Here is a 144,179-nt window from a genome sequence, read left to right on the forward strand (position 1 = left end):
CATGTATTAATTATTTATACATAATTATCATGATTACCTTTATAATCACCAATGTAATCATCATAATGATATGAGAAAACAGGATGGCTAAAATAGGTGATGGGGATTAAGGAGTGCATCTGCTGAGATGAGCATAGGATGTTGTATGGAAGTGTTAAATCACTATTTTGAAAACCTGAAACTAATATTATACTGTATGTTAATGGGCATTTAAATAAAAATTTAAAAAGAAAACTGGATTTAACAGAATAAGTAAAAAAATATGAACTTACTAAATCCCCCTCCAATTTCCCCCAACTCACTTCTCTCCATCTCCCAATGTCCTCTGTGTTATTCCTTATGCTCCACAAGTAAGTGAAACCATATGATAACTGATTCTCTCTGCTTGACTTATTTCGCTCAGCATAATCTCTTCCAGTCCTATCCATGTTGATACAAAAGTTGGGTATTCATCCTTTCTTTTTTTTTCTTTTTTTTAAAGGAGGCATAATGGGACCATATCTTTATCCATTCGTCCATTGAAGGTTTGGTGACTGTGGCCATTGCTGCTATGAACATTGGGGTACAGATGGCCCTTCTTTTCACTACATCTGTATCTTTGGGGTAAATACTCAGTAGTGAAATTGCAGGGTCATAAGGCAGCTCTATTTTTAGTTTCTTAAGGAATCTCTACACTGTTTTCCAAAGTGGCTGCACTAACTTGTGTTCCCACCAACAGTGTAAGAGGATTCCACTTTGTCCACATCCTCTCCAACACTTATTGTTTACTGTCTTGTTAATTTTAACTAGTGTAAGCTGGTATCTCAGTGTGGTTTTGATTTGAATCTCCCTCATGGCTAATGATGATGAATATTTTTTTATGTCTCTGTTAGCCATCAGTATTTAATAAATAAAGGCAATGGGTAATTTTAATACTACGGTGCTGGGATCAAATTATATACATTTTAATAGTGATTGAATAAGGTTATGATCATTATTGTTTCAAAGCTGTAGGAATTAATTTAAGTTTTTGCAAATACAAACCTAGCACTGCCTTTCTTTGGAAACCATGATGCATCATTTGTAAGAGCCAAAGATCTATTTTCATCTCTTTTCAAAGAATGAGGCCTACTTATGTTCCAAGGTGTGTACTGTTATTCGTACAATGATTCTCAGACCCATGCTCTAACACCAGGAACATTTAAAATTCTCTTTATTTATGTGGGGAAAAATACACAGATTTGTAATCCTTCCTTGTAACATACACAAGAGTACTTCTAGGTAAAATGAAAAGCTGAGTGAGAGAAGCAAAATTTAAAGTTCTTTTATTTCTATGTCTGAAGAAAGTAGGTGGCTTTGTTGAATATAGAGATGGAAGCCTTTTCTACTGTGCTGTCTGAGCATTGATGAAAGGCAGTATCATTCAATCAGGTTTCATGTTTACAACAATGTTGTGACTGATCTGGCAGATGGTTGTTTTTTGTATATATGTGTTTCAGTAAATTTTATAAATTCTTAAAATTCCACCCCACTCCTTCTCAGTTCATCTGAATCATTCTTATCTCTCAAAGAGAAAATACTGTTTTCCATTCTGCATGAGAACTTTCTGGTTTATTCACATTCAGAGTTACGTCTTCTCTATATTCCAACGCAGCTTACAACACTCATTTACCACTCATCACTTCCTTCTTAGAGCACTTTTAATCTGTTCAACGGCAAAAAATTCTAAATCTCGGGCAAGACATATTTAAATTTGGAAACAAATTCTAGCAGTTATTAACCAAGAAGCTGGATAAATAACACCTCTCTATATTTCAGTTTCTTCATTTTTAATATAGAAATAATAATATCTGTCTTATGAGATTCGATTGGCATTAACTTTAAGGTAAGCACTGTGCCTATCATAGCAAGTCTGATTACTTTGTCATTTCCACCTTTACTACAAACATATCGTCAGAAAATATTGTGCAATCCTGTTTTTTATATTCAACTGAGCACCATTCATAATATCTGGTACAAAAATATGTTTAGTAAGTATTTATTGCTTGTTATGGGAGCTGGCTGTGTACATTAAGGTTCTGTCTGCCCATTTTACATGCACTGTCTCTCAAGAGCCCTGGGAACTAAAGATAATTTATTCTCCCCGTATTTTCATTCATTTAATGCTACACAAAGATTTCTAGATTTTGAGTTCTGGAAAATGAATTTTTTTCCTTCTATTGTTCCCACATAGTTATAAAATAAAAATTGAAAGAGAAAGAAACAATGAAGTAAAAGAATTGTGCTATTGTGTGTGAAACATATCACAGCTAATGGTCCTGGGTCCTCTAGAGTGTTTTCAGTAGGTGTCATTACTTTTCAAAAAAACACCTCTACCTTTCTTTTTTGTATTGTTATTACTGCATATTATTTGATTTTCTAAACTCCTAATGTGCTTAAAAGACTTTTGTCTACCAAATTGAACACTCCAGAGGAACTTCTTTTTTAAAATTGGTTTTCAGCTGATCATTGAGGTTCCTGAGCATATTTAATTATACAAGACTCTGAAAACAAATAACCACCAATCACCGCTTTGTTACTGCAAATGCTTCTTTTTTCCCTCTCTCAGTCACTATCTGTCTCTCTCTCTAGGAGGAAAGCCTGCTTTTGTTTGCTTTATATCATAAGCGGGGTGGGGGGGCGTGAGAAGATCCCTGCCATTATTTGACAAACAATGCATTCAAGTTATCCAGGCAAGCTGTTATTCACGGATCTTTCTCACACTTTATAACATTTTTGTATTCTTCATTGTTGCTGGAAACTTACCCAGTGTCCTTTAAGAGGCTAAATAGCTTTGCTTTGCGTGAATATTCATTTTCATGGACTCCATTTAAAATGTTTAGATAGAGCCGGTTAATTCCACATTGACTCACTGAACAGCACAGTTAGAAGAGACATTCACTTGTAGTCCAGGAAGCTCTCAACTTCACTACTGGTGGTGGGTATCCGGCTTCTGCTTCAAAGCTTCTTAACAGGGTAATAGCTACTTCTCAATGAGGCTCACTCAACTTTTACCCATACCTAACTTCAGAATATGTTCTTTTATACTAAGCCTCCAATTCCTTTCTTAAAATTTTGACCCAAATGAATTTATCCTTAATGTTGGAGTAGCTTAAAAGAAGTATTTTTTTTTTATTAGAATGATTAAGATTTTGTTTAATACTCTATTGGAGACTATAGACTCTGAAAAACAATCTGAGGGTTTTGAAGGGGCAGGGGTGGGAGGTTGGGGGAGCCAGGTGGTGGGTATTATGGAGGACACATAAGGCATGGAGCACTGGGTGTGGTGCATAAACAATGAATTCTGTTATGCTGAAAAGAAATTAATAAAAAAAATACTCTATTGGGGAATCTTGCATGATACCACTACACCAGCGGCGCAAAAAAATACTCTATTGGAAAGTGCTAATATTTCCATCATCACCGGAAGTTCTCTTGAAAGCACTGCTCTGGATCAAGAGTGGACATTTTTTCCTCTTAATAGTCAAGAAATAAATATTTTAGGCTTTACAGTCTATGCACAGTCTCTGTTGCATATTCTTCTTTTAAATAGCCTTTTTTAGAATAATACAAACAATTCTTCATATGCGGGTAGGATAGTATGAAAATAGGTTGTGGTTTGGATTTGGCCCACAGGCCCTGGTTTATAGATCCTCACTCAAGGTGATAATTTAGTAGATAAAACAAATGTTGGCTAAGCTTATAAGAGATATGCAAAGTACTGTGAATTAACTCAAAAGATCTACCAAACAGAGGTGCACCAGGAAAGGAATAAAAGACGATAACATCAAACTGAAAGATGATATTAACTAAAACAACAGTCCCCTTGATTTGTGGTCCCTCTTTTTTATCTCAGACTACTAGAAAGTGTTGAACAATTGTTTCTGTGAGAATCTTAAAATATTTCAGTTACAACTTGAACAAAAAGCATGCCAACCCAGACCCCTTATTTACCACTTTTGTGTGGGGAAATTGTTTCCACTGTAACTTTAGTCTTAAAGCCAATGTACAAGGAAACCCTTCTTGAGGTGTCATTAAATTAAATTATGTTCATTCAATTACAAGGGTTCCCAGACAATGGAATAAGGTTCCTAACATACTTTATGTTTTGCTTAAGGTTCACATGATATAGTAATTTCAGCCTCAATTTGACCTCAAATTGTGTCAGAAAATTAAAGAAAACAAAAAGCCAGTGTCAGACAGTTGCTTGTCATCTGAATTCTATTTCTAAATTAGAAGTCTCCTCACTGAATCAAGCTTTTAGGGACTAGTCTAATCTCTATGAGTTTCCTTCTGGTAGGGGTCTCTCTTCCTCTATAAAGAGATTTCTATTAAACCTACTGATTTTGTTTCTTATGTTCCCAGATAAGTCTCAACTTTAGTATGATAACAGTCAAAATTCAGTGATATACCTACACACATAAAGTAAGGAGGAACCAAATAATTTTTAAAATTCTGAAACTTTGACAACTCAAAAAAATGCAAAATAACCTTTATAAGATATTTCTAATTAGTATGTTAATTACTATATTATGTTATGATAAATATAAAATATATTATAGTTCAAATGATGAAACTATAAAAAACATTTTGTTTTGTCATTTTACTGACAATATTTTACAATAATAATAAAAGAAGCAAACGTGCTTAAATGCATCTTTCTACTGTATTTCTATTAAATATCTCAACTATTTTCAATATTTAAAATTGGCCATTACTTCTATTTGTAAGTAGTCTTTCATTTTATGTAGGAAAATTTCTCCTGTATCAACCTCATTAAATTATTAGTGTGATTATGTAAATTGTAAATGTTTAATAATGGAGCTACTTGAAATACATAATGCTACCAACAGCTAATTATATTGTAAATTGCACTATGGCATGTTTGCTATTTCAACTTTACTCCTCAGCCAGGAGGTATGAATTTTGTAGCTAAATATTCAGAGTATAATTACTTTAATAAATGTGCCATACCTTGCGTATAGTTTCAATCTCTTATTCATTACAAGAATTGTAACTATGCTACACAACAAAAAAAAAACTTGATTCTTCCATATCAGAAGATAATTGAATTTTAAAAACTATGACACTTAAATGGAAAGGTATTAACAGCTTTGAAAGCCTATTGATATACTTACTGAATACACAGATCTAAGTTAATAAAATGGTCTTCATGTTGTATGTGGTTTACTCTAAAATTTCATTAATTAATTTCTCATCAAAAGTATAAACTAAGTTCATCATCACTAGCCATCAGGAAGATTCAAATTAAAACCACATTGAGATATCACCTTACACCAGTTAGAATGGCCAAAATTAGCAAGAGAGGAAACAACATGTGTTGGAGAGGATGTAGAGAAAGGGGAATCCTCTTCTACTGTTGGTGGGAATGCAAGTTGGTGCAGCCTCTTTGGAGAACAGTGTGGAGATTCCTTAAGAAATTAAAAATAGAACTTCCCTATGACCCTGAGTGGGTATTTACCCCAAAGATGCAGATGTAGTGAAAAGAAGGACCATCTGTACCCCAATGTTTATAGCAGCAATGGACATGGTTGCCAAACTGTGGAAAGAACCAAGATGCCCTTCAACGGGCGAATGGATAAAGAAGATGTGGTCCATATACACTATGGAGTATTATGCCTCCATCAGAAAGGATGAATACCCAACATTTGTAGCAACATGGACGGGACTGGAAGAGATTATGCTGAGTGAAATAAGTCAAGCAGAGAGAGTCAATTATCATATGGTTTCACTTATTTGTGGAGCATAACAAATAGCATGGAGGACATAGGGAGATAGAGAGGAGAAGGGAATTGGGGGAAATTGGAAGGTGGAGATGAACCATGAGAGACTATGGACTCTGAAAAACAATCTGAGGGTTTTGAAGGGGTGGGGGGTGGGAGGTCGGAGTACCAGGTGGTGGGTATTATAGAGGGCACGGATTGCATGAAGCACTGGGTGTGGTGCAAAAATAATGAATACGGTTATGCTGAAAATAAATAAAAAATAAATTTTAAAAAAGTATAAACTAAAGAATATGTGGAATAAATTATATATATATATGCAATAGTTATTAGAATAATAGCTATTATATGATACTATATCTTATAAATATATGTAGTAGTTCTTGGGGCAGAGAAGATGAAAAGAAATTAAATTATTTCTACAGATGACTACAGACACCAACCATTCAGGTTGGAGAGGAAACCAAGGTGAGAATCTATTTTACACACTCTCTACTTGGTTGTTATTAAAGACATCATACCTTGGCAATGGAGGAGGTCTGCTGCCTAATGCAGACTTTTATCATTTGATGGAGCAGTCATACTCTACAACTCAGAAGGTTAGCAGAAAATGTTCAACAAATTGATGCACAGCTGAAAAGCTCAGAATGCAAGTAGACAAAATAGTCTGCATCACATCCTATTTGAGAATTATTTTTTGTTGGTTTTCTCTGTACTGCAACATTTCTATTAGAGTATGTCCTATTAACTGTATGTTACAGAAGAACAAAGCAGAGAAAAAAATCCTGCTAAAGGGTACTATGAAATCATGTGACATTGAAGTGGTCAGGTAGTTTACATGAACTTCAGGGCACACTTGTGAAGAAAAGAGTTTATGTCGCAGGCCAGAGATGCCCATCCTAAGAAACGTCCTTGGTCCTTGGCTGGTGCCTAGGAGCTTGATGGATGAATAGCTCCATACTCTAGGAGAAAACTTTCCTCAATGACATGACTGGTTTACTCTGCTAGAACTATGGTTGATGGTCAACATTAGCTTTCACCTAGGAGTCTGGCATTTTGGCTGTTTTCAATAAGGTGCAGTAAGGTATCTAGCTCAAAATTCTGAGGTTTGCAGACATCTTTTAAACTTACTCTTTTAAGAGTAAGTCTGTCACTCTTACTCTGTTGTCTCACATTTGGGTAAGCTAATAAGAAAGCATGGTGCTCCCTTTATTAGTGCTGGCAGGAGAGGCAAACTATGCAACCCTCTTCTAAACACCTAGAAGTGCATCTTCTAAACACCATAAAAACCCCAAGCCAGTCTCCTGTACAGGAATTTTGGGTACGACCCCACTTTACTTGTACTTCTTACCCCCAAAATTCTCAGTTTGTGAGTATAAACTTTTCTTGTTGTGTATGCATGTGCGTGCGTGTGTGTGTGTGTGTGTGTGCATGTTTTGTTGGGGGGGGGGTATGTGCTGCCATCAGTCTTGACATAAAACCCAAATTTTGTGTAAGGGTCATCCTGCTCTGTAGGTTCTTATCAAACCAGAGTTGACTACACCAGTCCTTGTAAAAACTGTGGGTACTGATGAACTGAGTACACATAACAAGGATCCTGATGCACGACTCAATCCCAGGACCCCAGGACCATGACCTGAGCCAAAGGCAGGCACTTACCTGACTGAGTCACCCAGGTGTCCTTGCTTATTATGATTTTGAGAGGTGTCCTTTGCTGATTATAATTTTGTTATTATAAACTATGACCATCCATATAACCATGTTTTAGGATTGTGAGATCTTCTATAGGATCACTGAAACTGATGTGGTCCTAGAGAATCTGGACATAACACATTCAAATAATTTCAGCCAATTGAATTAGATTCAGAAGTACACATAGGTCTCCTCTTTATGTCATAGCCATCTTCTGGTATTACTTGGATATATTTCATTTATGTAACAGATACTGATACTATGTCTGTTCATTTACAGTAATTTCAGTAAAGTATGCAGAAACAAAGAGTGGTTTGTCTGTGCTTTTTTCTAACTCTCACCAATTGATTTATGTTAATAAATCATCATCATGAGAAATGACAATGTGCACTTGTCATTATCACTATAAATAGAGTTGAATATATTTTCTAGTAAGAGTAAATACTAGAGTAAAAGTAAATACAGATTTGGAGAAATAGTACCTTCCCAAAAAAAGTTTTTGAGTAAAAGTATGTGTATAAATTTAATAGGACTTTGGAATACATACAATAATTACATTTATGTGATTATAGATATGGTTTAGAAAATTAAATTAGTTTTGATTGAGATCTAACAAAATTACAAGCTTCTGTTTGAGTTTGAAACATTGTTCTCACTGTGAAAGCAATTCATGTTCATATTAACCATGTAAATTTCAGGGAAAAGTCTTTAAGGACAAAATGATAGGCACTTGTATCTCATTTCCCTGTGATAACTTTGTTATGATTTAAGTGTGTGTACTTTGCATGTATATGCCTCAATCTATTTTACTCTTTCTATATACAAATTATCTAATTAGTAAAGATTTCGGAACACTTTAAAATTTTTTTCACTTAAGAATATGTTCTATGCATTTTATTGCTTTGCTTGTTTTTGTTTCCAAAACATGATTTTTATGATCTCACATCATAGTTTTACTAATACTATTTCTTCTTAGCCTGGAAGAAGTCTGCACAGATATTCAGAAGACAAATAGAACATATTAAAAACAACTTTATGCCAATTAAATTTGACAATTTGTGTGAAAGTAGTAATTAAAAAAAAAAATACAATGTACCAAAACAAATAAAGGAAGCAATAGATAATCTAAAAGTCTGAAGTCTACTAAAGAAATAAAGTTTATTATTTTAAAAAACCTACAAAATATAATATACAAACTTATGCCCATATGGCTTTCTCAGAATTCTTCCAAATATTAAAAAAAAAAAAAGAATTACAGCAATCTTATGCAAAATTCTCTAGTTAATGGGAAACAAAAAGGAAAACATAGCATTATTTTTATAAAGCCTCAGTAACTTTGTTTTTTGGGGTTTTTGTTTGTATGTCTTAGTTTATTTTTTTAAAAGATTTTATTTATCTGAGAGAAAGAGAGCATGACTGGGGGGTGGGGCAGTGGGAGAGGGAGAAGCAGATTCCCCACTGAATGTGGAGCTAAGGGCTCCTACTGTGGCTCCATGTTTGGGGCTCTCAAGACCCTAAGATCATGATCTGAGCCAAAGGCAGGTGCTTAACTGACTGAGTCACCAAGGTGACCCAGTATAAGATCTCAGTAACCTTGATATCAACAGCATACAAATATATTTCAAGAAAGAAAATACAGAACCATCATCTTTATGAGCAAATATTTAATAATTATAAACAAAATTTTAACAAAAGAAATCAAGCAGTAAACAAAGGGATAAATACATTGAACAAAGTATGATAATTCCTAGAATATGAGTGATTTTAGCATCCACAGAGCATTCAATATAATTTTTAATATTAACAGAAATAAAATATTGTGCTATTTCTACAGATATGGAAAATTCAATAGATAAAATAATCAATTCATTTATGATATAAACTCTAGTAAACTAAAAATAGAGTAACCTTTATTTATTTCAACAAAGAGCTCTACCCCCAAAATTTACAACATGCTAAATAATAATAAATGTGAAAAATTTAACAGTGAGATCTAGGTGAGGCAAGGGTGCTTACATTACCAATACTATAAAACATTTTACAGGAATAGGCCACACCAGAACAACATGGCCAAAGCCAAATCAAACCAAAACAATACAATGGAATGTCAGATATTATGACATAATATCACAAGCATATTTAAGAAATAAAAGGCATGTGCTTTGGAAAGGAAGAGATGGTTGCCATCATTTGCAGATGACACTAAGCACCCATCAAAATGGCTAATATACCAAAAAAAATAAAATAAGATATTGTGGGTGGTGGATGGCTTTGGATGGAAGCCTGCATTGGAGTCTTTGCTCAGGGGGGAGTCTGCTTCTCCCTCTCCCTCTGCCTGCCTCTTGCCCTGCATGTCTGTCTGTCTGTCTGTCTCTCTCTCTCTGTCAAATAAATAAATAAAATCTTAAAAAACACCAAGATGTTAGGGATATCTTGAACTGCTTGAAATATCATAATATTCTGTTGGAAGAGGACATTAATAGAAAAACTGGAAAAGTGAACACATGCATACATTATAACTAAGCAATTTCACTCCCAGGTAAATAATCTAATAGCAATGAGTTAATACTGTTACAAGAATACACATACAAGAATGTTCCTGAAGGCACTATTTGTTAGAACCCAGAATAGAAACTACTCAAATACCCATCAATACTAGAATGGAGTTTTGTTACATAATAACACGTTATTTACTAATTAGAATGAACAAACTTTAATAGTAACATGAAGAAAATAATAACACAAATGAACTAATAAATAACATGTTATTTACTAATTAGAATGGACAAACTTTAACTATGTACAAAAATAGGAAAGAGTATCACAGTACATGTTGGTAAGAGGAGCAGATTCAGAAGCATCTTCAGTACAAACCAAATTTAGGGCAGGAAAAACCCCTCTTTTGTGCTGGGAATCAAGATAGGGCTTAACTTGGGGTAAGTGGGTTGGTGATGGGAAAGAAGCACAAAGAGGTCCTCAGTAATGCTGATGTTTTTCTAGTTCTTGAGTGATTTGTTCATTTTTTCCTTACAATATTCAATGGAAAGTTTAAATATTTTTCATTGTACTCTACTTCACTCCAATTTTCCCTAAAAAATACATCTTAATTTAATATATTTTATTCTTGAAAATATTTTGTATTTCACTTCTTAATCAGAGTTTCATACAACAGTATATACATAACTTGAAGTCTATTCACAAAATATCCCGTTGTCCTAAGTCTCTAAAGTTTTGGGTGGCTCAGTTGGTTAAGCAGCTGCCTTCGGCTCAGGTCATGATCCCAGCGTCCTGGGATCGAGTCCCACATTGGGCTCCTTGCTCGGCAGGGAGCCTGCTTCTCTCTCTGCCTCTGCCTGCCTCTCTGTCTGTGCTCGCTCCCTCCCCCTCTCTCTCTGACAAATAAATAAATAAAATCTTTAAGAAAAAAAAAAAAGAAAAAAGAAATTGTTTTTTTCTCAATTGGTTTTACAAAATTATTATCAGTACATGGTTACCAAAACAATGTGTACATGTATATATTTAACTTTTGATATTTATTAAAATATTATTTTGTGGTTTATATATTACTTAACTTGATAGAAGATGCTTATCAAATTATTATGTACACACAGAGATACTAATATTTGCTGGAATGAAACATTGTCCAAGAGTCTTCATTTTTATAGCTCTGGACTCAGAAAATTTGTTGATATAAAAAAGTAAATGGAAGTGGCAATTTTTTTATAGTGATGTCACTCAACTCCTTGTACACTTCCTGACTTAATATGACAAAATTGACTTATAATAAAATTTATTTTTAATAACCTACTAGATGAGAACTGAATTTTGTTTTCCATCTATTATGCTCAGGACATCAACAACAAAAATGGACTGGTTTTAAAAGGAATGGTGCAGGACTTGGCATTTCCCATTTATTTCAATACCTTTATCAGTTAAATACTCTATTTTAAATGTCCCTCTGTTTGGTATGCTGGCCTTTTTTACCCTCAGGTGATGTCCCATGGTAAGTTTCCAAATATACCAGAAATATGTTAGAACGGACAATTGTAAAATTGTAGGTAGAAAGATCAGCAGATGAGTTCTCATAAAGGGAAGTTTTAAGGAAGACTGTTGAGTTTAAGAACCTGAACGTTGATTTTCTTAAGATTTTTGGTAGTCTCATGAAGGTCAGGAAGTTTCATGTTAATTGAGTTGATGATACCTCCCTGCAAAGATGACTGCACTGCTCTTCTGTTCCACTTGGACATGGTCCATATATCCCACACTCTTCAGTAAACCTGATACACCAGTGAAGAGCCTGATACCATCTGCAGGAAGCTGAAGGACTGGTGAGTTAGAACGGAGAAACAGTGTGAATCCAAGGAATGGGAATTCAAGTGCAATAAGAAGTGACTTTTCTGGGACCACCCACAAACTGCTTAACTTTTCTGTGATTATAAATAAGAAAAGAAGGGCGTGAGGCAAACATAAACTTAAGTGATTACTTAGAAAATATATTAAATGACTGTTCATTGATTTGTTTGAATAAAATTCTGATTTCATTTGAACATAGGAGGCCACTTGATAGAGAAATAATTAAAATGGCAAACAAGCTCATTTCAAGATTGTTTCTCCCTACCTCAAACTGTTTGCATTTTTAATGTAGAGATCAATTTTTGATTTGAGATAATTACTTTAATTGTTTTTTATAATTCATTTTTTAAATGTTACTGATTCTGAGGGAAGAATCATGAAATATACATACATAACAAAGTGGTTGTTATTCTATATGTGGTTCAAGGAGATCTAATCAGTTAACTTTATTATTCTGTAGTGAAATAAAATTCCATTAATAGAAAGTGACATATTATTAAGATTTTGCAGAAATATTTATTCAAATGTAAGAAAATGCTTTTTCTGCCATGATTAATCTTTTTTCTTATTTCTATTGAACTTGACACTTGGTTCCTTTGAATAATATTTTAATTGGAGCCCATGAACCTTAAAAGCTGAGATTTATTTACTGACACCAGGGAAATTCTCTGAACTTTTTCATATGTCATCATTATTTCATAATATCTCTTTGACAATTTTGAATATTATTATGGATATTTAATGCATGCAAATCTATCTTGTCTTCAAACCATTTTATATGAATTTAACATACGCTGCTAAGGAATTAATGAGAATTCATAACATAATGTAGTCCCTTAGCTCAGTCTTTCATAGCAAGGAAGCTGTGTATATAAAGATTGCTAAAAATTTCCCAACATTATGGTTCCCAACTTAAATTCTTAAGATTCTCTAAATAGGACGTGTGGAAGGAGTGTTTCTCACTCATGTTGGTTCTACTGTTGTCTTTGGTGTGTTTTCTGTCCTAGCTAGTCTTTAAACTGATCTGTCTTCAGCCTGTGAACTAATGTCACTTGGAGACATTATCACGTCTTTCTTGCCCTGACATGGGTGTGGCTATGATATCCATCTCCTATAATCTAGCAGCGATAAAATTTAAGACACATAAAGACATTTGAGAGCAAATGTTTCCTTTTGCTTTTAGCCTTGGGTATCAATTCACAGAGTCACAATCTAAAGTGTTCCACTATGAAGAAGAATGGAAAACGGACCAAAGTCTATGGTTTCAGAATGAGTAGTTTTTCCTGACTTGGAAACATTTGTCTTCTATCCAAATAGGAAAATTTACTTCACTTGTATGTTCCACTCCCTTGAAAAGCCTTCTGTTTATTTTCTTTTTCATTCTTGTTTTCAGTCATGCCCCAGCCTTGAGCAAGAAAAGAGTGATGGATAAAGTTATCCAGTGATTTACTAGACCATCCACTCCATTCATTGTAGAAAATTGCATCCTTTATTAATGTTATTACTTGCTAAGCAGCAGATGTCAAATGCTGTAGCTGAAACTGCTTAGCTTCCCAAATTAATCCTTTAAAAATCAACTTTATATTTACTGTTAAATAACTTACAAAACTGGCTTCAAGTGAAGCTATGCTAATGTCTACAATTGGGTTGTAAAATTATTAACCATTATATCCAAATGTTCAAGCCTAGATTAATATTCTTTTGGCATCTTCCATACCAATTATTTCTGACTTAAAAGTTTATCTTCCATAGGAACATACCTTAGTTTCTGTCTCTATCCCTTTTTAACACACTTCTTTTTCTTAACAATTCTTTTGTCACTATTCTTTTTCTTGACAATATGATCTGTAGGTTAATTCAAACAAACAAACAAACAAACAAAACAAACACCAAAAAATTAAACTGACAAAAACACAACTGAATTATAAATGAATATATAACTGGAGAATCAAGATAACAATAAAAAGCAACGGTTAACGTTGCAACCATTTACAAAGTTGATATTAACTTACTTTTTAAAACCACCACCTAGGTTTCTGTAAGTAAAGAATATGATATAGGAATGGAATGGTCATCATTATAAAACAATATCAACTAATGCATAACTTTTTTATTATATAAAGACAGAAATTTAAGTTATTTAATAATTTATAATTTAGTTTTGTGTATATATTATCATTAGTTGTAAGTAACTTCAGTTTTAATTATATATAAACTCAAATAGTTTCATTATATTTATTATAATAATTAAAATGTCCTTCCAGTACCTTTTATTGTTAATGAACTGCAAAGAAAAATATCCAAAATTTGAAAATAAGGCAAAATAATGTGCAGTATGATTTCAATGTCATACCAGGTATTGTTTAACAAGAACCCCTTATGATTATTTAATTATCTATGAAAAGGAACCTGTGGTGCCTTTGCTATTTGTTATTGAGTTAAAGCCAGACAACACAAAGTGCATGCTAACATGCAGATTTTTGCTTGATACAGAAGACAACCCCAGAATTTATGGTTTTATTGCCCTCAAGGATGTTTGCTAGTTTTATATCTATCTTAGCTATATTATTTTAACATCTTTTAATATTTTTTTCAAACTGACTATTAATGCCCAGTTTCTCAAAATGTTCTTTGAATCAGCTTTATCATTTTCTTGATTTCCTCATTGGAGAGTGAATAAATATTTGACACATGTTCATAGCATACTTGTATAAGAATCATACTTTTAACTTTTTAAAAATTAGACTTAAACACTGCATTCCCTTTTTCCTATGTTTCATTATTAAGTTATATTTTATATATCTAACAACCATAACTGAAGCTGTTAAATCAAAAAGCCCATTGCAACTTAAATTTTCTGTGATTGATTAAAAAAAAGAACTATTTTAGATAAGCTTTGATTGCCATATGATTTTAACAGCTGACAAAAATGGTGCAAATTGATGTTGAATTTTCTGAAACTCTTCACTTTGATCTCAATGCCGTTTAGCTCTAGACTTACCGCAGCTCAATAACCATTTTAAGAAGCAGATTTTTTCACTCATTCATGTGTCATTTTTCTTTTTGTTAGTGTATAAACCCTGGACTCATTTTATCCCATCTCTAAGGTTGCCTCTTTATACTAATTGGAATTTATTTCTTCTACTTCCCTCTGTCTTATGCTAGTTTGCCCATAGACATCTACAGTCAAGTGTATTTTCCTAGTATTTTTACAATTCAACTTAGTTTATAAGAAGGATTTAGGTATGAGCTTCTCTTATCTGTGAGGAGCCAAAATATTACTCATCACATTTCTTATTGAAACTATCCATACACATTTAACTCAAAGGCAACAACAAATGAAAATTTAAAATTTAAATATTTCATCTCATTTATAAAGTACAGTAAGCAGAATATATTTCTTAAAGCCTTCTCTATTGAAAGATAAATAAAAGTATCAAGGAATAGTTATGCATTTTTTTATTTGGATTGAGAAATTAGTGTCAGGAAATAATGTCATTTGCATGGAGTATTCACAGCTTTTAAAGTCAAAGCTGGTAAAATACCAAAATTCCTCCTTCTTCTTCTATTGAGCATATTGCATTTTTACTGGGGGAAGTTAGTTCATTAAATTTCAGAAAAAAATTATGTTGAAATTTTCAAAGTACCCTACTTGATGTGTTGTTGTGTTTCTTGAGATATATATATATATATTGGCAGCTCTGTATTTTTCATCAACCCAGAATGGATTACTTGCTACCAGTGAAAACATTGCCATACCACAAATCTGTCTTGCTGAAGCACCATTAATGTAAACCAGGAGATCTTATTACCTCCCTACTATTAAAAAGATAGCATTCTTAACCAACCCAAGCCATCTTTTTTTTTTTTCCTTATGCAAATCATCTTACTTAAATGTTCTCTATTCTCTCTTAAGCTCTAGTCAAAACACCAGAAAGGTTTCTCCAAGCTCTCTTGGTATGGAAGATTGTACTTCCTCAGAAACCTTACATGACTGATGGTTTAGATAATCATTTTTAATATTCTTATTTACATGTTATTCTTTCTCCATAAAAATTGAGGAAAATATTTTAGATCTTACCACTACATTCTCTCCTGCTGTATGCTTTCTGTTAGCTTATTCTGGGAATTTGGATAGTTTATTATTATTATTATTATTGTTAGACAAACCATTATTATATTCTTTCTATTCAAGAACAATGATATTGCCATTTGACTTTAGGAAAATATATCTTTCAGGGTTTCGTCAAAGAAGCAAAGCCAGTGTGGGTGATAAAAGGGATATATTATGCTGATATGATCTTACGTACTGTGAGACTGAGTTAGGTCCACCATATAAATCTGTTAACATAGCATCTACTACAGGTCCTGAAGTGAGCAGATCTGGCTGTCAGGAAGGAAAGATGAACATACAGGTGGGTAGCCAGGCAAACTGGACCCCTCCAGAATAAGCTGAAATCCACCAAATTAATTGGAATCCATGTTTTCCTTTGATCACTTCTATCCTTCAACCTCATTGATGCCTGCAAGTTGCAGAAGATCTGGTATGTTCTACCACAGAACCACGAATGAACCTTGCCTAGGAGTTGAGGAAGCTATACAAGGGGATCTGGTGGAACTAAAGTCCAGCCGCAGCACTAAGGAGATGCAGAATTTGAAGCATATGCAGAATTTGGAGGAGGTGAGATTCCTGAAGACACCAATCCCAAGCACAGTTAACCAGTTGAGGTATGACAGTGCACATGAGCCTTTGGAGTACCTCAACTTCTACGATATTTCTGTGCTGCACTCCCTCTACTAAACCCTATGCATATTTGTCTTGTAGCCTAAGAGGGCTGCTATCATGGCTTGGTCTTTTTAAATCTAAAGTTTCCCATTTGTGATTATTTTTATTTATCTCTAATTTAACCAGATATGGCTTGATAATATTTTTCTTTTTTTTTTTTGATAATATTTTTCAAGAAATCACTAAGAATGGTGGATTTCTACTTGTTGAGCATCTCAGAAATTTTTCTTTCTCCCCAAAGTTCTGAACTATTCAACAAGTTTTTATTGGTGGTGGTGGTATTGTTTCTATTACTGCATTTTATGGCTGTGGTTTGTTGAGTTGAGACCTCTAAGGACACAGCTTCATTTACACTTCCTCTTATAAATATCTACTTTTATTTTTTTTTTGAAGATGATTGTAAGAGATTATAATGATTTTTGAAATTCAGCATTTTCAGTGGTATAGTTAGATACTCTCTCTTCCCATTAATTTTTACCATAATTATAAATGAGCTACTTTCATTTTCATATCCATGTCTATTTCACCTCAGGATATTTGCTTCCATTAGTAAAGCATTGAAATGTCCTGTTAGTGGCTAGGGATTGTTTTTTTGTTTTGTTTTGTTTTTGTTTGGTTTGGTTTTGGTTTTTGGTTTTTGGATTTTATTAGGAATGAACTCTATGTATATTGAGATGCTATGCATTTTTGACATTCAGGTGTTAATTTAAAAATTGCAAATTATAGGGATGCCTGGGTGGCTCAGTTGGTTAAGCAGCTGCCTTCGGCTCAGGTCTGATCCCAGCCTTCTGGGATCGAGTCCTGCATCCAGCTTCTTGCTCAGCAGGGAGCCTGCTTCTCCCTCTGCCTCTGTCTGCCATTCTGCCTGCCTGTGCTCGCTCTCTCTCCCTCTCTCTCCCTGATAAATAAATAAATCTTTTTAAAAAATTGCAAATTATATCATTGTAATTGTCTATTAAGGAGACTATCTTAGATTTCAAAGGTTCTTTCACAACATTAACAGTTTTTCTTGTTTGAGTTTGTACTTTTCTCTGTTGATGATAGTTTAAATTTATTTCTGATATGATTTGCATCATTCCATGTTTTTACAAATCTGATGATACTTTTATACCAAATTCATATATATCAACCCTTTTTATACCTTTCCTGATCTTGTAATCCCTTACCACACTGGGCTCTAAATTTAATGCATTTTTATTTTTATGATTTCAAAGGTGTTCAGTTTTGCTTTACAAACAAGTCTTCTGTTTTTATTCATCAAAGGAAACTAAAATTTTAAACCCACAACAGTACAGTGCCTTGACTTAATACACATTTTTTCTATGCTGAAAATTATAATATGCTAGGATTACATTTCCTCTTGTATGTGTCTGGAATGTGGGGCACTAGTTAAGTAGAAGTTGAATGAACCATTTATAGACATTAATGTCACATATCTATTAACTGTTTAAAGACATACCCACTTTTGAAATTTATTCTTAGACCACTTTATTATGCACTTATTTATTTTGTTTTCTTTCAAGTTTCAAAATGTCTTTCTTATATTTACTATATTTGTGTTAGAGATAAATACTCAACATGATTCAAATTTTGACTATATCTGCTTTCTAATTTCCAGAAATGATTGTCCCAGATTTCTTCAAGTTTCCCTTTGTGGAATGGGAAAAAGAACTCCTAACATCAGAGATTATACAGAAATCACTCATTCTATTTGTTGGTTGGTTATTTGGTTTTTCATTTGCTCCATTGTCTGGGAATCAGTTTTCTAATAAACTTATAGCTATGTCAGTGGCTGTGGTGGGATCCTGCAGAAATTAAAATTTAGAGGGACTAGAAACATCTCCAATATTTGGGGTGGTAGTCCAGGAGGATAAGCCAACCTCTGTCGCTTTTCTTTTCTCACTGACCTTCTATCACTTACTGGATAGAGTCTTAGTTGCTGAGGTGAATGGCAGAGCAAAAGAACTCAAGCTCTACTTTTATGGTCAGAAGAGTAAAATATGGAAGCATGGGAACTAAAAACTACTAGAGAGCTCTTAAGAAGGGAAAGTCTCAGAAAACTGATCTCACCAAAATTTTTTTTATGAACTCCTTAGCTCACCACTGATTTGAAGAAGAGTCAAAAATAAAATCTGCTCCTTCTAAAGAAGCATAAAAGTTTGAGCAAAATAAACCAAAGGCAAAATAAAGGATATAATAAACATATGCTAATTCAGTAAAATTAGAAAACAAAACTGCATTAAAGAAAAACAAAATACCCAGTATTTTTCTATTGATAGAGGTCAACACAATTGATAAGTGCTTACCAAGACTGACAATATAAAGAAAATGACCAACATCATATGACCAACATCAGGAATGAAAGGGAGGGTATTACTAAAGATATCATAGACATCAAGAGAATGAGGGAACATTATGAAGAAACCTACATACATAATTTTGGTCTCATAGATGAAACAGGCAAGTATCTTCAAATCTACAAAATACTAAAACTTATTTAAGAAATAGCTCATTTCTATAGTCTCCTATTAAGAATTTGAAATTATAATTAAAAAAAAATGTAGAAGTTCAGGTTCAGATGGTTTTACTGGCAAATTCTACCAAACGTTCAAATAAAAAATAACACCAATTCTTTAAAACTCTTTTCAGAATATAGAAGATCAAAACATTTTACAGGCCATCTAATGAGGCAGATATTACCCTAATTTGAAAATCAGAGAAAGATAGCAGAAAAAAGAAAATAGCAGATTAATGTCTTTCATGAACATGCATGCAAAATTTCTCAAAACATATTAGCAAACTTAATTTAACAGTATATAAAATGAATACACCATAACCTAGAGTGGTTTATTCCAGGAATTTATATCAATTGACACAGAAAAGCATTTTGCAAAAATGCAACATCCATGCACAATAAAAACATTCATTAAATAAGGATTAGGAGGGGATATACTTGACTCTAACTATAAAATAAATCTACTTTTAACATCATGTCTAATGAAGAATGACTAAAGGTTTTTATTGTACGATTGGAAAAAAAAAGGAAAGGATGGCTAAACCTATTCAACTTTGTACCAGAAGGAAGGAGGGAAGGAAAGAAAGAAGGAAGGAAGGAAGGGAAATACATATAATAAAAAATTTTTGAATAAAACTGTCTAGAAATAAACTTTTAAAAATATCAACCCAATTTGATTTTTATGAGAAGTCCAATTTGATTTTTATGCAAGTTTTGCTTGAAATTCAAAAGTGAATCATTAAAATTTATCATTTTATTGAATTAAGAAACATATCATACAATTATTATAATAAATGCAGAGAAAAAGTCTTTTTATAAGGCCCAATATACTTTTTAGGGGAAAAAGAATAAGAAATTAGGATTAAAAGTTAACTTTTGTAAACTAATAAAGATATGTACAATAAAACTATGTTAGGGGTGCCTGGGTGGCACAGTCATTAAACATCTGATTCTTGATTTTGGCTCAGATCATAATCTCACAGCCCTAGGTTCGAGACCCACTTTATTTTCTGAGCTCAGTGGGGAGTATGCTTGAAGATTTCTCTCCCTCTCTCTGTGCCCCTCCCCCTGTTCTCTCATTCTCTCAAATATATACATAAATCTTTTTTTTTTTTTAAACTATAGTAATACATTGAAAGCATTCCCCTAGGGGCACGTGGATGGCTCAGTGTGTTAAGCCTGTCTTTGGCTCAGATCATGATCTCAGGGTCCTGGGATCAGGCCCAGCATCGAGCTCTCTGCTCAGTGCGGAGCCTGCTTCCCCCTCGCTCTGCCTGCCTCTCTGCTTACTTGTGATCTATCTGTCAAATAAATAAATAAAATCTTAAAAAAAAAAAGAAAGAAAGAAAGAAAGCATTCCCTTAGATGTTGAGGGGAAAAAAGTAAAGGATCTTCTATTTCCCATCAATTTTATTAAACATTGTACTGGATGTCAGCACATTAATATGTAAAAAAAAAAAAAAAAGCGTATTAATTGGAAAATAAGAAAAAAAGTTTATTTTATTCTCAGATGATATGATTGTGTAACAAAATCCAAAAGAATCTCTTGCATAAAATTATTGTAATTGGTGAGTTCAGCACATTGTTATATACAATTTCAGTATTACAAAATAGAATGAAAATTACTATATGATCTCAAAAATATTGAAAGCAGTATCTCTTAATATATTTGTATATCCATATTCATAGCAACATTATTCACAATGCCCAGTGGAATATTATTCAACCTTAAAAGAAAAGGATGTTCTGACACATGCAATAATTAATATAAATAACCCTTGAGGACATTATGCTAAGTGAAAAAAGACAGTCATAGAAAGATAAATACTCCATGATTCCACTTACATGTCAAATTCACAGACAGAGCAATAGTGGTTGCCAGACGCTAAGGTGATGGGGGGATCAAAAATTGATATTTATGAGTATTGAGGTTCAGTTTTGCAAGATGAAAAGAGTTCTAAACAACCATATATATATATATATAATATATATATATATATATTTAATACTATTGAACTTAAAAATCGTGAAGATAGCAAATTTTGTTATGTTTATTTAACTACCATTTTAAAAATCGAGTACATTTATACATACCCCTTATAGGATCCATTTCTCCTTCCCTTTGCCTTAAAAGTCCAGTATTTTCTCAATGTTAACATTTTCCAACTCATTTTCTCCAAGTAGTACATCTTTTTTCTAATCATTCATCTTCTAAATAGCCTTAGCAATTTATTAATTATTCGTTCAAGTCAGAACTGTAAGGTGCCGACAGAGTCTATTCTATATTCACATATAAATATATATATTTATTTATATTGGAGATTATCTACTTAGGTCACTTTAATTTGTGATAAGCATTATTTAAAATAAATGTGTAAAAGATAATGAAGGTGGAGTGCTCAGAGAAAGCTTTGCCTGGTGGACATGTAGGCATAAATATAAACTACAGGTGGAAGACTGCTTTGAAAATAACTGGGGAAAGCTTTCATGGGATGTGGAAGAAAAAAAAAGTACGGAAACCCCAGAACTGGAACATGTGTAGGGTTTTCAAGAACTAAAATAAGACTAATGCGAGTGGAGTAGTTAATAAGGGATATGTTAATTAGATTTGGTTGTAGGGAGAGGACAAACAAATTATCATGCACAAGCTTTTATAAACCTTTATAGAGACTTTTTTCCTTTTTCTTTTTCTTTTTTTTTTTTTTTTTAGCAACAGAAGACATTGGAAAATATATTTGAGGAAATGATACAATATATGACATAGTACATACATTGTTTCAATGAACAAAAGAATGAATGGTTATATAGTAAGATTGGAAACAATTGAAGAAGCCAGAATCCAAGAGTAGATGAAAGAAGATAGACTCCATCCTCCATGGGATGGGTTGGGATGAGACAGAGATCTGTTTCTTCCAATGTGTCAGGAAGAAATAGAAGCAGAAAACAAGAACAAAAACAAACAAAACAAAACAAAACAAAGGTTTACCAGGAAGCTAACGCAAATTGTTTTAAGACCTCTCTCTTGTCTGGATCCATGAGTAGCTTAATAATGTCTTCACATGGGCCTGTGGTTTTTGTAGAAATTTTTAAATGACTTATTTTAATCTACAATTGACTAACATTGTTAATTCTCTCTGTCAATGTTTTCCCCCACAGTCACTATTTCCTGGTGTCAGATGGTGTTGAAATGGTCTCAAGCATTTTTGATAGCTCTATAAAGTGCAGGGCTAAAAGACACATCAAGTTTGGATTTAGTGTGTTATATATTTATGTAGTTCACATTCATTTCTGACTTCCAGGAATATTTCCACCCATTGTACTGATCTTGTTGCAAAAGTGATTTTACTCAACAAATATATTGTAGAGCAGTGAAAATCATTTGTAACTTTGGCATTTATCCTAAACATGAGGTGTGGTAGGAAGCACTGGGTATTGTCCATAAACAAATAATCTTGGAACACTGAAAAAAAAAGGGGGAAAAAAAAAAAGAAAGGTACTTAATAACTTGGAAAACAAAGTAGAGGGAATGTTTAATGCTGTGCTACTGGGAGGACAAAAGTCCAAGCATGTGTATGAGGAAGACTAACAAGATATAGTATGCAAGAGTAACAAGGAACTGAATTGTTATTAGATTTTTTAAAAATTCAATTTTGATAAGAAATTAGGATTCTCCTTCTTAAGATGAAGAAAGCAACAGGGTACAGAGAAACTAAATTATATACACATTTCAACACATTATATAATTTAACAAATTATATTATTAAACTATTATAGGACAGTCACTGTTGTGTCTATGAGGATAAATCTATAAAGAAAATATAGTTATAACCAAATTCTTACCTCTAGATTCTTTTAAAAGGCAGCGGCACATAAACACTTAATTACTCCTTCTAAAATTCTCTCAAACTCACCAATCACAGTTATATAGTATACCATCATAAACTACCAAGAGATGCAGAATGGTGTGTCCCGCCTCTGCTTCCAATAAATTACAATCTTCTGACTTCTCTAGTAATTCTCCGGGCAATAAAAGTGAAAGAAAGAAAGTAGCTAGTAGCTATTGATCACTATATGTGTATCGCATGAAGCTAAATGATTCTTTTCTTTTAATGATGGATTACTGTCTTTGGCCCACAAATTAGACCAAGTGCTAGCCATATATTTTCTAAAAGGCAACAATGACAGAATTATTTTTTGTTCTTTGGAAAGAGAAGTGGTTCTACATTTTGGTAAAGCAGAATGATGAAGTGGGAAAAGAACATAACCCAGATTCATGAGGTCATATTTCCAGTTACTAACTAGTTATGCCACTTTAAGCAAAATAATTCATTTTTGTGAACCTCAGTTTACCAATCTGTGTAATAATGTGCTTAGATTTATGTGCTCTAAATTTGTAGATAGCACAAAATTATATACCACTGGTGATACAGAATTAGTCATTACATTTTATAAATAGAATTTCAATAAACTAAATAGACATTATTTTATATAGATTTACTTTGGGAGTACTAGAAAGACTGTATACGGTAGTATAAGGTCAATTCTTAAATATTTTAATAAAATAACTCAATAAAATAATGCAGTTTTCATTTTTCAGAAGATATCTTCTTTAAATGCTCTATGTATTTGTTGGGGACCATTTGTATCCTTCATCCTAGGGATATAGAAGCATCTGTAGAATTACACTTATCTTTTCACAAACTATTCAACAGGAAAGCTGAGAGTAACACAGGAAGAAAGGTGCCATTTTCTAGGTGAGGCATTTTCTGACCCTCACTCCATGTAGTACAGAATCGGCAGATTACCAGCAACTTGGATACAATTAAAAAAGTGAAAATCCTGGGGTACCTGAGTAACTCAGTTGATTAACCATCCAACACTTAGTTTCTACTAAGGTCATGATCTCATGGGTTGTGAGATCTAGCCCCACATCAGGCTCTGACATTCAGCAGGGAGCATATTTGAGATTCTTGCTCTCCCTCTCAAATAAATAATCTTTTTTTTTTTTTAAATCACAATCTAGTTTTATATGATGTTTAAAAATCAGTAAATACCCTTCACTCAAGTAAACAGCTTTAATGCATTCTTAAATCTTATGAAAGCTTCACAAGTGTTTTTGGAATGAAGTCATAAAAATTTCTGTATATGCACACCCTAGTGAAATAAATATAATGGATGAGAATTGTAAATTACCACAATTTTTGTCTCCAGAAATTATCCTAAGGGCATACAGTAAATGAAAAAGCATTTATCAAGTAATTCTAACAAATTTTGTTAAGAACAATGAAAATCTATGGTATTTGAGCCATGACTCTCTCCTCTATCCACAAACTCAGAATGACAGAAACTCTTGCATGTACAGCCAAGATCACAGGGCTTCTTATACCTCAAGGAACTGGCCAAGGACTATAGTAACTTTCCAGAGGAACGTACCACCAGCATTTTTCATCCACCCCCACTTCACTTTGCAGAAGCTCTGTGCCAGGCAAGAACAGTTGAGAAAGTTGAAGTTTTCTACTTTTATCTAGACACAGTTGTAATGTTGAAGCTCCACTTCACCTGTGTCAGGCTGAGAGTATGGGGGCCCAATTCGCTGCAGTCCAATAGTAGGGTTTGAGATTTCAAGGATGGAGAGGCAAGCCCCAAACACCATAGGCTACTGCCTTTGCTGAGTAGTCCCACTTTTATGGAAGGGGTGTCATTCCAGGAAAAGTAGGCCACTATATCCATGTTCAGGTCTGAGGCACTGATACAGGATTTTTGCCTAGGGGGATTCTCTGAAGCAGTCTCAAAAGAACTGATTTTATTTGGAACAGGGTTTGGGAAAGATCAAGTTCAAGAGTACCTCAGAACACAATGGAGATTTCGGTGGTAAGAAATTATGAGAAGGCTGGTAACTCCATGAGGCAACAAGCTAAACTCTACATAAACTATACAGATTTACCAGAGAGAACTAGGGAAAAAGAGACTGCTAATGACAGCCCTTCTTGGGAATACCCTTGAAAAGAGAGCCTAATTTAATTTGATCAGACTGTGCATAATTTATACCTGAGGGCATTGTCAAAAACAATAGAGAAATCAGCTAGCAATTAGTGGAGTCTAATAGCTGGATGTGATATCAACAGGAGTAGGTCCATTAACAGATATATCAGAGATAGATACATTCAAAGGCAACACTGGGGAAATTGTGCCGTCCCAGGTGGCTATGTCCAAGTCCAAGGTTGTCACCTCTAAGGACTGAAATTCGAGTTTGCGAAAGAGACCATTTATTACAGAGAGAAGAACATCCAGAGCAGTGTCTTGCATGGATGGGATCCCCATACCCAAAGGGCTTTGTGATGAAGGCCAAGTATTACCCATGCATATGGTGGCTGCAACCCAGGAGCAGAATTCCAATGTTAGGAGGCTCAACTTTCGCGAGGCTGCCAACACATCTACCCTTCTCAACTCTTGAGAGAGAATATTCATCACCCTCGGATGAAAACAAACGTCTCTGGGAAGGGGAAAGAGAGGGGATTGTAATTATTATTTTAGAATGTTCCTGGGGAGGTATGTCCTCAGATTCCTCTGGATGAACCTCTGGCTTCCAAAACTGTTTGTTATTCAAACACATCTTTGCTGAGGAGACCCTAACCATGCAGGTACATGAAAAATCCATGGAGAATTATTTCCCAGCAGTTACCCATTGGTAAATTGGGGAAGAATATTTTACCACGTTGGATTCAGTTTTGTCCTTTTCTCCAGTGTCTTTTCCACTGGGAGCATTGAAACTCTACAGAAAATACTAGCTGAGAGAGTTACTAAGCATGCCTCATTCTGGGGTTCTGAAAGCAGACCCAACTGGCTCTCACACAAACTGACATCAGATACTTTATCTGTGATTCATCATAAGGTGATATTTTAGTCTTTCTTTTGTGTCTCTGCTTTCTTACTCAATTTGTCAGGATCTTGTTAAGGAGGAAGTGTGCTTAGTTCTTGGAGGGTCCTTTAAAGAATCTACCCATTCTTAGTATCATTCTATATAACCATTCCTATTGGGGCAAGTTACTGGTGAAATTTTTTTTCAATATGATTTACTTTAAAAGACATGGAAGTATGATTTAGTTTAGAAAAATCTTCCGTCCAAAATTATCAGAATGTAAGTTTGTATCATGTAAACCAGTAAATCATGTAAAAATGATTGCTTATGTGTTATTTCAACTAATTCCCAGAGACTGCTGATTTTATAAAAAAGGCTTCTGATTTGGATAATTCTCATATTAGTGTTTCAATCCATGTCCCCTTCTTAACTAACTTTTTTCTAGTCTTTTGGATGGTAATTGGAGGGCCTATTTAAAAACAAAAAAAAAGCCAATAATAGCATTACATAGGAATGGATTAAACTACCCAATGAAAAGACACCTGGGATAATAAAAGCAAGATTAAACTATATGCTTTCTACTAGAGACACAAATCAATGATACAGATAAGTTAAAAGTAAAAGGATAGAAAAATCTTCATCATGCAAACATCAAAAATAAACCAAAATGATTATAATATCTGACAAAATACACTTAAAATTAAAAGAAATGTTATAGGTATAATATATTATGAGCAAGAACAATGAATGAAGTATGGTATATGCTACAATATCGGTGAACCTTGAAAGCAGCATGTTAAGTGAAAAAAGTCACCCCCCAAAAAACCTCTTCAGTACATTCCATTCTTATGGCTTGACTAATGGTGAAATGATTTTCTTTATGCTATTGCAGATGCATTCCAGAACAAGAGTTACTAACATCACTTTGTCCTAGAGCACTCACTCCTCAATTGATTCAGCACCGTATTAGCTATATAAGAAGGCTGCTTGTACCCAAGTACAGCTCTTACCAAACTCCACATATTTTTAATAACTTGCCATCTAAAAGTTATAAGAGACATTAATACCAATTTAATCAAAAAAATCAAGAAGGCTTTCTTTTCTATCTTTTCATGGAACTTTGAAATCTTCCCAAATTAACTGGTATTAAAAAAAAAACTTCTGATATATTAAATATCAAATTTAGAGAGAACTTAACACAGACTCTCCTCCACATTAGCTGAGGCCCAGAGCTTGAGCTGAAACACCACATGTTGATGTGTTGCCAAAACCTTTCAATTAATTAAGTCACTATATTTGGCTCTGTCTCTGGTGGGTTTACTGCTTATCCCAAGCAGGTGTTGATGGATTAGGACATTTACTTCTGGCTGATTCCTGATTAAATTTGAACAAAGAACCTGACAGCTGTCATGTCTCTGTTTCCATAACTCTTTCCTCAAGTCGGAAAGTATCCAGCCTACCACATGAGAAAAGTGTGGAGAGTCATCTTGTGAGTATAACCTCAAAGTTAGCAAAAGGTATGAAAAAATATATTATTTTATTCACTTCTTCCTCAGTTGTACGGTCTATTTAAATTGACCAACTGACTATTTAAATTGACTGGTTTATTATATGCAGTTAAAAATAAGGATGTAAATAGTGATGTGCCTTTCCCCTTCTCCCTATTCTTTTATTGTATTAAAAGGGAAAAATATTCTCTTCATCTCAAATTCTCACCTCCAAGATAAATATATGAGAGGGTGAGTGTATATTTAATTTTCAATCATATACTGTGACTTGTGGCCTGGTTGCATTGAATTCCTTCTGTGGCCGTTTTGGTCCAGAGAACATTAACTGACCTTCTAGCGCTTCAGTATTTAAATTGTTTATACACACTTTGCTTTTGCAAAGGAAAATTATTTCAAAATAAAATTCTTATGCAATTTTAATGTTTTCTATAGATCTATTTCTTCCTTTTGAATGGGTAAACACAAAATAATACCTTATAAACTAATTGCATCTACTTGTGCTTTTATTTTCTGGAAATTAATAGCGTACTTTCTTTCGCAGCAAGAAGTCTATTCATCTGCCTGTTTCTCTCATATTTCCTCTGACCAGAAAAAAACACAGTACAACTGCTGATGAAATACACCAGACACATTATATTTTAAGTATTTTATGCTCTTCCTTGGTTTCACTCCCCTCCTCTGTCTCCTGCCTCTTTGTCACTTTCTCTCTCTTTACAGGATGAGCAGTGCAAGTCACTGTGCATATCCACATGATCCCCCATCTGAAGCCAATACGATAAAGGTCTGGGCTGGAATTTGGTTAAAATATTACTCAATCTGGACGTCTGGGTGCCTCAGTTGGTTAAGCGTCTGCCTTTGGCTCAGGTCATGATCCCAGGGTCCTGGGATTGAGTCCTGTCTCAGGATCCTTGTTCAGTGAGAAGCCTGCTTCTTCCTCTCCCTCTGCTGCTCCTGCTGCTTGTGCTTGTGTGCTCTTTCTCTGATAAATAAATAAAATCTTTAAAACAAAACAAAACAACAAAACATTATTTGGTCCATGGGATCTGGCTTCCCCCAAAGCTGCAAAAGATGGGGGGCTCTGGTGGGTGTGGTCATGGCGGTGGCAATTAACTCCTCATGGAGAATCATGGAGTTCCTCCATGAGAGGTAAGGGAAGTGGGAAACAGCCTATTCTCCTTTATTTCCTACCATGGTCAGTTTGGAGGTAGTTTTTGGTATGGCCTCCTGGAAGACATTGCATGATGGAAATAAATGGTTGTACCACAACTCTCGAAAACTCTCTATAGGTTAATGTGAAATCCTGGCTTCTCTTCTTTCTCTACCTGTCTCTTTTCCCTCACTCTCTCTGTTCTTCAAACACTTCAGCCAAGAAATCATTCATACTTAAGCCTTGCCTTGGCTCAATCTTCAAAGAATACTGAATATAAGACACAAGGGCAAGGAATCATTTTTTTTCTCTCTCTCTCTCTCTCTGAGACAATCCCTCCATGAAATTGTGCTATGGAACATGTTAAGTATTACTTACTCTACTGTGATGGTCAGAGAAAGTTTCTCAGAGGAAGTGACAGGTCATTATCTAAAGCAGGTTACTCAATAGTATTTAACATGTATGCCAATGTAATGATTTATGATAACCTCAAAACCAGAACAAATTGTCAACACAATTATAATTTAATTTTACTCCTTTAACAATAACAATACCTTTTTTTTTGTTTTCCCACCTAAAAGAATGAAGGGGAATAGTAGAGTACATTTTATACAGTATATAGGAATCATCTATTACACAGGCCATGAAATTAGAATGACTTGGATTCAAATTCTGGATTCTCCAGTTTATGAAATTCTCTAAACCTCAGTTTTAGGTTTGTGATTATGAAAAAATAATATTTAAATAAAATGACTTTGCAAGAGCCAAAGTAAATGAGAAGATATATCAGAATATAGCAAATGGGTAAAAACTACAAGCATAATTTTCTCTCCAATTTCTTACCTGGATAGTAGTTGTCTTCTTATATGATGACAATGAATATCATCTCCCATTAGCCATTTTTGGACAGTGGAAATTTTCCCTCCTATGTTTTATAGGTTTGCTTAATTCATTCATTCGGCAAGTATTTTTGATTAACTACGGTACATGTGATATGGCAGTAAACTAAATAAATGGAAACTCTTTGTCCTTTTGGAGCTTTTGTTAAGATGGATGCTTTTCTGCTCTTTTAATCTTTTCCAAACCACAGGATTATTTTTCCCTATCATAAAATGTGTTAAATTACTGCCCATAAACAAAACAAAAATACCCCACGTCTCTATTCTTCTCTAACAGTCTAATATATTTTATTTTAAGTCAAACTTCCATAGCCTTCAAATATTAGTCATGTTTCTGACGTCCATTAACTCTTCAACCTACTATACAAGAGCTTCTACCCTTCAGATTTCTAATAAAACTGTGTTTTCCCCAGTTTACAAATTACCACTTAGTTTCAAAACATAATGAATCCTTTTCAGTTCCTGTCTCACTTGACCTCACTGCACTTTTTAATTTGTGGTCCATTAATTTAGTCTTGAAAATGGCATCTTTAGTTTCTGTGACACTATTCTCTACTAGTTTTTTCTCCATTCCTTTGGGCGTTCAAGTTAAATACTGAATTTCAATTTCTTTGATTTTGTCTATTTTGCTTAAAAGCATTCCCGTTCCAGGTCGTCTTATTTTTTCCGTGTACTGCTCCTTCTGGTCCACACAGAGAGGCATCTCTCCCCCATACCCATACCACTTCAGGCATATCTCCAACCCTTCATATCCAGTTTTTGACCATCTTCTCTTTACATGTTCAGTACCTCTGCACTTTGAGGTCCTGTGGACAAGAGCAGAATTTTCATAAAGTTAGTACTATAAATTTCCTAGTTCTGAATATATTCTAGGCACTCCAGAAATGTGATTTTATGTAATATTAATTAAATAAAATGAATAATGAGTGATTTTACTTACTCTCACGGCATATACTTTAAGGAGTCATGTTACTCACTCACTCCTGGTTGCACACACCTCCTACCATTCTGGTGACTCTCTTGCCTGTGTATCATAAGACTGTTTCCTAAAGAAGTCTCCTGTCATTCCTCACAATGGACCCAAAGTAATTATTATAAAATAAGCTCCAATCTTGATACAATTTGATAAATCTTGATAAAATTTAATTTTTTTTCATCTCATTTTTTATAGGATAAAACCTATACTCCTTAACAGGAACACAAATTTCTTCATTTTCTGATCTATGCCTATAACTTATATGTAATTTTGTTTGTTTGTTTTGTTAATGTGATGTCCATTTTGATGCATTTGCCTGCTGAGGCTTAATTCTCCGTTGTTCAGATAAAAACTTGGTGTTTCTGTGAAGGTATCTTGTTGATGTGATTAAACTCCATAATCACTTCATTACAATCCTTTATTCTGGATAATGTAAGTGAGTATGATTCATTTGGTTGATAGGCTTTACAAGCAGAGTTGAGGCTTCCTTGAAGAAGGAGAAATTCTGCCAAGGACAGCCCTTTCTTCCTTCTTTCCTCTCTTTCTTTCTTTCTTTTTCTTTCTTGATTTTATTTATTTGATAGAGAGCACAAGCAGAGGGAGTGGCAGGCAAAGGGAGAGGGAGAAACAGGCTCCCTGTCCAGCAGGGAGCCCAATGCAGGGCTTGATCCCAGGACCCTGGGATCATGACCTAAGCCAAAGGCAGGTGTTTAACCTGCCCAGGAGTGGGGCAGCCCTTTCAACCTACATCCCAAGCTCAAGCATGTCTTTCCTGATGGTATGCCCTGTAGAATTTGACACCTAACTCCCACAACTGTATAAGCCATTTTTTTTTACAGTAAATATCTTAGTATATATTACCTAGTCATTCTGATTCTTCAGAGAACCTTGACTGAAAAAGATTTTAGTACTGAGAGTAGTTTTAGAGGAATAGAATCTTAATGATAAGTTTTCTGAATTGGCTTTGTGAGACACAAAATTGGTTCTTTAATTTCATTAGATTTAGAGATGCCAGTTATTCTATTTTTAGTGGGGAAGAGAATAATGGTAGCCCATGGATAATAGGAAAAATATATACATAAAATATCACCATTGGATACTCCAAAATAAACACTTACATGATACAAAATCCTGGCTGACCATGTATTTGGTACCATAGAACATTTTTTAATTGATTAATTTATTTGAGAGAGGTGGGGGGCAGGGAAAGAATTTTTAAGAAGACTCCCTGCTGAGCATAGAGCCTGATGAAGGATTCTATCCCACAACCCTGGGATCATGACCTAAGGTGAAACCAAGAGTTGGATGCTTAGCTAACTGAGCCACTCAGGCACCCCAAAACATTTTTGTCAAACTAATAATAAATATAACACGTTTGGCTGGTTGCTACTAATTGAAGTGAACAACGTAAAAAAAGGAAATGATCTCAGAGACTCAATTTCCTTGCTCAAGTTCTACATGACTGGCCTAAAAAAATTCTATATCTCTTCTGTAAGAAACCCTGTTATTCTTTAGGCACAGGGCTGAGATTTCTGAAAGTTAGAGTCTAATCTTACAAGTGGCTGAATTACAATACAAATTCTATTTTTGCTTTGCAGGGTGTCTTCTGTTAAAACAAGGGCACTGATTCAGGAAGAAAGAGATCCTAAAATTATAATTGGGACAAGTGGACAGATCGTGATAAAGCTGGGGACACTGCGGAAACCTGTGTCAATGGCTGGTTGGTGATGTTGTATCTAGGAAAATGAAAGATGGATGCTATTCTAAATTCTATATCCAGAAAATAGTCTGTTCTAGAACAGGAGACTAACTCAAATTCCCCAAACAAATTTATAGTGATAATCTTTCTGAGCCTCTCCAAAGGGAGCCATGGCCATTATTGGGATGACAGTCATTGGGGAAAGTAAAATCATCAGATCTTTCAGTGATTACTGGATGACAGCTCTGACCGATACTAATTCAGAAGACCCAGAACATTAACATGATCCACCAGACAGAGTAAAGTCTTCTAGAAGCCCAGTGATAATGGGGTTTTAGCTTAGGTCTCCAAGCCCATTGCATGATTATTTCCTGTTCCAGAACATAGACACTCAGAATGCATGTACTCAGCAACTGGCCAGATCACCACATTGGCTCCCTGACCCAAAGAAAGGCTGTTGTGGTAGGAAACCTAGTGGAAGCCCTTAAGACTGTGTCTATATATGACAATAGTTAACTCAAAGCACCCCTGCCTTCTAGGATGGATTGTAGTACACTTAAGACTTGGAAGATGGGAGTGGGGATTATTCCTGCCATATCCTCATTTAACTTGCCTATTTAGTCTGTGAAGAAAAGAAATGGATCTTGAAAAATGACTGTGGATTATTGTAAACTTACTCAGACTTTCTAATGTGTCTGTCCTTCCAGATATGATTTTGTTGCTTGAGAAAATTAATACATCCCCATATGATATGTAATAGTTCATCTGGTGATCCCCCCCCCATAAGTAATAGTAATTGCCACAAGATGTAGTGTTTTTTGAAGTGGCAAGGCCAGCGGTACATGCTGACTGTCTTTCTCTGGAGTTAGACCAACTCTCCAGCCCGACCTAATAATTTAGTTCATGGGGCTCTTGGTATTTTGTTGATTGGACTTAGCAGAAAAGTAGTAACTATCTCCAAACACATTCATAAGATGTTTTTTGTGCAGAAGACGAAAAATATATCCTACTAAAATTCAAGGTCTTTCCACCTCTGTAAAATATATTGGGGCCCAGTGGTATGGACTATGTTGAGACCTCTCTCTTTTAATGCAAAAGAAAAATTGTTGCACTACTAGTGCAGTATCTTTGGATTTTGGAGGCAACATACTCCTCATTTGGATGTTCCATTCTGATCCATTTATTGGATGACCTGAAAAGCTGTTAGCTTTGAGTGGGGCCCCCAAAAAAGAGGAGGATCTGCAACAGGCTTGGACTGGCTGGTCTGCAAAATATTTTAGCTACCTGGCCCTATGATATAGCAGATCAAATGATGCTTGCAGTGTCAGTGGTAGGTGTGTTGTGGGGAGCCCATGGCAGGCCCTGGTGGTTTCATCACAATTAAGAAACAGGTTTTAGTTTACTACTGGGCTTTAGCAGAGACTGAAAGTTAAGTTGCTTATTATGAACATGTTGTCTGATGAAACAAGTTATATAAATGATCATGTCCAGCAATACTTCATTATTAAATGGAAGTGCTAGATTATAGATAAGGCTCCAGCTGGTCTCAAAGACACAAGTAACTAGGAAATGCAAGTGGAAAAAATATCAGTGTCTCCCACTTCTGCTATATCAACTTATCTCTCCAGACTGTACCTGGGGCTTCATTAGGGATTCCCAGTGGTAGAGAAAACTGGATCTTGGTTTACAGGGAGTTCTGAGTGATATGCAGGCACCTTCTACTAGAAGTGGACAGCTAATCACTACGGTTTCTTTATGGAATGTCCCCAGAGGCCTCACTCAGGTGATAGGAAATCCTCCTGTAGGCAGAGCCACCTGCATAGCCACCTGAGAAATCCCTAATGCCTCATACAAGTTTCCTCATCTGTGAAGAGAATAAAGATAAGAGCCATGGCATGAATCTTTTTGGAAAATTATTTGAGATGATACATATAGGACATTTAGAACATGTGTTGCATTATAGCCATGTGATATTTTTGCTATTATTATGTATTATTATTTCATAGAGTTCTTGGATTCTTCCTAAAGAGCATACATTAATAGTCAAAAATTTCTAATTTAAGAATTACTTAGCTATTGACAAAAGGAGCTTCTGAGTCATGGCAGAACTGACCTCTCATATTTCATACCAGGGCCTACTAAATTGCAGTTACCTAAACATTAGCCAATAATATATGATTCATAAAATTGAACAATATCATTGAATGACATAATTACTCTTCTATAAATTCACTTAAAAATCAAATATACAGAGTTTAATTGGATTGGATATTTATAATAATAAATGATTCACCAACTTTTTGTTTTTTTATTCTGTTTTGGGTACACAAAATGTGTTATCTATAGTAGCATAAAGTGTCATATATAAAAAGAGAACAACAAATATAAAAGATAAGTGCTTGAAGGTTTGAATTAAATCAATAAAAGATAACTTAAAACTGACATCCTTTTAAAATACCATTATGAAACAAGAATTCACAACAGGAGTTAAAAATGTCAAATGCAAAGAATGAATTTCTTTGCTCTTGTCAATGTAACAAAAGGCCTAAAATATTGTTTTGAGTACATTCAATCTTTTCATATTTAAAAATATCTCAATGGTTGAAAAATTACTATTATCCTAATTTAAAAGCATATTACACATATACCCTGTATGCTCTCATATTATGAGCATTTTGCATATCTCCGTAGATTTTGACAGACATTGTTAATAGTTGAAATTATCTGCTGGGGTGTGAGAAAGTTCTAAAAAACTTTTCTCTGAAAAAGGACATGTTCTCTTCTGTGGATTTAGCCTTTCCTGTGTGAGACTGAATTTTTAAAATGGTTTTGCCTATTTTGTAACACGAGAAGTCAAATCTGGGAGCAAAAGCCAGTGTGCTGAAGTTGGCAGAGGGGAAGAATTAGGATAATCTGTTCCTTGACGATATATTTTAGTTCCTTCATTAATTAAACTTGAAAATGGCTTCTCTCTTAATCTTTTTTAATTGGAACAATACATTTGCCTTATTTTAATACATTTCTAATTATTTCTATTTTCCTGTTAATTGACCAAAAGTATCCTAAATGACACATTCCAGAAGATACCCAAATCCTAATCTTCTAACCCATCTCCAAGCTGTTATTATGCTTGTGACATAGAACACTTGGTCATCCAGAAGCTAAACCCTGAGGACAGAATTGCACCAGTACCTGAGATCTGCACAGAAGATATTTGGGGACCTTGGCTGGCAATCTTACAAGAGTCAGGTAAGGAGAAAAAGCAATATTTTTGTGGGGGAGTCCATAATACCAAATTCCATGAAGCTTGCTGGCATTTGGTGGCTAGATTCTTCAGAATTTTGCTTTCAGAAATATACCAGTGGAAACCAATGAGGCAAAGCTGGTAAATATTGCTTATTTAAAAATTATGATGTCTAGGAAGGATGTACAATCATGAGGTGGCTAAGGCTCTGTCAGAAAATGATGTCATAGTTCACCTGATCAGACCAGCATATCTTGGTATCCTATTCATAAATAAAAATATAACCTAATATACATAACTTAATACATGATTAATACAGTTAAATGTAACTTCTATGAGACCACTCAAATGTTGACTATATAGAGTTTTTGTTTCATATATAGTATTTTTGGGTCAATTGTTTATTCAACCTCAAAATTACTGTCACTGTGAATCTCCTTATCAGATACTTGCATATTTGATTTCATTTTGTTAGAATATTGAAATTATTAATTATATATAATATAACCATAAACACATATATGTGTTTAGTATACATAATATATAAATGTGTAATATAATTATATATTACAATTATATAATATATAATAACATATAAAATCAATTAATATTTATACATTAACTTCATATTATATAAAGTTCTTAAATCACTTACTAGTTCTAGCAAATGATTGAGGAAAATTTTTTCTCTTGTTTCCTAACAGCTAAAAGTACTAAGGAAATCTTTGAAAAAAACTTTAAAGAAAACTTTATTTTCTTTACCTAAATTCTAGCCAGGGTGGATTATTGTATTTGGTATTCACTATAGCTTTATCAGGCTAGTCTCGTGATCATTTTTTTTTTTTAAACAATGCTTTAACATACATTTAAAATGTTCCTTAATTTTCTTTTCAATTCTTTCACTAACTCTGCCAAATCACCTTTCCTCATCATTTATGTGTTTTATTATATATATATTTCAGCTTCATACTGAATAAGCCAAATAATAATGAAACTAGTTTAAGAAAATAAAATGAATAATAAAAAGATGTCTGCTTAACATTATGGTGGAATTTTCAGTAGAGAGAAAGAAAGAAAGAAAAGAAAGGAAGAAAATCACAAAAGGATTCACCTTGAGCTTAAAATTAATTGACCTGGCCTATTACAGTATTTTGAATTTGTCTCTGTGCTGATTAGAAAACTATAGGATATGTTTTAGGCATCTAAACAAAAATTATATATTTTTAGAAAATAGCTAAGGAGAGGTAATAGTATAAAGAAATTTATACGTGATTTTATTGTTTTCTCTACTGTGAGTAAAGGAGGTTTTATTACACTTGTGGCATTCAATTATAATGGGTTCTGGATCATGTCAAATAACTTTGTGACATAACCCATCTTTACTGATATGAAACATTACCCTATCTTGTATAGATGCTATCATTTCTGAATGTATTTAAGGTAATTATAGGAAGTCAAAATCATGATGGGTAATATTTCACATTTCACGTATTGTCAATCATTTCAGATTTAGCTGAATTTAAATTTTACTTGTTGAATTATTTTTTCTATTTATTACTCACAACTCAACTTTTTTTATTACACACAATAAAAAATAAATACACACTTGAAATTAGTATAATTAATGCCATTATATGCCAATTGTAGTTCAATTAAAAAAACTATAATTTTTTGGTATTTGAGACAAGTCAGTTTTTCTGCTGTAGCATTTTACAATACTGAATCAAATTAAAAGTACTTCTTGTAACTTTTCTAAATCTAGAACACAACATTAAAGTTTGTTCCTTTCACTATACTTCCGTTATTTACTTCACCTTCTTTGAAAGTATAAAGATCATTTTCTCCACTGAATATTTCCTTTCAAAGTATATGCTTCTGCTATCTCTAGTACACTGCTTGTCTGATCAACTATGTAAAGTTAACATGTTTCCTCTTTGTAGGTTGATTCATGTCCTTGGTTTACTCATCCTTAATCACAGACAGCTCTCCCCAAGTTTGCAATCCTCAAATATTAACATGAATAAATTTTTTCTAGTCTCTTCTTCTCATTTACATTGACATTTTGCAAGACCAGACAGTAAGTACAAATCCTTCCAACAGAGTCGCAAATAACTGGGACTTTCAAATTTTTTCTTTGAATTCTATATCATGGGAAACATTAAATGTGACATAATAGTTAAATTTTCATGTCTTTAAACTTTGTTCAAATTATTCTGTATAAATTATAGTGTTCATTTACATATGAAGTCATTGCTATTCCCCATCCTCATGTAGTTGAACACTTGTTTTTGTATTGGGGGTGTGTTTCAGAAAAGGGTAGTTAACAAATTTTCATTATTGTCCTACTTTTCTGAAAAATATTTCTTGATACAAGTAAAAATCTAACTTCTTTAAAATACATTGTGGCCTTGTTGGTAATTTAAAGATAGGACTATATATTTTCTTGTTCTGTGCATATGCAAATATTAAATACTTGTGTGTGTGTGTGTGTGTGTGTGTGTGTGTGTTATCTGGTGTAATTGCCAACTAAGAATAGGTTCAATATAATTTTGGTTATAATGTATATTATACCAACATATTATACAGAAACATAATCCTACTATATTTTTTCTGAAGTCATATCAGAAGTCATTTAAATTTAAATGCTTAATTGTTGTAAGGTCAACATATGATTATCAAAGGGATATATAGCTACAGAGAAAATATTTCTTGGGAGGATATGAAACTTTTACATTTAGAAGAATAACATCTTATTTTGAGAATTTACCCTACTCTGCACAATTATCTGAAAACCTGAAATGTCAAGGTATCAATGGAAATAGAATACAACTACCAATAATTTTATATAATATAAATGTATAATCATACAAATCAATATACCCTGTTTTGTCATTTTAAATTCTGACTTGTACTTTCATTCATTATGTTAAATATGAGACAGAGAAATAGACAGTAAACATAAATAATTTTATCCAATGAATTATGTTTGTGTTTGATTCTTGTAGTAGTAGTATTTGATATTAGTTTGAAAATATCTAATTCCCTAGAGATAAGTATATAGTCTCCAGAAAGAAAAGTTAGCAGTATCTACCATTGTGCATGATAATAATTTCTAATTATTCCTTTCAAATGACTTGAATTTTTGTCTAAATAATGAGGTGTGTGAAAAATTATGGAGTTCTCTAGATAAGGAGATGGCCATAGCTGGAATGGAGAATAAGAGTAGATGTTCTAATGCAGATTATTTCAATAACTCTTTCTTCTCTTCTGTATCGTAGTGAAACTCAATAAATAATGCATATAAATTTAAACAGCACACACACACACACACACGCACACACACACATCCACCAAGAAACTGGCTTTCAAAATGTCTCATTGAATCAAACTTCCTCAAATCTGTTTAAGTAATCATAAACTGCCTGATTTCTTCTGTTAAACAAAAAATACAGCTTTCAAACTTCATTTCTCTGTTATTTTGAGAGTAATTTGAACATTTTAATTTATTCATTGAGACATGTTTGGAATTTCAAGTGAGTTTAGTAAGTACTACATAGGAAATAATTTATTATTCAGTATCTATGATAATCATAATCAATATGTGCAATAATAACCACTTACTTAACTACTGTAAGTATTATACTTAAGTCCTATAATGAATTTTGTTTTCTAATTTATTATTATACCTTCCCTGATTGTTAGAAACATACTATAGCAAAAAAAATTATTCTTTCAATCTGCTTTTGTTGGAAACAAATATTTATACAGCACCCACTTATAATTCATCCTTTTTATAAGAGCAAAATGCTTCATTATTATACTAAACTAATGTACTAAGTATTTAAATAATATTGTTCAACAGGTATATTAACATAATACTTTCTGAATGGTTTCTCTATGTTGTATTTTATTAAAATGTGTACATATGCTCAAAGTATTTTAATGTATTCATTAAAAGTAGTTACATTTTCCTAGCAAATATTTCCCCAAGTTTAATGGTTTCATTTATATGTAAGATAATTTGTCAATGTACTTGTGGTCTACAGTGAATATTTTTCTTTCCTAGTCTTGTGGTAATACTGTGATTTTTCTTGGAATTCTTCTTCACCTTCCAACATTCAATTACTAAAATTGCCAGTTCTAACTCCTAAATTATCTAGGATACTTCTTTTTCTCCCATTCCTCTACTATTACATTACTCAACGAAATCATTATCTCTTACTTGGACAAGTTTAAAACCCATTTTTCTCCATTCTTGTAATCATCCAATGTTATTGGATAAACTATAACCTTAAGCCAAAACCTTATGTGTTTTCATAGTCAGATTTATCCCTTCTTAGGGGTCAGTCTTCTCTCTCATGGATACACATAATAACACAGTATTTCAGAAAAGTGAGCCTATATCCAGTAAGATAGATACAAGTATGTAAGTAAGCATGTCTACTGTATGACTCATTTGGGAATAGAATTCATTTACTTTATGATAATGTAACCACTCCATATTGACCTCACCAATATAATGATGTATTTATTTCTGAAGGATGATAGAGGGGAAATATATGTCTATGTGTTGGGATTTGGGGAAAGAAAGAAAGCTTAGTCTTCAACTTCTGTGGTGGGAAGTCAATAGAAAATGCCTAAAGGATCAATCAAGCACAATCTCTGGAGATATGGAGTAAATCACAAAAACTCAGCTAACAGATTTGAAAATAGTTACCTGGGGAAGAAAAAATGAGGAAGGGAAATGAAGACCACTGACTGCGTTTTTTTTTTTTTTTTTAGCAACCCTTATAAAACTGGCTGTCTCTTTACATGGGTGTATAAGTTTGACAAATTTAACAATTGTAATGATTGAAATCACAAGGTGTGGAAAATAACATCACCATCTCTATAAAAACCTTGAACTATCACTTTCCAGAGCAGATGTGTCATAGGCAATCAAAGTAACAATTATCAGGACACTAATTGGAATAAAAGACGAATAAAATAAACTTTAACTTACAACTAATTCATATGTGTAATGAAAAAATGAGTATTCCGTGGGAAATGTGGTTGATAAATCAGAGAACTGAATATGCTTGTAAATTCTTTGATGATGCATGTATATTGTATTTGGCCTGAAGTGGTGTTAATAAGACCACTGGAGAAATGTGGTGCAGAGAATTTCCTTTTAAGTATCAAGTGAATTAACATTTAATCTTTTTGATTTAGTCGATCCTCTCCTTTGTTCTTTTCACAAAATAAATTAATTTGTCTCAAATAAAGCTTAATGTAGTTTTATAGAGTGAAGATTTGTTTTCAGAATATGTGTTCCTCCTGCTCTGTCCTTTGGAATATATTAGATGGAAATTTTCATTTGACATTCTAACATCAAAGAAAGCATTTGGGGAGCTACATACTAAGCAGGAACTTAATAAGAGACCGAGAAGATTGCTTTGTTGAATGCAAAACTGACTAATACCTACTAGGGCAATAAACTTGGGGAGTTCTCCTTTCCACCAGAAAGAATGAATGTTCACATTTACCAGATAAAAATATACAAAGTAATATGTGATTTACTTAATTAATTGCTTTAGTATCATTGAGTGGAATTTCCACTATTAAAGAGGAGGGAGCATAGACATCTGATGCCTTGCCTTTTCGATTCACATGTATTTTATTTTGCATCAGAATGCCCCTTCACATCTAATTTAGATTGAATGCATTTCCTGTTTGCCCTATTTTGAATTATCTATGTTCTACAGTTAAGAGATACAGATACAGAAAATCTTTTCCAGACTAAGAAGGCCATAAGTCTCAGAATATAACCCAATTTCATCTACATCTTTTTTTCTTTTCGCATTTCTGGGCCCCTAATGTTCCCTCAGACAAAATGAAAGTGTTACACTCATTAAGACAAGGGACACATACAAGAACATAAAAAAAAAAAAAAAAATTGTGATAGCTAAATATGAAATGTCTTACTCAATTTTAGTTCCACATATGTATTCCTTAGCAACATTATCCCATTTCACATATGAAGAAACAGGGAAAAAAAGGTTAAAGTACTTGACCGAATCATAAGGAAAGTGAAGGTAACAGGAAGTGTTTCAAAATGTCTCTGATGCAAATCTCCTGCCCCAACAGGCTACACTGATTTTCAAAGGACCTCCTGATTCAGATCTTAACTGTGACATGTACTTGACAGAAAACATGCCTAGTCTTCTTTTAGTTTTTCAATTATCCTTTCTGACCTCAAAGATACACATGCTTAATGAATGAATAAATCAACAACTCAATCAACCAAGCTAAGAGCAACAAAATAAAAACTTCACAAAGAGTAGAAAAACGTGTACCTATTACCACTTATTTCTGAGTGTTTATACTCTAACAAGATATTCAATGATCTTATTTTTACCAAGCAGTTTTGTGAATGTTTTTAGAAGGTTTAAATTTCAAAGGTAAATTCATTAGTTTATTTTCACTATTTGAAGTTATCATATGAATTATTTAAACTGAAGTTTTTCTTAAGCTGTTAATAAAAATATGACATTTGCTATTTAAATACTTCATTAATAATCTCAATATGCCTATAAATAAATTGCACAGGTTTAAAACCATTTATTATATTATAATATGTAAGCTGACAAATCGATGGGTAATCTATCTTAAGCATAGATAAATCTATATGTAATAAATAATAATAAATTCAATTTAGTATAATAAATTCAATTTAAAACTATTTTAATATTGTTTTGATGTTAATAATGTTACTGTAGTCTCTGAGGGGTCCTTTAATTAATAGAATTCCTCCTCTGCACCTGGTGTCTAAGTAACAAAGAAAGCAAATAAATAACAGATGGAAGTCCACAATGGTTGTGGAGATCATGGTTCCCCAAATGGGTCAGCTAAGTGAACTCCAGAATTGGCAGGCATGTCTCATTCCTAGACTGTACTGTACTTAGACTAACCCCTTGTGTAAACAATGCTGAAGAATGGAGGAGTAAAGGAGAACACATGCTAACTGGATACAAACCAACCCCACATTTCCCATGAAGAGCAATTGTTAACTTCTTTTTTTGGGGGGGTCTCTGATGTATTTTCTCTAATTTGATGTTAGCTATTCCATTTCTATGGAGATTCTTTTCACTCACTCAGATACTCAAGAGTTGTTACGTGCATAATAGTGCTTTCACAATGCAGGTATTAAGACTCTTCCTGATTTTCCAGGGAGTGAATTCAAATTTAGATGTAAATTTGTCTAATAAATATTATATTTAAAACACATGGTTATGAATTATCAAGGAGATATTATTTTATTATCACTTACTACCCCAATTGCCAACCAGAGCATTTTCTTGCAATTTGCTGGTAATGTGATAAATTCATATACTGAAGGGTTAGAAATGTTGGCTACTAGGGGTGCCTGGGTGACTTAGTCATTGAGCGGCTGCCTTCAGCTCAGGTCATGATCCCAGGGTCCTGGGATCAAGCCCCACATCAGGCTCCCTGCTCAGCGGGAAGCCTGCTTCTCCCTCTCCTATTCTGCCTGCTTGTATTCCCTTCTCTTGTTGTGTCTCTCTCTGTAAAAAAAAAAAAAAAAAATTTGGCTTCTCGCTTTTTATGGATTACCTCCAATTGGATTTTCCCTCTTGACATATACAAGGTTTTGCCCACTGCCCCTGTGTTCCTCAAGGCCAAGAAAAGTGGAACTCAAGGTCACATCATTTGTAAATATCTTTAACAAAAAAAGTCAGATTTAGAATGCTTAATTTTACTAGTTTTGATATATAAGCATCTTTTTTTATTCTCTTGCCATTTCATTAATTACACTTAAAGAAGTTAAAAATATTTTTATCTTTCATTTTTTTCTTGTTTTTCTTGTTTTCCTGTAAGACTATCAATAAAGGCCCTCAGTCTGTTTGCTACATAGAAACCTTTGATTTTTAAAACTTATGATTATACATGTTTAAAATGTTCTTTTCAATATCTGTGATGCTAAATCTAATTATTAAATGCCTATTTTGTACTACAATGAAAGGGAGGAATTTGCTCCATTCTTCTTTAATTCCACTCCACAGATAAAGGAAATATAGGTTTTTGTCTTCCACGTTCATAGCAGAGTTGCTTGAATCGTATTCAGATGAACCGTTATTTTGGTGCTGACAGTGATCCAAACCTCGCAGTGTTAATGCTCTTGGGTAGTCACCTCACACTTTGAAAATAGGGTTGTTCCTGTGACTGTGTTTGGTGAACGCAGCACGAACAAGTATGATGAAAGGAGAAGCTCCCTGGGCTTCCCATTAGGGTTTGTCTTCTGGAAGTGTTCTTTCTTGGAACTTGACTGTGATGTTATAAGGAAGATCAAGCTATCACATGGAAAGACATCGCACAGATACGTGGTCGATGCCCCACAGAGCTACCCTAGCCAATACCAACTTGCTAACAAAGTGAGTAGTCCATCTTGGAAGTGTTTGCTGCAGCCCAGATCAAGCTCTACCAGCTCAGGCTAAGTAGAGCAGGAGCAGTGAACCATCTCCACTAAGCTCGACCTGACTTGCAAAACCCTAAGCTATTAAAATTCAAGATGAGTTTGTTATACCGACAACAGATAACAGATAACTTTATCAGTCATATAATATGACCTTTGCAGGTGAATCATCATGCATTAATAAAAAGTATCAACTCCTTAAGGAATGTTAGAAAGTCTTGACAAAAATGAGCATGGGCTTTTGTATCAGAGGACAAGGGTTCTTTTGAGAACCTAGTCCTTCCCAAGTTGTGGTGTTTTGTTTTGTTTTGTTTTGTTAAGATTTTATTTATTTATTTGACAGAGACACAGTGAGAGAGGGAATACAAGCAGAGGGAGTGGGAGGAGAAACAAGCTTCCCATGGAGCAAGGAGCCCCATGTGGGACTCAATCCCAGGACCCTGGGATCATGACCTGAGCTGAAGGCAGACCCTTACTGATTGAGCCACCGAGGTGTCCCTAGTCCTTCCTAAGTTTGCTACCTTTGGTATTTCACTTAATTTTTCTTAATATCATTTTTATCATCTGTAAAATGGAAAAATAATAATAAAATCAAATTGCATGGGAATTAAATAAAATATGTGGGATTATTTATATGCATTATTTATATGCATGGGGTTAAATAAAATATGTGAAAATTAACCTATCCCAATCTTCAACACATAGGTAACAGTTAATAAATAAGAGCTATTATTATTTTACTATATTCTGAAATATAATTTTGGCGTGATAAGTATATCCATTCTTCTCCATATATTTTGTTGGTTCCATATCTTAAAACTTCTTTATTATTATATAATATACACAAGTAGTACTTATTACTACTAAATAGAGCAGATATAATGCTTCTTTAGTTATAAATATAAATTAAAATTTCTCCTTTTTGTTATTGATCCATCCTTTTCATATTTTCACTAACACTCCTTCCAACTTTCTATCCCATGTCTATATAGAAAATAATACATAGACTGATGCTTAATTGGGAGAAGAATTTTATATTTACTTTATATTTTATTGCTAAAGATTTCTTGTCACTGGACACTACAATAATAATAACAATAATTCTTCTTCTCCTTCTCCTTCTTCTTCTTCTTCTTCTTCTTCTTCATTTTCTTTCTATTCTATTTACATAAGCAATATCATAATTTCCTCTCTGGTAAAACATTCAGTGCTTACAACTACATGCTCTGACATTCATTAACATTCAATTTTACCATAACATGGGCATGTTACCAAAGATTACTATTCTTTCTTTCTTTTTCTCACATATTTCCATTACTGAAAATAATTTCTTTGGTTTTAAACTTGATATCCAACAGTGCCTAACTTCAGTAATTCTCTATTAGGGAAGAGATTACTGGGAGCCATTTGATTTATTTCTATCAGGTGGCAAAAGATGAATTAACAATGTCATAACTCCCAATTTGTGGTACTACATTGTTGAGGAACAAACACATCCCTTAATTGGAAATTGACAGCTTTGGCACTAAATTGAACTAATCATTACTCACATTCACACTAGCCTCCATTTCCTCAAGCTCTATTAAGTCGTTAAAATGCCATGACAATTTTCTCCACAGGTGTGGAAAACCAGATCCTTGCCTATGGAAGACTTAATTAGATAACAGTTGGATAGTTATATTTAAAAGGGAGAAATCCAAGACACAATAATGCTTTTCAAAGTGTCCCAAAAGAAGAGTAGCTAGGGTTTGTTTGTTTTTTTTATCTTATTCCAAGTTTATATTTGGAGATTATCTATTTTATCGATGCTTGCTAGATATGTAACCAAATTATGACTGAAAGAAGTTAATCATAACTTTTAAATGACATATGTATTTGGCTATATTTAAATAATTTTAAACTTGGAGTCTATGGTTTTACTGAGAGCTTATCCATAGCAAGCATGTATATTTGCTGTTGCTTTTGTTTTCCTCCAGTAAATGGTCTCTATTTCTCTCTTCTTCCCATGGTTTGACATAATCATTCCCAGAACAAAGTTTCTTAGACTTTCTAGCAAAGGGTGAGGAAGAACAACTAAGTCATTTAAACTGTTTGGTGACAATAAAACTATTTCAAGTTTCCAACGGTTTTGGGTGTTCACAATAACACCTCTTCCTTCAGGAAGTAAACTGCCTTGATATTTTTTTAAACTTATTTCTTCATTTTCTTAAGATTTTATTTACTTATTTGGCAGAGAAAGCACAGGAGCTCTTGCATCAAACTGAGCAGGGAGCCTGATGCAGGGCTCTATCCCAGGATCCTGGGATCACGACCTAAACTGAAAGCAGATGCTTGAGAGACTGAGTAATCCAGGTGCCCAGTTTTCTGAATAAGGGTGCCTGGCTGGTTTACTTGGTAGAACATGTGAGTCTTTTTTTTTTTTTTTTTTTTAAAGAGAAATTGATTGATTGATTTGAGAGAGAGAGCAAGAGAGCATGAGCAGGGTGGAGAGGCAGAAAGAGAAGCAGACTTCCCACTGAACAAGGACCCTGATGTAAGGCTCAATCCCAGAACCCTGAGATCATGACCTGAGCCAGAGGAAGACACTTAACCAAATGAGCCACCCAGACACCCCAACCTTGATATTTTTTTTGAACAGCAAGATGTAATAGAAATTTTTCTAAACCTATGAAATGTAAGAAACTGATCTCTTGCAAACAATTTAAATTTCTTGGTTTGAGTGTAGATTTGGCATTGAGGGCAGAGTATTTTTTTATTTATAAGCTCAATTTAAATCTTACCTTATTAAAATTCCTTCTTTCTATAACATATAAAAACATTAAAAAATCAGTGTTTCTCACTTTTCCCAGAATTCTCTTTCTTAGACAAAATCCAAGACAATTAGAAAATAGTACTTTTTCTAAATATTGCCAACACTTGTGACTCTTCCTAACCAGTCCCCCTCTGTGTACAAGAATTAGGTTCTGAATTGCCTAGTCAATAAATCTGCCTTCTGGGAAATTGGTAATGATTGTATATGTGAATTTTATATATGCCCTGCTTTGGAAAAAAGCTTTCATCAGGTGATTGGATATCTTTTTTTTTTAATCTTATTAATTGATTTAGTGCCCATCTTATTGTGTTTTTATATTTAATATTTTTACTAAAAAATTATTTTTGAGTTTTCATGTCTTATTATTCTATGAGTTAAGGCCTTATTTCATGGGATCTAATATGTTGAGTGAATTATTAAAAATACCTGAATTGATTATATTTGTTTAGCTAAAAATTGTCATAAATACATTCTGCTTTGCAACAAATTGTCCCCCCCAAAATCTCTTTTGGTTAAATCAACTGATTATTTCAGTTGTACCGTATTGTATAGATGTATTGTATGGGTGGAGGTTTCTGTGATCCATTCTGCATAACAGACCACTCCATCCTGCACGTAGGCAGGCAGGCTGAAGAATGTTCTTGTGAGATTGTGCTGCGTAAGTGACCTTGGGAGAATGATTAGTTGACATTAGGGGCCTCCGGGTCAGAAATGGCCTTTATGGGCTGGACACCAAGAGTTATAAATCTTGCCTTACATCCCCTCTGGCTCCAGGTTGGACCTCCAGGATGGTGGAATCTGGGAGGGGAGCCAAGGACACCTAGCCCAGTCTCCGTGAAAACACGATAACATAGAAATGCAACTTGCTCCAAACTGCATGTAGGCAAATGAATGTTTAACTTCAGACACCCATCATTTGTCCTATAAATGCAGCTCTTATAAGGATGGTCAGTTGGAATTGTTGCTTGAAGGGAGGACGTTTCTACCAGACCCCTCAACTGGGACTCCAGCTTGGCTGTCTCCGCAGGGCTTCCCAGATAATGAGGTGGGTGTTTTAAGTAACTGATCTAACTTTATCTCATTCCCCTTTACTGTTTAGTATTACCCTCATCAAGCATAGACTTCCCTTTTCTTCTTCCTCTATCATTTTTTTAAAATAATATTAATAGGTGGTTTTTTGTTTTTGTTTTTGTTTGTTTTGCTTTTTCCTCTTTGAAACTGAGAGTACCCATGGCTGCTGTGAATCTTTTCTTCAGAACACAAGCATGGTCTAAAATCATTGTTTGCCATCCACTGGGTAGATACAGGCACTGTTTTTTGACAGATAGCTGTAATAAATGAGAACTCAAGCCAGCCTAAGGATATTGCTTAAGAGTCTTAATTGTTGTGCGAGTATATTCAAAATTCCAAAATTAGTAATCATGAATTAAATGTTTTATCATGGTAAAAAATATTTTCCAACTAAATCCAAATATTTCCAGAGAGACAAGATTAATGGAAATAATGTGGGCTTCAAAACTAAGCATATCATGTTCAAATTCTTGTCTTGACACTCAATAATTTTATGATCTTAAGCAAATTATTTAACTACTGGCTAACTTTTAATACCTTTTTTTAATCATTTTAATTTTTTATTTATTTTATTTTTTAAATTTATTTATTTATTTATTTGACAGAGAAAGAGAGACAGAGAGGGAACACAAGTGGGGGAATGGGACAGGGTGAAGCAGTCTCCCACCAATCAGGGAGCCCTACACGGGGCTCAGTGTCAGGACCCTGGGATCATGACCTCAGCCAAAGGCAGACAAAGGCAGATGCTTAATGACTGAGCCACCCAGGAGCTCCTAACATTCAATATCTTTAAGATCATTGTGAGGATTGAGGAAGGTGATGCAAGTAAATCATACACTAGTAACTAGTCATACCAGGTAAATAATTCTTTTTGTGTTGATGCTAATATTAGTGGATTACCTATATATGCCTGCACTTCATTATTTTATTCTCTATAACAGCACTCCCCATATTTTTTATATACAAATACACTAAGCATATAGGGGCATGGGTAGTTTTAAGCCAATCAATGCTGAATTCATAACTATCATGTAAGATCAATTTTCCAAAATTGACTCGTATGATCAATGCCTATTGCATGACAATTTTTCTTTCTCCACTCTTCATTGCATGGAAAGCATACCTCTCATCCATCCAGAATCTTTCTTTTCCCTAGTTTTTTTTTACATTATGTTGTTAGTCACCGTACACTATTAGTCACCATACATCATACATCATTACTTTTTTTTTTAAAGATTATATTTATTTATTTGACAGAGAGAGAAATCACAAGTAGGCATAGAGGCAGGCAGAGAAGGAGGGTGGGGGCAGCAGGCTCCCTGCTGAGCAGAGAGCCCGATGTGGGGGTCAATCCCAGGACCCTGAGACCATGACCTGAGCTGAAGGCAGAGGCTTAACTCACTGAGCCACTCAGGTGCCCCACATCATTAATTTTTGAATGTAGTGTTCCATGACTCATTGTTTGCTTGTAACATCGAGAATATTATTTGTGATGCAAGTCAAGTATAGTCCTGTCCATAACCAAGTAAATGCAATTCTAAATATTATGTTTGTATAGAAAAGGGGAATTATACTAATGACTAGATAAAAACTCATTTTGCATGACATTATATGGGTTTCATGAAATTTCTTTGCATTATTTTCCATCAGTTGTGTCTTGCTTTGTCATTACATATATGTGATTTACTCTGTTGACCTCATGTCCTTCACACTTGTTTCAAGAGCAGCCCAGAATTATAGATGAATATCATGGAGCCCTAGAGAGTCATATGCCACCTCACATCCTTCGGAAACAAGGATAAGCCAAGGTAGGTGGTATTGGCATGGAAGAAACATTTGCTATCATGTAGTCGAAATTCCCTGTAACATAGACAGGGACACTCCAACCAAAAGAGTGAAACCATCTGCATGGGCACCAAAGAGCATTCCACTTATTCAAAAACATCTTGCCTCACTAATATTATGGTGGTTTAGCATGACTTCTTTGGCTCTTGCTAAACAAAATGAACTACTTGGGGAAAACTAATTGCTATTGGAATCCCTTAAACTGTTTGCTTCCCGGGTTCATTTTAGGGTATGGGTTTTTAATGATCGACCCTATAAATAAGATATCATGAACTAGGAATGGGATGCAGGACAAATTAGTTCTAAATGGGTATAAAAAAAAGTCTTAGTTCATTGTATAAGAAAAAGGACATTTAACAAGTATTTTGGAGAGGGAGCATACCATGGAGAATAATGAGGCTGGAGCCAGAGAGCCTGAGTTAAAATCCCAGTCTTGCTACTCATTAGCCTGGGACAGTTACTCACTGGTTCTTTATCTCAGTTCTTCCATCTGTCCTCTCCTGTATATGGGAGCCAGTAATAGTAGAGTTTGTTTTTTTGTTTTGTTCTGTTTTTTTGTTTGTTTGTTTGTTTTTGTTTTCTTTTGTTTGTTTGTTTTTTTTATAAAGAATTCAGTATAGGACCTGATACATACTTTCAGGTAAGATTTTACTAATATTTGTCACTCATTTCTAGAATAAAACACATCCAATCCATGGTGAATGAAAAACAATCATTTTCCAAATCAACTGATTTCAAAACTTTTACCTCCCAAAAGTTGAAACAGACCTTAAATTTTTAACCTGTTATTAATTATTATTAAATAAAATATTTGATTATATATAATATTTTATATTTTTGGAATAGAACTTAAGATTAGTCATCTATTTGTTCAAGATTTTTCTGGTATTAATTCTATCTACAAAATTTAAAAGCATATACATGCAGAATAGTGTCAGATTCTAGAAATATACATTTCTTCCCAGAAATATAAATTAATATTTCAAAAATTATTTTATTTCATTCAGTTGAATTTTCAATATATTGTAATATATATTTGGTACTATAAAAGTATAAAATTAAATTTCAATTTATATGTATTTGTCTTTCTACACTTACTTCTATATCTACCTGTATCTATCTATCTGTATCTGTCTATCTGTTATGGACTATACTGTGTCCCTCAAAAATTCCTATGTTGAAAACTTGACCTCCAATTCCTCAGACTTTGATTGTATTTAGAGACAGTCTTTAAAAAGATAATTAAGTTAAAATGAAGTAATTAATATAAAGGCTGCTCTGATTCAAAAAAGGAAATTTGGACATAGATGCATAGAGAGAATTCAAACTTGAGACTATCTTCAGACACAAGCTTCACCATTATATCAGCTCTGGGTCTCCAGCCAGCTGGTCTATCCTGCAAATTCTGGGTATCACTTCCATAATTGAGGAACCAGCTCCTTAAAAGAAATCTTTCTCTCTCACTTTCTGTCTAATGCATTACACACAAGTTGTTGGTTCTGTTTCTCTGGAGAACCTTGGCTAATATACTCTATATACAGAGAGAGGGAGGAAGAAAGAGATTTTCAAAAAAAGAAGTGATAAATACTATTAAGTATACATGGCATTTTAAGTATGAAAATGTATTATATTAGGTAAACATTGTGTAATAAAACTAAAATGGAAATGTTATTTTTATGAGGATAAATAAAATATAAACTGTCCATAGCTTAAATAATAGTTTCTGCAGATATAGGGTGGAGATAGAAAATAATGGTGATTATGTAATTGTAAAGGTAATTTCTACTGAAAAAATAATATTCCTAGTTAAAAAAAAACTCAAAAATCTGATAATTACATCATTTGGACTTTTTAATTTCATATGGAAAGAAAATTAAAATTTGTGAAGGTATAGAGATGACTGTGCCCAAAGATAAATAAATAAATAAATAAATAGGGGCTAATAAGACTAAAACATTTTTAGGTTTTGTTTACTTAGTTAATACATAGCTGTTTAAAATTAATGCCAATGAAAATGAAAGTGTATTTTTTGTATTGTTTTGTTTTTAAAAGCTTTATTTATTTATTTGACAGAGCAATCACAAATAGGCAGAGAGAGAGAGAGAGAGAGGGAAGCAGGCTCCCTGCTGAGCAGAGAGCCCAATGCAGGACCTGGAGAGCCCAATGCAGGACCTGATCCCAGGGCCTGAGATCATGACCTAGGCCGAAGGCAGAGGCTTAACCCACTGAGTCACCCAGGCACCCCAAAGGGTATTGATTTAACAGCTAGATTTGATGTATGAAAAAAACTGTGATTTATATGTTGAACAAATTTACCAATACTTTATATGCTTATATCATTATTTATCCAATGTATTGCTTCATTTTAAATCTAGTCACATTGGAAGATTATTACCTTTAACAAAGGAGAGAAGATTATTACTTCTAAGAATGTAGAGAAAATGCTAAATCAAAGAAAGACTTTGATTTGTCTTCAATAATTCTGTTTAACTATCTTAAACATGTTTTAAAGTATACAAGGAAATTCTGACATGCTCTTATAAGTAGTCAAAGATAGGCCTTGTCTCTCCCATAGAGGTCATTTAGAGCTCAAAGAGCTCACCTATATGTTATAAATTAAAATACAGTTTAATATGATGCTGTGCCACATAATAGAGGTAACAATACAAGATGGTAAGGCAGAGACAAGGGTTCTAAAACACTGCTCAGAGAAAATAAGTCTTGAACTTAAAGAAAAAACAGGTAAGAATTAACCAATAGAATAGATTGGTTTAAACAGGTTTTTGGAGACATATAGAGAGTTCTGAACTGATATATGTGGGGTGATGGTATATATGGTGAATAGCTGAAACCTATAATTAGAGTTGGTATCGTTTGGATTGATGCCAACTAATCCAAGAATTTTTTCCTTATAACTATGGGAAGCTTTTTGATAATTTTTATGACATTCCCACATGTGAGTTTTAGAAAATTCTCTCTAGACTTAATTTGGAGGATGTATTACTTGGATTAAAACTACTGTAACAATCTACCATTTTCAAGCAATTACTATTTAAGTGATCAAATAAATTGGACAGACATTGTGATCACATTCTTCTAAAGAAACATTTAAAATAGAAAGTTAGACAACATGCATATTTTTATACATGTGTGTATAAATGTGTATATTTTTATACAAGGAAGTCCTAAATCATCCCCTTTCAATTTTAGGACTTTGATGTTATTGGGATAATACTGCAAAAATTAAGAATTATAGCTTTAGAACTTTGAAATTACTTTCATGAAATTGTTATTTATTCTATCAACGTTGCACTCAGTTCTGCAACTCAATACACCTTACAATTAGTACTGGAAGTTGGAGTATAACCTTTTCTCAGGTGTAGTTCAACCACAGCAGGTGATTAAAAGCATCAGTTAGAGATATGTAATTATAAAGTATATGGTAATATAATTATAACCATGATTTTTTCTTTGTGGTTTGTAATACTGATAGCTATTTAATACAATATTATCTAAAAACATACAAAATTTTTCAAAACAGTCCCTTACATCTCTGAAAGAACATTATCATCATATTAAAATTTTCAGTAATAGTGTTTCATTTTTCTTGTCTTTCTGTTTTTTGTTTTTTAGCTCTTCTACTAGGACTTTTTCTGTTCATGTATTGGGAACATTGAATCTTTTAAATTTTATGCAAAATATAAAATCCTCTTTTGGTTTCATGCCATTTTTTTGAGAACTGACTCTAAATATTGTTTTGAAAAATAATTAAATGTCATTAATTATAGTGAGATTAAGAACTCAGTGAAAACTAATTTAAGTAATGAAGATTTTTTTAAGTATGGATTTATAGTGTTATCAGCACTTAACTTTTATAGATCTATGCTTCAGGTGACATCCTTTGGCATTTTTTGGGTCTTGGGGGAAAAAAAGGAAGAATGTCCAATAAAAGTAGAATGGTTGCATTTTATATTATCAAGAGAACTCTTGATAAATGTTACTTCTCATGTCTAGATTATCCATGCTCAAAGAACAGTAAAGCTATCTATAAATTACTTTTATTTAGCAAAAACTAAAAATACAAGAAATTACAAAGTATATGAAAAAAATAGATATTTTGGGATTAAGAGATCCATTCTATTCCATTTTGTTTTTATAAAATTGCCCAAATCTGAGATTCAATGGCATTTTCACATTGCTTTTTTAAAACCAAAATGCTTTTCTCTTAAAAAAAAAAATCCTCATGTAAGGGTTTTCTAGGCAAATTGCACAATATAGCAAAATTAATTTTTTGTCAATCTTCCCAAAGAATACTATCAAATATGTAGGCATATCTTGTCTAATCATAAAATCGTGTGTGTGTGTATGTATGTGTGTGTATTTATGACACAATATATTGCAAAAGACAGAAAAAGGATGAGAGAAAGCAGTAAAATTAAGGTTCAAAATAAATTTGGATTGTATACATGCATATATTAATCAATAAAATAAACAAGAATCTTACATTATTAAAAATGTTGACAAAACTTACAATTTGCTTCATCATTACTTAAACACATACATGTAGTAATTTAACAAGTTTATTTTATGTTTTAAAGGCTTCCATCTAGGGATGCCTGGGTGTCTCATTCAGTTAAGCTAAGCATCTGCCTTTGACTCAGACCTTTGACCTTCATGATCTCAAGGTCCTGAGATGGAGACCCACTTAGTAGAGAGTCTGCCTCTCCCTCTGCTTCACCCCTCAGATCTCTCTCTCTCTCTCTGTCTCAAATAAATAAAATCTTGAAAAGAAAAACTTAAATCTAAATTTAAATGTTTTAAGCTTACCATATAATGAAATACTTGTTTTTTCCTGTACAGAGAGAACATGCTATTAATAAAAATGTTTAAAATCAGAATTTACTCATGGGCCTTAATTTCTTTTTTTCTTATATCGGAAAATATTAGTCACTCTTACTTATTGATTTGATATAAAACAACAATTAGGGGAAAATGACTTAGAGCAAACATTGATTTCCAACACCAAAAATGGAATAAGCATCTATTCTCAGAGTTGTTCTCATGGTCTGTATAAACATGGGTCTTTTCCATTCTTGTTTTTTATGTACTGGTTCATAAATATTAACAATTAATAAGAGAAGGGAATATAGATGTCAGTTGAGTATTAATATTATCTGCAATATATCTAAGGGCATCCATGAAACTCTTCTGTATAGGTCTTTGCTTGATGCTCTCTCAGAGATTTATCTGGAATTCCTTAGTTAATACCCTACTACAAAATGCATAATATCTTTTCCTCCTTGAGGTCGTTAACTTTGGTTTATAATATGGAAACTGATATAAAGAGTCAGTACATGATTTCTTAAGCTTTGGATACTTATTAAACATTAAACATATTCACAGTTTTTGAGACCCTTCAAATAATGTTAGGGTCAGTTTCTTCAATCTTGATACACTTTACACCTTTTTTTTTTTCAACATCTGCATAACTTTTTTTTTTCACCAATAATAAATTTCCTTTATAGTGATTGGTACCATAATTGGCAAAAAGTTACAGAATAGCTAAGTTAGGTTTTTTAATGTGATCATTGATGATATTTGAGAGATCAACTGCATAATAAATTATTTATTAATTTTTTCCTCATTCTAGAACCTGAATATTCATTATATTTATCATAAGAAAGTCGATAATAATAAAAGAATGTACTAAATATCAGTTTGGACTAGTTACTAAATTCAAAGCACCCGTTCCAATAACCCCAGGTGAATAGTGTTATTTTTGGATACACATTTGCACAAAAATATTGTACACAAAGAAAATCAGAACAGAAAAATGATTCATTACCACAGAGTTCAGCTAAGAAAAATTAAATGTAATATGATACGCTAATATTATACCTGAGACAGAAAATAGTGTTTATAAAAATTGTCTCTAATTGAAGCTGTAAAAAAGAAGGAAAATTATCTATAATCTATCTATCTATCATCTATCTATCTATCCAGCCACTTAGTGGAAAAGCAGAACTATAAAACATCTCTTTTAACCATCCCATTCTTTCCCTTAATTTTACCTAGTTTTGGGCCTCATTAAGGGTAATTTTTTTCTTATAAATTCTTAAAGTGTTGGTATATGTTATATGTTTATAGTGAGGGAAGATATTTATTTTTAATTATGTATATGAAATTAGAACTTGTCTGTGTGAAAGATGTTTTCATTTAAAGAAGGTAGTACTAATGAATCTCCCCCAACATACCTGTGCTATCATCGTAAATAATAACTATTAGTATGTAATTACTCCACATACATGTGTCTAAATCATCATGCTATAATAATTTAATACCTTATTTGTTATAGTCATTTGCTTCTATTTCTTTTATTTTTCTTCTATTTTACTATTTATTTATTTATTTTTAAGACTTTATTTATTTATTTGACAGAGAAAGAGAGAGATCAGCAGGGAGAGTCAGGCAGAGGGAGAGGGAGAAGCAGGCTTCCGACTGAGCAGAGAGCCGGATATGGTGCTTGATTCCAGGACTCTGGGATCATGGCCTGAGCCGAAGTCAGATGCTTAACTGACTGAGCCACACAGGATCTCCTCTTATTTTACTATTTTCTTGCTTCCTGAAGACTTGTGACACATTTATTTTCAGTGATTAATATCCAATATTTTGTTTATAATAAAACTTCAATATTTCTGTCCATATGGAAATATCATTAATACTTAGCCAAGGATTCTGATTATCTTGAAACTCCATTGGCTTTTACATAAAATATAAGTCTGTACTCCACAAGTGTTGAGCTGTGGGATGTTTCCAAAAGTATCTCTAATCTCCACTCATCTTTCATTCTCTCCAATAGAATCCAAACAGCCTATTTTTTATAAAGTTCTGATTGAAGTCGTATCTATCTAAGAAGGTTTAATATGTTAAAATATGCTAAGAGTTTGGAAACTTCTGATCAAAGTAGCTATCAAAATGCAAAATATTATTGTCATTGTTTTGAAAAGGTAAATAGCAATCATTCATGGGCTTGGTATGCTGCCCTGCAGTCACTGTGATCTGATCTGTTCCATGAAGCTAGTTTTCCATTGATTAAATGTTCTTATCTCTATTGCCAAGTTAATCTTGTGTGGCATCCGAGCTTTTATTTTATCTTCTTTACACAGTCTCCTTCAGGCTCTACAAATGAGAGTAAACTTGAAAGGAATCACAAACCAGCAGTCATTTTTTTCATTCTCCACAAGTTGTTTTTCATGAAACATTCTGTATGTCACTAAGTTCTTTTTAGATACAGGCTTCCTTTTCTTCAAAATTGAAAATAGTTTTAATGTAATAGAGGATTTCGCTCTTCGCGAAGATCGACTGTTGCAAAGATATAATCAGCCAATGTATTTATGTAATAGGCTAAGGTCATCAGGGGATGAAGAAGTGGGGAGAGAAGGAGGGGTTAGAGTATTTCACTTTCTGGTCATGAATTTGGATAATTTGTGTTACTTAATGACTTGTTTTGTGAGGAGGATGGTTTTCATTTAACATTAACTCATATCCATGTGGATATATATTATATTACTTAGCTAATGTTCATTTATCAAAGATATTTAAGATATTAAAAATAAAATAGTTCCTTACAGGATGACATTTGACTTTGGCAAAATCTCATACTCTACCACATAAATGATGTGAAAGTTATAGTTATACCACATAAATGATGTGAAAGTTATAGTTTACTGTGACAAGCACAGTGAATATAGCCTCCTCCTTGGAAACCAGGATCAGGCTGGAAAAGTTCAATGAACTTGACTTCTTGAGTCTTCTAAGTTATTAATACAGGAAATGTGTTTTGGGTTATAGTAATAGCAATTTCTATTCTGGCTGAGGTTCTGCCAGTTTGTGGGAAATCCTAGATAGATTTTAGTGTATCTCTTACATACTAAGCAATATATCCTATATACCCAGCCTAATTTTCTAGTAATGTTTAAAATAGTACTTATTAAGAAACATCACCTGAATCTAACTTCAAGCTTCTAAGGATGGATTCCTTAAAAATGTCTGGTTCTCTCAGTAGTAAGCAGCAAAGAGAGGAGAACAAGAAGTAGTTGCCACACCTAAAAGTATGAAAACTTTAGGTTAGACATTAGGAATTAGCTTTCCAGACAAAAGGCCCTTGGGTTCAAATTTTACTTTCCAAAAGCTATTCCAAGGGCTATGTTATTTCATATTTTAAAAACTAGAAATATTGAAAATAATCATATAATGAGTTGATTTCACAGTGACCAATGTCAGAATGAATGCCCAATACCTTATGACTTCATAGTGATGACAGAAATACCATATTTACCCAAGAGTCTATAAGAGCTATGCTGTGGTACATGATGTGCTAAGATGTTATCTGAAATCCATGATATCATATCATATATTATATCCACATTTTCTCAAAAGTCTTTCTATAAGAAATATATTTACACAAATTGTGTTTTGGGTGGTTCAGTTGGTTAAGCAACTGATTTGGTTAGGGCTCAGATCATGATCTCAGGGTCCTGGGATTGGCTTTGTGTTGGGCTCCCTTCTCTGGTCCTCCCTCTCCCTCTGTTCCTATCCCTTCTAGGAGTCTCTCTCTTTCTTTCACAAGTAAATAAATCTTTAAAAAATAAATAAAATAGGGGTACCTGTGTAGCTCAGTGGGTTAAGCCTCTGCCTTCGACTCAGGTCATGATCTCAGGGTCCTGGGATCAAGCCCCACATCAGGCTCTCTGCTCAGCAGGGACTCTGCTTCCTTCCCTCTCTCTCTGCCTGTCTCTCTGTGTACTTGTGATCTCCCTCTCTGTCAAATAAATAAATAAAATCTTTTAAAAAATAAATAAATAAAATAAAATTGTCCTCAAAAAGATTTTACTAATCGTATGTTACATAAAAAGATGATAGAATATTTTGGTATATCATGTATTTATTTACCAGAGTTGAAGCACATCATGACTAGGAAACAATACAGAAAGACTCAATAAAATGATTTTGTTTACTATCAATCTACCACATCTATCTATTTATCTCCTCTCTCTATCTCTCTATCATCCATCTTCGTCATGAATATTTTCTTTTGTCCAATAGTAAAAGAAAACATCTGTGTGATTCATGGCTTATCTTTAGCTTAGTATTTAATCCTTTTTGAGGTTTTGGTGGCATAAAAAACATTTAGCTCTTTGTTTTGTTTTCTATGTATGTTGATTTAGAATGCCATTTCCTGTTCTTAAAAATCGTAGAACTGAAAATGGCTTTGGCATCATGTGATTTTCTCAGATAACTACCTTTGTTCTCTATATTTCAGTGTGTCCAGACAAACAAGTAGAAAGCAGTTCTCTCAGTCCTTAGATGTGACATTAAGGGCACCCATATACACTTACAGCAGAGGATCAGAAGGAATCACAAATCACTTACACTTAGTTACTGCTTTTATGATTCAGTCTGAAAAAGCAGGTCTGGAAGCTGTAGAGTTCCTTACAACTTTAACCCATTTTCATGAACTTTAAGAACAGTTGTTTTCCATATTATCACATTATGTATGTTATTATATGTATTATATGTTATTTTACACAACCCAGTATGTTTACATATATATGTGTGTGTATGTGTATATATATATATATATATAAAGAGAGAGAGTAAATATATTACTAATACCTCAAAGAGACGTGTGTAATTTGACTAACATTGAGAACTATGAATGACATTGTTAAGTATTTTAGACAAATAAATGGACCTTTTGTTGTCATTTGTTTATTTATTTTGTTCATTTTATTTATTTATTTATTTATTTATTTATTGGCTGTATTATATCTCCCCAAAAGTCGTATATGGAAGCCCTAACCTCCAATGTGACCATATTCAGAGACAGGACTTTTAAAGAGGTAGTTAAGGTTAAATGAGATCATAAAGGTGGGGTCGTAATTCAATATGACTGGTGTCCTTATAAGAAGAGAAAGAGACAGGAGAGGTGGGTGTGAGTAGTCAGACAGAAGGTGGGCATATTCAAGACAAGGAGCAAGCATAGAGTAGAAACCAAAGCTCTGGACATTTTGATGTTGGACTTCCAGCCTCCAGAAGTATGAGAAAATAAATGTCTTTTGCTTAAGTCAACCATTCTTTGACATTTTATTATGGCAGCCCTAGCAGACCATAAGCAAATCAGACTCTGGAAAGTTGGGGTCATGGGAAAAGTGTGTCTTTTTTTTTTTTTTTTTAAAGATTTTATTTATTTATTAGACAAGCAAAGATCACAAGTAGGTGGAGAGGCAGGCAGAGAGAGAGGGGGAAGGAAGCAGGCTCCCTGCTGAGCAGAGAGCCTGATGCCGGGCTTGATCCCAGGGTCCTGGTATCATGACCTGAGCAGAAGGCAGAGGCTTTAACCCACTGAGCCACCCAGGCACCCCAAGGGAAAAGTGTGTCTTGTCATCAGAATATATCTACAATCCTCATCATGGTGTGCAATACAAACCTAACTTAAGATCCCTGTAAAACGCCACCCATTCTATTCACCACCTGGTTAGAATGAAAACAATGACTGAGGAATCCAATTTTTACGTTCTTAGCTTAAAAGTTAAGAGGGCATTCATCATTTAGAAACCTGTACTGAGAGTTTTGAGTAGCTGCAGCCTTTCTCTGCTAGAAGTGGTGTGTAGTAGGAAAACAGAATATTTGGGCTGACATAGGACAAAGGACACAAGGGATTCTGGAACTTCAGCAATATTTGTATTAATCCATTAACCTCTGTACAAAGACTATGAAAAAAATTTGATTAGGAAAAAGAATAATTGTGGTTTTCTTCTGGACTTTATTGTACTGTGTGGAATGTTCATGAGGTCTTTAGAGTCAAGCACAACTATCGTACAGTCTCTTAGTGAAAACTCAGACACATCCATCACAAAAATCATTTATTTTATTATTTTAGGTATAAATATGTTGTTTCTCCTGATAGATTTCATCTCCTTGAAATCAAAGGTCATGTTTGATATTTTACTGAAACTCTTACAAATGTAAAACATATTCTTTAACTGAGACTTTTACTTGTTTTTTCACTAAGAAATATTCCTGTTTCTGATTATCTGACTAAGAAGGAAGTTAGGAGGAAGGCCACTGGCCAAATGAAAGGGCTTGTTCTCACTAAGAAGTATAAACAATATAGAAAACTGGGAAATCAGTTTCATACTAAAGTGATTAAATAATGCATTTATGATCTAAAACTATCTGGACTTGCAGCTTTTTAATAAATATAAGCTACAACTTAGTATCTATTTTATATCTGTTTTACTGTAACATTTAAGTAAAGACCAGAGTTTTCTAAAAAAGAGTTTATTTAGAAAGCATCATAGTGCAAACAAATTATATCACTTTTATTTTCTTTTTAATATAAGACTATGATGCAAAGTTTTTAATATGACTATGATGCAAAATTCATGAGGATTGTGCTTCTCTAGAAAGTTGTTTTCTTTGTTTTGCTTTTCCTTTTTTTAAAGAATATCTGTGGGGCGCCTGGGTAGCTCAGTTGGTTAAAGCCTCTGCCCTTGGCTCAGGTCATGATCCCAGGGTCCTTGGATTGAACCCCACATTGGGCTCCCTGCTCAGAGGGGAGCCTACTTCCCCCTCCCTCTTTCTGCTTCCCTCTCTCTGCCTGCCTCTCTGCCTACTTGTGATCTCTGTCTGTCAAATAAATAAAATCTTAAAAAAAAAAAAAGAATATCTGTGAACTCTATATGATTAATAAAGATTACTTTTTTAGAATTATGTTATGTTAGTCACCACAGAATACATTATTAGCTTTTGATGTAGTGTCCCAAGATTGTTTACATATAACGACCAGTTCTCCATGTAATACGTGCCCTCCTTAATACTGATCACCAGACTAATTCATCCCCCCTTTCCCCTCCCCTCTAAAAACCTCATTTTGTTTCTCAGAGTCCACAGTCTCTCATGGTTCGTCTCCCCCTCTGATATCCTCCCTCTTCATTTTTCCCTTCCTTCTCCTAATGCCCTCCATGTTATTCCTTATGTTCCATAAGTAAGGGAAACCATATAATTGACTTTCTCTGCTTGACTTATTTCACTCAACGTAATCTTTTCCAGTCCCATCCATGTTGATGCAAAAGCTGGTTATCCATCCTTTATGATGGCTGAGTAATATATTATTGTATATATAGACCACATCTTCTTCATCCATTCGTCTGTAGAAAGGCATCTTGGCTCTTTCCACAGTGTGGCTATTGCAGAGATTGCTGTTATGAACACCGGGGTGCATATGGCTCTTCTTTTCACTGCATCTGTATCTTTGGGGGTAAATACCCAGTAGTGCAATTGCTGGGTCATAGGATAGCTCTATTTTTAATTTTTTGAGGAACTTCCACACTTTTTTCCAAAGTGGCTGTACAAACTTGCATTCCCACCAACAATGTAAGTGGGTTGTCCTTTCTCCACAGCCTCTCCAACATTTGTTGTTTGTTGCCTTGTCAATTTTTGCCATTCTAATTGGTATAAGGTGGTATCTCAATGTGGTTTTGATTTGAATTTTCCTGATGGCTAATGATGATGAATGTTTTTTCTTGTGTCTTTTAGCCATTTGTATGTCTTGGACGTTTATGTCTGTTCATTCCTTCTGCCCATTTTTTTGAACTTGATTATTTGTTTTTTGGGTATTGAGTTTGAGAAGTTCATTATAGATCTTGGATATCAGCCTTTTGTTTGTAGTGTCATTTGCAAATACCTTCTCCCATTCTGTGGACTGCCTCTTTGTTTTGTTGACTGCTCCATTTACTATGCAGAAGCTTTTTATCTTGATGAAGTACCATAAGTTCATTTTCACTTTTGTTTCCCTTTCTTTTGGAAACATATCTTGAAAGAAGTTGCTGTGGCCATTGTGGAAGAAATTACTGCCTATGTTCTCCTCTAGGATTTTGATGGATTCCTGTCTAAATTATGACTGGAAGGGGAGAGATCATGACTATCACTAAGGAAATAGAAACAGTCATCAGAAATTATTATCAACAGCTATATGCCAAAAAGTTAAGCAAACTAGAAGAAATGGATGCATTCCTGGAAACCTATAAACTTCCAAGACTGAAACAAGAAGAAATTGACAACCTGAATAGACTAATAATTAGTAACAACATTGAAGCAGTGATCAAAAACCTCCCCAAAAGCAAGAGTCCAGGACCTGATGGATGCCCTGGGGAATTCTACTAAACATTCAAGGAAGAAATAATACCTTCTCCTGAAGCTTTTTCAAAAAAAAAAAAAAAAAAAAAAACAGAAGGAAATCTTCTGGGCTCTTTATATTAGGCCAGCATTACCTTGATCCCAAAACCAGGCAAATACCTGATTAAAAAGGAGAATTACAGACCAATATCCCAGATGAATATGGATGCCAAGATTCTCAACAAGATACTAACTAATAGGTTCCAACAGTACATTAAAAGGATTATCCACCACAACCAGGTGGGATTTATTCCTGGGATGCAAGAGAGGTTCAACATTCACAAATCAATCAATGTGATAGAACAAATTAATAAGAGAGAAGCACTGCATGGAAGGCTCAATTCATGCAGAAAAAGCATTTGACAAAATATAACATCCTTTCCTATTTAAAACTTTTCAGACTATAGGGATAGAGGGAACATTCTTCAATTTCATAAAATCCATCTATCAAAAGCCCACATATCATTCTCAGTGGGGAAAAGCTTTTCCCCATTGATGTTCACTTGAATATCATTCTCAATGTGGAAAAGCTGAGAGCCTTTCCCTTCAGATCAGGAACACAACAAGGACACCACAACAAGGATGCCCAATCTCACTGCTATTGTTCAACATAGTGCAGAAATTCTAGCAACAACAATCAGATAACTAAAAGGAATAAAATGTATTCAAATTGGCAAAGAAATGAAACTCTCTCTATTCACAGATGGTATGATATTTTATCTGGAAAAACCAAAAGACTCCATCCCCAAATTACTAGAACTCATACAGCAATTCAGTAAAGTGGCAGGATACAAAATCAATGTACAGAAATCAGTTGCTTTCTTATATACTATACACTTTTCTTTCTTTTTTTTTTAAAATTAAATTTATTTATTTTCAGCATAACAGTATTCATTATTTTTTCACCACATCCAGTGCTCCACGCAATCCATGCCCTCTATAATACCCACCATCCAACCTCCCACCCCTCCGCCACTTCAAACCCCTCAGATTGTTTTTCAGAGTCCATAGTCTCTCATGATTCACCTCCCCTTCCAATTTCCCCCAACTCCCTTCTCCTCTCTAATTCCCCATGTCCTCCATGCTATTTGTTATGCTCCACAAATAAGTGAAACCATATGATAATTGACTCTCTCTGCTTGACTTATTTCACTCAGCATAATCTCTTCCAGTCTCGTCCATGTTGCTACAAAAGTTGGGTATTCGTCCTTTCGGATGGAAGCATAATACTCCATAGTGTATATGGACCACATCTTCCTTATCCATTCGTTCGTTGAAGGGCATCTTGGTTCTTTCCATAGTTTGGCAACTGTGGCCATTGCTGCTATAAACATTGGGGTACAGATGGCCCTTCTTTTAAAAATATGGAACGGTTCATGAATTTGCATGTCATCCTTGCACAGGGACCATGCTAATCTTCTCTGTATTGTTCCAATTTTAGTATATGTGCTGCTAAAGCGAGCACTATACAATTTTCTTATACACTATACACTTATACACTAACAATGAAACTGTAGAAAGGGAAATTAGAAAATTGATTCCATTTACAATAGCACCAAAACCCATAAGATACCTTGGAATAAACCTATCCAAAGAGGTAAAGGATCTATACTCAAAGAACTATAGAACATTCATGAAAGAAATTGAAGAAGACACAAAAAGATAAAAAAAAAATTCCATGCTCATGGATTGGAAGAATAAACATTGTTAAAATGTCTATGCTGCCTAGAGCACTCTATCCTTTCAATGTCATCCTGATCAAAATGCCATTGGCATTTTTCAAAGTGCTGGAACAAACAATCCTAAAATTTGTATAGAACCGGAAATGACCTCAAATCTCCAAGAAAGTGTTGAAAAAGAAAAACAAAGCTGGGGGCATCTCATTTCCTGATTTCAAGCTATATTCAAAGCTATATTACATACTGACACAAAAAGAGATATATACACCAATGGAATGGAATAGAGAGCCCAGGTATAGGCCCTCAACTATATGGTCAAATAACCTATAACAAAGCAGGAAAAATACCCAATAGAAAAAAGAAACTCTCTTCAATAAATGGTGCTGGGAAAATTGGATAGAATGAAACTTGACCAGGACACCTGGGTGGCTCAATTGGTTAAGTGGCTGCCTTTGGCTCAGGTCATTATCCCAGGGTACTGGGATCAAGTTCTGCATCAGGCTTCTTGCTCAGTGGGAAACCTGCTTCTCCCTCTGCCTTTGCCTTATACTCTGTCTGCTTGTGCTCTCTCTCTTTCCCTGAGAAATAAACAAATAAAATCTCAAAAAAAAAAAAAGAAGGAAAGAAAGAAACTCAACCATTCACTTATACCATACACAGAGATAAACTTTAAATGGATAAACTTTAAATGGATTAATAAAGATTACTAATCTTTAGTAATGCCTGGGGTGCCTGGGTGGCTCAGTCATTTAAACTTCTGTCTTCAGCTAGCTATGATTCCAGGGTCCTGGGGTTCAATCCCCTATTGGACTCCTTGCTCAGCGGGAAACCTGCTTCTCCCTCTCCCATGCCCCCTGTTTGTGTGCACAGTCCCCCACTTTCTCTCTCCCTCTGTCAAATGAATAAAATCTTAAAAAGAATTAATAAAGTCAAAAAATAGCTTTGAAATATAATATACTCAGGATATATATGAATTATGATTCTCTTTGGGATGAGTGATAAGATAAGGGCTTATGTAAATAATATGCATTTGCTATAAAATAAAAGTATGTGATGTTAGATATTTCATGCCTCTTTATCTTATATTCAGAAAATAGTACAGATCAAGTTTGGGATACAATGATATGCCTCAATGCTTGTGACAAAGGAAAAAGAAAAAAAAATTTTCAAATTTCCAAACTACTTTTAGTCAGGTAGGCATCAATGGAAGATCTGTAACAAACATATATTCAACTCACACTTCCCTGCTTTATATCTTAAGAATGTGTCTTAGGATGTTTTTAATTAAAAAAAAAATAGCTGCCCATATTAACCTAAAATTATGTTTAGTATTCAAAGACTAAGACCATAAAAATAAAAAAAAAGAAAATTAAGATTTTGAACAAAATTTTAAAAACACATTCTTAGTATCTTACTTTCAAAAACAAAATATCCTTAATATGAGCAGTTTAAAAAATTATTTCAACCTTCTTTTTTGCAAATACAGCACCTGAAATACTTTTTAAAGAATAGTGGATTAAAGCCTTATTTCTAGATCATTTATACCACTTACTAATCTGTCTTGTGAAATAGATTTTTAAGACTGAAGTGTAGACTATTTGTGTTTATTCAGTGATTAAACTGATTTGTAATTACCGAAAATGTAGGCAAAGTGATCATTGACATTAATACTTTCCATATATTTTATTACCTTTGCAATATCAACATTTTTCATGATGCAAACTTAATTAGATGCTCTTATTGAATTCAGAATAACTACAGAATTTTAAAAGTAGTAAGACACAAAATATAACACACCTTTGGGGAGGTTGCTGGAGTTGCTACTACTCGTATGCTTTCATCTAACTATATACACATATAAAAGATGATAATAAATAATTTTGTTCCATTGCTTGTTGGTAAAATGTGGATAATTGGAGGAAAAAGTAGATTTTGAAAATTCAGGTACATTCACATTTAGCACTATTTTAGACTGTTTCTAATAAGTTAAAATGACTTTTTTCTTATTTATTTTATAAAGAATAATTTTTCAAAATATATTTATCAACGTGAGGCATTGTGTTCAGAGAAAATCAAGCCTCTCTCATATGAAACCTCTGGACATACTGACCTAATAACAGTTTCAATCTTATCTCTATCTAAAACCAACCTCAGATCTTCCTGCTGTGCCTCTGAGGAAAAAAATCCCTGCCTTGCTTGGAGGTTAATCCTATCATCTGTGCTCAAACCTCTGTTCCGTCTCCTCTCTGAGGCTCTTTCCTGCATCTTTAACTTTTTATTTTTTCTATTAACAGTTTTTCCTCAAAGTAAATGCATGTTCAAATTTCTATTCTAAAACAAATAAAATATGATGTAATAGCCTTTCACCACCAAATACTTTCAAAGAAAATTATTTACTGACTGTTCTCACTTCCTTACATGCAAATTCCCCATCTATCTGCTGGAAGTACATAAGTCTGTATTACCTATTATAGGGAATCTGCATCATACCAAAGTACCTCTCTAATATCAAACAGAAACATGAGTTATGTTAGTTTCCTCCCTTTCCCCCAGGGATTACAGCCAATTACTATCTCTCAAAGTTTGTTGCTCACACTTCATTATTACCATTCAACTCTGTTTCTCTTTTATACAGACATTTTTATTTTTACTTTATATCAGTTTTCACTCGCCTAGGTAAAGTGTTCTTTCTATTGTATCCCTTTTCTAAGCTTGTTCCATTTTAGACTTTAATAAGAGAGATCTCGCTAAAATGTATATTTTATTGTGTTCTTCCTGCTTAAAACACTTCAGTGCCTTTTTGGTACTGATCAACTTGTTACATCAATGTTTGAACATATCTTGCCTGACATAGGCCTTTGATACCCATACAGGGTGTCACTGAGGTTAACAGTGAACTTAACCAAGACCATGTTCTTACAGAGTTTACATTGCAGAGAAAGAAAATCAATATCAAACAAATAAAAGCTAAATCAAGGTGAAAGATGGCGCATTTGGAAGTATGTTAGGTAGGGCTTCAAGAGATCCCTCTGTTGAACAGACACTTGAATGAAATAGGCAATAAGCCCTACTATGGCTGGTGGAAGAGTAATGGGTTGAGACTATGTTTAGTGCGAATCTAGAGGTAATGGGAAATCCTAGTGTATACTAGGCTCTTCAAGGATATTTGTAGAGGGTTTTGTTATTGTTCTTGTTCAATTATTAGTATTTGCTTATGTTTTTACTCCTAGATTTTATTTACAACATTGGAGGATTTTGACAGAAGAATAATATATCTAATTCATGTTTTTTTGTGCACTTGGGAGACTGTATTTAAGATTATAGAGGCAACACAGGTAGGTGACTGCTGAGCTCTTCTGCTCCCACAGATGCACTCAATACAAGACAATATATTGGAGCAATTTCTCTATGAAAGAAATCCAGACGCTACTGAGTGACTTCTACACGAGGAATAAATGAGAAAATACTTTGAAAAGGGTCCTGGTATGTTTTCTTGTCCTTCTTCCAACTGTCTGTCATCAGAAGGGCTAGCTAGTCCTGGCTTACCCCCAGGGCTCAGCCCAGATGAAGCAGGCAGAACACCCATCCCCCAATCCTTCCCTGAAAGGGGTTTATCTGCATACTTTAAAGACTGCTTCCTGAGGACCATAGCTTTTTTTTTTTTTTTTTAAATTTACACATAATGTATTATTTGTTTCAGAGGTATAGGTCTGTGATTCGTGGCCCACAGGCTTTTCTTTTAGCTGGCATCTAAGGTCTAGTTTGAATCTTTCCCAGGGAATGAAAGTCAGCAGGTACCTTCCCCACACCATCTCCTTCTAGCCCAATTGCTAGTATTTTCCTGTAAGAAGTTTATATACCTGTCTGCACAACAGTTTTACACCTTGCCCTACGAATGGGTTCCTGGATAGCCCAGCTCTGATAGCTAATTGAGCTTCCATTTGCAAGTCCTACATGTGTTGCGGAAAATCTGAGGTGACCGAGGAAACCCAAAAGGCACACGGAGAGATGGGAGAACGCAGCTTTATTAACGCCAGCGGGCTCAGTGGGATCGCTCCCGAAGACTGAGCACCGGACAGGGTGAGGAGTGAGTTTTTGTGGTTACAGGCAATGGGGGATGGTAACACGGTGTTTCCAGGTCTCTCAAGGCTGAATGGCCCTTTCATGTGGAAGTATTATCTCTGTGGAGGTGTATGCCTGGAGAGTGCTAAATCACCTAGGGGGCTGTTTCTCTTTCTTTTCTTATTCAAACAGGACCGTGCACCTGGTCTTTTTCTTCTGTCTCAGCAGAAGCTGTGACTTGTTATCTTATCTTAGTCAAATGGAATGGCTATTTGGTCTTTCCTTGATCCCAGCTGGAGCAAAGGAAAGCCAGGCGGGGATGGACAGAAAGGGGCTGGAGCCAGGAGTTTCTATCCGCCTCACATGGACTGAGACAAATAAAGAAGCAGTTGTGAACAGGTTATCCACCTAGGGCTTAGCACTGAGAAGCAGACAAAAGCCCCTATCTCCTAGGAATTCCCTTGAGAAGGTTTATCTCCATACTTGAAAACCCACAACCAGAGACCCAGGCTTCTAATTAGAGCACATTAAGGAACTGGCTATAAAGTCATTGGAATTTTTAAGAGAAAAGTGACATGAACTTGGTGGAAAATGTGATGGGGAAGAGAGTTGAGGAAGAGAAACTAGTAACAGTTTATTCAGTACAAGAGGAAAGTAATGGTAGTTTTGACCAGTGTCACAAGTCAATCATAAGAGATTTGGCAGACATTTTTTTTAAAGTCCAGAATTTACAAATATATTGGTAATGTTGTATGAGTCCAAGCAAAACAAAAGAAGTTTAAATAAAAGACACTCAGAAGGCAAGATCAGTAGGGAAGAGAGAACATCTACTCTGTAGAGAAACACAGAATTCAAGACAGGATAGAATCTTAAGGAGATAATCAACTATGACTAACATGTTTGCTAAGTTCGCTGAAAGAAGTTTGAGGATCAACTATTTGATCCTAGTACTTGGACAGCATTGGTGACCTTATTACTGGTAACTTGAGGGATGATGGGGCATTTCTTATGCATATCTCCAAATTCTGTGCTTCTGTTTGACAGAATGTATTGATTGAGAATTCATCTTGACAGAAATGTATTTAAATGTTCATTTCCATAGAATAAAAATTGTAAGGTGTCTTAAAACAGAACTCTTGTAAAATCTGCTTTTTGAAGTTTGTGCTTTAACTATGTTATTTTTTTCTTATGATTTCTTTTCTTTTTGAAATATTTCATAATCTTTAATATGTCTAGATGAAAGATGATTTTGGTGAATATTACTGAAGATGATTTTTCATGAATCTTATTGATCATGACTTTATAAATTTTTCACCGTGTGGGTTTCAGGATATAAATTTTTATTTCATTTCCCAAGAGTTGAAAAAATTCCAAATATTCTTTAAGGCCCATGTTGTAAATGGAATTAAATAAATAAACTTTAAATTAAGTTTTAGCTATTGATTATTTTGATAAGTATTATGAATGCTTGTACACCAAGCAAGTCTATAAGGATTAAAATTATGATGCTATACGATTGATATTATTTTGGCTCATGATATTATTTAAATTTTTATAAATTATTTACAGTTGTTCTAATTATTACAGGATTCTTGTCCCCTGCTCTTACTCATGCCTCATTGAAGGTGAAGAGTTAGACCAGATGAAGAGTAGCTGAAGAGAGGTGGGCAGCAAAGCAGAGTTTACTGAGTAATAGTACAAAACTCCTGGGGAGGGAGTGGGCCTGAGGGTTGCCACAGGAGTTTCTAAGTTTAGGGGTTTTTATGGAAATTTCTTAAGCAATCAGGGTGTGTCAAGTTGTACAAATCAGGGCTTTGGTATGTATCTGTCTACCTATTAGGTTAATGTCTATGTGCTGATTGTCTTTTTGCTGACATCTGGGGCTTATGTCTTAACTGCCCTTTGCCTGTGATATTGACAAATGCTTTTGTGGTTAATTGTCTTATTTTAGGACATTTTGGAGAAGTTACTTCTGCAAAGGCTGCAAAGCAGAATGTCAGTGCAGTCCTATCTAAGTTGCAAAACAGGATGGCATTGCTGTTTTGTCTTAGCTGTCCTGACTCCATATTTTCTTGTTGGGGACACTGGCCCCTGTCTTTAACTATTCCACTAACTCCTAACATTATTAGCTCTAACATACCCCTCATTTACAAAAACTGAAGTTTCCTATTTATTTACCTATTTGAAATGATTCTATAATTTGTTTATAATTAAATGCATTCAAACCATCATTTAATATTGCTATATTATTTCCTTCTGAAAATAGCTACAATCTATAAGTGATTGGTGCATAGCAATTTAAAATGTAAATCAGAACATTTTCCAAAAAATTGTTGAAATTATCCAAATATACAAATATTTATAAATCAGAATTTCTTTTGTTGTTATTATACTTATTAGATATGATGGTATTCTACAGAGTCAATGGATAATTAATCATGCCACAAATACAAAGGGTTAGAAAAAATACTGACAATGTAGAAGATGGTTATTGAATTTTCTAAATTCAAACCTGAAAAAAAAGCTAAATAGTTGTTTTTTTAATGACTATCTAGGCAAATTAAATTTAAATTTAATCCTCTGTGTATGTGTGTGTAAATTAAAATTAAACAAATCAGTATTTTATAATATGTGATACATTCTGAAATACTCTTTTATGGTCAATTGATTTCATTTATAAAAATCCCTTTTGTCAACTCATTAAATTAATTGTATTTTTCATTTAATGGCTTTCAATCTGCCACTTAAAGATGCTAACCTGAAGTATAAATTATTGGTGATTTAGATAATTACTGAGAGATCAGGTTTTAATGCCAAAAGAGAAGAAGATATTTTTCATTCTCTGCTACCAGGATACTTTTTAGAAGAGATTAAAATTGCATCCTAGGAGAGTGCCATTGGAAAGCTATGAATGAGACCGAGAATTTTGAATCTTGAAATTCCTCTGAGCATCTCTGGCTAAAGAGTCCTATTCTACCACATCTGAGGGAACCAGCCCTCCATTTACCATGTAAATTTTCAAAACTATGTTATCAAAATTAGGTACTGATTCTCTTCCAGACTCTCCTCCCTCTTACCACCATGTCTTATTGCCAACAAGTACAAAATTAACTAGATTCCAACATAATATCGAACATAGATATTCAGAATTATTTTAGAAAGAGAGAGCCTATACACGGAAAGTCCAAACTCACAACTTATTTATATTATTAGGATTCTGAAGAGCTTATGTGGAAGTCAATTTCAAGGGTGTGAAAGCAAGTAAAAAGAAATATTAGGCTTAGTGCAGCCAATTTCTTTAATATGGATACAGTTATATAGAATTTCAGATTTACTGTGTTGATTTATGCACACGGACACTGAGTTACTATTCTAGTATTTTGTCTACTTATAATTTGGACTAATTAGTGCCCTACAGTTAATATCTTTGAGTTCCTTCATTCAGATTCCTAAATAGTAGTTAATTTCTTCTTTCTTCTTTCCTATCCTTTCTTTTTCCTCTCAAGGTGTAATATAATAGTCTACCACTAAACAGACATTGTACCCATTGACTACTGGGACAGGACTGTGGGTTTCTGGGTTATTGCTGTGTTTGTATTCTATGAAGTTGTAGGTATATTTTGAAATAAAACAGATCATTATAATTTTTTACAAGGTCAGAAGGTGAGATCTTTGGTTGGAGATGACCAAATCTCACTGTCATCACACTGCACCATTGCATGATGTTTTAAAGATTTGCATCACTTTCCAAAATTGTCTTTTTTTTTTTTTATTTTTCACTGTATTTTTATTCACTAAAACATCATTCACATGAGAGCAAGGACCATGGTGCTCGCTTCTGCTATATCATCCCTAGCTTTATAATAATGGATAGCCAAAAACTGGTGGTCTATAAATATGGATAGATGAGTAAATGAAGGGATGGATGAACACTACATTAAGAGAATGAGGCAAGAGATGTGTGCCAGATCCCCTAGGACTTATCTATGATAAATTTATGGCTTTAAATTTGAAAGATATCAGTATTTATTAAACAATTTAAGAACTGATGTGTCTTATTTGTGTTTTTAGAAAGACTACTTTGATGAAACTGAGGAAAACCTATCCCAAAGAATGAGGGCAGGCTACGAACTGAATGGCTAAGAGCAGGCTAGAATCCTTAACCTTAACTAAATTATATGTGAGATGCAAATAAATAAATAAACAAATAAGATAACTATTGAGGGGGGAAATGTATTGAACCTAATATGAAATGAATATTTAAGATAATTAACAGGACGAAAGAAAACTATATTAAGTTTATTATAGGTTTTTGTACTTACTATCTTACTTTCAAAGCTCTTGAGATTTTATGTTTTGTAGTGGTTTATATTTCCATAGCAATAGTTAAGTATTCATCCAGTATAGCTGCATTTTCCCATGTAACATTTCTGAGAGTATGAATGCATTTAAAGGCCTTTAAACACCTTTTAAAAGTTACAAAATTGTGCATATTATAATAGTTTATATTTTTATCCTCAAATTTCTCCAAATATTTTGTCTTCAAATATTTTTGATAGAATGGAAATAGATTCTTCTAAATATACAGTTGATAGTTAAACTACCTAAAAGTCAAGTCATACCTACCTAATATTTGAAATTAGTAATTATTCTTAAAAGTAATATTTTCAGGGCCCCTAGGTGGCTCAGTGGGTTAAAGTCTCTGCCTTCGTCTCAGGTCATGATCTTAGGGTCCTGGGATGGAGGCTTACATCAGGCTTTGTGATCAGTGGGGCGCCTGCTTCCCCCCACCCCCCACTGCCTGCCTCTCTCCCTACTTGTGATCTCTGTCTGTCAAATAAATAAATAAAATCTTTAAAAAAAAATAAGTACTATTTTAAATGGACCATTTTTCTATAACTTAATTATAAAATTTTGTTTTAAAAACTTCTGTATTATTGTTATGGTTATATTGGGATTTAGATACATTCAGGTTATACTTCACTACAACATTTAATTATCTAAAAGTTCTTTCAGGCTAAGAGATTTTGAATAGCTTATTACTCAATGATTTCAGTTTAAAGGAGAACTTTATAAATTATTTCAAATGGAAATAAGTCAGGATTCACGATGTAGCTGGTCATTTTCTTCTTGTGAACCTCCTGGGCTTGGACCAACAGAAAACCCAGCACAAGCCCTGTGCTTCATGGACACCTGGCTTAGAAGTACCTTTCTCAAAAAGCTCTAAATCCATCTTGAGTTTTGGAATCAACCAAAGACCACAGAGACAGCCTGGTGGGACAATTTCAGCTTAGACTTGGGTCCGCACTGACACCACTATCATAGCAGGTTTCATTTCCCTGCCATTCCATGAAATTATTCTGACAAGCAAGTCATATCCTCCTGTGCAGATGGATCAGGGGTCACTCACTCCTTTCATAGTATAAAGCCTGCCTCCCACAGCTCCTTCTCCATCAGTGAGAACCTAAGCACAATTCCTGTGTGACCTTCTGTGGCATGCTGTGTTTTCCTCCCTGCACTGATTGTACATGATTAGTAAATTACTATTGGCCTCATTTGTCTGGTGTTAGGTATCATGTGTTTGGCCACCTCCCGTAATTCTAAGTGAGAATATCTCTCTCATTGTAAACTAGTCACAGAGGCTATTTCAGTGTGGTTGCTTCAAAGAACCTTCAGTTCTTGAATTTATTAGTATTTCAACATGAAAGATCTATTTCTGCTCTTAATTGTCTTTGTGTACATTAACTTGACTATCTTGTACTTGTTTTATTGCAAGTTGCCACAAGTTACTTTAAAAACTGATTTCAGCTCATGCCGATTTCCTCCTCGTTTATAATGTGGCAATGACAGCATTCATCTCAGAGGGATATGAGGATTAGATGAGATAATCTATATGGGGTGCTTGCTGGAGTGTCTGGTGTGGACTGCAGTGTCCCTCGGTGTCGGCTGCTGTCCCTGCTGCTGCTGAGTAAGGGAGCTCCGGCTGTGGCTCGAGTGGCCGGGTTTCAAAATGGGGCCTCATCATTGAGTACTTTGACCTGTGGCAAGTCGCCTAACTTCTCCTCCCCTGTGAACTGAGCCTCCCACACCCATTGCCCCCCCCAGAGCTGCTGGCTGTTGGGGCCACATACCTGTGGATCAAGCCAAATGCCAATTCTATCATCGGTGATGGCCCCATCATCCTGAAGGAGGTAGAATATCGCACCACCACGGGCACCTGGGCCGAGACTCACATAGTGGACTCTCCCAACTATAAGTTGTGGCATCTGGACCCTGACGTGGAGTACGAGATCCGGGTGCTGCTCAAACGACCAGGGGATGGAGGCACAGGACCACCAGGGCCTCCCCTCACCACCAGAACCAAGTGTGCAGACCCCGTGCACGGCCCACAGAACGTGGAGATTGTGGACATCCGTGCGCAGCAGCTGACCCTGCAGTGGGAACCGTTCGGCTACGCGGTGACCCGCTGCCACAGCTACAACCTCACCGTGCAGTACCAGTACGTGTTCAACCAGCAGCAGTACGAGGCGGAAGAGGTCATTCAGACCTCTTCCCACTACACCCTGCGGGGCCTGTGCCCCTTCATGACCATCCAGCTGCGGCTGCTGCTGTCCAACCCTGAGGGTCGGATTGAGAGCAAGGAGCTGGTGGTGCAGACGGAGGAGGATGTTCCAGGAGCTGTTCCCCTAGAATCCATCCAAGGAGGGCCCTTTGAGGAGAAGATCTACTTCCAGTGGAAGCCTCCCAACGAGACTAATGGGGTCATCACACTCTATGAGATCAACTACAAGGCTGTTGGCTCCCTGGACCCAAGTGCCGACCTCTCCAGCCAGCGGGGGAAGGTCTTCAAGCTGCGGAATGAAACCCACCACCTCTTTGTGGGACTGAACCCGGGCACCACCTACTCCTTCACCATCAAAGCCAGCACAGCCAAGGGCTTCAGACCCCCTGTCACCACTAGGATTGCCACCAAAATTTCAGCTCCGTTGATGCCTGAATAGGACACCGACACCCCACTGAATGAAACAGACATGACCATCACGGTGATGCTGAAGCCCGCTCAGGGGAGCCCCTGTCAGTGTTTATCAGCTGGTTGTCCAGGAAGAGCGACTTCAGAAGTCAGGAAGGGCAGCTGACATCATTGAGTGCTTTTCAGTGCCTGTGAGCTATAGGAATGCCTCCAACCTTGATTCTCTATACTACTTTGCCACTGAATTGAAGCCCGCCAACCTGTCACCCAGCCATTTACAGTGGGTGACAATAAGACATACAATGGATACTGGAACCCTCCTCTTTCCCCTCTGAAAAGCTACAGCATCTACTTCCAGGCACTCAGCAAAGCAAATGGAGAGACCAAAATCAACTGCGTTCGCCTGGCTACAAAAGGTGCCTCTACTCAGAATTCTAACACTGTGGAGCCAGAGAAGCAGGTGGACAACACCATGAAGATGGCTGGTGTGATCGCTGGCCTCCTGATGTTCATCATCATTCTCCTGGGTGTCATGCTCACCATCAAGAGGAGAAATGCTTATTCCTACTCCTATTACTTGAAGCTGGCCAAGAAGCAGGAGGAGACACAGAGTGGAGCCCAGAGGGAGATGGGACCTGTGGCCTCAGCCGACAAACCCACCACCAAGCTCAGCACCAGCCGCAACGATGAAGGCTTCTCCTCTAGCTCTCGGGATGTTAATGGATTCATTAAGTTGAGCCAATTAAGTGTAAGGGAATGGCCATTGTCCAGCTTGACCCTGGTACCTCTGCTATGGACCCCTCACAGTGGTTAGGTGCTATAGGGCATGGGCTCAGGATGCTTCCCTGGGATGTTCCAAGGATGAAGGTTCTCCTTGGCAGAGACTTGAAGCAGCCCATCTCGAGGGAAAAGAAGGATTTAAGACTGTCCCCCAAAGCAGATGGAAATGGGAGCAGACCATCTTAACTGCTTATTAACAAAACTATTAACAGTTTTGGGGTTTCTTTTTTTTTTTTTTTTTCTAATAAAAGAGGACATGGTTACGCCCATAACGAGAAAAAAAAAAAAAAACTGATTTCAAAGGTTTCTGCTATTCATAGAGACATGCATATATAAATATATTTATATATACTATATACGAATATAATATGTACATATACATACAAATATATATGTGTGTGTATGTGTGTACATCTATATGTACACACATACACACACATGCCCACACATACAACACAAAAAATGTGGTGGAGTAAAGACATAGGTGCTTAAAGATTGTAAGGATGGATGGTCTGTCAGCTAGGCAATGAATTCTTACTTTCTATAATGAATTCTTAATCTCTTTAAAATCATAAAAAAAATTCAACATTTTATAGGAATTCTTTATACTCTCCAGAAGAAGGTATCCATTACAACTGATTAAAAAAAAAAAAATAGTCCCAGACAAGTTTTGAGATGAGAGGTTTTCTTCATACACTATAGATTGCTTTCAATATAGGCACATACTTTATTTTTTTTTATTTTGTTTAAATATTTTATTTATTCATTTGAGAGAGAGAACACAAACATGGGGAGAGACAGAAGGAATGGGAAAAGCAGGCTATCTGCTGAGCAGGGAGCCTGACGCAGGACTGGATCCAGGATCCTGGGATCATGACCTGAACAAGGCAGACACTTAACCATATGAGCCACCCAGGCATCCTTGCACATATTTTAAAATTATATATTTTCTATTCTGAATTTTCTGCTCATGTGCCATTTACATATCTCAGTTTTTTTGGTTTTTGCTTTGTTTGTTTGTTTGTTTTTTTAAATCATCACATTCACAACCTGATACAAGCCCTAGGAGATATATATATATATATATATATATATATGTTTTTTTTTTTTCTTTTAAATTCTGGTATTGCTATGTAGCCGCTGTGATTAAGCACCAGTTTTGTTTTGTTTTGTTTTGTTTTTCCTGCCACAGGTAATCTACCTTTTTGTTTTTTTAGCTTTGTACCAAGAAACTGCTATTCTGACTACTCCATCTAAATATTTACAAAGGAAAAAATAATGAGGAAGTAATTTGTGAACAAATGAACTCAAATTCTCACACGATTTCAAAGGCAAATATTTACAAATCTGCTTGATTTCACTGAGAAAATCTGCATCTATTTATACTGTTTCGACATAAACAACTTTGGTATCTTGAGAATATCTGTCTTTCTGAATTTAATAAGATTAATAGAAAGTACTTACATGATTTTGAAAGTTATACATTACAAAATTCAAGAGTCTTATGGTTAAGATTTATTCAGTTGACATTTTTAGATTTATTAGTTAAATGTTTCATTTGCTAAAGCATTACCTGAGCCATATGGTGTATAAGATAAAATGTAAGCAAGTAACTTATGAAAAAAATTCCAATAGGAACATTACTAAAAATAGTGTTTGAGATAGTGTTTCTCATCAGAGCATTTGGCATTTGGGGAGAGACAATTTTTCCTTCTTCTGGAGACTCTCATTCATTGCAGAATGTATAACATCTCTGATCCTTTGTCACAGTAGGAACTACCAATCTTTGGGACTACCAGTAATACTGTCAGTTGATTCCAACTACATCTGGTTGGTATAACTACTCATAAAGACAGTCTGAACCTCTGCATCATCTATTTTAGAGTATGTCATCTAGTAAAATCATTTTTATTTTATTTATTCATCTAAAGATTTTATTTATTTGAGACAGAGAGAATGTGTGCAAGAGCAAGTGCAGGAGCAAAGGTACAGAAGGAACGGGAGAAGCAGGCTCCCCACTGAGTAGGTAGCCCAATGTAGAACTCGATCCCAGGACCCCAGGATCATGACCTGAGCCAAAGGCACTTAACTGACTGAGCCACCCAGGTGTCTGCAGAGTCCTTCTGAATATTGCTGAGTGCCCAAGCTATTTCTATGTTTTTCCTTTGGTCCCACTAAAAGTGATGACTCTTTCTAAAAGAGTTGAATTTCTTTCTTTCTTGCTTGCTTGCTTGCTTGCTTTTCCCCCTTTTCCTGCGGCTATGACCTACCCTCCCGCGTCAACATACAGCAAGGAACCACATTCTCATGGACTTAGGGAAACTCTTAACTACTTGGAATTCAATTTAACACATTAGCCAATCTACCTATAATTCTTCTGACATTATATAATTCTTCTGACATCATTTCTTCATCAGCTTCCCCTCTTCCTCTTCTGGTTCTACTCAGGAAAACAGAAATCACATTAGTTGTTTCAACAAAGTTCAAATAAAGAATTTTTTTGAACAGATAATGGAGGGATCAAAAAAAAAAAAGGTGGACACTAAGATATCAGGAAGACAATAACTGCAGGAAACAACTACCAGCCATGGTAGAATCAGAAGGAACAAATGAATGAAGTTTAGGACTGTTATAGTTAAAAAGACCATGAACAGCTGAGACTTGGGACCAGAAGACAAGGCACTCTCCAACTGGTGCTGGGGTCAGTGTTAAGTAGAGAATTGAGACATTCTCCTAAAAGTTCAGCTAAATCACCAGATAGGGTATGAAACATGTTGTTGGGGAAGTATGTAAGACATGATATGGTATAGATGTTAATCCCATGGTAATTATATCTTACTAAGAAGACTTACATCCAGAAATCAAGATGTAAAAGTAGGGTTGACTTCTATTACCATCTCTTACTTAATCAGTTGAAGAGTTTGTTTCCCACCCCTTCTAGTTTTTAAGGAACTGATTATCCTGGTCTCTATGAGGTGGAGGAAGGGAATAATTTGTATTAAAGTTATGAATTCTAGGGACGCCTGGGTGGCGCAGTTGGTTAAACGACTGCCTCCGGCTCAGGGCGTGATCCTGGAGTCCCGGGATCGAGTCCCACATCAGGCTCCCAGCTCCATGGGGAGTCTGCTTCGCTCTCTGACCTTCTCCTCGCTCATGCTCTCTCTCACTGTCTCTCTCTCTCAAATAAATAAAATAAAATCTTTAAAAAAAAAAAAAAAGACAAATGAGTCTTAAAAAAAAAAAAGTTATGAATTCTAGCAGTTCATTTGAGCTCTTAATGCAGATGAATCAGCAAGCAAGGAAGGACGTTACTCTATGGGTGTGTAAACTTTCTGGAGTATAGTGAAGTGCTAGAGATCTTAGTACAAAATGAGGACAGGAAAGAATAAGTCTGGAACTAATAAAAATCACTGAAGTACATGTGGGTGCTTCCAAACTTGTGACAACCGTCAGCTGGCAGTTGCAGTGACCATGGACTGACAACGGCTAGGTAAGCTTGTGGTCAGAACTGTCAGGGATCCTGTCTGCACCACTCTAGTCAAGAACACCAGGCAGCTGAAGTGCTAGCCCGTGGTAAGGGTGAGTAGAGAAAGGAGACAGATACTGTTTACAACCTTGGGAGTAGTTTTTGCAACAGGTACCATAGCTTCTTCTACTTCTGGTGTCACATCATTCTAGATACTATGTTTCGATGTTAACTTCAAAGCCTCCAAAAGAGAAGGAATTCAGTTTAAAGCACAGGCAGGTTTGAATGAATAGACTATAAAAGTCAACGTGGAGGCACCACTCCCTATCTTCTTGGTCTCTTCTGAGGCCAGTTGCAGCTATAGAAGACATTTTCTATGCGCACTGACAGCATCCCATCTCAAGCTCTTGTGTCACTGTTTATCTGAGGAAGGGTGTTCTGCAGTGCCACAGGAGCTAGTTAGATCTTTAAGTGCTGGGATTCAAAAAATACCACCAGCTGGTGTTGGTACTTCTGATGAAGTTTAATGAGACTGGTTATACAGTGTGGAATCAGTTCTAACCAGAAGCCATTGGTCAAGTCAAGGGGTGTTGACAGGATTAAGCAGGAGAACATAAAGGAGCATGTGGTTATTCCTCCTGCAACATGCTGGAAGTTCCCATTGGAAGAGTTAAAGTGGTGACTAACCAGCTGACAAAGAAAAGAGGTGTTGACAAAGTCCCCATACTAGCAGCACAAAAAGAATAGGAAAGGGCGAGTTTCAAGACACAAGATCTTAAAATTATCACATTTTTGAATAGTCTCCTGATTTGTTTCTTAGGATTCTGATTTTATTCTTTAACACTAAGATAATTTGTTAATCTATGGTTAATTATTAGCTGATAAGAATGCCCTTGAGTAATGTTTGTGTGCTTTCCTGGGAGACAGAATCCTGTTTTAGTCTGCTGAGACTGTCCTAGCCAAATAACATACACTGTGTAGCTTAAGCTCTTTCCACTGTAATCTCCTGAAAGAGAGAGCTCTGTTATATCTTCCTCCCTTAAGAGGTCCATCACAGTGGCTCCACACTCGTGATCTCACCTAAACCTAATTACTTTCCGAAGTCCCACCTCCCAAACCGGTCATACTGGGGTTAGGGGTTCAACGTAAGAATTGAGGGGTGGGGCATAAACGTTTGGTCCGCAAACAAACAAACAAACAATAACATAAAGCAAAGAAGAAGAGATAGTACTTGGATTTTTTTTTTTTTCAGGGATAACAGACTTTTCTTTTTCTCCTCAGCAACTTATAGCAGCACAAGATATTGATACCTAGTAAGACTTCATGTTTCAAATTCATGCAGACTTAGCTATGAGTAAATTTAAAATTTGTTTTCTTTGCTTTTTTGTTTGTATAATGGTAAGTCCTCCCTAATCACTTCATCTCATTTCAAGTAAATCTCTCTAGATTCAGTGTTAAATCAATATATAGAATCCTTTAAACACACTGTTAATAAATATAGTGCCACTAACAGTTTACAACACAATTCACTGTAGTAGATGGTGGCAGGGGACATCTTGTGGTCAAAATAGCAAGTGAACTTCTTTGAAAAAAATTTAAAAATACCCGAAGACCATCATTATATAAGAAAAAGAAAACTGAGGAAAGACAGATATAAGACACAACAGACATAAGACTAAGGGAAGTAATCATGTAAATCTTGCCTATAAGAATACCTACCAGAATTGACTTACAGAATTGAAAAGTGAAAAGAAAAACACAATTTAAAAAATGAAACAAAGACTTTTAATCTAAAATATCCCACCTTTAGGTCAAGGTAAAATTATCCAAGTGCCCCACTTTCTATTATCTGAGTTCTAATTTCCAATCAATCATTGAATCTGCTCACTTCTCATATTCTCTTCCAAGACTATACTTTAAGAATACAAAATGGCCAGAAGCTAAAAAGGAGAGAGAGAGAGAGAGAATGATTATGATTTTTAACTTACCACCTAGGTTAAGTAATTTTTTGTTGTATTTACTTCTGTCCATTTATATCTGTCTGTATCCTCTATTTACTTATATAATTACATTGCTGAATCATATCACATTTTCTGCACCTTGTACATATAAAACTTCACTCTGGTAATATGTCTTCTAAGTATATTTCATATCTGAAAGTAATGCTATTATTACATATAAAATATTTTAAGATAGTATCATTTAAATCCCATTCCATATTTAAATGTTCCGAACATTCTCAAAATTTTTCTTTAAAATTGTTTTTTTTTTTTCAAATAAGGGTTCTATCAAAACAAAAATATTGCAAGTGTTTTTTTAATTTCTTTAGTCTACATTTTTCTTCTGTAGCTTTTTGGAGTATTTCTCTACAGCTTTTATCATGGAAATGTTCAAACATACAGTGATATTAGAAGTATTTTCATAGTGAATATTCTTATGCTTATCACCTACGTTGTATCATTAATATTCAACCTAATTTTATCATATATCTACTTATAACTTCATTCGTATATCCATCCTTCATTCTATCATAATTGACAATGGCCAATTACTTTACCATTGAGAATGGCCCCAAAGTCTGTAAAAACGTGCAAATGGGGCTAATGATCGCTCAGAGTATTCAGTGCAAGGATGACCAACTGGTTTAATTAATTGTGATGATTGATTAAATCTTTATTTTTATTTAATTTATATTTTGATTTGCTAAATATAATTGCAAAAAGGTCTGGGAAAGGGGTGACTTCCTCTAGCAGCATCACATCTGGCAACAGATGTGTAACAACCCCCTCTTGCAGGTAGAATATGCAAGAGTTTCCATTTTTATCTCCATCCTGTAGCAAGGAGGCTTAAGTAGCTATGCTGAATTTGCAAATAAGTATGACTTCCATGACGCAATATACAAAAGGTAACTTGTTATAAAAGTTCAGGAATTGTCACTCCAATGACATGTTGTGGGAGCAAGAGCCAAAATATGTGTTTTTTTCCATTACAAATCTATGGCAACTTATGGCAATAACCTTGCAAGCTAAAGACTCTAATAGCCAGGAGACAACGTTTTTAAAGCCTCTACAGTGAAAAAGTATCTTTCATAATGGGAGTGCCTGATGAATTGAAATTTATACAGATATCCAATACAGGCTAATTTGCAAGTAAGAAACTAAGTTATCTTAAGTAAAATTTGTAGTCCCTGAAAAAAAATCCTAAAAGATGTTGGACTTGTTTTAACATTTGAAGGTTGAGAGGGTCAATAGCTTTTTCTTGGTAATGTCAGGGATGAGGTGGCCTTCATGATCCATGTGAGGTTCCATTCATTCTTTCCAAGTTTAAGAACAAGTCAGATTGGACTGTAACTGAAGAAGTGGGAATAATAATTTCTTGATGAAATAGGTCTTCTATGATGATTTTTAATCCTTGATTGATTTACACTGTTTTGTATTAACTATTTTGTTGTGGGAAAAGGTCCATGGGTTTTTATTTTGTCAAGACAATTTACAATTTGCAATTATAATTTATAAGTGCCCAAGACTTAACTTAATTAATTTAGTACTCATTGATCAGAGTTCCCAAGTGCATTATCAGATATTTTAGGGAAATGGGTGCTATGACTATGGGAATTTAAGCAAGGTAATAATTACATTACATTAAGGCGAGGCAAGCCTATTTGTCTTCTATTTTATGTTCAGTAACTTCCCTAAGATTATAGCACCACCTTGTTTATATTTAGCGGGCTCCTCAAGTATAAATTAAATATGAACCTCTATATTTTTTGAGTTTTCTTAAAGATTTTATTTATTTATTTGAGGAGAAAGAGGGAGATGGGTCACAGAGGGAGAGTGAGAGGGAAAACCAGACACCCACTGAGCAGGGACCCTAGGATCATGAACTGAGTTGAAGATAGAAGCTTAACCAACTGAGCCACTGAGGTGCCCCTGAACACCAATATTGATTAAGGACATGAAGACTTGCCAATTATGCATTTCAGCAGATGTTAAAGTTAAATCAGAATCTATGTTTTACAGGTGGGAAAACCAATCTGTGCCTTTTAATCTGTTTATTGATAATTTTCTTTAAATAAATCTTGTATTTTTTTGGGTTACATTGGGTCAGATTCCTCTCTTCTTCTCCCTTTTTTTCCTTCCTTCCTGCCTTCCTTCCTTCCTTCTTTCTTTTTTTCTATTTCTCTCTTTTCCTTTCTCTCTCTCTTTCTTTCCTATTACTTGCTCATATTTATTTTTCTTCTTTCAGAGATCCTGAAATCAGGATCATCAAAGTTAAATGTTTCCCTCATGATAATGATGAATTAACTACTTAGCTCTGCTGTACGGGTGTCATGAGTGTTTTTCCTTATAACTCTGAGGATCAGTTTATTTTTTGGTAACAGAGGCAGAGGTAGCAGTGGCAATAACAAAGTTCTTTTGAAGGATCTTAGTGAGCCATCTATCTTTAAAAATGTGGATCTTAGCAATTGGAATAGTGACTGTTTTTCCTCCAAAAAAGCACATATCTAATGGGTCCAGATATCATACACAATACAACTTTTTAAATCTGAGTGCTCTATAGAATGACAGCCAATTTCAGATTGAGGCACACAAACATTTGCTATAGGGTAAGAATCATTCCTCTGTATCTAATGTTAGGCATAGCATATGCTGGAATTGAGACACTAAGACACACAGTTTGGGGCCAAAGCATATGACCCAGGACCACTGTAAGGAGGGCCTCAATCCAGTACACCTGTCTCTAAATACCAATTATCAAAACTTGTGACTTATGTGGGCAATGTCTGTAACAGAAACTGATAGTACTCAGCAAATACAGTATAGAGCAGTGCATGTCAAAGTGCAAGCTAGCCAGCACAAAGCAGCTCAAACTGCTTTGAGCAGGCATAAAAAACAGTTAGCAAGCTAAACAAGAAATGGAAGATCACAGGTGATGGTGGTCATCATCTACACACCCTGATCACTGTGTGCATTCATACCGCAAGACCAATGACCCACGCACACACCAAGAGAATATAAAATATTTATAACTCACATATTGAGACGTTTTGAAGAGGGGAGAGGAACTCACAAGCAGGTCCAAAAATGGATTGAGAGCAGAGAAAGAAGATTGGTTGGGACTTTTTACTATCTGAAAATGGGGCTGGAGTGAGGATTCTCACCTGGACAGGGATTTGCAATGTTTGACTTTCCCACCAAAATAGGGAATATCCAGGCTTTTTTAGCCCTTTCAGATGTGAGACAGAATAGAAATAGAGAGAAGTGGACTGAAGATATATCAGCAATCAAACATCAAAAAATATAGTCAGATTCTATATAGCAACTGTGTCTGGAAAATAAATACTGCCAAAATGTTCCAGGAAGCACCTGGAGTTACCAGTGATATTTCATTTTTTAGTATTTCTAGGGCAATTTAATTTGTTTTAAAGAGATAATATGAGGCTAAATAAAAGAACCAGATTGGTGCATTCTGCTGTAATATTCTCAGTTTGTGTGCCTAGCACATGTTTTTTTCTCAAAATTAAATTTGCTCTTTTGAATACATATGCAGATAAATAGTGTATAAGGTTATTATCAATATTATTATTTTTTTTACATTTTTTTCCAAATTTATTTATTTTCAGAAAAACAGTATTCATTATTTTTTTCACCACACCCAGTGCTCCATGCAAGCCGTGCCCCCTATAATACCCACCACCTGGTACCCCAACCTCCCACCCCCCCACCACTTCAAACCCCTCAGATTGTTTTTCAGAGTCCATAGTCTCTCATGGTTCACCTCCCCTTCCAATTTACCCAAAAGCACATACCCTCCCCAATGTCCATAACCCTACCCCCAGCAACCCACAGTTTGTTTCGTGAGATTAAGAGTCACTTATGGTTTGTCTCCCTCCCTATCCCATCTTGTTTCATGGATTCTTCTCCTACCCACTTAAGCCCCCATGTTGCATCACCACTTCCTCATATCAGGGAGATCATATGATAGTTGTCTTTCTCTGCTTGACTTATTTCGCTAAGCATGATACGCTCTAGTTCCATCCATGTTGTCGCAAATGGCAAGATTTCGTTTCTTTTGATGGCTGCATAGTATCAATATTATTAAAAATTTATTCAATTTTTATGCCCTTCAAAACTAGATTAAAATGAATTTTAGTTACTATCTAATTAATATTTTTGAAAGCACTTTTCGGAAGTGTTTAAGTGATTTATTTTATGTTACCAAATAGGAGATAGAGTGTGATATTCTCAATATATTGCTCTTCTAATACAATGTTTGGAAAGTTACAATGCCTAAGGTCATCAATCCCTTCATTTTTGCGATGAATATGATAAGGTACATCTATGTAATTTGTATATATAGTAAAAAATTCTATAATATTACCTTACTAAAGGGATTAATTATATTAAAATATATGCATACATTTTATAAATATACATGATATATTGAGAAACAAAAAAAACATATACGAAACATATTTAGGAGAATTTAACATCCACACACATATATATAAAACTTACTGGCTCATTTTAATCAGCAGTAATGAGCATTTTACCTTGTAATACATGTATTCTTGTTCTAAAGTACTCAATATTAAATTAAATTATTCATTCATTCCTCTAAGCATACAATGACATATTGCCTACCTTAATATTAGTCCTTTTATTAGTTCAATAAAGTAGCTCAATATCTTAACATGTTCAATTAAGAAACAGTTGCATTCATTCACAAAGGTACATTAAGTTTAATTGTGAATTCAAACCCTACTTGGTCTTCCAACCACAAAACATAAAAGTAAAATCCACAGACCTACAGTACATATTTAATTTCCATTAAGTGATTTTTTAGTGTTCAAATCTGTTGATGAAATACACCACCTGAAATCTAAGCTGAGTCAGTTAGATAGCCTTTGTATTTTCTGAACTCAGGGCATTTTCATATTTAAGAACAGATCTTCCACTTTTAAAATTTTAATTCTAATTCTAAGTCAAAGTTAGTATTTGCACTTGTTACTTTAAATTGTATAAAACTATGCTGTCTAGTATGGTGGTCATTAACCACATATGGTCCCCGATTCAACTAATAAAATTTTAAACAGTCAGATTTAGTCATACTAGCCACATATCAGAGGCTCACTAGTGGCTAATAACTATCTTATGGGACAGGGTAAAAAACAAAAAACAAAAAACAAAAAAAAAAAACAAAACCAATTTAAATTAGAATATCACTTCAGAAAGTGTTATTGCACATTAATTCTGTAGGAGATGCAAGATGTAAAATAGGGACATGCACAAGGAATTGTACATAATGTTTTAGAACAATTGCTGTATATTCAATACCTAGTTTGTAGAGTAAATAGTTCTTCAATCATGTGTACCTCAAAGTTGTTAAAAGAGTACCACATACTCCTTACAGTTTATATTTTTTCCTTTCTTTTCTTTTCTTTTTTTTTTTTAATTTAAATTCATTCAGTCAACATATAGTACATCATAGTTTTTGGTATGGTGTTCCATGATTCATTAGTTGCATGTAACACCCAGTGCTCATCACATCACATCACATGCCTTCCTTAATTCCCATCATATTTTTTAATTGTATCTGACATTTGAATATCTTTAAAATATCTTAAATATTAATCTTAAATATCTTAAAAATCTTAACTATCTTTTAAATGTCTTTTAAATATTAAATATCAAAACAGATAGCTGACATCTTTATAAATAGCATTTTGGATATTTCATTGATTAGTTTGTCTTCAGTAAGATAATTCAGAAAATATGGAACACAACAAAGAAATTATTCCTAAAGTCCCAGTAATGGAAACAGTCAGTATTAGTTTGTTGAGGTATTTTTTACTAGACCATTTTTTCCCAGACATAATTTAAAAATAATTACCAACTTGTCTCTGACTGAAGGCAAACTTTCAAATATTTTGTTTACAAAACTATATATAAATCCCAGATTACCTCACGTTTTCTTAAAAAAAAAAAAAAAAGAGTTACTCTTTGTTGCAAATGGCAAGCTTTTGTTTCTTTCGATGGCTGCATAGCATTTCATTACACACATGCACACACACACACACACACAAACACCCCCCCCCACACACATCTTCTTTATCCACTCATCTGTTGATGGACATCTGGTTTCTTTCCATAGTTTGGCTATTGTGGACATTGCTGCTATAAACATCTGGGTGCCTGTGCCCCTTTAGATCACTACATTTGTATCCTTAGGGTAAATACCCAGTAGAGAGATTGCTGGGTCACAGGGTAGCTCTATTTTCAACTTTTTGAAGAATCTCCCTACTGTTTTCCAGAAAGACTGCACCAGCTTGCATTTCACCAACAGCGTAGGAAGGTTCCCCTTTCTCCACATCCTCACCAATATCTGTTGTTTCCTTACTTGCTAATTTTAGCCATTCTGACTGGTGTGAGGTGGTATCTCACTGTGGTTTTGATTTGTATTTCCCTGATACCAAGTGAAGTGGAGCACTCTTTCATGTGTCTGTTGGCCATCTGGATGTCTTATTTGCTGAAATGTATGTTCATGTCTTCTGCTCATTTCTTGATTGGATTATTTGTTCTTTGGTTGTTGAGTTTGGTAAGTTCTTATTAGATTTTTGGATACTAGTCCTTTACTCGAAATGTCATTTGTGAATATCTTCTCCCATTCTGTCAGTTGTCTTTTGGTTTTGTTGACTTCCTTTTGTTGACTGTTTCCAAAAGCAAAAGCTTTTGATCTTGATAAAGTCCCAATAGTTCATTTTTACCCTTGTTTCCCTTGCCTTTGGTGATGTTTCTAGCAAGAAGTTGCTGTGACTGAGGTCAGAAAGGTTGCTACCTGTGTACTCATTAAGGATTTTGATGGATTCCTTTCTCACATTGAGGTCTTTCATCCATTTTGACTCTATTTTTGTGTATAGTGTAAGGAAATGGTCCAGTTTTGTTCTTCTGCATGTGGGTGTCCAATTTTCCTAACACCATTTGTTGAAGAGACTGCAAAAATGTGAATGAAACTAGAGGGTATTATGCTGAGTGAACTAAGTCAATCAGAGAAAGACAATTATCATATGATCTCTCTGATATGAGGAATTTGAGAGGCAAGAGGGTTGTGGAGGGTAGGGAAGGAAAAAATGAAACAAGATGGAATTGGGAGGGAGACAAACCATAAGAGACGCTTTTTTTGATTTTTTAAAAAAATTTATTTATTTGGCAGAGACAGATCACAAGCAGGCAGAGAGAGAGGAGGAAGCAGGCTCCCTGCCAAGCAGAGAGCCCTATGCGGGGCTTGGTCCCAAGACCCTGAGATCATGACCTGAGCCGAAGGCAGAGCTTTAACCCACTGAGCCACCCAGATGCCCCCCATAAGAGACTCTTAATCTCAGGAAAACAAACTAGGGGTTGCTTGGGGGTAGGGAGGTAGGGATAGGGTGGCTGGGTTATGGACATTGGGGAGGATATGTGCTATGGTGAGTGCTGTGAAATGTGTAAGCCTGATGATTCACAGACCTGTACCTCAGGGATAAATAATACATTATATGTTAATAAGAATGCAGACAATGATTTGAGGATATGTGGGAGGGTGGAGAATAGAGAAAAATCAGCAAAATTGTGTTTCTAATTCTTTCTTTTCAATAAAATGGAAAGAGGACCTAATTAAGATGTGAAGGTGAGGTAACAGACCATTAAATATAAAATAAAGATAGTCATATATATATATATATATATATATATGATATGTATATCATACCTATTGATGGTCACACTATATATATATATAAAAGTTCAATGCATATTTTTACTTATAATTCTAATATAATAATTTCCTATCAAAATTAATTTTTGTAACCCCCCAATTAAGCTATGATTATTTCTGTGATCATAAAATGATAGAATATTAAAAGATACTAGCATTTACACTGAGAAACATCATTCAGAGTATGATTTTTATTTGTTTATATATCCTTGGAAGGATGTTTTTTCAAAGCAATGGACTTCTCTCTTTAAATCTGTTCTGCTTGAGAGATTAGTTCCTGGTCTTAGTATGTGATTTGCTCTTCATCTTTAAGAATGTTCTTAAAGTTAAAAGCAGCAATTTTAACAGTGTGTCCCAAAAACAAGAGGGATTACCACTTTTATATGAAAGGATGAAATGTTACAACAGGATTACTATAACTATTAGTGAGAGATAAATTCTAGATGTGGCTGAGTAAGATTTTAAACATTCTTTCATCTTTCACTGATCAACTATTTTGGGGCGCTCTGACATGAGACATATGAACTGCAGGGAAGAAAGCAAAACCAAGGACCAATACTATGTTTGCAAGGTTATGTACAGCTACACATATATTTCTAGAACCAAAACCAATACCATAATGCAGGTCTGTTATATTTTCTACAAAACTGGAAACACATTAGCTTGATTTTCCTGGGAAGCAGTCTTGAAACAAAGACTATGCTATAGGTAGATTTGGGGGATATAGGTGAGAGAGTAGGAAAAAAAATGACAGAGGAAGAGAGAATAGGCAATAAAGGATGGTTTTACAGGTAGGTTATGAGATAGGCAGTTAAGGCTCAATCCCCTTGAAAGTACCAGAGAAAGCATGTAGATTGCATCTCAGAATTGTTCTAAGGAAATATGAGGAGATAAGGATATTTAATTTCTCACTACTCTTCCTCATGAATTGAGAGCTGGGCACAAAAGATTAAACCTCAGGCATTCTACTGTTATTCAACTGATGAACTCAGCTAGCTTCCATGGTACTATAAAGAAGCCCTCAGGCAGAGAAGCAGGAAGACACAGGTATTAAGGTGGAAAACTGTCAGTGTTGATGGGAAATGTCTTTAACTGAACTCAGAAGTGGCTGAGACCATACAAAGCAGTGCATCTACGTTGACTTTGATATTCTATCCATGACCTACACTGAGTTTTCTCCATAATAGGGTCTTTAAAGTGATGTTTAACCATAGTGACACTGGAAGGTAAATCCATAACCTAGAATCCCTGTGCAGCAACTATACCCAAGGCTTTAATTAATTTTATATCATTTCTTAATAAATTGTAACCCTTATCTTTGGCTAACACGTTAGCAGGTTGATTTTTGTTATTAAGTTTAAAAGCACCCAGAGGAACTCCAGTGAATCCTCTGTGTTCCAGACTTACTCTTCTCTTTCTCAATATATAACAACATCCACAGAGTCTCAATAACCATGAAATTCACCTACCAATACAGCAATACCTTTCTTTAGCTTGCTAATGTGTCAGCATTTAGAGACCAATGTGACCTGGAAACATCCATAAATTTAGTTCATTGGAAGGGATTTTTCTCCCTTTAGCTAACCTACACATAAGTATTTAGAATCACTAATTCCTCAGACTAGAAGGAATGGGAATCAACTTTTGCAACTGGTCCCTGACAGTGATGGTAATAAGAGCCAATGCAAGCATCACCCCCTGATTACTGGATGCAAGTGTTCCAGCTATTGAGATCTCAGTAAGATATGATGATAACTGTTTACACAAATATAACGTCACTTCATTCATAGAATATATCATTCCTATCCAGTGGGAGAAGGTGAACTTTTTAAAGAACATACCAATTTTCTACAGGCTTACCGGTGATACAGTTTTCATTAGGCCAGAGGATCTCATAGTCCAATTATTGTTGCATCTCCATCACTGTAGAATAGATCCTTTGTTCTACAGGGATGTTATATGAGGTCTCATATTGTTATGTCAAACACTTTGTCATATCTCAGATAACAGTGCTGCAGAAGCACTGAGTGTGAATTTATGAAGAGTGGGAAAGCTGATTCCATGTACAAAATATCAATCCAAGTGAGAAAAATTTGCTACTTCCTCTACGATCGAAGGTGCCTGATGAAGGATCCCCAATTGCCTAATAGTATGTCTTGTAGACTCTTAGAACAATCAATTCATGATGGGAATATCTGGTTTTATAATTACTTGGTGCTCCATAACTGGAGCCTCAGACTCTACTGGAGTTCAGATACACTTTATGAGTTTATTTTTCAATACTGAGTAGTTTTCTTCTGCAGAAAGCAGGGATTTATTCTGGAATGATAAGAGTCTGCAGTATGATTCACCATGATTCATTGTCTCACAGATATCTTTATCCACCTTGGGTACCTATTGTATACTTGTACTTGCTAGGTCATGTAGCCTGAATGGAATGACAGCTTACACCAGAATCTGGCTCTGCTTGAGAGACATCTTTTATTTTGAGACCTATTTAAATATGGAAGAATTCCAAGTGACTTGTTAAACTGTTTGGAGCAATATTTCCAAGTGTGCTATATAATACTCTCAAAACTTGTAGGTCTCACCAATTCTGGGTCATTTTCTTAGAAGATGTACGAGATGGGATGTTTTCAAGATACAGATCACACTGGACCCCAGAAACTTTTACCAATGTAGCAGACTGCCTGTTTCTCATGACCCACCATGCTTGTATTTAAATAAGACACCTAGACACTTGTCACTTTCAGTTTTTCATGCCTGATTAACAAAACGCATTTAATAAAATGGACTTTCATGATGTTCACAGTATATCAGATGGCCATGGTCCCTTCATATTGTATGTTGAGATGGAGATCATAGGAGTTAATTTTGATCTGGGCCAAGAAATCCCTTTTGATTGAATTTTCTGAAGGGGATAAACAAGAAAAAAAAATTACCAAATCAATAGCTGATTACCAAATGCTAGAAGCTGTGTTAATCTGTCTATGAAAGATACCACATTTGATATATAGCTACAATTAGGGCTAGAAATTAGACAAATTTAGGAGTCCACTGTCATTCAATATGACCCATGTTATTTTTCCAGGGGCCTTACTGGTGAACTATTAATGACATGTAAACTATCAGTACTGTACCTTTTAAATATTTGGAGGTAGCAATACTTGTTGCTATCCCATCTAGTATATGGTTGAATTGAGGTGATTTCTGGAACTTTCAATTAACCCTTTTCTATAATGACGCGTTCTCCACAGTTACAGAACTAATGTCATAGTGCTATGATCTACTGTCAATATGACTCTACTCAACGGAGGCCAAAGAAATGACCATAGAATGGAATCCATGAATCCACTGAACTCTTCATGAAATGACATATTTATTTTATTTTATTTTTATTGTTTTTAAGATAAGGTTCTTTAATCTATTATTTATTAGCCCCCCCCATAAATGGAAATAATCACATTTTTAATTCCTTTAATTCTGAGTCAGGTCAAAACTTACATTCAATATATGTTGACAGATATGAGTATTTGTTTTCTAATTGTATAGTTGTTCTGATAAATATTGTTAGGTTTCTGGGGAAAAGATTAGGGTAACATTTATAATATGTGTATGTGGTAGTGTTAGAGGGATTTTTCTGAAAGGAGACAGATTTCCCTTTCAATTGTTCTGTTCTGGGTCTGAAAAATTCCAATTCTGAAGACTAAGGCAAGGATCATAACTTTCAATTAAATCAGCTGAAATCTGTTTTGTGCTTTCTGGGTTTTGTTACGTTTTGGTTATGTAGGATAAGGAAAATCCATGTTGCCAACTCATAATGTTGACTTAAAAATCCTATTGTCTCTTTGCTTATACCTTGGATTCTTATATATCAAAACTCCTATTTTTTTTTTCAAATGCTGGAAATGGTGAATAAGCCAACAAATTTTATTTTTCTTCTACTTTATTCTAACCCACCACAGATTCAGTGATTCTTATTCCACAGAATGCCATGGATTGTCACCAAGTCACTTAACACCAATAGTAGGGTTCTTGTTGTTGTCTATATGTGGACTGATTCAATTCCTGAATGTCACTCTGAATCTCTAAAATCTAAAGCTATTTTTTATTTACCCATCCCTTTGGTTTTTGTTCTTTAAGAACAAAATCTGAGACAGAGAATTAAGTATAAGTAGTTTATTTGAGAGGTAAACTTAAAAACCTTCTGAGAGAAAGAGGAAGAAGTTTAACAGGCACAGAAGAATTTCATGTATTTATACCTTAATAAAAATATTGCCATCATTGACAACTGTGGATAAATCCACTGGGAGCCTTATAAAGAGTCATGAAGAATGAACCTCAAGATTGTTTCAATAATAAGCTCATCGGGATTTTTATTTATTATTTTCCATCCCCCAGTGATTGATGTTTGTTGGGGAATTAAATCTCTGACATTTTTGGAATATCCTATGCAAAGTATGAGTGAACTCAGAGAGATACAGAAACTAGAGGTTATAAACTGTCAGCATCAATGTAAACTCTCCATCGCAGATGAGCTAGGAAGAAAATATATGGGTAGACAGCATTTGCAATGAGGCATTAGGGGAAATCTAGCATTGTCTACTGCTATTATACTTAAATATGCATGCAATACTCATAAATCTTTGTTGCCGAAATAGAAAATGACTGTAGCTAATTTCCACAAAAATAGGAATTTGACTGTATAAAGTAAGTCAAATCACTAAGTTTGAGGAACACACAGACTTAGTCAGTGGGAATAAGTAGTAAGCTAGAACCCTTACTATTCTTTTCTCTCTCCTTAACTTTGTATCACAGTAGAATAAATTCTACAACCACAATAACCATGACTCCTTCCACTCTGACTTCTGGTTTAGTTAGAGGGTAGACAGAGTAAAAGGAAGGGATATTTATTTTCCTTTTTATCTCACAGCTCTCCTAAGGGTTTGTCTTGCTTGTGTTCCTCTTTCTGAGGTCATAGTTTGGGTTGGACAGCACCTCACACCCCCAATCTGTAACTCTCGTAGTGTTTAGAAAAAAAGTTTCTTCCCTATTTGAGTCAAGTTCTCCAGAGAAGTAGAACCAATAGTATGAGTGATAGATAGATACATGATAGATTTTTATCCATCTATCTGTCATGTATCTATCTATCTATCTGCCATCTATCTTTATGTATGTACATATTTCTCTATCCCCAAGTGTACATTTAAAAATGGGGAGAATGGGAAAATGAAATAAAAGTTCATATTAGTAAAAAAATAAAAATGACTCAAATGTCTCTCAAACTAGAACGGATAGATGGATTTCATGTCAATTATTATCTCTTATGTTGCTAAGTCCAATTTGTCAAATGTTTTCCAAACAACTGAATATCACTTCTCTTTCATTTGGGAGAAAGTAAAGTTTCCTGAAACTCATAGGTAGTAGAAGAGGTTAGGTAACATCTTTACACATATCCTGATGGATAGATCTTGACTAATGACCCAGTTATACTCCACCAGTTGCATCCTTTGAATCTGTGCATTGCAAGGTAATCATGAAAGCCTCGTCATTTAGAATTTTTATCCAAACGCTTATTGAAAGTTCTTTCCAAATTCTTTGCCTATAAATATGCATTCAAATAAGTGTAGGAAAGAGTAACTAGTCAATGAACATTGATCCAAAAATACTTATTTTATCAATCTGGGCCCAATCAAGAGATAGGAACAACACAGTAATTTGAAGAGGAAAAGTTTAATATAAATAACTGTAATATAACAAGATATTAAAATAATGAAGGAACTGGCTAGTAAGAAGTAAAGGGAATGCTCAAGAAAATAGGAACAACAGATATAAAGGGCAATCACTACACCAAGGGAAAGCCTCATTTCTAAGGATGAGATTCAGACCTTTTAGAAAAGACACACCTGTGCCTCTGGGAGGACAAAGAAGTTCCTTTGGGGCCATGTCAATAGAAGTTGCTGGGAATTCTTCCTCTGAAACTTGTCAGAAATCTGCTCTCAATTGTACAAGAAGAACCTGTTCATGGGAAGTTCTTCTGGTGGTAATCTGCTATAATACCACCCAAATTGAGGTGCCAGGGGGAGCTGTTGGCAACTGGGTTTTGTTGGCTGCCATGCAATTCAAGAGCCAAATACTGGAGAAGTTACTGTCACTGCAGGAGCTGGCTAGAGACACTCTGCAACCAAGCTGCCAAAATCAGGGTGCCAGAGTCTCCTGTTGGTCATTGTTGTGCTGTTGGTGCAAAAATTGTAGGATTTGTGCCGTGGGGGAGCTGGAGGCCCTTATGGGGAAGCCATGCATGTTGTGGAATCTTGCCAAGTGAGCCCACCAAAGCCAGAAGCAAAAGTCTTTTCTTCTAGGCCTCATAGCTCATGGCTACTCTCCACTGACACATTTTCATTGTCAGTTGGCAAAGAAAAAAACACTTAAAGGGTCAAATACATTTTACCAGAGCAGACAAAGAGTAAATTTGGGGCAAAGAAGCAATAAATTGATAACCAATATACATCTGTCTAAAAAGTGAAAGTAGATACTTTCAGCTATTTTTATATTTTATATTATATTTTATAAATATAAATATAAATATAATATATTTATATTTTATAATATTTATTATTAAATTATTAAATTTATTATTATTAAATATTAATATTTTTAATATTTTGTATAACATAGATCATCCATATGGTCCTTCCTAAAATCTAAAATTTTTCAATGTATTGTAAAAGTCATGGTTAATTTTATGTATCTAAATGAGAAAAAAGAAAAAAAAACTACCATAAATGAAATGGAATACCTTTTCAAGTAGGACAATGGTAGTATTTAATTTTAAGAGGTATTAATGAATTCCACCTAAAGATATACTCCTACTGATTTTAAAATTGAACAAGTGAAGACAATTTGTTATATAACTTCAAGAATTGCATCTCTTTAACCAGTACATTCTTAGACCTTGACAGAAGTTTTGTATTTGAAGAGATTGATGTATTTTGACACCTATCAAATATTTGAAGGCATTTACTAAATATAATATGGCAAAGGGTACTTGTCACAATTATTCCTGAGTTAAATCAGGAACACTGACTCTCCTTCAATCAAATTAGACTAACAAAGACTACTGAGTCCAACAGTTAGCAAGTCCAACAGTTGAGCACAATCACTAAAAAACAATCTTCATGAGAGCAGAAAGTACAGACAAATATTTCTTTCTATAAGAGGGATGCTAGTTTTTTGTTACTTATTCATTTATTGGATGTATAAAAGGTTAAGTTTTATCTTTTAAATATATAGTGGTGTTGAAGCATATGATTATTTTATAAATGGTATAATCTTTAAATCTGTATTTTTTTAAAGATTTTATTTATTTATTTGACAGACATATCACAAATAGGCAAAGAGGCAGGCAGAGAGAGAGGAGAAAGCAGGCTACCTGTGGAGCAGAGAGCCTGATGTGGGACTCGATCCTAGGTCCCTGGGATCATGACCTGAGCTGAAGGCAGAGACTTTAACCCACTGAGCCACCCAGGTGCTCCTAAATCTGTAAATATTTTAATATAAGATGCAGAACAAATACAGTATTATTTTATGTTCACTAAAAATACATGCCAATTCTACTATATCCTCAGAAATTTTACTGCAGACATTTAAATTTTTCATTACAATTTATCTTTTTATGAAATTAACAGTCAGTGGCTTACAAACTTTGACATTCATCACAATTTATTGCATCCCTCAGAAGGCTACAGAATTATGATTCAAGAAATGGATATTAACAGAACAAAGTTATTAACATATATCTTTGTGTATATTTTATCCTGAGTTATATAGTCATACATGTTGAATCTGAATTTAAATGTATTCTAGAACAATTTACCTTTCAACTTCCTTAGATGAACAAATCCAACTTTTTTACTTCAATAACTACTTTAGCCTGAAAATACTCTAAGTAACATAAATTTTCTCATATTACTTAAAAAATTAAAATAATATTGTGATATAACTAGAGTGGTCATGTAACAGATTGTCCAAATGAGTTATTATTACTGTGTGCGTGTGTGTGTGTGTGTGTGTGTGTGTGTGCGTGTGCGTATGTATATGGGGACAGTATAATCTTGACACTGAATGTAAATTACAACTTCCTTAGACATCCAGATGTTCAATCATTCTGGTTTTTAATTCTATTGATATGAATCCTCTTTTTTTGTTTTTGCTTTGTTATTTTTTTGTCCATTGTTTTTAAAATTAGCTATGTTCTATTTTAGATTCAAGGTAATTTAAAAGTGAAAACTTCTAGATTGTTCTAAGGCTGTGGATTACAGAAAATGTGTCTATAATAAAAATTTTAAATTTTCTACTCTGCTACTTTAATAATAGGGCAATTATTTTATTGTAGGATGAGGATATCATATATATATATTTTTTAATTTTTGACTGAATCAGATGCTGAATCAGTCAAAATCCTGGCAGAAACAAGGTGACACACACAAATTTGTAAGTGAGTAGTGTTTATTAAAGACATGGTTACAAAGGTGTGGGTAGAGGTAAGGGAACCAGGTAAAGATAGTGAAGCTGACAGCATCTAGCAATACTGGGGAGCTGTTGCCATCTTTAGAACGAGAGGTAACAGGAAAGGAGCAATAAGGATAAATACCCTGAGCTACCTTTTCTCTTTCCTTCTCATCTCTTGTTATTTATTAACTAACATCAACTGGAAGTGAGAGGGCAAAAGAGACCAGATGGGACACTGTGATGATATAAGCTATGACATCATCTGCTCAGGGTATAAAGAAAGATAAAAACAGGTAAATGTTATATTTGGAGGACAAAACAGAGAATATTTAATACACATGCTAAAATGGGGCACCTTGTTTTCAAAAAATAGACAAATAAGCAGAAAACCCTGGATCTAATTGCCCTGATTCAGATTTATAAACTGTGATAATCCTTTAACCTAAAAAATCAAGATGGCATATCTATTTTCTAGTGTTTTGGGTTTGACATGTAAAATTAACTACTTTGGCTGTTTGTTAAACTAATTTGATTTTATTTTATAATCTATCACAGTTTTCTCAAGTTGTTGCAACTATAAGGCTTCATTAGAAAAAGAGTGCCCATTACTGAATCTAATAAGACTCAGACAGCAGAAAGCTTAGGGATGCCTTGCATTCGTTAAGACCAGTGGCCTAGGTCACTGGAAAAATGAAGTATAAAGAAGACATCAGGAAGGACAAGCAGAAAATATCCGACATCCAGGATAATATGTATTATAACTTCTATTTTAGAATTCCTATTAATAAAGAGATATTGAAATGTGGTGCTTTTCTTTAAAAATGTCATAATTTTCCAGAGAAGGAAATCTGCTGGAGAGCCTAATAATACTCTCACATTAGACCATGACAAAACCATGTGCCCTCAAAAATAGAAGGGAGAGAAATCTGATAGGGAGTGATGTGGAAACATTGGAAGTTGGAGACAAAGAACAAATCTAAAATTAAAGAAGATATCCAAATTCATTTTAATAAATACCCATTATTATGACAGGTAATTTCAAGACATGTCTCTTGTAAAAATTTGATGGACACTGAAAGTTATCAGAGTTAGTTTCAACTATGTTCTTGAATGAAATTCTAGACCTTGACAAAGTTAAATGACCTCTAACTTCTGGCCCAAGATTACTTTTTAAAGCACTGTGAAATCTTCTGCATTTCTATGCTGTAATACTGGGACTTCTCATTTTTTAGATGTTTTAAAAATCATACTACTGAATTATTACGTTATTTTGAAGCAACATTTCTTTATCAGGAAGGAACTTAATATCCATCTTATTTTGGGAGCAATATATGTATACATTTATAAATTATTATAAAGATGTAAAGAATGCAAAGCAGAAAGCTATGTAATGTTTAATATGAGGTGAAGATGAGTATCAGGAAAATAAAATTTTCAACACATTGGGTTTTTGTCAAGGCATTAGTCTTAAAAACATTACCAGTAATTGGATACTCTAGTTAAATGTCTGAAATTAAAATGAGACAAGGGATAGTTGATTTCATTACCTTAGATTCTCTCTACGCTTCTGTTGACTTAACATCTGGATATATATATTTATTATATATTTTATGCAGAATTTCATTGCCTATGTATATTTAATAATGCAAAATAGATTTATTTGTGTACACAATGAGGATTAGAAATGCAATCTTCTATAAAATGGAGAAGATCAAGATTTCGAAGTAGCCAACACTACAGTGGGAGAACATCTGGTGTTGCCTTCAAATGTTAAGTCTCTTTGCCTGATGCTTGAGTAGACTTTTCAAACATATATGTGTGTATATCGGTATAACATGTATATATTCAATATTCCACTAATATCAGAATTAACATTTCCATTTTTAAATGTCAGAAATTTTTATATTAAAATGTTTAATATTTAAAAGGTGGTTTAAAAACATTTCTCTGGCCTCAGTTTGATTGCTGATCTGCAAAGAAAGGAGTGCCTAGGTGCCTAGTAATGAGACAGAGCAAAAATATAATAAAAACATACACAGGATGATGAATCTTTTTTTTTTCTAAAATAGCAAAACATACAAATAAGTATATATATATTTTTAAAAGCTTTAATTTAGTTTCTAATATTTTATTAGATGTAGTGGAATAATTCATTAAGTTGAATATTCTTATTCCATTGAGTGAATTTCGGAAAAATAAATCTTTTGTAAAATCATTTTAAATTAAAAAATTGTTAAAAACTTAAAGAAATAAAACTTTTATAAAAAGAAAACTACATAATGAGAAAAAAAATGCATAATTAGATATAATATTCAAAAATAGGTAAACTGAAATTTTACATCTTTGAATGCCCATCACATCAAAAGTCTTAGCACTCCCTTATACATCTTCTCAGATTTAGTTGATTAAATGTAATCTATTCCCATCTGACACATAAAAATGACTATATATATATACACATTCAAGAATATTCACATTAAATTATATATATTATGTATAATAAGTACATGATTACTTATTTATTAAATCAAAAATAAGTACATGAGTAAATAAGAACAACTAAGCAAATAAAATTGAGGAAAATTTATGCCATTCAGTTTAATATACTACTTTCTAAACCAAACATGAAATCTACAGTAATTTTATTTCACATTCCTTTTTTGAATAATGTTTAAATTACATAAATTTTTGTGAATTTGTAAGGGGAAATAATATTTTTAAATTTTTTATAACTCTTTTTTTAAGATTTTATTTATTTATTTGATGCAAAGAGAGAGAGAGAGTGAGAGGGAATACGGGGGTGGGGGAGTGGGAGAGGAAGAAGCAGGCTTCCCACCCAATAGGAAACCCCTGTGGGGCTTGATCTCAGGACCCTGGGATTATGACCTAAACCAAAGGTGGGCGTTTAACAACTGAGCCACCCAGGTGCCCCAGGAAAGAATATTTTAAATAGATTCCCAAGTCTAGCAAATTCACATAGATGGTTTAATTTATTTCTTTATTTGTCCCACCCTGGAGACAACATAACTTGAGAGAAAGTGAAATTTAGTTCAGATAGATCTCATACTGATTCATGTGATGGTGGGCAATTACTCTGAATCCCAGAGTTCCAGTCCTTAAAATTGGAACAAATGATCAAATTTGATTTAATATTTATGCAGTGAAGCATGAATTTTCACACCAAGAGGTATAAATTAAGATTCTAAAAAGGATTTGATTAAACTCGGTGAGGTCTTCTTGCCAAATGGAAATTTAGGTTGGTATAGAGCTTGAAGTCTGGAATTATGATGCTGCCAGCTTTGGTTTTCTTTTTCAATATTCCTCTGGCTATCCGGGGTCTTTTCTGGTTCCATATAGATTTTAGGATTATTTGTTCCATTTCTTTGAAAAAATTTCATGGTATTTTGATAAAGATTGCATTAAATGTATAGATTGCTCTAGGTAGCATAAACATGTTCACAATATTTGGTCTTCTTATCCATGAGCATGGAACGTTCTTCCATTCCTTTGTGTCTTCCTTAATTTCTTTCATGAGTACTGTATAGTTTTCTGAGTACAGATTCTTTGCCTCTTTGGTTAGGCTTATTCCTGGGTATCTTATGGTTTGGGATGCAATTGTATATGGGATTGATTCCTTAATTTCACTTCTGTCTTGTTGTTGGTGTATAGAAATGCAACTCTTTCTGTGCATTGATTTTATACCTGACACTTAACTGAATTTCAATATGCGTTCTAGCAGTTTTGGAGTGGAGTTTTTTGGGGTTTTCCACATAAAATATCATATTATCTGCAAAGAGTGAGAGTTTGACTTCTTCTTTGCTGATTCAGATGCTTTTTATTTCTTTGTTGTCTGATTACTGAGGCTAGGACTTCTAGTACTATGTTGAACAGCGGTGGTGATAGACATCCATGCTGTGTTCGTGGTCTTAGGGTCAGAAACCTTAGGGGAAAGAATTTCAGTTTTTCCCCATTGAGAATGATATTTGCTGTGGGCTTCTCATGCATGGCTTTTATGATATTGAGGTATGTTTCCTCCATCCCTACACTGTGAAGAGTTTTAATCAAGAAAGGATGTTATACTTTGTCAAATATTTTTTCTGCATCAGTCAAGAGGATCAAATGGCTCTTGTCCTTTCTTTTATTTATATAGTGTATCACATTGATTGGTTTGCTGTTGTTGAACCACCCTGGCAAACCAGGAACAAATCTTACTTGGTCATGATGAATAATCCTTTTAATGTACTGTTGGATCCTCTTAGCTAGTATTTTGGTGAGGATTTTTGCATCCATGTTTATCAGAGATATTGGTCTGTAATTCTCCTTTTTGATGGGGTCTTTGTCTGTTTTTTTGATCAAGGTAATGCTGGCCTCATAAAATGAGTTGGGAATTTTCCTTCCATTTCTATATTTTGGAATAGTTCAAGGAAAATCAGTATTAATTCTTCTTTAAATGTCGGTAGAATTCCCCCGGGGAAGCCATCTAGCCCTGGGCTCTTGTTTTTTGGGAGATTTTTGATTACTTCTTCAACCTCCTTACTGGTTATGGGTCTGTTCAGGTTTTATGCTAAGCAAAATAAGTCAATGAGATAAAGACAATTGTCATACGATCTCACTGATATGAGGAATTTGAGAAACAAGACAGAGGATGGGGGTAGGAGTCAAGATGGTGAAGAAGCAGCAGGCTGAGATTACATCAGGTAGCAGGAGAGCAGCTAGATAGCTTACCAATCCATTGCAAACACCTACAAATCCAACAGGAAATGGAAGAGAAGAACAGCAACAATTCTACAAAGAGAAAATCAACCACTTTCTGAAAGGTAGGACTGGTGGAGAAGTGAATCCAAAGCAACAGGAGGATAGACCGCGGGGGGAGGGGCCAGCTCCCAGCAACTGGCAGAGCAATGGAACACAAAATCAGGACTTTTAAAAGTCTGCTCTATCGAGGGACATTGCTCCAGAGGTTAAACTGTGGTGAAGCTCATGCAGGATTAGTGTGGCCCCAGGTCCCGTGGAGTCACAGAAGGATCGGGGATGTCTGAGTATCTCAGAGCTCACAGGTATTAGACCAGGGAAGCCAGCTACAGAGACAGAGCTAAGGAGTGATCTCTCAGCTCGGGGTTACCTTGAACTGGTCGCAGGCTGGGTGAGCTCGGAGAGCAGCCGTAAGCCAGAGACACGGGAGTGAATGAGTGCTTGTCTCTGAGGGTACACTGAGGAGTGGGGTCCCAAGTTCTCAGCTCCTCTGGGCCTGAGAATGGGAGGCCGCCATTTTCATTCCCATCCTCCAGCACTCTATGGAAAGTGTTCAGGGAACAAAAGCTCCCGAAAGCGAACCCGAGCAGATTACTTAGCCTGGCCCCTGGTAAAGACAGTGCAATTCCGCTTGGGCAAAGACACTTGAGAATCACTACAACAGGCCCCTCCCTCAGAAGATCAACAAGAATTTCAGCCAAGACCAAGTTCAAGTACCAAGGAGAACATCAGAATTCCAGAGGAGGAGAAAAAAAAGCATGGAATTCATGGCTTTCTCCCCATGAATCCTTAGTCTTGCAGTTAATTTATTTTTTTTAATTTAATTTCTTTTTCTTCTTCTAAATTTTTTTAACTTTTACCCTTTTCTCTTTTAACATTTTAAACTAGTTTATCTTAATAATATCTTTCATAAAAAATAATCTTTTTTGAACCTTCATTATATAGTTATATTTTATCCTTCATTGTATCTAATTTTTTTTTCTTTTTGTATGCACATAGGGTTTTTTCTTCTAAAAAATTTGGGGTACAACTTCTTCTAATAGATCAAAATATGCCCTAAATCTAGCTCCGGACTTGTTCTAGTCTCCAGCCCGAGCAAAATCTCTCCACTTTCTTTTTCTTTATTTTCCCAATGAACTTACTTTATCGACTCCTTTTTTAGAAATTAAAAAAAACTTTTTTTCACCTTTATCGACATATTCCATCCCTTCATTGTGTTTACCCTTATATATGTTTATCATTCTTTAAAATTTTGGGAGGTAGTTTCTTGTAAGAGACCAAAATATTCCCAAAATTAAGTGGGTGACCCTGTTTTAGTCAACAGTCTAATATATGTATATATTTTCTTTTTTATATTTTTTAAAATTTGTTTTCTTTTTCTTTTCTGAACGTCTTTTTATCCCCTTTCTCCCCCCCAAGATTTGGGGCCTCTTCTGATTTGGCCAAAGTGCATTTTCCAGGGGTCTTTGCCACCCTTTTAGTATTTTATTTGTTCCTTCATATATTCTTATCTGGACAAAATGACAAGGTGGAAAAACTCGCCACAAAAAAAAAAAAAAAAAAGAACAAAAGGCAATATACCAAAGGTTAAGGACCTAATCAATACAGACATTGGTAATATGTCAGATCTAGATTCAGAATGATGATTCTCAAGATTCTAACCGGGCTCAAAAAAGGCATGGAAGATATTAGAGAAACCCTCTCTGGAGAGATAAAAGCCCTTTCTGGAAAAATAAAAGAAATAAAATCTAACCAAGTTTGAATAAAAAAGCTATTAATGAGGTACAATCAAAAATGGAGGCTCTCACTGCTAGGATAAATGAGGCAGAAGAAAGAATTAGTGATTTAGAAGACTAAGGACAGAGAATAAAGAAGCTGAGCAAAAAAGATACAAACAAATACTGGACCACAAGGGGAGAATTTGAGAGATAAGTGACACCATAAGACGAAACAACATTAGAATAATTGGGATTCCAGAAGAAGACAAAAGAGAGAGGGGAGAAGAAAGTATATTGGAGAGAATTATTGTAGAGAATTTCCCTAATATGGCAAAGAGAACAAGCATCAAAATCCAGGAGGTGCAGAGAACCACCTCCTCAAAATCAATGAGAATAGGTCCACACCCCATCACCTGATAGTAAAATTTATAAGTCTTAGCGACAAAAAGAAAATCCTGAAAGCAGCCTGGGAAAAGAAGTCTGTAACATACAATGATAAAAATCTTAGATTGGCAACGGACTTATCCACAGAGACCTGGCAGGACAGAAAGAACTGGCATGATATATTCAGAGTACTAAATGAGAAAAACATGCAGCCAAGAATACTAAATCCAGCTAGGCTGTCATTAAAAATAGAAAGAGAGATAAAAAGCTTCCAGGACAAACAAAAACTGAGAGAATTTGCAAACACCAAACCAGCTCTACAGGGAATTTTGAAAGGGGTCCTCTAAGCAAAGAGAGACTCTAAAAGTAGTAGATCAGAAAGGAACAGATAATATACAGTAACAGTCACCTTAAAGGCAATACAATGGCACTAAACTTGTAACTCTCAGTAGTTACCTGGAATGTTAATGGGCTAAATGCCCTAATCAAAAGACACAGGGTATCATAATGGATTAAAAAAAACAAAACCCATCAATATGTTGCCTACAAGAAACTCATTTTAGACCAGAAGACACCCTCAGATTTAAAGTGAGGGGGTGGAAAACAATGTACCATGCTAATGGACATCAGAAGAAGGCTGGGGTGGCAATCCTTATATCCAATCAATTAGACTTTAAGCCAGACTATAACAAGAGATGAGGAAGGACACTATATCATATTCAAAGGGTCTGTCCAAAGGAAGATCTAAGAATTTTAAATATCTATGACCCTAACATGGGAGCAGCCAACCATATAAGCCAATTAATAACAAAATCAAAGAAACTCATGGACAATAATACAATAATAGTAGGGGACTTTAACACTCCCCTCACTGAAATGGACAGATCATCCAAACAAAAGATCAACAAGGAAATAAAGGCCTTAAAAGACACACTGGACCAGATGGACATCACAGATATATTCAGAATATTCCTTCCCAAAGCTACAGAATACACATTCTTCTCTAGTGCACATGGAACATTCTCCAGAATAGACCACATCCTGGATCATAAAGCAGGTCTTAACCAGTATCAAAAGATTGGGATCATTCCCTGCAAATTTTCAGACCACAATGCTCTGAAGCTAGAACTCAATCACAAGAGAAAATTTGGAAAGAACCCAAATACATGGAGACTAAACAGCATCCTTTTAAAGAATGAATGGGTCAACCAAGAAATTAAGGAAGAATTGAAAAAATTCATGGAAATAAATGATAATGAAAACACAGCTGTTCAAAATCTGTGGGACACAACAAAGGCAGTCCTGAGAGGAAAATATATAGCAATACAAGCCTTTCTCAAGAAACAAAAAAGGTCTCAAATACACAACCTAACCTACACCTAAAGGAGCTAGAGAAAGAACAACAAAGAAAGCCTAAACCCAGCAGAAGAGAAATCATAAAGATCAGAGCAGAAATCAATTAAATAGAAACCAAAAAAACAATAGAACAAATCAATGAAACTGGTTCTTAGAAAGAATTAATAAGATTGATAAACCCCTGGCCAGACTTATCAAATAGAAAAGAGAAAGGACCCAAATAAATAAAATCATGAATGAAAGAGGAGAGATCACAACTAACACCAAAGAAATACAAACAATTATAAGAACATACTATGAGCAACTCTATGCAAACAAATTTGAAAATCTGGAAGAAATAGATGCATTCCTGGAGACATATAAACTACCAGAACTAAACCAGGAGGAAATAGAAAACCTGAAAAGAGCTATAACCAGTAAGGAGATTGAAACAGTCATCAAAAATCTCCAAACAAACAAAAGCCCAGAGCCAGACAGCTTTCTAGTGGAATTCTATCAAACATCTAAAGAAGAATTAATACCTATTCTCCTGAAACTGTTCCAAAAAAAAAAAAAAAAAAAAAAAAAGGAAGGAAAATTGCACTCATTTTATGAGGCCAGCATCACTTGATCCCCAAACCAGACAAGGATCCCATCAAAAAAGAGAATTACAGACCAATATCCTTGATGAACACAGATGCGAAATTTTTCACCAAAATACTAGCCAATAGGATCCAACAGTAAATTAAAAAGATTACTCACCACGACCCAGTGGGATTTATTCCAGGGCTGTAAGATTGGTTCAACATCTGCAAATAATCAGTGTGATACAATACATTAATAAAAGAAAGAAGAAGAACCATATGATTCTCTCAACATTTGCTGAAAAAGCATTTGACAAAGTACAGCATCCCTTCCTGATTAAAACTCTTCAAAGTGTAGGGATAGAGGGCAAATACCTCAATATTATCAAAGCCATCTATGAAAAACCCACTGCAAATATCATTCCCAATGGAAAAAAACTGAAAGCTTTCCTTCTAAGATCAGGAACATGGCAAGGATGTCCATTATCATCACTGCAATTCAACATAGTATTAGAAGTCTTAGCCTCAGCAATCAGACAACAAAAAGAAATTAAAGACATCCAAATCGGCAAAGAAGAAGTCAAACTATCACTTTTTGCAGATGATATGATACTACATGTGGAAAACCCAAGAGCCTCCACTCCAAAACTGCTAGAACGTGTACAGGAATTCAGTAAAATATCAGGATATAAAATCAATGCAGAGAAATCAGTTGCAATTCTCTACACCAACAATAAGACAGAAGAAAGAGAAATTAAGAAGTAAATCCTATTTACAGTTGGACCCAAAACCATAAGATAGCTAGGAATAAACCTGACGAAAGAGGCAAAGAACCTATACTCAGAAAACTATAAAGTACGCATGAAAGAAACTGAGGAAGACACAAGGAAATGGAAAAATGTCCCATGCTTCTGGATTGGAAGAACAAATATTTTGAAAATGTCTATTCTAACTAAAGCAATCTACACATTTAATGCAATCCCTACCAAAATCCCATCCATTTTTTTCAAAGAAATGGAACCTGGGTGGCTCAGTGGGTTAAGCCGCTGCCTTCGGCTCGGGTCATGATCTCAGGGTCCTGGGATCGAGTCCCGCATCGGGCTCTCTGCTCAGCAGGGAGCCTGCTTCCTCCTCTCTCTCTGCCTGCCTCTCTGCCTACTTGTGATCTCTGTCTGTCAAATAAATAAATAAAATCTTTAAAAAAAAAAAAAGAAATGGAACAGATAATCCTAAAATTTATATGGAACTGGAAAAGACCTCGAATAGCCAAAGGAATATTGAAAAAGAAAGCCAAAGTTGGTGGCATCACAATTCCAGACTTCAAGCTCTATTACAAAGCTGTCATCATCAAGACAGCATGGTACTGGCACAAAAACAGACACATAGATCTATGGAACAGAATAGAGAGCCCAGAAATAGACCTTCAACGCTATGGTCAACTAATCTTCTACAAAGCAGGAAAGAATGTCCAGTGGAAAAAGACAGCTTCTTCAACAAATGGTGCTGGGAAAATTGGACAGCCACGTGCAGAAAAATGAAATTAAACCATTTCCTTACACCACACACAAAAATAGACTCAAAATGGATGAAGGACCTCAATGTGAGAAAGGAATCCATCAAAATCCTTTAGGAGAACACAGGCAGCAACCTCTTTGACCTCAGCTACAGCAATTTCTTCCTGGAAACATCGCCAAAGGCAAGGGAAGCGAGGGCAAAACTGAACTATTGGGATTTCATCAAGATCAGAAGCTTTTGCACAGCAAAGGAAACAGTTAACAAAACCAAAGGACAACTGAGAGAATGGGAGAAGATATTTGCAAATGACATATCAGATAAAGGGCTAGTATCCAAAATCTATAAAGAGCTTAGCAAACTCAACACGCAAAGAACAAATAATCTAATCAAGAAATGGGCAGAGGACATGAACAGACATTTCTGCAAAGAAGACATCCAGATGGCCAACAGACACATGAAAAAGTGCTCCACATCACTCGGCATCAGGGAAATACAAATCAAAACCACAATGAGATACCACCTCACACCAGTCAGAATGGCTAAAATTAACAAGTCAGGAAATGACAGATGCTGGCAAGGATGCAGAGAAAGGGGAACCCTCCTGCACTATTGGTGGGAATGCAAACTGGTGCAGCCACTCTGGAAAACAGCAGGGAGGTTCCTCAAAAAGTTTAAATAAAGCTACCCTATGACCCAGCAGTTGTACTACTGGATATTTACCCTAAAGATACAAACATAGTGATCTGAAGGGGCATGTGCACCCAAATGTTTATGACAGCAATGTCCACAATAGCCAAACTATGGAAAGGACTTAGATGTCCATAAACAGATGAATGGATAAAGAAGAGGTGGTATATATACACAATGGAATACTATGCAGCCATCAAAATAAATGAAATCTTGCCATTTGCAGAGATGTGGATGGAACTAGAAGGTATTATTTTTAGTGAAATATGTCAATCAGAAAAGACAACTACCATATGATCTCCCTGATATGAAGAAGTGGAGATGCAATGTGGGGGGCTTGGGGTAGGAAAAGAATAAATGAAAAAAGATGGGATTGGGAAGGAGACAAATCATAAGTGACTCTTAATCTCACAAAACAAATTGAGGGTTGCTGGGGGGAAGGGGGGACAGGTGAGGGGGGTGGGTTAATGGATATAGGGGAGGGTACGTGCTATGGTGAGTGCTGTGAAGTGTGTAAACCTGGCGATTCACAGACCTGTACCCTTGGGGATAAAAATACATTATATGTTTATTAAAAAAATAAAAAATAAATAATAATAAAAAAACTAAAAGCCCTTAAAGCAACATTTAAAACCAAAAAATAAAATAAAATAAAATAAAAGTAATAATAATAAAGTAAAAAAACAAAAGAAGTTTATGTTGGGTCCCTTTTAGCTACTGAATGAGTTGTGAAAAGGATTTTGGTTTCTACGCTTATTTAGATTTTGGAATTTCAGAGGAAGAATAATGGTCTTGAGTCACTGTACTCACTAGCTGGGTGAGGAAACACCTGCAGAGAGGTCAACTAAATGGCTCCACCTTGCACACCAAATAATGAAGTCAGGAATAAAACAAGACAGTAGTTTTCAAAGGCCAAGTTCTTAACTCATTTGCTATGCTGCCATCATATGATTAGTATAAATATGAAGTTAAATGATCCATTTAAATTTCTTATAGTTACTGTTATGTGGAAAGTTCTGGCTAGATATACCTTCTTCTCTCCTCCTCAACTCCTTCCTCTTCCCTTGCAGCTACCCAAACTACCACCATCTGTGTTCGATGAATTACTTCTCCAGGAACATGACTTGTACTCTATCACTTTGTTGTTGGCCTGGTCAAAGATTTCTACAGTTTCATTCTGCAGATCACATTAAACATGTGATTTCTTTGGCTTTGGAATCATCGAGTTCCATTTATAAACATTTGTCATCTGACCGCTGCTCTAGTTTGAGGAGTTCATTATAGATCCTGGATATCAACCTTTTGTCTGTAGTGTCATTTGCAAATATCTTCTCCCATTCCATGGGTTGCCTCTTTGTTTTTTTGACTGTTTCCTTTGCTGTGCAGAAGCTTTTGATTTTGATGAAGTCCCAAAAGTTATTTTTGCTTTTGTTTCCTTTGCCTTTGGAGACATATCTTGAAAGAAGTTGCTGTGGCTGATATTGAAGAGGTTACTGTCTATGTTCTCCTCTAGGATTCTGATGGATTCCTGTCTCACGTTGAGGTCTTTTATCCATTTTGAGTTTATCTTTGTGTACGGTGTAAGAGAATGGTCGAGTTTCATTCTTCTACATATAGCTGCCCAGTTTTCCCAGCACCATTTGTTGAAGAGACTGTCTTTTTTCCACTGTATATTTTTTCCTGTTTTGTCGAAGATTAATTGACCATAGAGTTGAGAGTCCATATCTGGGCTCTCTACTCTGTTCCACTGGTCTATGTGTCTGTTTTTATGCCAGTACCATGCTGTCTTGGTGATCACAGCTTTGCAATAAAGCTTTAAATCAGGTAATGTGATGCCCCCAGTTTTATTTTTGTTTTTGAACATTTCCTTAGTGATTCGGGGTCTCTTCTGATTCCATACAAATTTTTGGATTATTTGCTTCAGCTCTTTGAAGAATACCGGTGGAATTTTAATCGGAATGGCATTAAAAGTATAGATTGCTCTAGGCAGTATAGACATCTTAACAATGTTTATTCTTCTGATCCAAGAGCATGGAATGGTCTTCCATCTTTTTGTGTCTTCTTCAATTTCTTTCATGAGTGTTCTGTAGTTCCTCAAGTACAGGTCCTTTACCTCTTTGGTTAGGTTTATTCCCAGGTATTTTATGGTTCTTGGTGCTATAGTAAATGGAATCAATTCTCTAATTTCCCTTTCTGTATTTTCATTGTTAGTGTATAAGAAAGCCACTGATTTCTGCACATTGACTTTGTATCTTGCCACGTTGTTGAATTGCTGTATGAGTTCTAGTAGTTTGGAGGTGGAGTCTTTTGGGTTTTCCATATAAAGAACCATGTCATCTGCGAAGAGAGAGAGTTTGATTTCTTCATTGCCAATTTGGATACCTTTAATATTCCATCAACTGATTTTTCATGTCTAATCAAAAATAAAATATCTAAATTTTAACTGAGTACAATAAGTATTTATAGAAATCTAAGAGGCTATAATTTTCTCCTCAAACCCAGAAAAGTTAGAAATGGACAACCCTCTTCTTCATTGTGCTTTGTCTTATGACTAGATTATATTTGAGTAATGAGAGGGCAGCACTGAGATCCATGTAGTTATGGCAGAAAAATGTACTTTAGGTTCAATGGCTAGCTATATTAATGAAGGTATTATTACATTATGTTACCATGAACAAAATCCCAGTTAAAATTGGGTTTAATATCACGTAAAGAGGATTCTCTAAAACATCAAAAACTAATTGTAAATAATTTAATCTAAGATATAATTAAGTGTTCATTACAAGGAAGTGAAAATTATTGTAGCTATGCCCTGCAATTATTAGATTTTTGGATAAATAATAATTATGATTTTTAAATTTACAGTGCATAGTGGAAGGAGATAGTGCTATAAGAGTGTTTGGAAAGAAAAGTAAGCTTAGGATTTTTAAAAAAGAAGAATTTTATACATGTGTGCATGCATGTGTATGTGATATATACACAAAACTACATGTTTTAAATTGAGGACTGTCATTTTCATCTTCTCACATCACAGTCCTCAACATGCTTTTACCTTGTTATATACTAATTAATAGGTGGGAACTATTGGCCTTGGAGATATTTAGTAACTTAACAAGTTTCTCCAAGTCTTTGTGCCTGATATGAAATTTTATTCTTGGTTAAAGCTCATGATTTCTGACTTGTCTCTCTCCCAAATAGGTAATTATTTTAGTTAATCCATAGTCCCTCTGTAAGTTGTGATTACCTCTGAATCATTTTTTCTTTTTTTTTGAAGAATGTTGTATTTTTATTGTCTCACCTACTCCTAATTGTATAAAAGGTTCTCTATTAAAAATATATGTAAATTGTCATAAAGTATGTATGCCACATGTTTCCTATCAGAAACATGACTCATACATAGTCCATCATTTAGGCAAAATAATTCAAAATAATTATAAAAAGTAGTATTTTTTTTCTCAATTTAAGTCATCAATAAGTCATCAAAACACTTGTTCTTCCAAATGAGCTAGTGCGTAATTGTTGCTTGCATGGAAAATAATTTATTAATGGTGGAAGAATATTGAACAGGAAACTGGCACAGTGGTACACTGAATTTATTTGAGAAAATACATAGAAACTCTTTAGTTACTCAAGTAAAATGGATTAATAACAATTAGACATTCACATTCCTGGAGATTTTCTTTGCCACTGTCCCGGCTCTTTTTAGAATTAGATCCTAGGCTGTGATCCCAAGAATGTAGTGCATGTGAAAGTGAGGGAAGATTAATCAGAGATCAATTTATGTGAATAATCATCTTGAGATTCAAATGATAAGGGAAGGATCGCTACTTGTACAATGTAACCCTTATTCTTTTGAAACCATTTTTTAAAAAATATTTTATTTATTTATTTGACAGAAATAGACACAGCAAGAGAGGGAACACAAGTAGGGAGAGGAAGAGAGAGAAACAGGCTTCCTGCTGAGCGGGGAGCCCAATGTGGGGCTTCATCCCAGGAACCTGGGATTAAGACCTGAGCCCAAGGCAGACACTTAATGACTGAACCACCCAGGTGCCCATCTTTTGAAACCATTTTACAAGAACTCCTTAAGCCTGTTTTAAACTCATAGTTGATATTTTACACATAACTATAAACATAAAATAATATCAAACTGGCATTTGTCAAGAAAGTAAACCAACGTGTGTGTGACCTTGTTTCATTTGCATTAATTGCATTTGTAAGAGCTAAATCTAAATGGGCTACTTTGGGCACTAAATATAACTGATTCACTCTTCATGTTCTACCTGAAGCACAATTGTGAGGCCCTCTGACTGACATGTTGATTTCCTCTCGGTGAGGGTGATATAATTAATGTGACCTTTTGATAAGGTGGGAGATACAGGGTGAGACAAGTGCTCTCTGGAGAGCTATTAGCAGCTTCTGAGCAATTTGCTAATAGTAGAGCTACCTGTATTAAAATCACACAGTTAAGATAATTGACAACCATAATAATGAGTATGTACAGGGAAAGGAGAGAGATAAAGTGAAATAAAACTGTTAATTACTTAAGAGATGATGAATTTTAGTGCTAAGTAAACTGTGATTTGGGCACTCTGGCTTGGAAAACACAATAAATAACTTTAACAAGCTTGAAGGTAATCATGGGTCTATCCTGTGTAGAAAATTACATGGTTTTATTCCAACTGTCAGATAGCATATTCACTGTTTCTTTAAATTTCTGCCAACACCCCAATCCCAGGTATAGTGAAACATAAATATAAGGAAGCATGACAAGTTCATATTAATGCATAAACTCTCCATATTTTAATTTTAAATAAATCTTCTTATAGTCTAGATTTTAAAATCTACCACATGATATACCTACAAGTTAATCTATCATGATTAACAGATTCGTGAAACCACAGGCATCCTTGAAGAGTATTTTTTTTTCACAAAGTACAAATAAGACATAAAAATGGCTTACTCATGTTTTTTCTATCTATCAGAAGTTACCAATATGGCCATTGGATCATTGGCACTCTCTGTTCAAGACTCCTCTACTTAGTTGTTTTCAATTAGTTATGGCTACTTAACAATGTCAATTTGTTTTTATAAATTACAGATTGCATTGAGAAGAGGTTGTTTTAGAAAACTGGGAAATTAAAGAAGAGAGGAAGATACCAGAGTGAAACATTGGGATCATTATATTTGTGTTTCTTCAAATGTAATTCTAATCAAGGTTTATATTTTGACGGTTGGGGGAGAGCAAATTCTCTACATTTTGGTTTAATAATAACAATAACTGTAAAGTAACCTGCAACCAGATCATGTGGCTGAACATTCATTTTGAATGATTATCCTTAGCAACCCATGATATTTCTAATTTTAAACATATGCATTCTTAGCAGTTGGCTGAGCTTTTCTAGCAAAGTGATTCATTTTTGCAGGTGTAAACATGTTCTTTTGGGATTTACCAGAGCAACTTGACTAGAACTATGGATCCATTTCATGTTACACACTAAAAAGTTTATCTGATAATGTTCATTGATGATTCTCTGGACAGAAACTAATGGTTACTGGATCTGAATGATTATTTTTTATGATCTCCAATGGTAAAAATATATAATTATATTTCACAAGTGAAGAAAAATAATATGCCCTTAGTAGGGTTTCTGAATGTAGAATTTAGCAAGTTGATAAATGGATTTAAATTGGAAGGGTTTTAAACCCAAGGTTGTAAAACAAACAAAATTAGGAGGATTCAGGGAATTCATGGTTTCATAGGATAAGGGCTTGTTCAGATTCCCAGGAGCACCAAGTTATTTGAAACTGATACTCAGTTGAAACATAGAAACAGTATGGCTTAATGTGTATCTTCTCACAGAACGTTAAATGACAAAGTGGAGGAAGTTCCAGAAAGATTTTAAGGTCTTCAACTATTCTATAACTTGGCCTGGTTTAGATATAACAAGAACTCAGGATATATACCACAAAGTTACGGTTGTTGTCACATTTTATACGATCTTCTATTTCTTTTTATTTTTTTTTAAGATTTTTAAAATTTATTTATTTGACAGACGGAGATCACAAGCAGGCAGAGAGGCAGACAGAGAGAGAGGAGGAAGCAGGCTCCCCACCAAGCAGAGAGCCCGATGCGGGGCTTGATCCCAGGACTCTGAGATCATGACCCAAGCCAAAGGCAGCGGCTTAACCCACTGAGCCACCCAGGCGCCCCTATCTTCTATTTCTTTTAAGTAAAATTTCTTATTCAATAAACTTAAAAATGATATCTATGGTAGGATCCATGTGATATATCACTTTAATACAGTATATATATCATAAAATTATTTAAGAGGATAAATTGATATGACAAGAAAAAATAGTATTCCTTCTCCATATTTGTTAAATCTTTTCTATGGATTTAGAAAAAAAGGAATATGTTCTAAGTATATTAATAGAACTTAAATATAATTAAATATTGATAATCCATTGTTTAGGGTATATTTAAAAACTCCTTGTTTAGACAAATAGTTTTCTCATCCCATTTAAAAATTATTTCATAAATATTGTGCAATGTCAATGAACTTATTTTAGAATTTTCTGTAATGATTATTACTGTTTAATATAGAATTCAAATTCCCTCAGTTTTCTCCTTTTTTTTCTTTTCCTTTTGATTCAGTCATAACTTATGAAAAATGGCATTACTACTGCAATGTACAACAACCTGGGAACCCAATAATGTTCTCTAAAGATTCCCTGGTCAGAAATCGAAGACTGCTACATCTGAAATATTTGATTCCCTCCATGTATGTATATACTTATGTAATTAAGAAAAGCAAAAAGGAGAGAAGTAAAAAGTAGTTTACCATTCTGTTAAATTCACATTTCATTAATAGTATTCAGTTTTAACCCCACTTGGAAACTGAGGTAATTGGGTATGTGATATAAAGTTTGTACGGCAATGGACAATTAAAACCAAATAAATTCCTTGCCTACATGCAGAAAACAAATTGTGGTTTCTCAAGTACATCATATTGCACATGGAAAAAATATCTTGATGTATTATGACATTTAAATATTTCATTAAGTTGTTGATTCATACAAAACTGAATTTACTTTTAGCTGCTAATTTAATTGTAGGTTTAAATAATAAATAAGAACCACCACATACTAAAAGGTCAATGTTCTGACACCCACAGATGTTGGTGCAAAAAAAAAAAAAATCTCATATTTTTCATAGCTGGATTCAGTACAAAATAATATTTCCCTTAAATATGGAAACTTCTATAAACACTTCAGTCAGACATCTTTAAAAAGAGCCTAAAAAAAAAAAAAAAAACTATTTAAAAGCAGCACCTGGTGAGCAGCCAAGACATACATGATATGTGCAGAGAATGAAGAAATCTAACAATATAAAAATACTTATTAACATAGCATTTGCTACATGTCAGTGTTTCAAGTACTAAGGATACATGATAATTAAGACTTATTTTCTAATCAAGAGGAGGTGAATGCTTTGTTGGGATAGATATATTTAACTAAATGATAGTATACAATGTGTTAAGGGTATAATAGATGGAGTATTTAAAGTACAATTTCATTGATTTTGGAAATTAGGAAGCTGAAGAGATTCAGCAGTTATTTTTATTTTTATTTTTTTTAGATAAGAACTATAGGGTCCAATTTTAGTAGTACTATTCCACCGTACTGATTTCTTGTTTGGCCAAAATGGAAAAATGTCTTCATATAATATGGTTTAGTATGAAATAACAATATTGAGAGGCCAATACAGAATGGAGATTGAGAGCAATGAAACTAATGGTTACTAGTTTAAAAATGATTAAGATAAATACTGAAGCCATTGAAAATGATTTTAAGAAATTACATCAAGAGAACACTATGAACTGTGGTTGATCCATACTTTGTAAGAACCATGGTTCAAAGAAGGTTGAATGTTACAGGGACTTTAAATAATTAGACAATGATAGATGGGTTATATTTATATAAAAATATATAGACAAAGATAGATTATGTATCTTTCTCTACGTGCCTATGTGTGCTTCTCTCTTGAAGCCACGATATCCCAAATAGATGTGCTAACATTTTTTTTTTTCTGTGACAGTTAAGTTGAGCAGTTTTTCATGTAGCTGTTGTATGTCTTAACTTTAAAAAAATGTCTATTCACTTAATTTGCTCCTTTTTAAGAAAGGTGTATTTGTTTCTTGGCCTTTGGGTTTTAGGGGTTCATTATATAGTTTGGATATTAATCCCTTATGAGATAGATATATGGTTTGTAAATTATTACTCCCATTCTACATGTTGCTTTTTCACTTTTTTTGATTGTTTCATTTGCCATGCAGAAGCTTATTTTTATTTTTAGAAGCAAGCTTTCTTTCTTTCTTTCTTTCTTTCTTTCTTTCTTTTCTTTCCTCCTTTATTTATGCAGAAAGAGATAGTGAGAGAGGGTACACAAGCACAAGGGAACTGAAGAGGGAGAAACAGGCTCCCCACTGAGCTGGGAGCCAGATATGCAGCTTGATCACAAAATGCTGGGATCATGACCTGAGGCTAATGTAGACCCTTAAGGACTGAGCCACTCAGGTGCCCCCAGAAGCTTTTTATTTAGGTACACCTGGGGCTCAGTCTGTTAAGGATCTAAATCTTGGTTTCTGCTCAGGTCATGATCTAACCATTGTGAGATCAAGTCTCCCTTCAGTCTCTGTGTTCAGTGGTGTGTTTCCTTGAGATTCTCTTTCTCCCTCTGCCTCTTCCCCCCCACTCATTCACTCTCTTTCTCTAAAATAAGTAAATAATTTTTTTAAGACATATAACAGGTTCATGAAACTTTTTCACTTTAACCATCACAGGGAAAAAAAAGTACATACCTATCAATAATTACTTTGACTGTAAATGGACTAAATATTTCAAGTGATGGCATGGTTAAATAAGCAAGATCCAGGGGTGCTTGCATGACTCAGTCATAAAGGCTCTGGCTCAGGTCATGATCCCAGGGTACTGGGATCAAGCCCCATGTCAGGCGCCCTGCAGAGGGAGCACTTCTCCCTCTCCCCACTGTTTGTAGTATCACTATCTCTCTCTCTCAAATAAATAAATACTCTTTAAAAAAAGCAAAAACAAAAACAAAAAAGCAAAATCCATCTATGTGATGCCTACAAGAGACACATTTCAGATCTAAAGACACATGCAGATTGAAAAGGAAGGAATGGAAAAGCATTTATGATGCAAATAGAAGTGAAAGGAAAGCCAGGGTAACAAGACCTATATTGGACAAAATAGACTTTAAAACAGACTGTAGCAAGAGGCAAAGAAGGACACAACATAATCATAAAGGAAATAATACAAGAAGATATAACAATTATAAATACATGCATCTAATATGGGGCTAACCAAATACATAAAGCAGCTAATAACAAGCATAAAGGGAGTAATTGATAGTAATATAATAATTGTAGGGGACTTTAACACCCTGCTTACATCAATGAATAGAACATCCAAACAGAAAATCAACAAGGAAGCAATGGCTTTGGCTAGGACTTCTAGTATTATGTTGAATAAAGGTGGTGAGAGTGGACATCCTTGTTCCTGATCTTGGGGGAAAATCTCTCAGGTTTTCCCCACTGAGTATGATGTTGGCTGTGTTTTGTTTTGTTTTTGCTTTTGTTCTTTTTAATATTACCTTCATTATTTTGAGGTATGTTCCCTGTAAACCCACTTTGTGGAAAGTTTTTATCATGTCTTTCCTATTACCACTTTTTCTCCATTCTTTATGCCTTCATTTAAATTTCCTTTAGATGTGGTGCTATAACCTCTAATTCTACACCCCATCTATATTTCCTTTTTTGTGTCTTATACTTTACTTTTCAGAATGTCATCTGAACTATATTTTAGTTCCTTAATTCTTTTCATCTGTGTTTAACCACTTTTAAAACTCATCTTTGAATTTCAAAGTTTTGTGTTCTCAATTCAGTTCTAGAACTACTCGTGTGTGGAGGAGTGTTAATCTGCTATAATTGAATTTGGAAAAGGTTAGTTCTTTGAGAAATATCTTAATCATTTTGCATTTTAAATTTAGTAAGTACCATTGGACTTATACAAAATATTTTAAAAACTATGGATCTTTGGATCTACTTCAATTGTCTTTTATTTCATTTTAGTCACTTATAGGTTTGTGTTGTGCACTAATTATTTTTCTGTGTTCAGACCATTTAAATATTTAATATTTGAAATATTAAAATATTTTAAGGGAATTATTTTTAACTAAGATGAACTTAACTTGCCATAATTTTTTGGAGGGATGCTGTTTCTTTCTGTCAGGTTTCTTACAGTGATACTGGTGTGTAAGCTTCTTAAAATGTTTCAAAGTTTTACTTTTCTTGAACCATCAATAAAATATGAAAATAAGCTCAACATTTACAGAAGATCTGGCTCTCTTCCAATTTATTACTATTCTTTGGGTTTGTTACACTTCCAGTCTTTGTCAGGCCCTATGCCTTATCTTTAAGATCATTGTTTTGATGTTCAGAGAAGACTTCAAAAGAACAACTCAGTGCTATAAATATTACTTCTAGGAAAGCAAATTTTCTTGGAAATTAAAAATGGGTCTTATAGCATGAGAGTTCTTATCTTGATGCTGGTCTGATATTTCCTCACTGTCTTGTCAAATCTGATAATATTTTAAATAATCTTTTAAACTTGTATGTTATCTCTTTAATTGTCATTAGTAGCAAAAATGATCTAAGCTAGTTTTTGTAATGATCTAAAATAGTTTTTGAAAAAAAAATCTTAGTTATAAAAGTCTAATTTGCTTTGTACATATACTTAGTAAATGTGATGTAGTGAATTCTGGCCCCCACCAAATTACTATCTTAAAGCTTTAAACCCCAGTGCTTCAGATTGTGATTGTATTAGAGATAAGGTCATTAAAAAGTTAATTCCAATAAAATTAGACTATTAGGGTAGACCTTAATTCAATTTGACTGGTAACTTCAGAAGATCCTGAAAGAAGCAGGCGAAACATGACTCATAATGTACAAAGGATTTTAAACAAGAGTAACAGATAATTATTCATAAGAAATTATGGAAGCCAGAGGCAATAGGATGTCATATTCAAAATATGGGAGAAAAGATGTACAACCAAGAATTCTATATCCAGTAAAATCATCCCTTAACAATGAAGGAAAAATTCAGGCCAACAGAACAGAGATAGAGTATTTGTAATTTTAATTACATATACAAGATGAAATACAGAATAAGTGTAATGTAATTCTTCTCCTATTTAATTAAAAAAATAACAATGTAAGCAAATATTGTCTTGATGGACTTCTACATAAATTTGTAATTTGTATGGTATAATAGTACAAAGGAGAAGATGCGTAAAAATGAGGCAATTTGTGTATACCATTGAAATTAAGCTAAAGTTAACCCAAACTGGACAATTTTAAAATAAAAAGATACTTTGTAATCTCCAGAGAAATTACTAAAAAATTTACTCAAACAAGGTTACCTACCTTGTCCCTTTTTTGTAGAACACATAATTAAATAGTGGGAGTATCTATAATTACTAAATCAGTTAGTATTTTAACATTTTTCTAAGCAGCAATTCAATCTGTTACCCTTCATGTTTTTGGTTAGAACAAAATAAAAAATAATTTTTGTTATTTTCATCAATTTTCCACTGATCTAAAGCATTAAAAAATTTTAGACTTTGTTGTGCCAGATTTATAGTTTGCTAATATTCATGAATGACTGTAAAATTTTCCAGGCTCTGTTTCTTTGCAAATATTGATTTAATTTGTAGTCTATCTGTGTAACCCCATTATTGTTTTTATAACATGTCTTTACTTTTCTCTTTTTTTCACTAAATTTCATTCATTTCTCCAATGCATTCTCCTTTCCCCTTAAAAAATACTCGGGAATATCTTTCAATCAATACTAGCAAATAATTTTGAAATATATTTTCTGAAATTCTAGAACACAAATTTGATTATTTTAAAAATTAATTTTTTGGCTACTTATAATCTTGCTTATTCTAAATAATCTTTTAGATAAGCCCTGTTAATGAAATAAAAAACACCTACATAAAAACTATGCTTCTTATGCTTTTATCTATGTAATGTCAATATATCAATAAAACAATAATGAAAATGAACTGGTGTGTGTGTGTGTGTGTTTTAATTTTAATTTTTAAAATTTTAAATAAACATATAATGTGTTTTTATCCCCAGGTGTACAGACATGTACATGTACATTTCACATTACTCATCATAGCACATACCCTCCCCAATGTCCATATCCCCACCACCCTATCCTGTCCAGACTACCCCCAGCAACCCTCAGTCTGTTTTTTGAGATTGAGTCTTTAATGGTTTGTCTCCCTCCCGATCCCATCTTCTTTCATTTTTTTCTTTTCCTACACCCCCACACCCCACATGTTGAATCTCCACTTCCTCATATCAGGGAGATCATATGATAGTTGTCTTTCTCCTACTGAGTTAATTCACTAAGCATAATACCCTCTAGATCCATCCACGTCCTCGCAAATGGCAAGATTTCATTTATTTTGATGTCTGCATAGTATTCCATTGTGTATATATACCACCTCTTCTTTATCTATTCATCTGATGATGGACATCTAGGTTCTTTCCATAGTTTGGCTATTGTGGACATTCCTGTCATAAACATTAGGGTGCACGTGCCCCTTTGGAGCACCACATTTGTATCTTTAAGATATATATCCAGCAGTGTAATTGCTGGGTTATAGGGTAGTTCTATTTTCAGTTATTTGAGGAAACTCCACACTGTTTTCCAGTTGGCTGCACCAGCTTGCATTCCCACCAGCAGTGTAGGAGGGTTCCCTTTTTTCCACATCCTCGCCAGCATCTGTCATTTCCTGACTTGTTAATTTTAGCCATTCTGACTGGTGTGAGGTGGTATCTCATTGTGGTTTTGATTTGTATTTCCCTGATGCCAAGTGATGTGGAGCACATTTTCATGTGTCTGTTGGCCATCTGGATGTCTTCTTTGCAGAAATGTCTATTCATGTCCTCTGCCCATTTCTTGATTGGATTATTTGTTCTTTGGGTGTTGAGTTTGCTAAGCTCTTTATAGATTTTGGATACTAGCCCTTTATCTGATATGTCGTTTGCAAATATCTTCTCCCATTCTCTCAGTTGTCCTTTGGTTTTGTTAACTGTTTCCTTTGCTGTGCAAAAGCTTCTGATCTTGATGAAATCCCAATAGTTTAGTTTTGCCCTTGCTTCCCTTGCTTTTGGTGATGTTCCCAGGAAGAAGTTGCTGCAGCTGAGGTCAAAGAGGTTGCTGCCTGTGTTCTCCTAAAGGATTTTGATGGATTCCTTTCTCACATTGAGGTCCTTCATCCATTTTGAGTCTATTTTTGTGTGCGGTGTAAGGAAATGGTCCAATTTCATTTTTCTGCACGTGGCTGTCCAATTTTCCCAGCACCATTTGTTGAAGAAGCTGTCTTTTTTCCACTGGACATTCTTTCCTGCTTTGTCGAAGATTAGTTGACCATAGCATTGAGGGTTTATTTCTGGGCTCTCTATTCTGTTCCATGGATCTATGTGTCTGTTTTTGTGCCAGTACCATGCTGTCTTGATGATGACAGCTTTGTAATAGAGCTTGAAGTCTGGAATTGTGATGCCACCAACTTTGGCTTTCTTTTTCAATATTCCTTTGGCTATTTGAGGTCTTTACCAGTTCCATATAAATTTTAGGATTATTTGTTCCATTTCTTTGAAAAAAATGGATGGGATTTTGGTAGGGATTGCATTAAATGTGTAGATTGCTTTAGTTAGAATAGACATTTTCAAAATATTTGTTCTTCCAATCCAGAAGCATGGGACATTTTTCCATTTCCTTGTGTATTCCTCAGTTTCTTTCATGCGTACTTTATAGTTTTCTGAGTATAGATTCTTTGTCTCTTTGGTCAGGTTTATTCCTAGGTATCTTACAGTTTTGGGTGCAATTGTAAATGGGATTGACTTCTTAATTTCTCTTTCTTCTGTCTTGTTGTTGGTACAAAGAATTGTGACTGATTTCTGTGCAATGACTTTATATCCTGACACTTTACTGAATTCCTGTACAAGTTCTAGAAGTTTTGGAGTGGAGGCTTTTGGGTTTTCCACATATAGTATCATATCATCTGCAAAAAGCGATAGTTTGACTTCTTCTTTGCTGATTTAGATGTCTTTAATTTCTTTTTGTTGTCTGATTGCTGAGGCTAGGACTTCTAGTACTATGTTGAATTGCAGTGGTGATAATGGACATCCCTGCCGTGTTCCTGACCTTAGCAGAGAAGCTTTCAGTTTTTCTCCATTGAGAATGATATTTGCAGTGGGTTTTACATAGATGGCTATGATAATATTGAGCTATTTGCCCTCTATCCCTACACTTTGAAGGGTTTTAATCAGGAAGGGATGCTGTACTTTGTCAAATGCTTTTTCAGCAACTGTTTAGAGAATCATATAGTTCTTGTTCTTTCTTTTATTAATGTATTGTATCACATTGATTGATTTGCGGATGTTGAACCAACCTTGCAGCCCTGGAATCAATTCCACTTGGTCGTGGTGAATAATCCTTTTAATGTACTGTTGGATCCTATTGGCTAGTATTTTGGTGAAAAATTTCGCATCTGTGTTCATCAAGGATATTGGTCTGTAATTCTCTTTTTTGGTGGTATCCTTGTCTGGTTTTGGGATCAAGGTGATGCTGGCCTCATAAAATGAGTTTGTCAGGTTTCCTTCCAATTCTATTTTTTGGAACAGTTTCAGGAGAATAGGAATTAATTCTTCTTTAAATGTTTGGTAAAATTCCCCTGGGAAGCTGTCTGGCCCTGGGCTTGTGTTTGTTTGGAGATTTTTGTTGACTGTTTCAATCTCCTTACTGGTTATGGGTCTGTTCAAGCTTTCTATTTCTTCCTGGTTCAGTTTTGGTAGTTGATATGTTTCTAGAAATGTACCCATTTCTTCCAGATTGTCAAATTTGTTGGCGTAGAGTTGCTCATAGTATGTTCTTATAATTGTTTGTATTTCTTTGGTGTTGGTTGTGATCTCTCCTCTTTCATTCATGATTTTATTTATTTGAGTCCTTTCTCTTTTCTTTTTGATAAGTCTGGCCAGGGTTTTATCAATCTTATTAATTCTTTCAAAGAACCAGCTCCTAGTTTCGTTGATTTGTTCTATTTTTTTATTTTTTATTTTTTATTTCATTGATTTCTGCTCTAATCTTTATGATTTATCTTCTCCTGCTGGGTTTAGGCTTTCTTTGTTGTTCTTTCTCCAGCTCCTTTAGTTGTAGGGTTGGGTTATGTACTTGAGATCTTTCTTGTATCTTAAGAAAGACTTATACCACTATATATTTTCCTCTCAGGACTGCCTTGTTGTGTCCCACAGATTTTGAAACATTGTGTTTTCATTATCTTTTGTTTCCATGAATTTTTTTTTTCAATTCTTCTTTAATTTCCTGGTTGACCCATTCATTTTTAGAAGTATGGTGTTTAGTCTCCATGTATTTGGGTTCTTTCCAAATTTCCTCTGGTGATTGAGTTCTAGCTTCAGAGCATTTTGGGTCTGAAAATATGCAGGAAATGATCCCAAACTTTTGATACCGGTTGAGACCTTCTTTATGACCCAGGATGTGGTCTATTCTGGAGAATGTTCCATGTACACTAGAGAAGAATGTGTTTTTTGTTGCTTTGGGATGGAATGTTCTGAATATATCTGTGATGTCCATCTGGTCCAGTGTGTCATTTAAGGCCTTTATTTCCCTGTTGATCTTTTGCCTGGATGATCTGTCCATTTCAGTGAGGGGAGTGTTAAAGTCCCCTACTATTATTGTATTATTGTCAATGTGTTTCTTTGATTTTGTTATTAATTGATTTATATAGTTGGCTGCTCCCATGTTAGGGGCATAGATATTTAAAATTGTTAAGTCTTCTTGTTGGATAGACACTTTGATAATGATATAGTGTCCTTCCTCATTTCTTGTTATAGTCTTTGGCTTAAAATCTAATTGATTGGATATAAGGATTGCCACCCTAGCCTTCTTCTGATGTCCATTAGCATGGTACATTGTTTTCTACCCTCTCACTTTAAATCTGGGGGTGTCTTCGGGTCTAAAATTAGTTTCTTGTAGGCAGCATATTGGTGTTTTTTTTTTTTTTAAGATTTTATTTATTTATTTGACAGAGAGAGATCACAAGTAGGCAGAGAGGCAGGCAGAGAGAGAGGAAGGGAAGCAGGACCCCTGCCAAGCAGGGAGCCCAATGCGGGACTCGATCCCAGGACCCTGAGATCATGACCTGAGCCAAAGGCAGCGGCTTAACCCACTGAGCCACCCAGGCACCTGGTGGTTTTTTTTTTTTTTTTTTTTAATCCATTATGATACCCTGTGTCTTTTGATTGGGACATTTAGCCCATTAACATTCAGGGTAACTATTGAGAGATATGAATTTAGTGCCATTGTATTGCCTGTAAGGTGACTGTTACTGTATATTGTCTCCGTTCCTTTTTGATCTACTACTTTTAGCATCCCTCTTTGCTTTGAGGACCCCTTTCAATATTTCCTGTAGATCTGGTTTGGTGTTTGCAAATTCTTTCAGTTTTTGTTTGTCCTGGAAGCTTTTTATCTCTCCTTCTATTTTCAATGATAGCCTAGCTGGATATAGTATTCTTGGCTGCATGTTTTTCTCATTTAGTACTCTGAATATATAATACCAGTTCTTTCTGGCCTGCGAGGTCTCTGTGGTAAGTCTGCTGCCAATCTAATGTTTTTACCCTTCTATGTTACAGACTTCTTTTCCCGGGCTGCTTTCAGGATTTTCTCTTTGTCACTAAGACTTGTAAATTTTACTATCAGGTGACGGAGTGTGGACCCATTTTCATTGATTTTGAGGGGTGTTCTTTGCATCTCCTGGATTTTGATGTTTGCTCCCTTTACCATATTAGGGAAATTCTCTCCAATAATTCTCTCCAATATACCTTCTGCTCCCCTCTCTCTTTCTCCCCTTTCTGGAATCCTAATTATTCTAATGTTGTATCATCTTATGGTGTTACTTATCTCTGGAATTCTCTCCTCGTGGTCCAGTATTTGTTTGTCTCTCTTTTTCTCAGCTTCTTTATTCTCTGTCATTTGGTCTTCTATGTCACTAATTCTTTCTTTTGCCTCATTTATCTGAGCAGTAAGAGCTTCCATTTTTTATTGCACCTCTAATAGCTTTTTTTATTTCAATTTGGTTGGATTTTAGTTCTTTTGTTTCTCCAGAAAGGACTTTGCTCTCTCCGGAGTGGGTTTCTCTAATATCTTCCATGCCTTTTTTGAGCCCGGCTAAAACCTTGAGAATCATCATTCTGAACTCTAGATCTGTCATATTACCAATGCCCGTATTGATTAGGTCCCTAGCCTTCGGTACTGCTTCTTGTTCTTCTTTTTGTGGTGAGTTTTTCCACCTTGTCATTTTGTCCAGATAAGAATATATAAAGGAGCAAATAAAATGTTAAAAGAGTGGCAAAGACCCCAGGGAAATGTGCTTTAACCTAATCATAAGGGACCCCAAATCGTGGGAGGGAGAAAGGGGATAAACAAGAAAAATAAAAAATAAGAAAAGAAAATGTATAAGCAAAAATATTTAAAAAAGAAAATATATGTATATACAAAAAATATAGTTAGATACAATGGAGGATAAAATATGACTATAATAATGAAGTTTCAAAAAAAGATTATTATTATTATTTCTTTTTTTTTTGGTAAGGTATTGTTAATATAAACTAGTTAAAAAAGAAAAAAAGTTAAAAGAGGAAAGGGTAAAAGTTAAAAAAAATAGCAAAAGTAAAAAGCAAAAAAAAGAAAATTGATTGCAAGACTAAAGAATCATTGGGGGAAGCCATGAATTCCTTGCTTTACTTTCTCTTCCTCTGGAATTCTGCTGTTCTCCTTGGTAAGTGAATCTGGTCTTGGCTGGGTTTCTTGTTGATCTTCTGGGGGAGGGGCCTGTTGTAGTGATTCTCAAGTGTCTTTGCCAGAGGCAGAATTGCCCCACCCTTATCAGGAGCCGGGCTGAGTAATCTGCTTGGGGTCACTTTCGGGAGCTTTTGTTCCCTGAATGCTTTCTGTAGAATTCCGAGGCCAGAAATGCTAATGGCGGCCTCCCAGTCTCTGGCCCGAGAAGCCAAGAGCTCGGGGCCCCACTCCTCAGTGCGCCCTCAGAGAAAAGCACCCAATTGCTCCCGTTTCACTGGCCTCTGGTCATGCCTGGAGAAAAGCGTTCGGTTGCTTCCTTCTCCGTGGCCTCTGGCCACGCTCCAAGCTCATGCAGCCTGCGACCAGTTCAAGGTAACCCCTAGCTGAGAGCTCACTCCTTAGATTTTTCACTGTAGCCGGCTTCCCCGCTCTAATACCTGAGAGCTCTGAGACATTCAGACACCCCCGGTTTTTCTGTGATCCTGCGGGACCTGGGGTTACGCTGACCCCACGTGGGCTTCACCCCGGTTTAGCCTCTGGAGTGATGTCCCTCAGTGGAACAGACTTTTTAAAGTCCTGATGTTGTGCTCCATTGCTCCACTGCTTGCTGGGAGTCGGCCCCTCTTCCTGGGGTCTATCTTCCCCTCACTTGGACTCACTTCTCCGCAGGTCCTACCTTTCAGAAAGTGGTCAAATTTCCGTTTCTAGTATTGTTGCTCTTTTCTTCAATTTCCCATTGGATTCGTAGGTGTTTGCAATGTTTAGATAAGCTATCTAGCTGATCTCCTGCTCCCTGATGTGGACTCAGCCTGCTACTTCTCCACCATCTTGACGCCACCCCCCCTCCCGAAAATGAGCTGATTTTAACAGAATTAAAAGTGAATAATTGAAATTACCTTAGTATGACATGTGGAATAAGGCTGGAACTTTAAAATTTATTTTCATATAAAAAAGTTACTTAATTTTGTGTATTTATACTATGGTTTTAGCAAATGTAGTGTTTCATGAAACTTTTAATGATTTTAGTGCATGTTGCCTTGGAAAATATACAACTGGTAATAAATAACATTTTTTTTTTTTGCAAAGTATCTAATAAGGAAAAATTACCTTATCTTTTTCTATAACCTTTACTTTATAACCATTTAATTGTCATTTGAAATTCTGATTTGGGAGATAGGTCACATCAAATTCCAAAGGATTTCACTTTAAGAAATAGCTTTTTTTTTTTTTTTTAAGGAGATACAAGTCTTAATGAAGAGAATCAAAACGTCTTGGTCTTTATAAGAGGTCTATTACAGATTTATCAGTTCATTATCTTCCTAATTTCCCCATTTATAAATCTGAGACATCTGATTAACTTTCTTGTGCTATTTAAAGTATCATCCATGTATGATGCATCAAATACATTGAGGACATATTAAGATTATTTGACTGATTTAATAAATGATACTGGTGTTTTCCACCCTGCTGAAGAAATTAAGTAAAAGTACAGAACCCAGCAAGTGGAAACAGATGGTCAACTTTATAGTAAGAAACAATTATACTTTGTCTCTCTTCTGGTTCTTATTTGTTATGTTTTGCTGTGATGGCAATTTCCCCCAGCCAGGGAAGTACATTTTTTTTTTTTTCCAGACTCATTTATAACAAAATTACTTGTAAAAGTTCATAAATTAAGTAAAATTAATCTACAAGATATTTGGTTTTATAGTAGCTTTTCAATAAGTGTTTATGTGCACAGTATTTTTGCAAGTACTGTGGAAATATCGTATAAGGCAGTATTTGAGTCTTCATTAAGAATATAATGTAATTAGGTAGATAGATTTACCCTACTGCAATACTTAAATGAGCATACACTGATTAGTCAGTAATAAATGACAGACAATAAGCACTACAAGATATCAGATACAGAGAAATCAAAGTAAATTCTTTCATTGATTTTTTTCCCTTACTCATTTATGTATTAATGTATTTATTCATTCAGATGATATCAGAATTTCAGTGATTCAAAATTATACTTGTGTGACTACTAGAAATGCATACATTCATCCATTTTTCAACTAATGATAAAACTTTATATTTCAGTAACTGCTAGGTGCTCATAGAAAAAGATAATTATAATCCCACTCTATCACTTCAGATCATTAGAGCCCAGACAAGTAAACCATATAGAGCATTTTGGTAAGGGAGCATCAGGACAGCTTAATGGTAAATTGTATTTGTGTGTGCAAGTGTGCATATGAGTATGTGTATGTATGTGTGTGTGTTTTGCTCAGAGGCTCAAATTTGAAAATTGTTCCCAAAGAGTTATTTGCGGTTTGCACTAACGCTTTATTTCTATATGAGACTCACTGCTTGATAAATGTAATTTGATATTGTTCCAATAGAGACAAATAGGATGCTTTGTGGGTATAGAGAAAGGACTCTTTTGCTTGAAAGGCCAGAGGAAACTTCTCCTTGAAGTTGCCTTTTGGACTGACTTTGAAAGGGTGGTTGTATTTGTTAGGGTAAAAAGGAAAGAAAGGACATTTCAAGAATGTGCAAATTCACTCAAGTAGCCTACAAATATTTCTATAACAATTATGAAGAGTGAGTATTGAAGGCATCAGAAATTGAGTGGGAAGGTAGAAATAATTCAGATCAGGAAAGGATTTGCATGTTATGTAAAGAAAAACAGATTTATTGCAAAGTCATTGGAAAACATTATAGAACACTGAATATGAAGGATTTGTATATTTACTTTAGACAATAATTAAGACTAAGTAAAGTGGAAGGAATTAAGAGGATATTATAAAAGATGGGAAATAATGACTTCATAAATTTAAGTAAAGGAAATGTGGTGGGAAACCTGGGAATTTTCTAGAGGAAATTACGACCCTTCATATGTAAGAGACATAGAAAATATTTATAGCTGAAGATATGTAATAGTTTTCTATTTTTAAGGACTACATTTCTGGTGGTCCTATTAAGAATACTTAAGGGGGACAGGTTTGGAAGAAATGTTAGTGGATTCAGACTTTACAAAAGACTTGAAAGTGGTTTGAAAAATTATTAATTATGAAATATGACTAGAATTAAGAATTAAGAAGATAATCAAACAGGCAAGTAAAAATTAGAAAGAGATCCATATAAGTGGCCATTGAAAACTGACATCTAGAAAAGACCACCCACCAAAACATTTAGAGTAAAACGATTAAATGATTGGGGTGTTGATGGTATGCTTTGTAAGATTATGGAGTCTATATAGGAGCAAGAAGAATAGGCTCTTAAGAAGAGAAAGCAAGTCATAAAAAAAAAGAAAAAAGGAAAGAAGACAAGAAAACAGGAGAAGGTAGTGCGTCATTAATACAATAGAAAGAAAGGGTCTCAACAATGGAATTTAAAGCAATGTCAAATGGTGATCAAAGTTCCAATGAGAAAAATATTTGAAAACTCTCCTTTGTTGTTGTTGTCATTTTTAACTTGACAATTAGTTTAGATTTAGTTTGGAAGTAGTGAACCAGACTGCAATGGGTTATATACATATGATGGGTAAGGAAAAAAGGGCAGATAGCATATTTTATTTTTCTTTTTTAGAGAATGTAACTACATATGCCTAGAAAGATACAGGCAGTGAAAAGATATACAGACACTTTATGGTATGCAATGAAAAAAGTTTTCATGTTTTAAGTTTTTATTTTTTTCAGTTTATGTAATGTTTTTATTACTATTGTTATCTTGAGTCACTGGTTTTACCGTATTAATGATTTAAGATACATAGTATAAAAGAAGAAAGAGAAACACTGAGTATACAAGAGTTAAGAAGAAAAATTAATGGATCAAGATGTTAATAAAGATAGGAAGAGATCACATCTGGAAAGTGGATAGAGGAAACAAATTGTTTCTGGTACAGTAGACACATTCCCAATCTAATGAGCTGCAGAAAGAGAGCTGTAGTCAGGAATCCTCCATCCTCTGGGATAACAATATTTGTTATAATGAAAGTATAAGTAGAGGATGTAGATGGATGGATACTATTTACATATACAGGGATAAAGATTCTAGGTTTAATCAAAGAGGAAAATCATAAGCAAAGTTGTGAAAGTGAGACTCAGAGTGGTGTAAGGAAACTCTCAGAATAGACTGCATTTATGAGAAAGAATTACAAAACAGAAATTTATATGGTATATTTGAAATACGTGGAGTACTATGTTAAGGTCCTCGAACGTTTTCTCTCCTTTTTAAAGATGTTATTTATTTATTTGACAGAGAGAGAGAGAGAGAAAGCAAGCGAGCACATCTGGCACAGGGAGAGAGGGAAGCAGGCTCCTCCTGAGTAGGGCGCCCAATGTTGGGCTTGATCCCAGGTCCCCGGATCATGACCTGAGTCAAAGGCAGACGCTCAACTAACTGAGCCACCCAGGTGCTCCAAATATTTTCTCTTTAACAGTTTGTATGTACACTTATTTTAATATGCAGGCATTTAACGCAAATACCTAGTTACATCGTTATTGCAATAATACAATTACATTCTGCTTAAGTATTTCAGGCTTCATGTTAACAGATATCAATAAATAATTGCTGTATGTAGGAAAATTTGTAAGAATGGTTTGACAAATTTTAGTGACTAACTGGTCTGATGAAAAGAATGAAAATGATTTTAAGTAATATTACAAGCATCTAATTTTTTTAATATCCAGAGATATAATATGCTGAGACAAGAGAACAAAGAATAGACATGAATTATAATGGATAAAATGTTAATGAGAAAAAGAAAACAATAATAAAAGAAAGTGAATCCCATAGAAATGTATTTAAATAGGTATATGCCATGAGAGGCTACTTCTGGACAGCAAAGAGTCTAGTTTCACTAATTTACCTCACTTTATTAGGAGTGTGGTGTAGTACTTTGCCAATGTTACCATTTAATCTCCATGAATAATTTATTACTTTAAATGACATGTTTATTTATGATGTATAATATTTTGAAATACATAAATAATAGGCATTCATGAATTGAAATCCAATTATTTAAAAAATGACTCTCCTAAATGCTCTCTAATGCATTCTTAATGTATTGCTAGTCAATAATTCTAAGTAAATAGCTTTATAATTTTATTTTGTAATGAAAGTTCATATTTCAATTTTATATCCAATCTATGTTTACTAACCTAAAGAAGTAAGTTATTTAGGAATATTGATGTGCTGTCTCAAATATTTATATAAAGGAACTCATGACAAAAATTCTTCCAAAGTATAGTTTCAATTGGATTTTGATTAAAGATATTAAATTAAGATACAGTTATATTAAGATTTGATTAGTTATATTTAAATTGAAATTCTGTGGCTTTCCTGAATAAAATGAACTAAACTATTTCTTGACATATATTTTGGTATACTTTACTTATCAGATATATTACTGTATAAAGTAAAATTCAAAAAAGCATGGACTTAATATTCTTAATTAAAATTCAAATAAAAGTAATTATATTTTAAAGCCGGAGAAGGAACAAAATATCAGCTTTATTTTAACTATTTATCTGAAAATGTCTCTTTCAATATGTTTTGCTCAATCATACTTCTACAGTTACCAGTTAACACAAATGTCGAACAGGTGAAATAATATTAGAAATATAAAGGAAAATGAGCCAAATTTAAAAGAAAGGCTCAGTAAAGTGGAAATAAAGTACGTTTTATAAAACATAATTTAATCTCCTCTCTGGAATAAAACTGCTGATTGCTACTGCTTCATGACATTATTTTCCCACCAATTCATCCTAGGCAGTAACTAACTTATCTTTTCACATTTAAACATATTGAATATCTTACTAGAAATTATTGTCCAATAAGCTTTAATCAATCATCTAATAACATAAAAATGTTCATGAAAAAGTAAATATTTGTAAACAGGAAACAAGAAAATTCGGCTACTTTATTACAAATATTTGAGATACATCTATTATAAAATTTCTAATATATAGGTATATAATATGTAGTGTATATGTACACATACCTGCATATTTACATTTTTAAATTATAGTATTTATATATAGATGATATATAGATATATTCAGGGAAAAAGCAAATGCTCATAATATACATCTTTTTTATCATATATTTATCATCTTTAAAGCCAAAATGCAGAGTAAACAAAAAAGGTATCTAGTATACCCAGAATTGAAAACATCATAACAGATTTATATAGTATTTTATAAAAAAATACAAGTTTCTTATTGATTTAATTTTAGTTTAAAAATATATATAATGAAAAACTTTGCTTTAGTATGTTACCAGTTTTTCTTTTCTTTTTTTTTTTTAAGATTTACTTATCTATTTATTTATTTGACAGAGAGAGAGAGAGCGAGAACGAGCACAAGCAGCAGGGGTGACAGAGAGAGATGAAGAAGCAGGCTCCGCGTTGAGCATGGAGCCTGATGCGGGGCTCCATCCCAGGACTCTGGGATCATGACCTGAGCTGAAGGCAGAGGCTTAACCCATTGAACCACAAAGATAGCCCTCTAATTTTGCTTTTCTAATTGAAAGTCTGGAAAACAGAGGAGAAAATTATTAGTTTCTTAGTATTAAAGAATCATATCCTTTTAGAATAATGTGTTGAAGGAAAATGGATTCAATATACTTTCATTTCTTTCAGTTTAATAGGCTATCCTATTGAATGAGTAGCCTGGATCTCTCAAGAAACATACTTCTCATTCATTCTACTTGTTTTAATCACAATTATTAAACCAAATTGTTGTATAAATTAATGGTCCAGTGATAGTGAGTAGTGATATCATTCAGTAGTGTATCAACTCAGATTAAAGGAACTAGGTATCGAAATGACTGATTAAGGAAGGTAGACTAGGATGAATAAGAAAATTTCCTCATATTCCATAAACTATATCAGCAACGTATTTTGTGCTTTGTGTTAGAATCATGAAACCAACAGTTAAAGTCAAAAAGTTTAACTCAGGTATCCTTTTTCCTTTGTAGTTTCATTCACATATAATGTTTCATATGATTAATTTAAATAAGTTTTTCACAACAATTTCCCATGGACTAAGTAGTTGGTGTTTTATAAGACTCCAAATTGTTGTTCAATTTCCTTTTGAATTCTTAAAACTTGTATTTTCAATCCATCAGATCTCATCAAAATGGAAAGTTTAGAGTTAAAATCTCATATATGAGGCAACCTGTTTTTAAAACAAATTATTCTCTATAGCATCATTTAAATCAAGTAGATAAATTTGGGCTAATTAGAGTATATATGTAAACAAATGTTTACTTCTTCTAAACAGCATTTTCCTAGGGAATCGTGATTGTTAATATTCAGAATAGAGGGTTTTTTTATCCTTCCATGGGGCTATTGATAACTTGATATTATAGTAATGTGACATTATGATTGCACATTTATCATACACAAGGATGCATGAATGACTTCTACTACAAGGTAGCCAAATTACTTTACAATCCAAAAGTTTAAAAATTCCAATAATAGCAAACACATTGTATGAAGAAAATATTTCTCTTTAACTGAGTGAACACCAGATTCATGTTAAATGTATTTGTCAGAAATAGATTGATTCATAGATTTAAAAATAGCTTTTTATCTTAAGTACCTAATGGATTCTTATTAAGGACATGAAATAAAATTTTCTGAGCCTTTTGTAGAACCTTACCTCAAAGAATGTTTAGGAGTCATTCATTTATTTTTAGTTAAAGCTAAATTTTAACACCCATATTGATGCTTTTATAGAAAAAGAAGAGTGCTAAATCAAATTTAAAACAGCATTATAGGGGCGCCTGGGTGGCTCAGTGGGTTAAAGCCTCTGCCTTCGGCTCGGGTCATGATCTCAGGGTTCTGGGATCGAGCCCCGCATCAGGCTCTCTGCTCGGCAGGGGGCCTGCTTCCTCCTCTCTCTCTGCCTGCCTCTCTGCCTACCTGTGATCTCTGTCTGTCAAATTAAAAAACAAAACAAAACAAAACAAAACAAAACAAAACAGCATTATAAAGCTCCATACAGAGGAATTCTAAACTGAGCTGGTTCTTGTCTTTCAAACATAAATAAAATTGATACTGGTATACAAATATTTTTTATGACTTTTTAAAAAGATTTTTTATTTATTTGACACAGAGGGAGAGAGAGAGAGAGCGAGAGCAAGAAAGGAACACAAGCAGGGGGAGTAGGAGAGAGAGAAGCAGGTTTCCTGCTGAGCAGGGAGCCTGATGCAGAATTTAGTTCCAGGACCCTGTGATCCTGACCTGAGCTGAAGGCAGAGGCTTAATGACTGAGCCACCCAGGTACCCCAGAAGATACCTTTTCGTATTTTTAAGTTTTAGAAAACCTGGAGAAATGTGTAGTAAGTGCTGTACCCTTCAAAAAGTTAGGCAGTCTGAGCAAGACTTACCCAAACAGCAAAATCAGAGTAACAACTATCCCTGGAATGGTCTGTGTAGGGGAAGACTCTAAAAATAAATTGGGTAGATTCTTGGAAGAGATTCCTCTCAGCAAACAGAGGAGTACTATTACCTTTCTCCTCCCATGTAGGCAAGGGAACATTCAACATCAAGCTAAAGAAAGGTCAAGGGAAATCCTGCAGTGAAAACAGGGATGAGTCTCAGAAGCAGAGACTAACCTCACCTGTGTTCCTTTGGGAGGGAAACTCGAGAAGCCTAAGAGCATTGCGCCTGTTTTTGCTCTTTATTTTTTTTTTTTTTAATTTTTTTTTTTTTTTAAGATTTTATTTTATTTATTTGAGAGAGAGAGACAGTGAGAGAGAGCACGAGCGAGGAGAAGGTCAGAGGGAGAAGCAGACTCCCCATGGAGCTGGGAGCCTGATGTGGGACTCGATCCTGGGACTCCAGGATCACGCCCTGAGCCGGAGGCAGTCGTTTAACCAACTGCGCCACCCAGGCGTCCCTGTTTTTGCTCTTTAAATCAAAAAGGTCTTACAGTGAGAAGCTAGTTAAAATGGTTAGTGATTTCAGGGCAAAGGGAAAGGGCAGGGATCAGTTAACTTCCCCTTCTATCCTTTGGGTTGGCAAGGATTCATGATGCTACTTTTGAGCCTTGTGTGGACTCCCCTGGGGTTTGTAAATGGAAAGGCATTTTGAAAAGATTTGGCCAGCAGATACCTGCTTTGGTGAAGAAAACTTGGAAGCAAAACAGCTGCACGTGCACTATTTGGAGGATAGAAACAGACACAACCGTTGTATCCGCGAATCAATTATATCTGTGATTGCAACAGAGAAAGAGGCAGCATTTCACACCTACATCGGAGAGTGGTTCTGGTGGCAGATCATGACGACACCAGTCATTTCTTAAATGACTCAGTCTCTAATCTGTTGCCCTGGAAGCTCTCACTACAGAGCAAGGTTGATGAAATGAAAGGGGCAGGTAGAAAAGTGCCAGATAAGACCAAATACAGGTCTCCAATCCAAAGGGTCAACAGAGACAAAGGGCCTAAAGAACTTGAAATTGGATGTGAGGGTGCTGAAATAACTGCTCCAATTTTTTTTTTTTTTTAAGAAACTTAAAGTAACTGAACAGTTACAGGATCTTCCTGGCCATCCCAATATACTGTATTAGGGGGGAAAAAAAATTCTGATCACACTGCAACAAATTCTGCCTATTTGATAAAAATGGCTTTACTCTTTTTTTGTATTATATTAATCCATGCTTTCATACATTATCTTCTGAGCTTTCTGTGTTTCCCATTTTTCCCATGTGATTATTTCTCTAAGGCATATAATAACCTGATAATTTGGAATTACTGCAATTCATTTGTAAGTAGCTGATTTCCCCCTATGGAATATAACAAGCCACAGGAAAATGGAAAAGCGCGAACTACCCCCCCCCCACACACACCTTTTTTTAAAAAATTGTATTTATTCATTTGTCAGGGAGAGAGAACACACAAACAGGAGTTGCTGGAGGCAGAGTGAGAAGCAGACTCCCTGCTGAGCAAGGAGCCCAGTTCCGGACTCTATCCTAGGACCCTGGATTTATGACCTGAGCAAGAGGCAGGTGCTTAATTGACTAAGCCACCCAGCCATTCCCCAAAACCTCCTCTATTTTGAAATAATTTCTTTGTAGGATAGCAGGCACTTTGACATATACCACCTGTCCAGAATTACAAAATAGTACCATAAACTTTGCACACTGCAAAATGTCCAAACGTGAGGTGTGCTCAGACCCGTATCACAGCACTTCCATTGTTACTTCAAAGCCAAATGATGATAATTATGAAAATTATTGTAGCTTCTATCAGTGTCATCTTTCTCTATGCACAGAGAATCCCACAAATCATGGTCATGACGATGGCCGGATTCTGGTAAATTTCTTGCTGACGAATTACCATACTTATCAGGTGACCTCTCTAATAAAGGCAACAGAAGCTGGCATAACACAAGACAAAGAAGAAATATTCACATTGGCCAGCATCCAGAAGGAAGGACCTGTGTGAGGAGAAGCTGGCATAACACAAGACAAAGAAGAAATATTCACATTGGCCAGCATCCAGAAGGAAGGACCTGTGTGAGGAGAAGCACATTTCCCAGTGGGATACTCTATAATCAATGACAACTAGCTCACCTGACGGGAAAGCAGAGGACAAAACACAAAACTGATACTAAGTATTGAGCAGTAGAAGTCATATGCAAGCAAGGGCCTGGCAGGGTGAAAAAAGACTGAAGATAGAGACAGAAGAAAGTCTTTCAGTTGGTAACAGATCGATGAGGGAGATAAAAGGTTAAAGAATCCAGAGCATTATTGGTTATGAGAGCTTCTCTGTAACAAGATTTCTACATTTATAACCAGCATCTTGATGCATAATCCCTCTCCCTCCCTCCCTCCCTCTCTTGTTCTCTCTCTCTCTCTCTCTCTCTCTCTCTCGCCTTTTTTCTCTCCATCCTCCCTCCCTCCCTCCTGCCTTCCCTTTTTCTGTCTCTCTCTCTCCTCTTGCCCTATCCATCCATTCTCTTTTCTCTCTCTCCCTGCCTCTCTCTCTCTCTCTCTTTTTTCTTTTGGGAAAAAGAGAAACACATAGTGAACATTAGAAAACATAATTTTGACATAGTTAAGCCAATTATTTTAAAGGAGTAAATTATTGGAAAGTAAGTTATTTGAAATATAGTCATATAAAGAACAGTCTCCAGCCTGAATAGAGTATAGACTATTGGAATTTACCTTTAATTTTTTTTGTTATATTTCATGCTAGAAAGAAAATGCTATCAAAGTTAGAGTGATCTCAATTTTACATATCCTTTGTTTCCTTTCCATTCCCTTTGCACACACACTTTTCCTAAATTTGCACAACCAGAGATGTTATTTATTCCAGCGAAGTTACATCTTCAGTAAATTCTATTTACTCACAGAAAATGGAGGAGGCAATGATCCAATGAATGATAGAAACGTTTCTTTCCTTGTAAAAGTGAGTAAGTAGATAATACAGTTAACAGGTGGAGGGTCTTTTAAAAACAGAAATTCTTGGTGTAAAATATTCTATTCCATAAAACATGTTTACTTATTACTCTTGGCTTTTGTGATAATTGCTAAAGTTTGACTAGGAAAAGAGAACTTCTCATTCAATGTCAAGACTATTACATTCCTATGGAATAATCATGATTTTAGATTTACTAAATGAACTGTAGGCAATCAACACTTATTTTTTTGTTAAGAACTATCAAAACTTGCTCATTTCTTATGGCTCAGCACAAAGGAGATCTTGATGCAAGGACCCAGATCAGGGGTATGGGACATCCCAGGTGAAGGTGAGTGTCAGCACTCATGATTAAGACTCTTCCATCCACTTTGATCTCTACTTTGATGTATATTGTACTGTAAGCACTGACAGTTGGTTTTCCTTTTTTCAATGTAAGGGCCTGACTTTGTCTTTGATTGCTGGGGCCTCCATTTCTAAAATAGCTATCTAGAACAAACACACTGCCAGCCACATAACCAGATAAAGAGCCAGGCAGCCCAATATCTTCCAGGCTCCCTTGCTTTTGAATTTCCATAAGTGATTATTTGGGCTACTTGCTTTTTCTGTTCCTGTGTTTTAAATTCCTGGTATCATTTTAGAGCACCTGGGTGGCTCAGTTGGTTAAGCATGTCTACCTTTGGCTCAGGTCATGATCCCAGGAGATCCCAGGGCCCTGGGATCAAGCTCCACATGTGGCTCCTTGCTCAGCGCTGAATCTGCTTCTCTGTCTATTCCTCCCCGTCTCAAGCTTGCGAGTGCAAAAATAAATAAATAAAATCTTAAAAAAAAATTCCTACTCTCATTTAAAATTCACCAATAATGAGTGAGCCTAAGAAATCCTAGGCCCCACCCTGGACCCTGATAAAAGCAGAACCTAAGGCCATCACTATCCCTTTGTAACACTCCTGCCTGTACCCAGACCTCACCGTATGCCCTAGGTGTACCTTGTGTGCTCCACAGTTTGCTAAGCAATAGAACTATGAGTTCGAAGTTTCTGGATAGTTATTGTTGAAGGGCATCTTGCATTCATACTAAGAACCTCAAGGGCTAATCCAGCCACAACACTGGTTACCAATGGGCCAAGGCAACATACACATATAGATGTTGTCTTGTATATACATATATGCATATATATATGCATATGATACACACATATATACATACAATTTGTGTGACTTTCTGTGCATAGAGAATATATATATATATATTTGTCCATCTTTAAATATTTTGATTTGATAAAATATCTTGTAATGATAAAAAGTTTTAACATTTAAGTGTAACCAATCACACTTCCCCTATAATTAGTACTATCCATATTGTTTGGACAATTGTAATTTCCTTGTCAGACAAAAAATAAAGGCATGAGATAAGGAAATATACTTTACAGAGAAATATTTATTTAAGAAATAAAAGCCATATACCTTTGTCCTGTTCCACTCATAGATCAGGTTAAAATTCTATGCTGAGGCCCATAGCATGCTTAACGAAAAATACACATCTAAAATTAAGACTGAAAACTTTAGTTTTGTTTTCTAAAATGAATCGCTTTACTTTGCTAGCAAAATATCACTATATTCTGATGAGTTCATTAAGTACTCCTAGAATCCATGAGATTCTGAAGCGCACATCAAATTAATAAGGGAAATAGATAGTAATCCAAGAAGTAATCAAAGATGCCTGAATTCTTTAGGTCCTATTTTCCAAGAAACCCATTACAAAAAGAATGTTTCTTCGAAGAAAGTATGTTCCTTCTGACTTGACTAATCCGTCTCCAGTTCTTTTGTTTAGTAATTATGTTCCCCATTACAACTGATTAAAACCTGAAATCAAATGTTAAGCATTTTTATTATTAACACATAATCTATCAGGCCATGAGAAGAATGTATAGAAGAAAATACACACACACACACACACACACACACACACATATCTGTATATATGCATATATATTTACAATTCTCAATAAAATGAGAGAGAAAGAGATAATATTAGAGAATTTGTTGTGAATTAAGCAGCTTTACTTTAGATTTACACAAAAGCGTTTTAATTAGTACTGAAGCCATATGCATGTAAATACTACCTGTTACTGAAATTAGAAATACGGTACCTATTCGTAATCAGTGTGAAATCAAATTAAGTGACTCAGTAACACAGACAGAGACATTCAATACCTTTTGCATTACAATATGTTCACTGACGTTTTAAAGAAGAACAACAATCACTACATAAAAATTACTGAGCCAGATCATGTTAAGTTCTTTAAGGAACAGATGTGCAGTTTTTACGGTTCACTCAAGGGGAGCAAACACATTATTGTTTCTAGAGTGCATACACTAAAACAATTATAAAGATGTCAAAATTATGTTTCATTGCTTCATCCTTTTCCAATAGGTGTGGTGGAAATTTGTCATGTTTTCCATCACATAACGAGTTCTGAATACCCCTTATTTATGTTTAAGTAAATTCTCATACCATGACTTATGTCTCACCAAGGTACAAGTAAATAAGAAAAATGCTTTCCTAGTCTCTCTTACAGCCAGAATGATTCTCAATGGTTCCATCTTAATTTTAAATATCATATTCACATCCAGAAAAGAGCAACCAAGGCAGCAAACACCATACGTTTTGCAAGCCTGGAAAATAATGACCAAATCACCTGGATTTCAGGGTCAAAATTAAAAAAAAGAAAATGGTTTCTTCCATTCAGTGCCCACATCAACAGTGTCAGATGTGGTGACTCTATCTAGCCCTGCCAGTTGTGGTTTCTGAAGTAATGCTCCCAGTTTGTAATATATGACCATACAGTAATCTCTATGCCTAAGTTCACAACCCACCCAAAGATCCAAGTAACGTTAAGTAAATTTCATTTATACCTTAATACTTCAATTGGCTAGTTTTTTTCTTTTTCCTTTTCCTTTTTCTTTTTTTCTTCTAAGAATCCTCACTATAGGGGCGCCTTAGTGGCTCAATGGGATAAGCCTCTGCCTTCGGCTCAGGTCACAGTCTCAGGGTCCCTGGATTGAGCTCCACATTGGGCTTTCTGCTCAGCAGGGAGCCTGCTTCCTCCTCTCTCTCTGCCTGCCTTTCTGCCTACTTGTGCTCTCTCTGTCAAATAAATAAATAAATAAATAACCTTCCAAAAAATTAGTGAGCTGAAAAAAAAAAAAAAAAAAGAATCCTCACTGTATCAGAAATTGATGACAAATGCAGTTATAGGCAATAGAACCTCAAGGAAATGAAAACTCATGTCTGGTTATTTGGCCTTATTGGATTACCAGGCAGAAAAGATCCAGCTGATGTTGAAAAATGAGAAGGCAATCTTTGCTAGATAATAGCAAAAGAGTTATTTAAATTTTCAGCCGTGGTTACTGATATAATCTACCTATACTTAGCGTGTCTAGGTGAGATGCTGTTGGCATGCGGAATATAAGGGCTATAGGACAGGCTGATTGTTTCTAATCTTACTGTAGTCTTAGAGAAAAATAATGACTCTCGATTTCTCAACCTAGGGAATGATTAGATAAATAGGAGTTTTCTAGAGCTGTGCTGAAAGAATTTATCTCTAAGTCACTGCTGAACTAAAGTCACCAGGAATCAAATTCAAAGATTGCAGAATTGCAATGTCATTTGAGTCATCATCTTCAGTAGCTCTTTTATCTGAAACTCAGGGAATTCTTGTTCAAGTGTGAGACCTTAAGGATTGAAATGGAGCAATAGGAGAGGAATAGATCATTTAGATTACACTTTCCAAACCCTACTGAATTTCTTTGGCCAGCAATAGTTACTCTTCTTTTCGTTCATGTCTATTTATCTTTTGCTTATGTGTCTTACAATAATCTGTTTTAGGCCAATGCCATGTTGGGTATAGATATTTTTTGGTGTAGATATTTTTTAACCCCCACCCTGACCTCACTTCATTGCTTCCAATTTTATACTCAAGTCTGTGTTTGGGAGTGGAAGATGTTGGAGAAAGCTGGAGTAAAGTTTTCGTAGCAGAATAGTCTCAAGATTTTGTGAGAAGATATTACCAAAAATGTAAAGAAGGTATGTGGACATGGATTCTGATGACTTTTAGTCCTTAAAAACATAGTTATGAGAACTAATATACATCTACATACCAGAGATTCCAAATTCAGTGCGCCAATGAAGCAGTGAACAAACTTCCTTCTGCAAAAGGTCAGATAGCAAATATTTTTAACTTTACAGACCATACCATTTCTGTCATGACTGCTCAACTTGGCCATTGCATCAAGAAGGTAGGTATAGTTGATACATAAATGAACAGACACAAGTGTACTCCAATTTAAAAAAAAAATGGTAGTATGTTGGGTTTTACCTGTAAGCTTTAGTTTGCTGACCCTTGTGCTTACTCACACATTACTAATAACCATGAATGTTCATGTGCTTGACTGGAATCTCTGCTTCAGAGTAAACAGAAACTAAATGAACTAGAAATGACAAAAGCAGAAATTTAAAAAAAAAAAAATCTTAGTTAGGAAGAACTTGATCACAGATTCCCCAAACTAAGTTTCTGCCAAGGTCCTACTGTGCGCTGAGTGTGTAATTGAGAAGGGGACATCATGTATGGTATCATAATACTTGGACTTGGAATAATACTTGGATCATCATGATCTCTCACCCACATCTCAGATTTAAATTATTATACTGTCCTAAAGCTTCTTGAATGAACATAAGGCTATTATTCTTAGGAAGACCCCTGTGGAACATTAGAGATACATGCTATGAATCTTCCTCACAGCCTCCCTCAGAGAAATTTGTGCCAAATTGTCAGAATATTTACTCCAGGAGTCAGGGAACTATTTAGAAAGATCATTAATTATTAAAAACCCTTTTTAGTTAACACCAGTATAAGGGGACCAAAGCATGCCACTGTCAAGTCAGTCAGCATAGAAGTTGCCTAGGCATTTAAGCTTTGGTTGAGTCCAACTCAAGATGCCTCCACCTGAACCATGAACATTGTCTGTAGTTATCTGTCCAGTGCCTGAATGTAGAGCTAGAATTATGCGCTCGGCAACTGACAGAAGCCTCATATTTTATCTCCAATTCCTGGTTAGGATTCATCAAGTGGAAGTCCTGGGATCTCTCTCTTTCTATCAAAATAGTAAATCAAAATGCCTCTGCTTTTCTCAGAAAATTGTAGAGATGAGTGCCACCAAAGATGTGAAAAATGCATGTCATTTGCTATTATTTTTCTTTTGTCTTCACAAAAGACAGAAAGATTGACAAAATTTCAGTAGATTTGCATAAACACATTTAGTTGCACCTCCAGATATGTTTGGGCATGTATGTGTTTGTGTATGTTTAACTTGAACAAATATACGTGGCAACGGATATACAGCTATTGATCTAGACATTTAGTTTTGTTCAACATTCAAATAAAATACGAAAACTTATTTGATTTCATATGGCAAGGGCTTTGAGACTTTTAGAAACCTAATCACAGAAACATAGAGATTCTAAAACACTGGGCCAGTTTTGTCTATAAGAATGTAAATGGTTTTTACATATAGATACCAAAACACTGTGCTAGTTTTGCTGTGTTCTGTTTTGTTTTCATTTGATGCAATACCGTCATGACCTATTACTGTGACTGAATCTTGCTATAAGAAAATGAACGTGAGACGTAGCAGACACATATATTCGGGAAAAGTT

The 144,179-nt window shown here is 34.7% G+C and overlaps 1 protein-coding gene and 1 non-coding gene across 2 annotated transcripts; one reads left to right on the forward strand and one right to left on the reverse strand.

Moving 5' to 3' along the window:
* The first annotated feature begins 28,568 nt into the window (after positions 1-28,568).
* LOC122894644 (receptor-type tyrosine-protein phosphatase T-like) lies at positions 28,569-76,402 on the forward strand. Its single transcript, XM_044232422.1, is given in 5 exon segments — positions 28,569-28,621; positions 32,096-32,221; positions 74,698-75,678; positions 75,680-75,843; positions 75,846-76,402. Coding segments are annotated over 5 exon segments (1,881 nt in total).
* Positions 64,236-64,342, reverse strand: LOC122897558. Its single transcript, XR_006382553.1, has one exon. It is a non-coding gene; the product is annotated as a U6 spliceosomal RNA (small nuclear RNA).
* Positions 76,403-144,179: the final 67,777 nt, after the last annotated feature.

The sequence above is a fragment of the Neovison vison genome, chromosome 1 (assembly GCF_020171115.1).
Source record: "Neovison vison isolate M4711 chromosome 1, ASM_NN_V1, whole genome shotgun sequence".
NCBI classification, from domain to species: domain Eukaryota; kingdom Metazoa; phylum Chordata; class Mammalia; order Carnivora; family Mustelidae; genus Neogale; species Neogale vison.